The 128,111-nt window shown below is 33.6% G+C and overlaps 19 protein-coding genes across 19 annotated transcripts; 7 read left to right on the top strand and 12 right to left on the bottom strand.

Moving 5' to 3' along the window:
- Window positions 1-2,779: 2,779 nt before the first annotated feature.
- TRIADDRAFT_28500 (uncharacterized protein) lies at window positions 2,780-4,394 on the bottom strand (the record flags this gene model as incomplete). Its single annotated transcript, XM_002114841.1, has 6 exons — window positions 2,780-2,881; window positions 2,985-3,096; window positions 3,198-3,295; window positions 3,443-3,523; window positions 3,652-3,748; window positions 4,258-4,394. 6 exons carry the CDS (start codon window positions 4,392-4,394, stop codon window positions 2,780-2,782), a joined length of 627 nt encoding a protein of 208 aa, XP_002114877.1.
- Window positions 4,395-6,166: 1,772 nt separating this feature from the next.
- Window positions 6,167-9,984, bottom strand: TRIADDRAFT_58829 (uncharacterized protein; the record flags this gene model as incomplete). The annotated part of the gene is made up of 5 exons (XM_002114840.1): window positions 6,167-6,286; window positions 8,688-8,799; window positions 9,034-9,131; window positions 9,587-9,704; window positions 9,848-9,984. 5 exons carry the CDS (start codon window positions 9,982-9,984, stop codon window positions 6,167-6,169), a joined length of 585 nt encoding a protein of 194 aa, XP_002114876.1.
- A 2,198-nt stretch (window positions 9,985-12,182) lies between these two features.
- Window positions 12,183-15,588, bottom strand: TRIADDRAFT_58828 (uncharacterized protein; the record flags this gene model as incomplete). Its single annotated transcript, XM_002114839.1, has 18 exons — window positions 12,183-12,263; window positions 12,363-12,440; window positions 12,528-12,665; window positions 12,740-12,850; window positions 12,920-13,000; window positions 13,104-13,192; window positions 13,267-13,403; window positions 13,474-13,566; window positions 13,658-13,719; window positions 13,805-13,886; window positions 13,982-14,045; window positions 14,124-14,235; window positions 14,312-14,419; window positions 14,616-14,685; window positions 14,789-14,892; window positions 15,050-15,150; window positions 15,264-15,412; window positions 15,563-15,588. The coding sequence occupies 18 exons, from the start codon at window positions 15,586-15,588 to the stop codon at window positions 12,183-12,185; spliced, it is 1,686 nt and encodes a 561-aa protein (XP_002114875.1).
- A 3,451-nt stretch (window positions 15,589-19,039) lies between these two features.
- On the bottom strand, window positions 19,040-25,268 carry TRIADDRAFT_64136 (uncharacterized protein; the record flags this gene model as incomplete). Its single annotated transcript, XM_002114838.1, has 19 exons — window positions 19,040-19,420; window positions 19,513-19,609; window positions 19,710-19,784; window positions 19,883-19,972; window positions 20,055-20,124; window positions 20,335-20,394; window positions 20,693-20,787; window positions 20,864-20,892; window positions 20,964-21,062; window positions 21,135-21,213; window positions 21,290-21,374; window positions 21,446-21,511; window positions 21,798-21,861; window positions 22,002-22,061; window positions 22,194-22,251; window positions 22,349-22,406; window positions 23,212-23,307; window positions 23,879-23,995; window positions 25,157-25,268. The coding sequence occupies 19 exons, from the start codon at window positions 25,266-25,268 to the stop codon at window positions 19,286-19,288; spliced, it is 1,545 nt and encodes a 514-aa protein (XP_002114874.1). The 3' UTR covers window positions 19,040-19,285.
- A 580-nt stretch (window positions 25,269-25,848) lies between these two features.
- On the top strand, window positions 25,849-27,897 carry TRIADDRAFT_58826 (uncharacterized protein; the record flags this gene model as incomplete). Its single annotated transcript, XM_002115027.1, has 7 exons — window positions 25,849-25,860; window positions 26,250-26,336; window positions 26,496-26,554; window positions 26,737-27,007; window positions 27,099-27,338; window positions 27,574-27,696; window positions 27,862-27,897. 7 exons carry the CDS (start codon window positions 25,849-25,851, stop codon window positions 27,895-27,897), a joined length of 828 nt encoding a protein of 275 aa, XP_002115063.1.
- A 2,121-nt stretch (window positions 27,898-30,018) lies between these two features.
- On the top strand, window positions 30,019-35,064 carry TRIADDRAFT_58825 (uncharacterized protein; the record flags this gene model as incomplete). The annotated part of the gene is made up of 4 exons (XM_002115026.1): window positions 30,019-30,093; window positions 31,777-31,863; window positions 33,184-33,294; window positions 34,153-35,064. 4 exons carry the CDS (start codon window positions 30,019-30,021, stop codon window positions 35,062-35,064), a joined length of 1,185 nt encoding a protein of 394 aa, XP_002115062.1.
- Window positions 35,065-36,464: 1,400 nt separating this feature from the next.
- On the bottom strand, window positions 36,465-40,766 carry TRIADDRAFT_28493 (uncharacterized protein; the record flags this gene model as incomplete). Its single annotated transcript, XM_002114837.1, has 16 exons — window positions 36,465-36,703; window positions 36,950-37,059; window positions 37,155-37,204; window positions 37,477-37,574; window positions 37,675-37,729; window positions 37,795-37,903; window positions 38,014-38,056; window positions 38,195-38,266; window positions 38,387-38,476; window positions 38,655-38,694; window positions 38,836-38,943; window positions 39,048-39,156; window positions 39,330-39,424; window positions 39,606-39,654; window positions 40,024-40,099; window positions 40,589-40,766. The coding sequence occupies 16 exons, from the start codon at window positions 40,764-40,766 to the stop codon at window positions 36,465-36,467; spliced, it is 1,521 nt and encodes a 506-aa protein (XP_002114873.1).
- A 771-nt stretch (window positions 40,767-41,537) lies between these two features.
- On the top strand, window positions 41,538-45,204 carry TRIADDRAFT_58822 (uncharacterized protein; the record flags this gene model as incomplete). The annotated part of the gene is made up of 8 exons (XM_002115025.1): window positions 41,538-41,584; window positions 43,304-43,482; window positions 43,714-43,832; window positions 44,145-44,262; window positions 44,546-44,634; window positions 44,788-44,873; window positions 44,955-45,001; window positions 45,092-45,204. The coding sequence occupies 8 exons, from the start codon at window positions 41,538-41,540 to the stop codon at window positions 45,202-45,204; spliced, it is 798 nt and encodes a 265-aa protein (XP_002115061.1).
- A 654-nt stretch (window positions 45,205-45,858) lies between these two features.
- TRIADDRAFT_28544 (uncharacterized protein) lies at window positions 45,859-47,112 on the bottom strand (the record flags this gene model as incomplete). Its single annotated transcript, XM_002114836.1, has 5 exons — window positions 45,859-45,982; window positions 46,114-46,241; window positions 46,404-46,434; window positions 46,534-46,676; window positions 46,903-47,112. The coding sequence occupies 5 exons, from the start codon at window positions 47,110-47,112 to the stop codon at window positions 45,859-45,861; spliced, it is 636 nt and encodes a 211-aa protein (XP_002114872.1).
- A 1,007-nt stretch (window positions 47,113-48,119) lies between these two features.
- Window positions 48,120-53,333, top strand: TRIADDRAFT_58820 (uncharacterized protein; the record flags this gene model as incomplete). Its single annotated transcript, XM_002115024.1, has 16 exons — window positions 48,120-48,133; window positions 48,793-48,857; window positions 48,994-49,058; window positions 49,150-49,184; window positions 49,307-49,376; window positions 49,461-49,549; window positions 50,160-50,201; window positions 50,826-50,880; window positions 51,246-51,314; window positions 51,457-51,534; window positions 51,621-51,700; window positions 51,783-51,853; window positions 51,924-51,969; window positions 52,091-52,235; window positions 52,742-52,834; window positions 53,247-53,333. 16 exons carry the CDS (start codon window positions 48,120-48,122, stop codon window positions 53,331-53,333), a joined length of 1,104 nt encoding a protein of 367 aa, XP_002115060.1.
- A 510-nt stretch (window positions 53,334-53,843) lies between these two features.
- Window positions 53,844-59,197, bottom strand: TRIADDRAFT_58819 (uncharacterized protein; the record flags this gene model as incomplete). The annotated part of the gene is made up of 20 exons (XM_002114835.1): window positions 53,844-53,980; window positions 54,052-54,159; window positions 54,441-54,489; window positions 54,521-54,813; window positions 54,898-55,041; window positions 55,097-55,148; window positions 55,250-55,299; window positions 55,428-55,499; window positions 55,771-55,855; window positions 55,964-56,056; window positions 56,137-56,233; window positions 56,342-56,386; window positions 56,522-56,717; window positions 56,802-56,882; window positions 57,029-57,091; window positions 57,192-57,255; window positions 57,373-57,613; window positions 57,728-57,957; window positions 58,412-58,592; window positions 58,755-59,197. The coding sequence occupies 20 exons, from the start codon at window positions 59,195-59,197 to the stop codon at window positions 53,844-53,846; spliced, it is 2,724 nt and encodes a 907-aa protein (XP_002114871.1).
- A 2,197-nt stretch (window positions 59,198-61,394) lies between these two features.
- Window positions 61,395-61,562, top strand: TRIADDRAFT_8916 (expressed hypothetical protein; the record flags this gene model as incomplete). The annotated part of the gene is made up of 1 exon (XM_002115023.1): window positions 61,395-61,562. A coding segment is annotated over one exon (168 nt), but the record flags the coding sequence as incomplete, so codon positions are not given.
- Window positions 61,563-63,584: 2,022 nt separating this feature from the next.
- Window positions 63,585-71,652, bottom strand: TRIADDRAFT_64135 (uncharacterized protein; the record flags this gene model as incomplete). The annotated part of the gene is made up of 17 exons (XM_002114834.1): window positions 63,585-63,728; window positions 63,836-64,115; window positions 64,185-64,362; window positions 64,482-64,562; window positions 64,655-64,802; window positions 64,876-64,980; window positions 65,072-65,154; window positions 65,290-65,416; window positions 65,494-65,591; window positions 65,662-65,752; window positions 65,836-65,900; window positions 65,992-66,069; window positions 66,155-66,232; window positions 66,310-66,700; window positions 66,776-67,989; window positions 68,081-70,840; window positions 71,577-71,652. 17 exons carry the CDS (start codon window positions 71,650-71,652, stop codon window positions 63,585-63,587), a joined length of 5,997 nt encoding a protein of 1,998 aa, XP_002114870.1.
- Window positions 71,653-76,272: 4,620 nt separating this feature from the next.
- TRIADDRAFT_28495 (uncharacterized protein) lies at window positions 76,273-78,461 on the top strand (the record flags this gene model as incomplete). The annotated part of the gene is made up of 3 exons (XM_002115022.1): window positions 76,273-76,353; window positions 77,679-77,776; window positions 78,392-78,461. 3 exons carry the CDS (start codon window positions 76,273-76,275, stop codon window positions 78,459-78,461), a joined length of 249 nt encoding a protein of 82 aa, XP_002115058.1.
- A 1,286-nt stretch (window positions 78,462-79,747) lies between these two features.
- TRIADDRAFT_58816 (uncharacterized protein) lies at window positions 79,748-87,629 on the bottom strand (the record flags this gene model as incomplete). Its single annotated transcript, XM_002114833.1, has 24 exons — window positions 79,748-79,924; window positions 80,062-80,192; window positions 80,321-80,387; window positions 80,693-80,791; window positions 80,928-81,018; window positions 81,133-81,254; window positions 81,338-81,400; window positions 81,528-81,621; window positions 81,703-81,790; window positions 81,886-82,024; window positions 82,132-82,211; window positions 82,302-82,332; window positions 82,413-82,732; window positions 82,895-83,049; window positions 83,364-83,456; window positions 83,565-83,668; window positions 83,745-83,815; window positions 83,932-84,012; window positions 84,112-84,519; window positions 85,076-85,202; window positions 85,322-85,396; window positions 85,552-85,605; window positions 86,905-86,967; window positions 87,591-87,629. 24 exons carry the CDS (start codon window positions 87,627-87,629, stop codon window positions 79,748-79,750), a joined length of 2,772 nt encoding a protein of 923 aa, XP_002114869.1.
- A 2,454-nt stretch (window positions 87,630-90,083) lies between these two features.
- On the bottom strand, window positions 90,084-96,068 carry TRIADDRAFT_28582 (uncharacterized protein; the record flags this gene model as incomplete). The annotated part of the gene is made up of 19 exons (XM_002114832.1): window positions 90,084-90,186; window positions 90,323-90,439; window positions 90,540-90,657; window positions 90,734-90,842; window positions 90,951-91,071; window positions 91,148-91,227; window positions 91,331-91,400; window positions 91,498-91,589; window positions 91,703-91,762; window positions 91,907-91,974; window positions 92,147-92,255; window positions 92,539-92,589; window positions 92,625-92,727; window positions 92,868-92,932; window positions 93,083-93,150; window positions 93,281-93,357; window positions 93,565-93,620; window positions 95,123-95,198; window positions 95,977-96,068. Coding segments are annotated over 19 exons (1,635 nt in total), but the record flags the coding sequence as incomplete, so codon positions are not given.
- Window positions 96,069-104,009: 7,941 nt separating this feature from the next.
- On the bottom strand, window positions 104,010-105,209 carry TRIADDRAFT_28563 (uncharacterized protein; the record flags this gene model as incomplete). Its single annotated transcript, XM_002114831.1, has 5 exons — window positions 104,010-104,115; window positions 104,308-104,426; window positions 104,498-104,565; window positions 104,652-104,745; window positions 105,114-105,209. Coding segments are annotated over 5 exons (483 nt in total), but the record flags the coding sequence as incomplete, so codon positions are not given.
- A 3,842-nt stretch (window positions 105,210-109,051) lies between these two features.
- TRIADDRAFT_38029 (expressed hypothetical protein) lies at window positions 109,052-112,310 on the top strand (the record flags this gene model as incomplete). Its single annotated transcript, XM_002115021.1, has 8 exons — window positions 109,052-109,108; window positions 110,231-110,319; window positions 111,192-111,253; window positions 111,408-111,465; window positions 111,554-111,635; window positions 111,725-111,864; window positions 111,990-112,068; window positions 112,139-112,310. 8 exons carry the CDS (start codon window positions 109,052-109,054, stop codon window positions 112,202-112,204), a joined length of 633 nt encoding a protein of 210 aa, XP_002115057.1. The 3' UTR covers window positions 112,205-112,310.
- Window positions 112,311-113,775: 1,465 nt separating this feature from the next.
- TRIADDRAFT_28605 (uncharacterized protein) lies at window positions 113,776-121,786 on the bottom strand (the record flags this gene model as incomplete). Its single annotated transcript, XM_002114830.1, has 8 exons — window positions 113,776-114,726; window positions 114,807-115,525; window positions 115,568-115,807; window positions 115,936-116,331; window positions 116,410-116,560; window positions 116,714-116,998; window positions 117,082-117,344; window positions 121,537-121,786. The coding sequence occupies 8 exons, from the start codon at window positions 121,784-121,786 to the stop codon at window positions 113,776-113,778; spliced, it is 3,255 nt and encodes a 1,084-aa protein (XP_002114866.1).
- Between the last annotated feature and the right edge of the window lie 6,325 nt (window positions 121,787-128,111).

Genomic DNA, 128,111 nt, shown 5'->3' with positions numbered 1-128,111 from the left:
TACGAAAAGAATTTATAAGTAGAACGACGTAGTATAGTATCTCCCATTTATTCTCACTACTACTACTGTCGTACAAGTATACAGCACTTCTATCACATATGTTCGCCCCAAAAGCTCTGGCTTATCGTAAATGAGTATCGTACGGTGATCCTCCTTCGGATTGACAAATACTTCAGATCAAATTCTTGTAGTAAAAAATTAGCATTTTATACAAGTAGAATTTCAATGGATCATAAATGTAACATGTAAATGATTTCGGTATAATTTCCTTTCAATTAAATCACCATTGTTGCAGCAGCTTCAAGTTTATTAATATATTACTTAGCATGTAACTTTTTCTATTTAGTCTAATGTTTTGCTGAAAGAATTAATTCGTTATGATAATCGACTATACAGAAGAATACAAACGCTATACACTAGGCAGTGCCTTCCAAGAAATACATTTCTTTATTTCTTAACTACTAGCTCGACATACAAGGTCTTTCAGTAGCCTAAGAATTTTATGTTCAGCCTGATTTCTTTACCCAATAGTGCTTTTATATAATGTACTTAGGCGTTTTAGTAATTAAATATCTTCAACTCTAGATAATTTCAAAATAGAATGTACTTCTTAATGAATTGTAGTTAGTATCTGTTAATAGAAAAATCCACTTTACTTACACAACCTATTTTACGTACCAGTCTAGGGAGAAATATTAATGATATAGTAGCGTTCTTGGGCTTATATTGACTGTAGGGATGGTTATATCCTGGCATTAAATTGATTTTTGTAGTTTCTGTTGAATATAAACGATTTTCGAATAATTGCATGATCATGTTTTTCGCACTAGCCTTATTAGCTAGATTAGCTTACTTATCTGATTTTTGCAATATTGTGAAATCGGAGTCCTTAAATCAATTATGAAAGATCAAATGCCAACAGTCTTAATTAAAATAGTTAAAGATTTCTAATCAGAGCGTCCAAATTGCTAGTACTGATTCTGAGGTTAACTCATAATCGGTTTAATTTTCGAACTATTTCTAAACTTATTCATATCTAGAATGGATAATTACTTACAGATCTAAAGATATACATTATGTTTCTATCGAAATAAAACTTTAGATTTGTTCCTACAAGTAACAGACAGACACCTAGTATCAGATGAATATAGTTTATGCTTATTATTACATATTGAGTTTTGCAGTAAGTTCAGCAAAAAATTTTCCCCGTTCTTATTATATCTAGACACCTTTCAGAAAGATGATTTCCAAAATTTTCATGATTAGGATTTGTCTTTGATAACGTAATTGCTCGTCTAGAATGTTGATATTAGCAGTGATTGTCAAGGTCTGTTCTAAACAGTGGCGATATGCGATTTAACGTATCAAGCTCAATACTATTTATAACGTTAACCTTTAAAGTATATATTTAAAAACTTCTTTACTGTGATTTACGATATATAATATCTATAAAAAATAATAAACTAGGTTGAAAAGGTGTACATTTGAGTAAAGCAGATATCCTAGATAATGTTTTAATCTGCTTTAAAAGTATATCCATAAAGATGTATCACATATACGAGTACATTAAGAGTTAACTTTCTTACGCAATCATATTAAAATATAGGCGTATAAAACTTTAAGCTATTTTTGGAAATAGGCACTGGTTATGATAGTAAACTCGTATACTTGTTGATTATCTATTCTTATCAGTACTAGTGATTGGCATTTACTTGTTAATTTTAATATTTTTATCGGTAATATGAGAGCATCTCTAACTATTTAGCACCGATAGGTCATGTTTTCACATAACTATTTAATTATTGGATTTAGTGTACGAAGAAAAATGTCTCTTCACAAACATAGTTGATTTACATTGCTATAGTTTACTATGAACCACTTGGTTATATCTCCAGTCAAATTTTAGATTATTTTATTTGGAAACCGTAATTGAAATATAATGCGCCGTATGATTCATTCCGAAATAATCCCTTTGTACCACGTTATAGACACTTGTTGTTATTCCTTGTAAGATATAAGTCCTAATAACTTTGTGCTATGTCGACCATTAACCATTTATTATAACTTGGAATGACAAGTAGACAAAACAAATTGAATACAAATTGAAAAATTTTCATTCATACTGATAACTAGCCATATACTTTTTCAGTGGATAACAGCAGAGGCTGTAATTATATATGTAGGTAAATCTAACCGATTTCAAATGGCCGAATCTTATGAATAAGAGTAATTTGGTAACTTTACTTTTATTGAGTTATAGTTAATTTTATTCATGTACATCTAATGTAAACTATTTAAAAGGATTCAGTGGTATCAATAATACAGTCAGGCAACTTAAAGAGCTTAGCTTGATGTATTAGCCATTTATAATTTACAAAAGTGAATACTTTGATATCTATTTAGCGCTTCAAATACGCAATAGTTACGACTTGGTAAAATGTTAACGATATTTTCTATGCAAAACAACGATATAGGACCTAATATTCAAATATCTTGATATCGACGAAGTGCATAAGGCAGGCTTAAGTTACACACTACTTATTTTAAATTAGTGATAGCTTTACAGTTAATATCCATCTAAATTAGTTTACTGGAAACGATTTTAGCAATTGAACTACCTGTGATAGTTTTACTTTGCAGTAGAAGTGTAGTACCGACATCTATTAGATACTAACAGATTCTTTATCTCTTTGTCGATAAGAATTATTTTAACCGTGAGAGTAATAATAATAAGATTGCTAATAAAGTTACAAAATTTGTTTAAAAATTGTTAAAATTACTATAGCTTCCAGGCATTTCTCATCATTAAATCGAAATATGCATCGCTGTCAATAGAAGCACTAACGCCACTGTAATAATTTAGAAATTCTTCATGTGTTACCTATAAAAAGAAATGAATACTTAATGACCAATAAGACTCCGTATACTATACAACAGTCACCTAATGTAATTTAAAGCAATCTCATAGCAAAATTTGTTTGTACCCTGCCATCAGGATCATCAGGAGAATCGAAACTATCTAAGAATGATCGAAATACTTGTTCCTCAGTCCATTCGCCGTTCATATACTTTTTATGCTTTCGAGGATTGTAAACGCTATATTACAAATAAAAGAGATGTTATCAATTCTGATCATAAGCCTTACATGGGTTGTGACACAAGATTCATTTATTCACACGGTTGGGAAAATACCGTACCCTTTCAAATCGTCAATGGTGATAACGCTATCACCAGTTTTATCTAATTTCCTGAAAGCTTCAAAAATTACTTTTTTCCTTTTAGTGCTCATAGGCGGCTAGAATGATAAAGTGATAAAGGCAATATAGTATATGCAAAAAAATTACTTTAATAATATTATAAATATAATCGTTAAAATGCGATCAGAAATTATTAATGCTATTAAGGTGAGCGTTAAGACAGTAGTATAATAGCTGGTAGATACCCTTAAAGCTTTAAGAAATTCATCAAAGTCTAAACTTTCGCTATGATCAGTATCGAAGGCTTCGAACATTTTTCTTGCATCCTGAACAGTAATATGATTTTAAAAATTTTTTTAGTTATAGTCCGCTGTACAACATTAGAGGATTTTACTTCATCGACTCGAACGTAATATTCTTGAATAGCTTTGAAATGGTACAAAATTTCTCTTACAGTATCGTCTACAATAACGCCATAATCCCGCAGGCCTTTCTTAAATTCTGCAAAATTCAACTGTTTATCGCCATTATCATCCATGATACGAAAAACCCTGTGCAAAATATCATTATTATCGTATTATAGTACATTCTGTTATAAACAGTCCGCATTAAAAGGGATATTCAATATAGCTGATTTTAAGGCAAATTGCCATCGGTGTGATGACAGTGATATATGTAAATCAACATACAGTATATTACTTCTACACCCGTTTATACGGTAAATTTTCGAATTGCATTAAGCTGGTATTTTTCATAAAGTGATTGGCTAACATAAGTTCTTTGCAGTCGCTATCAGAACTTACTGTTAGCACAACTAGACGACAGTTTTATACACATCAGAATTGCTCTATCGAAGGTATTATTTTTTTTATAAGCCTCCGTTATGTCAGGAAAAGTTATTTTAGTAAAATGTAAAATGTTTTAGTGCAACATTTGGTTGCTTTAGAATTTATCAAGTTGCTTGATCCAATCCTATCGTAAGTTGTAATAGAATCATCTAGAAGTTGACTGAAATTTACTAAAATTGCTAATCTAGTTGATAAGAATAAGACGATAATACCTTCCAAGGCCTTTAATTCCGCTCGATCCACGCGATAAACATTGCAACCTCAGCTGCTCTACTGGGTCTTGAGTTTTACTTAGTGCAGTCTGACATTTACGCTTTAATTCAGCTTCATGACGAGATGTAGCAGCCATGATGAAAACAACTATAATTATGGTTCGTTTTAATTTGCTGCCGCAGCCAAATTATACTGAAGTGCGACTCTAAGTAGTAGTATATGTAAGTACTGGATGCTTTAGCTTTATTCTATTACTGCAAATCATCGAATATGTACTTACGGTATATTGGTATAGTATACTCTCTGACGTGAATGATACAAAGGCCAGCAAGAACATCAGTAATGCGTTGAATTTAAATTATTCTCTTGTGACTAATATCCAATAAAAAATGCCCTTTATGAGTCAGTTACTATGGCTACCATCAAAACAGCCTATACTGGATTTCTGATCTTTTCGATGTTTCGTTACTGCAATCGATTACTCTGGATGGTGGGTGGGTGATACACAACACTACGTTAAAAAAATTGCTGCAATCCTTGGATAATTATAATCAAATAGATACTTGAGGGGCGCTAAGCAATGACTGATCTGACTCTTCTATAATTATAAATACTCGTAAAATGATATTGTATAAATCATTGTATACCTTTGAGAAATAAATAGTTTCCTACTAGTCGTAGACTTATGTCATATCATGCAAAATGAGTAAGTTACGAGTATATTAAAACATCTTTCACCATATTTAGGGCACGGGAAAGTTATTTGAGGTGATGCTGTGGTAAATTGATTGTCTATCATTTGTCTCTTAATTACGGTTATCAACTGTAACCTGAAGAGGTTCGTTAGTAATATCATGTTTTATATGAGGACACAGAACCCAAGCTACGATACAATTCTTCGCCTTAAATCGCAATTATTACCGTACTTAAGTACGGCTGAGCGAGAGTGAGTACTGTAATAATTAATTAATAAATTACCATATTAATGAGTAAGTTAGAGAAACGAAAGCCAGAGGCTATTTCACTTCAAGCCACGTCTAGCTTCCTAAAGAATTGAAAGCAAAGTAGGCAGCTGGTTCTACCTTGATCGTTATATCTAGTATACGAACATTGCCAAGACTGATCACTTAGATAGACCGACATCTTCTTCAATCCATTTATCATTTCTAAACTTGGGATAGCTGTTTAAGCTGTAACCTCTGTTCACTATATCAAGGAGCGTGAATGAATTCATTCCATTGGCTATTAATAGCAGTTTCTCCCTATTTCTAATAATATACAGTAATATACAGTACTTCTCTTATGAAATTCTCCACAGGCCAAAGTTTGGTAATTGGACATTAGCCCCATTGATGCTAACAGTTTGAACAGCAGTCGGCATCGTCTGATCCATAGAATTGTCTAACCTCTATACAGTAAAGCATTCTCATCGTATGAAGTAACACTTGCTCTAGCAATCTAGTTGAAAAACATAATTTTATTGCTACTGAAATTATTTCCTCATAGTCTATCATTATAGCAGTAAAATGTTGGTGGTAACTAATCCTAGCTTGGATTTGATTAAGTGTAGTACAGGCCTATTCTACTTTTCTACACCGCCAGTTTTCTTTAAATCTCTCTATTCTTATAATGAATTCTTAAACAATATTAGACTACTACATTATCGCATTGCTTTAGTAGTAATATTATGACTATCCTGTAACAGTCAGATTTTATAGAAGTGTGTTACAATATTTCGATTGAAAGGACAATGTAGGAATAAATCTCGAATTCAAACGTTCTTGAGCTAGATTTCAAGAAGTTAGACCTACTCAGTCGCAAAGGAACCTGTTATCCTAAACTTTTAAAGGTCTCAAAGAGTTTTGGTTACCTTTGCTTTACGTTTTTATTACATGCGAGCTCGCTTAATTAGACTTCAGCTCTAAGAAACTTAGTCTGAACTTCACAAAAGAGTAAGGATAATTCCGACAATTGTTTGGAAATACCTCTCTCTAAATGCTTCCGCTCAAAATTCACATCACAGTATAACTAAGTTAGATGTTACAAGGTTTCCTATTAGATCAGAAAGATGCAAATTATGTAATCGTGAAGAATTCCTCTATAATCCTAATAGGCTTAACATTGTTGATCTTTAACGAATTCTTTTCTAATAAAATTTAAATTTTCATTAACAACTATAGATATTACTGTCTCGTAGCAGAGTATATGCAGTAATTAATTGGTTTCAGATGAAATGAACGCTATATATTAAATCACTACACTGCCGCATTTGTTGATACCACAGCTAAGCAAAGAAGTTGACAAATAATGCAATCGCGAATTTTCTAGCATTAGCTTTATTTCTCTACGGTCATCAACCTTAAACCTAAGATGATTTTGTTGGTAAAAGCATGTTCCGTACTAAAATGTGAATATTTCTCCTTAATAAATACTAATAATAGCATAATCGATAACATATTACATTGTAGAAGACATGATTACCGTATTAATAAGTAACTAATGCTGAGAAAGTGATAAATAAGTTAACATTAATAAATTAAAGAAACGAAAGCTTGTCATGTTTCAAGCGATGCCTAACTTTACAACGAATCGAAAGTAAAGTAAAGAAATGTTCGCCTTAATTACCATGTTTAGTATGCAAGTATTGTCACCATTAATCACTGATGATGGGTGAGATGTTGTATACTTCTGTCTATAGTAATGTCGTTTTTAGACAGAGTTAGAAGAATTAACCGTAAGTGCAATATATTAAATAACGTAATCATAATTACTATCATTCTAAGTTATAAAGGTATAAGATATGAAGGATGCAAGCTAGCTAAGAAGAAATAAAACGAACTATAACTAATATTAAAATTTTAACATATTTTTTCGGCTGTCCTCATTCATTTCTATTTAGTAAAAAGACATGCTAAAATATACACCTCAGCAAGGAGTATATAATAGGAAATCTATTGCGAAATCGAACAAACTTACATTATGATAGCACATCTGACTATTTAAGTCATTTCAAATGCTATTATATAACACGAATAAGTCTGCTGTACTGATAAAATGAGAGACTAAGTGGCATAGCATAGTCTCTAATCTTTATCATAACATAGCAAGTTAGAGTGAAGCTAATATCGATGACTTAGCTCATAATTTAAAGCTTCCATGCATTTCTCATCATCAAATCAAAGTAGCTGTCGTGATCAATTGAAGCACTAACGCCACAGTAATAATTTTCAAATTCTTTCCACGTAACCTAGATAAACGACATAGTCAATTGTAAGATAAATGAAGAATGACTAGTAGCAATTTTAATAAATAAAATGAAAAGTTGAAATAAACACAAATGTAAATAAGATATCAAATAACAAATAAAGGAATAAATGAGTGAATGAACAGTAACCGTAAACCTAATCATTCAATACTGATGTCGACAACTCTGATACTTAGCATAAGCATAAACGTGTTAAGGGATTTATGTTAGGTATCAGGGTTATCGGCATCAATACTAGTTAGGCCTAGCGAACATAAACAATTTTATCTAGGTAGCAGGGTATAATGCTTTGATCTTATATATAATATGAAACAGTAGTTCAAAGAAGGTTTAATTACGTAATCTTGACTTATAATAACTTTTCTCCGCGTTACTAAATTGAAAGAGGCCGCCTCTACCAGTTAACTAGTTTTCAGCTACTTTTATATCTCAATCAATGAGAATTGTCTTCAATGAAGTACGGTATATAATATACACACAAGGCGCATTTATATAAACTACTCAACGATAAGTAATAAAGTTTTCTGTGAAATTTTCTGTGAAGTTTTTATTGTTGTGTAGGCAGGTTAATAAATATTACTGCACACTACATATGAAAACTCGTAAAAAGAATCAACTACCCTATTTTAGTGTAATGTAGTTGTGAGCCATGACTACCACATGAATTGAAGTAATCACCCACCGTATTTTTTGAAAAGTACCGATACTTTTATGATACAGAATATGACCTTAGCATTCGTACAGTATACTGGTAATTATTACTCGGTTAAAATAACCGCTAAATGTATATTACACCCGTCTACAAATTACGTCATTACTTTTAAAAGCAGATCAAAAACTTAAATTCTAAAATCCTAATACGCATTCATAAATATGTAACCTGGAAGAAGTGAACTATTAGCGAGATCAAGTCTTAATAAATTTTTAGTTTATTATTATTGTTTATAACTATATATATACTGAGATATAATAGCACAGTGCACATAAACTGTAGACCGCAATTGTAGTAGCAAAAGATATTATTTCATGATAGAAGATACTGTTTATTACCATCAGAGATTTATAATCTGGCAATGCTGGATCTACGAGAATCCTACTGATACGACTATGTTTATACGTAAGAATAAATGCGTGTGTAATGCATTTATATATATCTTCACTTACGCGATAGTCTACGTCACCAGGAGCTTCGAAATTTGCCAAATATGCCCTGAAGACATCTGCTTCAGACCATTCGCCATTTTTGAACTTGGGATGACCGGTTGCACGATAAACTCTATGTACATCAAACAATACAAATGAATTTATTTAATTAATTAGTATCAAATTAATAGTAATTTTTTTCTATGATTAATAAATGTTTCTTTTGCTAAGGACTTTACAATTTGATTAATAATGTTTGTCGATGTATTATAACTGTAAGTGACTTAACGTCATGTAGATTGACATAATCTTTTATCGACGTGGAATAACTACTACAGTATAAATTATATATACATAACTCATATACCTTTTCATATCCTTAATGGTTATTACACCATCACCCGTCCTATCCATTTTATTAAATGCCATCTCAACAAGTCTAAGTCTTCTAGGGTTCATCTTAGGCTTTGCGAAAGAAATAAAAAAATCATTACAATTTTTAAACCTAAATTAACTTATCTATCATTCATCGTCACTAGATAGTAACAGCTGTAGTTAAATAGTTAGTTATACAGTAACATATTGTAATGCTATTGCAGTATTGATGCTGCTTCTTTAATTTATAGCTATTATAGTAAGTAGTTAGAATTATTTATTACTCGAAGTGCGATAAGAAATTCGTCAAAGTTCAGTGTTCCCGTATTGTCTTTATCCACTCGATCAAACAACCTTCTCACGTCCTTAATGATAGAAACGTTTAAATTGTTATCAAATTGATTAAAATCCAAGCTGACAACGTGAATTATACATCTGATATTATTCCTGTATACTATACTCGTATATTATTAGTGATTACTATCATGTAGCAAGTATGTATCTCTTATTTTATATTCAAATTGTCAGTGTTGGTTATTACTTACATCTTCTCTCATTTGAACCCCGTAATCTTGTAAACCTGTTCTGAATTCATCGTAATTCAATTCCAAATTATGGCTATCGTCCATAATGCGAAATGCTCTAATTGGATAATTATCAAGTCTATTCATTAGCCAGATCGACCGACAGAAATTAAGATTAAAGCTTGTTATAGTGAAATTTATTAAACAGAAATATTAGGAAGGGATTTCAGGCAGCTTTTAGAGCTAATCTTTTTGCATATTACGTGCAAAAATTTTCCCTACCTTCCAAACCCTTTAATTCCTGCTGATCCACGAGCTAAACATTGAAGTCGTAAGCGCTCCATTGGATCAACAGCCATATGACTCTGTCTCAAGCACTGGGTTCTAAATTGAGATTCATGACTTGCATCAATAGACATTTCCAACTTATTTACGTTACCACTGCAGCGCTCGTTTGCTTTTCTACTATACTCCAAATTTATAGCGTTACTCTGCAATGTTTATCTAATGAGACAAAATTGCTTTGATAAAGTACTAACAGGGACAACTCTATTTACTGCGTAGTAACGAAAAGTGCAAACAATGCTCGCCGCTAGACCGTGATATGTAACTAAGGATAAAGTGCCCTAGAAACCAAAGCTTGGTAACTAGACATTCGTTCTATTCATTCCTATAATTTAAATAGTAGTCAGCATCGTCTGACCAATGCAATTATTATAATACTGCCATTTGAATTATCGTGACGTCATTCTTGATCTAATTGTTTTCTATAATTGATTATAATGGAATACAAGTAAATTGTCGCCATTGGATTTTGTCATTCTTTTGATACAGCTTGATATAATCATTATGTAATGGGGTTCTATCTTGGAACATGGGTCTATATTATACTGAAAAGGATAACAGAAGGCTTATTATATGGTTTATTATTATTATTGCTATAAGAACTGATCGCAGATAACGATATCCTAATTAAATATATCGAAGAATATCTGGGGTAATGCAATATTCTCTCTCTGCACAATCCGTTAACTTCAGATTTGTGAAGTAAGCAATACATCCATGATACAAAATGAGCTACCAAAGTGGGTGATAACATTCAGACAATCTTTCGATTGCAGAATATGCGAAATAATGTTAAGTACAATAATGACGTTTGTTATTATACTCGAATGTCATAAAATCCGCTATGCTGTATTGTGCATATAGTATGTGATTGACACATCATGTACATTCCCGCTAGAAAAAAGACTCGATTATAATTATCTGCGTACTCGTTGTAGATGTTTATGCATGTATGTGAAGTAAATATATTAAATTAGGTCGCTATTTTGATACTCTTGTGGAGACAATACGCAAATACAGTGATCTATAAGTAACGCACTAATTGCCACTTGGGGTTGGCTTTAGTTTTCTAATACAGTATCACGCTAACCGTTAATAGATTTGGAAGTCAGTTAATATCATGTAATAAATAAAATAAAACTGCTTATGTAGGTTATGCTTATTACTATTTTCTTCAGAACTAAAGTCTTAAGCTATAAACCGTAATGCTAGGACTTGCAGGAAGAGCATACGGGGCAAACTTAAAAGTAAAATTTACGCAACATTGGATTACAGTCTGGAATAGATATATTGATAAGAAACATATTTAAAACCTCGTTACAATTTACTGACTGTGTCATTACCATTAGTACGTTATAATGTAATTCCACCTATACCTGATCAAAAAGTTTGTAAAACAAAATTTCGAGTGATAATGCGGTTATATTGTTACCATATGCTTGCAGTAGTTTACAACCTCGATTAAAAGCTACAAATACATTTACGTACCCTACTCCGTTTCGAACCTGTGAAATACGCTAAGGATGTTGTATAATTTTAAGCACATAATACAGTATAAACGTGCAGCCTGAACTCTCATCGCGAACAACACAAAACACGTCGATAATGCAAATAGCTTTATCCTACTATTTTCGGACGCCATTTATTTTATATACACGGCACTCATGTCTGAATCTCTTTTATAACACCGTTACCAAAATATAATATATACCATTCAGAAATCGCTTAACTTAACAATGTCTATAACAAATCGCACCGTACCAAAGTCCATTCGCAATGAATTATAGACGCTATACAGCCACGACTGAGATATCATTTCCTCACATAATCTTCCTGAAATAATACTACCTTGCTTCTATTGCGTACCAAAAATTTCAATACAAGATTTAAGTGATATTTTTTCAATTGCATACATAAAAATCACAATTTACAGAATATTTCATTCCATAGGTGTTAGAAACTCTAAGTACTTATACACGATTTTCACATTTGCTGTGAAATTTTGTTAATTTCTATTGTCCAAATCTTTACGTTATAATTTTCAGCATATACGCGAAAGCGACACTACGGCAATTTACAAGGAATACCAAAAAAATGCACTGAAACGGATATGCAGTATAAAACAGTCCATCTTCCGTGATATACGCTTAATATCTGTCACAATAAAACAATACTTTATAAATAAACATTAGATACTGTTGCAGATATCAAATACGCTAATAGGATCTTTCTGCAATTGTAAAGGTATCAACTTTATTCGATTTATACTTCTTCATCTGTCTTGCACGAATAGAGTATCTTGGCTTAAAAATCCCGCATCTCCTAAACTCAAGTGGGGGTCTAAGGCAGAAATCTATTGTAATTATAAAGAGGCCATAATTTAATGCGTAATATAATTATTAAAAGCAACTACTCTTATATAATATACAGTACTATGATTTGTATTTGTTACCTCACGTTTAGGAAAATTAGTCACTACTTTGAATTCAAAATCAAGAAAACCATTGGATGCCACGTAGTTTAATAAATCCTAGTTTTATAGTTGATTATTGTAGATAGTTTATTTTGAGAATGCAATGATCACTAGTGCTCCTTAAGGTCATTTACAACATATTACCTTCACAGTATTGCGTGAGTAAAATTTACGGGATAGCCTTTCCCCACCAGGTAAGCGTATTAAGAATTTAATCACATCATCAGTACAATTGTCCGGAGGTGCTTGCGGAATGCTCTGTGCTAAACTCTGTCTTTCCGCCTAGTTTAACAGATGATATACATATTCTAGGTTATTACTATTTATTTCAAATCTGGTAAGTTTGACTTATTAACCTCTTTCCGTTTTACTTCCTCCATTAGAGCTTGCTCTTCATGTTCTCGCAAAAGTTGTGCCTCTTTCTCTAGGCGATTTCGTTCTTCTTCCTCAGCAGCGCGCTGCTCAGCCTAAAATTACATACAATAGGTTTCGTTAAAATTTCAAGATTATCCCCAAGGACGCTATCAAATTTTGACCTTTGCTCGATCAGCCTTTAAAGATGCCTCATATTCTGCGTCTTGAAGTTTCTTGAACCTTTGTCTGGCCTCTCTAGCTTCCTAAAAATGGTCAGTAACGACTTAGTACTAAAATATATCACCGAAGACGATTAATGAATCAATGTGGACCAATTTAAATTATTTGTAGTTTAAAATTACTTACTTCTTCTTTTAATTCATTATGTAACACATGCCGGTAATCTTCAAATGCACCCATTAATCCAGTAAATAGCTCGTCCAATGACATTTTAGCTGGTCATAAGTATAACAAGATTCAAATAACCTTGGGTAATTCGAATAGATAAAAAATAAATTCTTATCCTCACCTTGCAACACGCGACTTATTTCTAGGGAAGATTTCACTTTCGTTATAACTAGCATAATAGGGTAGTCATCGTCTTCAAATCGTTCCAGAGAGAATGTTGCCGTAGCACCAAATAGTGACGTACATAAACTAAAGCACCTGTAACGAATACATTTTTCAGTTGATATATTAGAAACCGGGACATTTGACATAAAAATATAAGACTCACTTTTCGCGATTACTAGGCAAAGTTACGTCCCAGGCCCAATTTACGTAGTTTTGATTTAAGTAGTTAACGATGGATTCTGAGCATAAAACATTGCTACCGTAGCATAAATAGTGGGATATTAAGTATCACAAGTAATAATATCGTTTTTCATATTATTATTACCTCGTCACCGTAACTCACTCACCTACAAAAGATATTCACTTGGACACTTTTGCTGTTATGTATATAAACGAATAATGGCTTTCTCTATATTGAAATCAAGCATAGCCGAAATTACTAATTTGTTCTAAGAATTGAAAACTTGAACAAATTTCTACATTAGATAACAGACCTGATTTACATTTCCTTTGAAACATTCATCTAGGGCATCTTTTAATGGGCCAATAAAAAATAGCGGATGCATGGGACCATATCTGCAACACGCTTCATAATATTACTTATATCTGCATAGGATAAATATAATACCTATTTTGGAATTTAGATATAGCATATATAGTACAGTACTTACCTAATTTCAAAGGCATCACTGAATCCAGATAATGCTAGCGTAAGATCTTTCCAGTCATCCGGCACTAAATGTAGCGAATCAAATTTGATTTTTTAACTTGATATCGATACGTTTACAGTATTGTAAAACTACGTAAACTTACTTAATTGATTGTTAGAGTTAAAATAATTATCCTTGATGTTTACCAAATCCATGGAATCACAATTATCATCATCATCATTACCATCGATATCGTCATCCGCAGAGAAAGCAGCCTAGTTGAACATTTTAGTGAGGGTATTGTGTTATAAGCATTGTATTGCAAGACATATAAGATTCAACACACAATACCTTATTAAAATCGTAAGACAATGCCACGCTGGCGCTATAAACGGGTGGCAAATCACAGTCTTGTAAAGTAATCTGTAATAAAATGCTACAAATCAAGATATAGCCATCCTAATAGTTAGAAAATTATTCATTGCAAATAGGGTACATTGTCATCGAAATTCGGCAAACGAGTCCATTTCTGTCTCTTAACCGGTATATTTAATATGTCTGCGACTTGCGCCTTCACCTGTCAGAAAATATAATTTGTATACTTGCAATTACCCATTATTATTGAATTACGTTATACAGACGGTACTGTACTAACCTCGCGTAGTGTGGTACACCAAGGAAAATGTAAAGTAAATTTTCCTCCAGAGTTATGCACGATAAATTCGCTACAGTAAAACAAGACAGATGACGAAAATTGGCTCACTTAGCTTATTTTGTATATATACACTTAGTCGCAACTTTTAAATAAGGAAACAATCATAGTCCTACCATTGATCAGCTCTTATCAGATTTACAGAGTTGTTATCGGCGGTTGAAGTCGTTAATAGATTAAGATTTACTTGATCAGGCAGCATAAGCGAAGATATTACGGTCTAATCGATATGAAATAGTAACACTATTACAAAAAAGAATCTGATCTATAGTTACTTTAACCAAAGAAATTAAGCAACAGTAGGAAGTCTGCGATGCTCATGCCATTGCCATAATACGATTAGTAATAATTTAAGCTAACAAATAGATGCATCATACATTATCATCGATTGTAATTTCAGTATTATTTGGCCAGTTTTCCAATATTTGATTCTTGCGTGATATACCTAAGCGATTTTGCAATTGTTCCTTGATAAAACCTGAAATAAGCGAAATTGCAAAACTTTGTCAACGATAAATATATTATCATTGATTATAATATAGTGAGGAGATCGAAATTTATAAAACTCTTATCTAAATAGGAAATACTAACCAACAGTACGATTGGTAGGTACTTCCAAAATAATAGTATCTTCTTGCCAACTGACTGCGAATTCTATCTTATGATAGTCCAAATCATTATTTCTGCCTTGGGCTATCGTAGATTCGTTGTTTGTATTAAAAGCAGCAGCATCAATTGTTCTAAACGTTTTGACAGAAAATTATGTCCACTTATTTATTATTAAAGCATGATCCAAGGGTATTTTATCTCGTCGATATAAAAAGGCTTACAAAAATAACTTACGAAAGTTATGTTTAGAAGCGGATAAAGTTGAAACAGGAATTTCTTACTGTAGTGAATTCAACCCGTTTGTCATGCATGATCATTTAAAGTGCACTGTAGGTCTACGCATGCATCACTTCCTTAGACTCGTTATGATGGTAATAAGCTTTGTTTTTATAGATATATATGCAAGGGTAATGACTCATTAAGTCGTTGGTAATTTTATCAATGGATGACAGTAACGTATAGTACGATTGTACAGGGTAGATATTTATACGAGTACATTTCATCGCTGTTCGATATCAATATTGAACTATAAATTATCGGCAAAATTGTTCATTAGAGGAGTAGAGTAAGTCATAGATGGAGTATTTCTATTCCGGATACAGTAGCAATGATACTGCAGTTAAATTTGCTTTTAATTAATAATTATTTTTGAGCACTTTTTTTTTTCGGTAACCTGCTCGGGTACAGTACTCATATGAACGTATACGAGTAAATACTGTAGAAAGTGTTACATGAAATGACCTGAGCATGCTATACACTGTAAATCGACTATACGTCTAAAAATCAAGAGCGAAGAACTATATAAAAGCATACTTCTTAAAATGATCAGTTCATGTTGGGGCAAAGAATTAGCACGATAACTGATTGTTAATAAATACGTTTGAAAAAACCATCCAGTTTTTGTACTGTACTATATGATGTATCGTTTCAGTATTGCAGCTTAAATGCATCAACGAAGATTCCATGGTTGTAATGGATCAAATTAATAATGCGCTACTTCGTATCTGATATTGTACTCTACAGAATTTTGCAATCTGTTGAGGGGCTTACTTTTGCAGTACTGTAGATTGAATCATCGAAATAGATAAGATATAACCATAGTATCTCTTTTCTTTTAGAAGTCATTGGTATCGACTAACATCAATGAGTAGTAACACTTTATCCTCTTCACAAAATACAGTACATACATAGATGAAGCTTGTCTCCATCTTGAAGCAGTACTACTGTATTATGCAGAATAGAACAGAGGCTGTAGCGGAAAAAAGTAAAATGCTTTGTACGAGAATTCGCACTTGATATCATTATTTAATTTTTAATTCATACTTCAAAGGGAAAATAGATCGAAATACGAGCGATGCTTTGTAGTCAGCGGACAAGGTGTAGTAGTCTTAGTTGTTTTAGTCATGACAGCCATTTTGATCTATCATTTCCTATAATAACATAGCGTCTAATATACAGTTGCATGACCGGCTTGCAGGAATGTACAATATTGTAATGAGGATCATTATTTTTCAATGAATTGAATTGTACAATTGGTAGTCTACCGTACAAGTACCTACAGTATCTGCACTATACTGCTAGTAAGGACTATTTTAAAATAGTCTACAAACTAGTAGCCCATTGATTAACAGTTTGTGGACGATTAAATTGGGTTGCAAGTGTGTCAACGTGATTGATTACTGCAATCAATGAATCGTAAGCCAGGAATCATTATCGAGCAGAAGGAGCATCCATTGCAGTTTAGTACAATCGCTAGACGTTGATGGACATATTCTATGGGTCTGTGACTAGGTACAATTTTATCCATGAAATTATTTGTCCTACACTGACTGCAGTAACGACATATTTAATGGAGGGAATTTGGTGATATCTTAACAATTCTCGAACATGTAGTTTGTATAAAGTAACAACACATGATGAAAGAAACCTACCCAACTTCTTCGTAACCTTCTTGAAACGGCATCGCCTCCTTGACGGCTTCCTAATTTAGTATTATTATTATACAGAAAACAATTGAGATGATGATACAAGCTGTACTTTGTAGCTTAAGCTATAGCATTTCAATTATTTCATAAGTTCAAATTGAATCCATGATCAGCAATGTATCCTAGTTTAACATTTTTATATGATAGTAGTCATGTTTGATGCAATGATTCTACCTCGAAATCCCATTGGTTTCCTTCTAAAATTGTAAGACAAAGGTCAAAGTCCTGTATACCAGTGACGACCTATGATGATGAAAGATAAAATAAGTACCGTAGATAAAAGCGATCAAGACAATTTGTGCCTGTGGAATTGGAAGCAATTTGTGTGGATTCCTATCAGAATGGGATAGCCCACCTGAAAATTAGCCAGAATCAAATCTCGAGGAATTTCAGAAGACGCCATTGATCCAATTCCTTAAATCGGCACTCTAGCAACCAGTATAGAAATTGAACTTGTGGAACATCCACTCCTGTTGACACTGTCTACTGCAGTGTACTGCACAGCCCTTGCATGCTATTGTCTCTCATACCGGGTCCTAGCGGCTGATGACGTTATTACCTGCCCGGTTACCGCAGTGGTTGATGTGGCTGCTTTTTCATCAAGATAGTGTTCAGTACAGTACTTTTGTGCACTACTGATTGTACTCTATTCCATTGACACTAGAGTGGTCACACTACCAATGCTGGTAGTGTGACCAATGACAACGTACTTTATTCATCGAGACCAGTTTCGGACCGGTTCCGTGTGTCGTTAGGAAAGGAATGACAACATCACCGTCCAGTATAGTACAGTACTGTAGGTGGACAGCGGAATGAACTTCGGTGGCACCAAGGAAAAGAAACTGTGTAGGCTAAATCAAGCCCAAAGTAGATCCAATTTTCTATGTAGACGTAGGCCAATAGCTCATGTACATATAGATTTTGAACACGAGTGTCAACTCATTGCAACTTTAAATTGTCGACGCCATCTTGCCATCCAAGTGAATCGCGCTGGTACAGTACTATACGTACACAGTGTGCACCGGTGACTTTGGTACTGTAGATATTTTCTCTAGCGTCATGATGACATGACATCACCGGGTGTTGAGTTTGTTTTTGTCTCCGCGATGAGTGCATTCGCCGTGCTTGGAGTCAATACTGGCTGACCGCAGTGGTTTTAGCTTGCTATACTCAGAAGTCAACAAGTTCCGTTGATCCCTGACTCTGGTACAGCTAGATTGCCATGAACTCATTGACTCCAGCGTACAGTAGATTGGCATTGACTTCAATTGTGTCAAAGCGTTTCGTAGTACGAGTTATTGTTACTCGATGCATAGTACTGCAGTGGAAAGAAGCCAAGTGCGCCAAGTTACTCTAGCTTGCAATAAAATTGTTTGTTTTTATTATACTGTACTGTACTACACTATCAGTAAAGATGTCGTGACGCATGCTCCCGTCATCAAAGCAACGGATTGCACGACTAATGTCTAGCAAAATCGGTTAGTGACATCCAGTCGACGGTTTTACTGTACCATGCTATTATTTGCATCTATTTACAATTATAAAAGTACGAATGGACGATATATCGAAGTTATACAGTACTGTACGTCTCTCTCTCTATACTCGTATAGATACATGGTATGTCGCTTTAACCACTATTTTAATAGGTGGAACAACATACGCGCAAGCTAGGTCTTGCCCATAAAAATATTAGTAAAACTGCATACGTCAAATACATTAGATGATACACAGGTGCTACTTGATTTTTATAGGCGTACGTCCTCGGTAAAATAAATTGTAGATAAAATTTTATTTAATTAATAATTAATGAATTAGTAAATCACAAATTTCAGGAATTGGCTCAAAACCCAGTTAACATCATTTACATCAGTAATTACTACATTTAAAAATATTTAAGCTATTTCACTTTCTGTCAACTATGTAATCGAATATTAGTTGAACATAAAATAACGCCGTCACTGTTTCACATGGGATCAGTAATGTTTAAATTGGCAAGAAATATAACATTATTTCTAATAATTATAATTCGTCGTGAGAGTTCTTATTGCCTCTAGAAAAACAAGCAGCAGGGGTTTTAAATTCCATCAAATATTCGCATCGATTAGGCTCTGATGCCGATATCAATGAATCTTCAGTACCGCAGGATATGACGATCTACGAAATGCAAATATGATGTAATCAACTCAATTGGTTGAAAGCAATGTTAGTAAATTTATATCTAAGACTAGTAGTATCAGTATACTGACTGTCGCTGATCGGTCAGGGCCATTCCAACAATTTTGGCCTCCTTCGTATTTCATTTTAGAGTATTTGTTTTCTGCTCCAACCCAGGAACCCCATGTACTGCAATCGAAATAATTAGGAGCGCAGCAGCGCTTTTTACTTTTCATGTCATCATATACATTATAATATACCGCATATCCTTGTCGTATATATAACATACCCTAATGATGTTTGTGAACCTCCTGATTTTGAAGTTTGTGTTACCTTGTCAAACGGACAAAGTTCATAAGTGTATCTAGAAGCAATAGATAATTACAATTGGTTTAATTATATAAGCTGCCGACATGTGAGTTTATACAGTATGACAACCAATTAGACTCAATAAATACACACTCTCTATCGGTAAATTGATAGCATTTGCCTCGTAGGTAGGCAAATTCCTCTTCCGATCCAAAGTCACTACCTAGTACCTTCTCGATCTCCCTGTAACAAAATGACAAATTCAGCTTTGTTACAGCTCCACTGTCACAAGTAACACAATCTCAAAGTAAATAGTTTGTCTTACTGGATTTCATTCTCCATATTGTTCTTATTGTCTTCCGCAGCCTTATATTCTTGCCGAGCTTTATCAGCCACTGTTTTTTGTTAATGTAAGTATATTTTTACACAAGAGTTGAAAATGATAACTTTCAGTGCATATTAATTGTATAACAATAGATTTTTGTGGTAAAATAGACATGGAATACTATTTTATAAAGCTTGATTACTGTTTACTGTAATCATGGGAATTAAATAGTAAAGCGATATCAACATCGACATCATTGCTAAGGATAGTTGAGTTATACCTGCAACGAGATTTTTTAATTCTTCATCATGTTCAGGTTTTTGACCGTACATGTCTTCTTCTACAGGTTAACGGAAAGGGAATAAAAACAAAATTAGTGTATATCAACTTAATACGCTATTTTAATGCTGAGTCTCATATAGTGTTTAGGGCGTGGTAAAATCAGTAAAGTTAAGGAACAATAATCATACTTGTAAAATCCTATACTTGCTAATATTAGTTGCCAACAAAAGGCAATAAAAAAGGCGATAGTATCTCACAATAATAATAACTATGACATCAGATAGATTTATTGCACCCATAACTTTACTATTTTCTAGAAATAATACTTAGCTAGACCTAATTCTTGCTGTACACACCTTGCGCTACAGCTACATGTTCCTTTGCAGCTTCATCTTCATCTTCAGCTACGATGTCGTCATCGATGTTTACTTCATGACTATCAGCGGGTTGTCTATAATTTCATGAAGGTATGCAATTCATATAGCGAAAATTTTTGACAAAATTGTAGATAACAACGCATCACTTACTCCATCGAGCGCTCACCAGAGTCCAACCCCTAAAAATATGATATATATAGTTAGCTTATGTATTTTCTACGTATAAATTGAACCCCAGATTTCTAGTTACTTGAGGTTTTATCTGAACCAGCTTATCATTAAACTTTGGCCACACATCAGACATAAAATTATCATAACTTGAAATTATGCCGGCTTCTCCTAGGGCTTGCTAAAATGGTTAAGGTTCATCTACATTAGTATTTTGTAGGAAAAATATGAAAATTTAGTTTATAAATCTTACTTTTGCTTCCTCTTCACTCACTTCACCATTGCCGTCGGCATCAAATGCGAGATTTCCAATGATTTCATTGACGGTGATACTGCGCGTTCGTTACAACAGTTGTTAGTGAAACGTTTGACAAACGGTGATTCTAACTTATCTTATAAACGTATCACCTGCCGTCTTTATTGCTATCAAGCTCGTCGAAAGTACTCTTCGATTTACTATTATAATATTCTTCGCGTTTCTTAGCCTTAGTTTCTGCAATAAACAATGGTGCAATACAATGTATAGACGTATTTTAATAGCTACCGATGTAGAATTGACTATACCTTCCCATTCCTTTTCGAAAGCGTCTAATCTCTCCTTTTCAGATTTTTCGGCTTCACTCTTTTTTGCTATCCATTTAAATAAAGAATTAAGTTAACTGTAAGAAATTTGGTCGCTTATACAAAAAAACTATGCTTTGCATTGTATGCCTTCGGTATTATCGTGTGATTATTATCGAATATCATATAGCGCGTGTAACGTGTTAAATATTAGCAACTGAAATGACATATTTAATACCCATGATACTGTAAATGATCTACACCACCATTGCAACATAAGGTATTCCGATAAAAAAGCAAATATCACAATAGGAAACCAGATAAATGATAGGGTCGTGAAGTACAATTGAGTTACCTTCAAGCTCTGAAGCTTTCTGCCTAACAGTTTCAATATCTGCTTTCAACGATTGCAGTTTTGCCTAATAAGAACACAATTAGTTCCAAATACTGTATTATATTTATACGCAATATAGCACGTAATCAATCGACTCTAGTGAATATAAAAGAATTTGTTGAAACACAAAATTAAAAATGTCTACGTAACACAGATAGAACGAACCTTATATTTTTCTTTAGCTTCTAAACCCTCCTTTGCATATTGTAATCGCATCACATAGCCCTATTTGAGGGTAAATTTAGCAATTCCTATTGACTTTGGGCCATTGTCTCAAGATTACGTTATTGCAGATTTAAAATATTGAACATTGGCAATTCAAATACACCATCCATGCATAAAAATAATTTACTCAACCTTTTCAGCTTCCTCTTGCAATTTTCTCAACTCTTCGCGATATTTAGCTCCTACTTCACTAAAAGAGTCACGCATAGAAATAGATCGATATGGATAAATCCTCATAGTACTGATTATTTCACGGTATTTAATTGAATAAAAAAACAAGTACTAACTCGCATGTATTCTGGCAAGAAATTTTACCGTCATATTCATCCGTACCATCACAACAATCTATTTTAGTTCATTTTAAAAATATTATTAATAGAACTATAATTATAATAATCACAATAATAATTTTTCAATGTTTTTATAAGTTAAAAATTTCATTCCCATATATTTTAAGTGCCTTGCTATTTGATTACAGAGCCCACGAGCATTATATGAATGAAGTGATATTGAAACTTGTATCTATAGAAAAGGCATTATACTGTACTAAGAGTAAGGTTAATTGAGGAAGTTGTTATTTTTAGGAAAGTCTAGTCGAATGTGAATACTTTCGATCGTATTTGTTCACTAATAATATCCAGACTATTAGCAACAGTATGAGCAATTGTTGTTCTCTACTAGTACAGTAATTAATTTCAAAAAGCATACTATACCATACATTAACATGTCCATAGATAGTAAAGTAACAACAACGACTGTCAGTTTAACAGGATGATATTATAGCCAATTCGAATAACGCACTATTGATCTTTTTGCCTTTTACAATAGAATAGCTACAAAATCGCAATGGATATAAAAATAAGGAATAATTAACAGGAATATATTTGATATAGACTGTAGCAGCTGAATCGTTCATATTTTTAACAGTAGCAACATCCATCTTAAATGTTACATGTATGAGTACGCTCAGCTGTTCCACTACTGATCTGTGGCTTAGCTTTTGACTGCCTTGGACCTGTACTACTTTGTCGATATAATTATAATATTACTAGGTACTAAGAGTAAATTATTCGGGATATCTATTTTAACTATAACTACTGTATCAACGTTGTAAATTGATTCATTATTCAATCACAATTATATGTCTTACCACAAATGCCATCATTTACGCGAGAAGAAGGAAATATCAACGGCTTATAACCAACATTATGGCAATAAAATCGACCATTTGGGCAAGCAGACGTGCCTAGAAATAACGACGAAACGAAACGAGATGAATTAGATTTAACGATACTATTGATACTGTGTTTGAACTTTAAGATAATTCTTTCCAAGTAAGCTTTCAATTATACTGTAGTGGAAACGATCATTTAGGCCAGTATGCGTGTACAGAGAGAATACAGCCATAAGCAATAATATTTAATCATTATTGAAGCATTTGACGAACTATCCAGTCGTGCACTCTACTACGAGCTACTCAAATTCGGTTCTTAGTCAGGCTCGTGAAATAAAAGTGAATTTTTGACCTTAAAATTCATTAATATTGATGTAAGTAATTTGGTCATCCTTGCAATCGAAAAGCATAAATTGCAAACTTGGAATACCCTCAAACTAATACACTACATCCACAGTTTTATTCAACGCAATGTAATGTATCTACAGATTATCAAAGAGTTGGTAGTTACGTGGATATTAGCACAAATATAACTTTTAATCTTAAATTATATCAGCCATGGGACATGTATTGAAAGACATACGCACATAAATATTACTTTTGTTACGCTATAAAATTACTGATATATAGAGCAGTATATTACCTGGTTCATCACTCCCATCAGAACAGTCACAGTAATTGTCGTTCACGCTAGTGAAATCAATAGTTGCTAATCCGTTCAAGCATCGGAAAGGACGGCTGGAGTCATAGTTCGAAGCAACTATAATATATAATTTAAGTACAATTGTCTTAGTATAACACCAAGATAAGCTTAACATATGCAACGTGAACTACGTGAGATACTGTATGACGCCGGTTGTTTATAAATGAGAATGATATTGCAGTGGCATAGCAATCAAATACATCGTGAATTTATATACGGCTTATATAGTTGATTTGCAGTAGACCGCAAATAAATTGGTTCGTACTTAGTACGAATAACCATATCAGTATTGCAATTATAAACTACAATGATACTAATTCAAGTATAATAATTCATTGATAGCAATTTATATATCTATACTACTGCATAATTTAGTTAAATTATATATATATAATTATAGTATTCTATAGTATAAGTAATCTATCATAGGGATGATCTACAGTAGTACGTCTGGTACATCATATTTAGCTGCACCTTCCATGGAGTTGCAGTAAACATTCAATTAATACAGCCACTACTTTCGATGACCTAGTGACAAAGGTGTGGGTATAATAGACGTAAAATAAGACTGTGCAAATTCTGATATACTGCATAGTAAGTGGAACATAGAACATGAGCACTAAACCTAGTCTTACGCTTGACGTGTTTTATTGTCGGAATTCTTTACAATGTTCTATCTATTCGTATGGATACAGACTGATATACACGTAAGCCGTTGCTAATGGGGCAATCATATGAGTTTTTTTTATTTCCTAGTCATCTGTTTCCCTAAAGGCACACGATATTACAGCAGAATCTCGAAAGATAAGTTGATCGTTGCTCTAGAATTACACTAGCGACTGCATTATTTGATAACAATATAATTTTACTGTTTGGGATTATGATACCAATTTACTATAAATGTCGATTCTCAAATTGCTAGATATGACAATCTGTGTTCATAGTCTTCAATTTCAATTCTAGATTAGTGTACAGTACAGTAGTGTAGTAAAAGAAATCCAAATACAAGCTAATTGTATCAACGATAAATCGTCGTCGTCATTTCCATAAAATGCCTTCATGCTGCTGTTCAAGCTTATTGTATATGCTAACTCAATAAAGCTCTATCGCAGCTCATGTACACGTATAGAATACTATTTCGACGTCAAGGTTTAAGAAATTTTGGTGCAAGTGATTACAATAATTAATGATACTCGTTTATTATCATGGACAACTTACGTGATGGTTGAGCACCCTTAGGTAATCCTGAGCCAGCATAACCAATACTAGCGAGCAAACTTGTGTAAAAAAGGCAAGTAAGAGTAAACCAAAGGTATTTCTGGGCAGTCATTTTCAATCGACCAACTCCTTAACTGTCTAAACTGTAAAGATTCGAGAATTACTGTACAGGAAAGGAAATTGATGTTCAACTCTCCACTTTAGGTACCTAGAGATTCTGTAACAGACTTTTGAATATGAAGAAATTCGAAAGCGAAGCGGTCATTGAAGCTCTGCCGTAGTTCGAGTGAACGCGCAAACTCGTGCATACGTGTCATGCGTCTGTAGGATATATTGTAGTAGTCATTAGTCAGGTGTGAGGGGGAGGCCATGTACTCAATCAAAAGTTGTACCGGGTGGTCATTCTATCACTGAAAGCGTTTACTATACTGTACTGTATAGAGCGACCGTTTCGTGTCCATCTGTCCCTCTGGTTTTCATTTAGTCCCAGGTAGTGTATTGTAACCCCACTAGTAATACGAGTAAGGTTATTAATATGCAGTCAAATGGTAATGCACATGTTCTAATACCAACCAGTCCAAGATACTATCCAGAAAGATCAGATTGATTGATTCAATTACCCACCCAAGTTATCAACTTTCTGCTAATTAATTAGTTAATTTAGGCGTACAAGGTACTTGCAGAAATTCAAGATGTCAGTAAAAGTAAGTTTACGCGTAAAATGGAAAATGCTATTTCATTGATTAATATAAAATCTACAGCAATCAGACGTTATTTAATCGTACACATACGCGTACTTTATTAACTGTGAATTGGATTATGCCATATATTCGTACAGTACATGCATAAAGTGTAGTTTTGCAATTAGCAATGAAATCTTGATCGATCGGTACAGTATTACGTTTATGCTCCACGTTCATTTAACTATGCCGTCTTCCGCGCATACAAATTTGTGTCGACAAACTTAATTGCACCAGAAGTATTTGCAACTAGGTGGCTACGGTATTGCCGACTTGCAATAGCTGCATTCAATTTTAAATTTTTTCAAACCATTTCTAAGCTAAAGTATAGCAATACATATCCTCTATTTTAGATAGGCATAATTGGTGGCACGGGGCTTGATAATCCTAATATTCTTGATGAGAGAGTAGAAAAGGAATATGATACACCATACGGCAAGGTAGCATTGATTGAATGATACGCTCTTTATTGATGCTAGAAGAAAATATTAACTGTTCATTGCAAAATGAAGTAGTCTATATAGCATAAATAAATATGGAGTAGTTATTAATACGATTATATTAGTGTCTCAAGCAGCTTTTACCTGATGATTTTACAGCCTTCTGATCAACTAATATCTGGAAAAATTAAAGGCGTTCCTTGTGTTTTATTAGCACGGTGAGAATTAAATACACACAGTCTATGCATTTCGATAAGCAACTCATTCTTAACTGTATTACTACAATGCAAGATAGTGTCAGATCACCGTAATCCTGTCAATAATATAATAACTAATAAATAATAATAATGTATAGTATAGCATTAAATTTAGTGTAATCATTAATTAATTACGTCCATAGGCATGGTCGTAAACATTCCATCATGCCGACCAATGTAAACTTTCGCGCTAATATTGACGCCTTGAAGCAAGCTGGTTGCACACATGTAATTGTAACTACTGCATGCGGGTCATTGCAACAACATGTCGAACCTGGCGATATTGTCATCCTTGATCAATTCCTTGATCGTACGACTAAGAGAACTTCTACCTTCTATGATGGTCATCAAAACAGCCCAGCCGGAGTATGCCACATCCCTATGAGTGAGCCTTTCTGTGCTAAGCTACGAGAGGTACGAGTATGCATGCGTCTCGATAGTAATAAGTGCATTAGCTTGCTGTGAATAGTTTTTGAATCTTTTTAAATGAGTTATTTTTATTCAGACCATTTCAAACAGCGCTTCAAGCCTCAATCTGAAACATCATCGGTCAGGAACTGTAGTGACGATCGAGGGCCCCAGATTTTCTTCCAGAGCTGAAAGCAGACTTTTCAAGAGCTGGGGGGCTACTGTTGTAAATATGACCACTGTACCTGAAGTCTGCCTTGCGAATGAAGCTGGTCTACTATACGCAAGTATAGCTCTTCCAACGGATTATGATGCTTGGTTAGAAACGGAGCAAGCTGTAAGTAGTACTGCATAATATAATCATGCAACTATTTTGAAAACCTACTAGAAAGCAGACAGTGTGCTGCAATTCTTAGAGCAAAACCAAAATCACCAAGAAATTGTTTAAATGTGCATAGTTCTATTCCTCTTACTTATTCTTCTGTTGTTGTGACAGAAATTTAAAATATATATTTTGCATAAAGTAAAACACAGTTTCAAAAAAACTATGTCTGTATTTTACTACTTTGAAGGTAACGGTCGAATTAGCACTCGCCGCATTTAAGCAGAATATCAATAAAGTTATTGATCTACTTCTTGATGTTGTACCCCGAATTGCTGCAATGGATTGGACAGAAGAAATCAACGAAGCCAAGGTAGCGATGTAATATCTTACGATATTTAGTATATTTCAAGAGTACTTCTGAAGTCTACAATATTTTATGAATTTACTCTTGTGCATTACCGCTATTTGCCTTAATCAATTGTATATCCAACTTTTTACTTATTTCTAACCTAGTAATCTTTTCATTATATAATAGACGAAAGCATCAACTTCAGTAATGCTGTCCCATTAAGCACGCTAAACCAGCTATTAAAAACGATATAAGTCATGCTGAATATTGTATGTTATCTGTGGTATTTCTCGGCATTTCCAAGTTTAGTTTTTTAAAATAGAGTGATTTTGATATTATTTTTTCCATATTGCATATGATATATACTGTAATATTTACAGCATGCAGTTAACAATACATCTATTAATAAATACGTAACGTCTTGTTTCATACGAAATGGTCGCGTTTCCACCAATAAATTCTGTTTGAGAATATTGTAATGCTGTTGCTGCATTGATTATTATAACTATTGATTGGCCAATTGGAATCCTACAACAATTCTATCTTTTACGTTATTGAATCTATGAACGGTATATCCATGTTTGATATGAAAGAAGCTACGCACCATACTGCTGTAAGTGATGGTAAGTTTAGGTCAGCTTTAATTCAGCTGTTGCTGCACGTGAGACTAACAACATGAAATTTCCAAGTGTATGATAGATTAAGTTTTGCGGTAATAATACACACATCTGCAGTACAGAGATACAGTCTGTAAACACGATTACTACTGCTACAGGAGCTAATGTTTGATATCTATAGGAATTTATGTGGCTTGTTAATTCTTTACACTGTATATTCTATAGTTGACTACTGTACAACAGTGATCGATTTCTCATAATCGTGCAGGTACTGTATTATGACTTAATAAAACTACTATTCCGTCATTGTTGGCGGTGGCAAAAAATGCAATGGTAGGAATTGCAGCATCTGTCGAGTATTGTTTACTCGTTGCATGAATGCACTGAAAGAAAGTGCTCTTTGTGAGCCGTGTGAAGTCCATCTAAGAGTGCTAATTGCTTGCATGCGAATTGTATTAGGGGGGACTCCAGCAATTTTGAAAGAAGCTAATCGTTTTACTGAAAGCTCGTTCAGGTTATAGTCAATCAGTATATTACTGTATAAATCACGAAATCGTAATGACTTTAGTAAAGTCAACGATTATAAGGTAACTTTATCCTTTTTTAGAATGATTAGATTGCAGCAACGATCGAGTAGGTTATTTAACTTCTTGTATACTGTATAGTTGACGCGTATAAACACATTTGAGTCGTCCTTGTACAGTATGTGACTACCGTATAGTATTTTTGTCAATATATGAGTATGTTGTTGAATTGCACTTTAGGCGCCCTGCTCAATTTTGATTATGCATCAACATTTCAACTTCACATCATTCATAAAAACAACAACATGAAGACAGATAATCCAGCCGTAATCGAATACCGTATTCTAGCTTGCCGGTTCTCCTGTACGTTCCTATACTGTACACCTTCAGAGTCTAAGGGTCTCACTGTACTGTACAGTACTATACTGTACATACATGTACAGTACAGTACAGTACAGTACAGTACATGATGTTGCTATACTGTAAAACAGATTCAGTCAAAGATGCCGTTTTACAGTACTGTACACTGTACAATCTACAGTACATTCCATTGTCCAATGTCTATGAATGGTCACTAGAACTAGAACATGATGATAGCCGAGGTACAAAGGCAGTGACATTCACTTTATATAAAGGTGTATTTTTTTATATCACTATTTAGTACTGTACTGCACATGACAAGACAACGGTATCCTTTCAAAGGAACTTTCACCTCATTTCCATAATTCAGTATCCCAACACCAAAAGTACTACTAGGGTGCAGTACAGACTGTACTGTAGAGTACTGTATTTGTAACAAATGATTAGGAGAAGTGTAGTGTACTGTACACAGTACTGTACTGTACAGTACTAGCAGGACAGTTCTTGGACTGTACACTGTACAGTACAGTACTGTATACAGTACTACTACCATACAGTACAGTACTGTCCTCTTGATATTATACTGTACAGTGTACTGTACATATACAGACATACAGTACACTATATTATATGTAGTAGACTAGTAGTCTAGAGACTGTACTGTACTGTGCTGTGATACATCCAGCAAGTTCGTGTTACGCTTTTATAGCCGACATCAAGGTACACGATTGTACATTTAACGTGAAAGTTAGATGGTGGCGGTTGGCTAAAAATTATTTGCTGCTCTTAGTTGGCTACGTTGGCAAATTTCCATTAGTAAACTCTACTAACTGCCAACTTCTATGTCCGTATTGTCTGCTGATGTTATCGCTGAGGATCTGAAAGCGGTTTTCCATCAGATCGACGACGAAGGGAACGTAAGTGACTACAAGTAATAATTTCTCACTGTATATCACTGGGCCGCCATGTTTTTTAAAGTGTGACTGTGAGCAGTTTGAGAACACCTTCATGCTAAGAGTGTTGTTGGTGTGTTACAGTCTTGATTCCATCAACTTTTTCTACAGTAATCTATGTTCTTTTTAGAACTTGATTTCTTGTTACACACATCATGCAGTATCTGTAATTCCGCTAGAAAACGGATATGCAATCGGGAAAATAATTGGATATCGATGTGGCCATGTCTACTGTATAGTCAATAGTACAGTGAATATTCCATACTGTACAGTGTTCACCTTGAAGCGTACAACATTTCTAGTCTTTGTAACATGCTGTGCTATTCACTCACTTCACTGAGTACAGTACAATCCTGTTACAATGTGACTAGTACGGTATTGTACTGTACTAAAGTAGTTACAGTACTGTACAGTATATTAGCCATTTGCACCTGTGTACTGTACTGGATTATATTGCAGGACAATGATCCCCTGCTATACGTCTAGTACGCAAAAACGCTCAACCTCGTCTGCTCTCAGCTTCTTATCTCCGGGTATGACAGGTGACGGCGACTTTTGACGTGTAAAAATAGTAACGCAGACATGAGACTACTACAAAATGGACCCAACTGTATGGACTCCCTTACCTTCAAGGCTTCAATTTTAAAATAGCTATTTTCAAGCTCCTTTATTTATACATAGCACGTTTTAAGAAGAAATTCCATTCATCATTTTTACTGTACTGTACAAGTCGCTAATTGTAACTTACTATATTGGTACTGGACTGCACGTATTAACGAGTGCAGTTAATTCATTTGCAATAGACGTACAAATGCCTAATACTAACATTTCGAGCATGATCAAAATGAATTGAAAGCTTACCCTATGCATAACCCATAAATCAAGAATGGCAATACGTACTATGCAGTATGCTACAGTTTTAACTAATCTAACCACCGGTATACAGTATATCGCAATAATATTGAATAATTTTATGTCCAGTGCTTATCTTATATTTGCCCTATGAGTCATGATAATGAAATCTTGGAAAGTGACCTCATATTGCCTCACTAATTCGAAAATAATATTGGTATTAACAGTATAGAAATTAAATTGGATCATCCTGTGTTGCTCTTGCTGATTTTAGGGCAAAATAATACATTTTGTCCAATTCATCTATACAGTCTACAATAAGAACGAGTAGAAGGAAAAAATCTTTTATCGTTGATTAATTTGAACAAATCAATAGTAGGTATATTAATTAATTCATGAAGAAGTATGTCTATGCTATATCCATTTTTCTATAGTACATGACGTTAAGATAGTGATTTGGCCTAGCATTGGTATGCATACTATTTACCCCACTAAATTAGGTCGAAAACAGTTTTGATTAAGCTTATACTGTCACTGGTTTTAACCTGGATATCGTTCACACTGTTAAGATATTGAGTAAAATTGCACTTATGCTACCAACATAAAGTAGTAAGATGAAATTGAAATTGTTAATGATGTATTTTACAAAAGTGCTCGTTAACTTCTAGCGAGGTATAAGCCAAAGTCATCAATTTCGATCGAAGGCTGAAATGTACAACATTTATAGCGTGAATCTTTTTAAGATCTTAATAGTGATACTGATTTTATTGCTTTGAAACTGAATACTGATTGTAGACTTCAACGCAAGACCAGGAAAAATTACAAGTATGCATAAATGCACTTCGAAATCAACATCAAATTGTTTCCAAAGATATTTTAGAAGTAAGTATCATCTGACCCGATAATGATCTTCTTCAGTTTGAATATCGATTTTTCAACTTAGTAATATATTTTATGACTGTACACATGTATCATTACGATGCGAAATATGTAGAATTTATTACATTCAATGGGGCTACTTTTCATCTAATAATTTTGCTTATTGAAATAATAAATGATATATTGTTGTTGATAAATAGATTATATACTGTAGGACTCTTATTACTGCAGTCATGCATTTCATGCTTTCTACAAATTCTACTAACAGCAAATTTACGGCTAACTCCATAGTATATTTATTACGTTGACATCCAAAGTTTTAAGAACTTTATTATTGTTTAATATTAATGACGAATAGAAATGCTTGTATAATTAAGTAATTAAGAAAGGAAACTGACAGTTATTTTTTTACAGCATAATAGTTTTCCACAACACCTTTAAAAAATAGAAATCTATACGTTTTCAAAATCAGGCAAATGAGACCGTTTACGTATGAAGCTGTTGAGACATACGTAATTTGAAACCTATTGCAATATTATGCAAATGTACAAGTTATTCTGTCCAGCTAATGAGAAATTAGCTAACTAGTTAAAATATATGTTTAATATCATACAGCACATGTAGTGACGTCGCTACTCACAACCAATGTACAGCATCATTCTATCTCAGAATTTTAAATAGGAGACCATTTATTTATTATAACACTTATATTAACACGGTGCACTGGGTATGCCGTAATTGTAAATCGTAGACGTACATTAATGTAACTTTATACAGAAACTCGTAAATTATAAAGTATGATACGAGTCGTATGTGTCACTCAGTAACTTCTTTCGGCTTAACGTTTTGAGTTAGATATTATGTAAGGGAAGCCGTTATCCTTAAAATTTGTATACAGTAACCTACGGTATACGAGTATTTATGGTGATACGAAAATAATCGAAACGCCACTACTTTACAGCAGTATGTGAAAGCGACTTATTACAATTTGTTGTATATTATCTTCCATCAAAGTACAGCTATACGGTATTGTATAAAAACATACCATGTCGATTGACTACTAGGATACTATTTTGGTAGACCTATTAGTTCATAGTTAGAACGCTTGATTCTCGAAATGCAGGCTGCAGGACAGTAGTACAGGTATAAAGTAAGTTAATCTGCATTTAATAAATATTATTTTAAGTCATAGATCAAAGATCTGGAATTGGTGACAATAATTTTAAGAATTGACGAGTAATTAGACTACCTATATGGTTACATATGCAGTTCCGCGCTATGCATAAGGTATACTGCGCACTGTCTATTTTTAACTATTTTGAGGTAATTTTCTTTACAGTGGTAGTTTTAGCAGGCGCGAGAAATTCAGATTCCGAAGTTGCAGCATTTTGGCGGTCTAAAGCCCCATTACGAACCTTTGTTTTGTTTAGTACGGTACAAGTGGGGCCAAATACAGTTCGTCTAGTAGACGTGTATCTACGCGTATATCTAGTCTACAGTATGTGTCATCTTCGGCTGCCATGATGTACTCAATTCCCTAAGGTCTATCGTTATGTCTTAAGAAGAATAAAAAAGAATGTATTGATTTACGCATGGACTACTAGAAGAAACCTTTTCTTCTTGTAGTTTAAGGTTTATCTCACTCCCAAGATATACAGTATACGAATATGTTTCTGAATGTTCCTGCACAATGATTACTGTATAAACGTTCCTAATTCTATACGGTATGTTTTACTGTGATACTTGTTGTTTACGTCGTTTACTGTACTGGCAAAATGGTCGAATCATGTAGTCAGATAAAAATAATTATAGATGTGGTATATCACTATTTAGGGTTTCAAAATTTTTTCAGTACCCTACGATAGCAATTTATTGGAATGTAACACTATGACAAATACTACCATGGAAATCATACTATTATTAGTCTGTCGAATGCATACACAGTATGTATTTTTACTTACACAGTGCTATACATTGACAGTATAACAATACATTTACGCCAAGAATCACGAACACGACATGCTACTATTAATAATAAAAGAATAAGATCTGAGATACTTTTATACCTCCACTAAGGATTTTCGTTACTATATGACTTACAGTAGTAAATACCATAGTTATTCAAGTTTATCATGCGTTTAGATAATTATCAAAGTGCTTTATTTTTGTATAGCGGCATACTTTATCACGAAATCGTCGAAAGATTACTTCTATAATTGTCCCACATCTTAGTAAAATATGTTTACCTTTGGCAATTTTACGTTTCTGACATAATTTATTGAAATTTTTCAGAAAACGCGTTTGGGTAAGGTTGTTAATAATATACGTAAGAAGATTGCCAATGAAGATGTAAAGAAACAGTTAAAGGAATTGCTCAAGCAATGGCAACGAGATTATTTGAGAGGCTCAAATAGCATCTTACAAAATGGCGATCAAATGAAAAGGAAATTTGATGACAGTAATAATGTACATGATGGAGATAGCCAAGAAACCGAGCCGAAACGTATAAAGAAGTCTTTAAGCGATGATACTTTAGATGTCATTAATAAACCAGCAATCGCCTGTATTCAAATACCACGTGTTGAATCCTTACCAATTATTAAAAATGACTCTACTGTCTCCACAGCGATGACATCGTATGGTGATAATATTAACGCGTCTGCTTTTGAAAGTGCAATAGAAAACGATAACAGTGACACTAGCGGAGTAAATAACGATCTGGAAAGTTTATCACCTACGATAGAAATTGAAAATAAAACCTGTGCATCAACTAATGCTAGTAAGGTCGATAAATCAGATAGTGAATCAAATGATATGGCAAGTGGTTATAAAATCCCTATACCTAGCAAGGTAAAAGAACTAAATATGAAGGCGGACGTGAAACGCATTCGTAAACAGCAGGCTAGCGTGCTAGACCAATTACTGAATTCCATAAGCGAACTTGAAACCCAAGCAGAAAATAACTACGTAAGAAAGAGATCCCTTAGACTGCGGCTTGATTGGGGAGTAAAAGATAAGGATATAAATAAAATACAAAATAGTAGCAACGAAAATGACATCAGTAATAAAGTAGACGGTGTATGTGGTCGCTATGCCTTCGATGGCAGTTGGTGTACATGGAATATACCTATGCCAACTCCAAATGATGAATTAGTAATTTTGCCATATACTGTGTTTGACTATGAATTTTGTTTTGAAAGCTGATTCATAAATGCTTATGTATAACGACGACTTAAATATACAGTACATAATGTAATTACTAAGTACATTTGCTACCTATAAGGTACTATCGCTTAGGTAAAAGGCATCAATATTTGCCGTACTGTACAGTTCATCATTGACATGATAATGGCATAACTCGACATTGTGACTATATTGCCGCCTTTCGTCAAGCCCTTTCATTGAGCAAATTGCATGGCGGTCGGTGCGATACTTTTCCTGTGCTAATTAATGTATGATAATAGTAAACATGTAATGATCAAATTTTTTATAAAGAGTAAGTACTGACATCAACCTTTAGTACTGTTATTATTACGTTATTTGGATTAATTTCTACTTCTACGTATTACTGTATAGTAAATAATAATGTCCTATTTGATCAATGCTCTACGCAAGTATAGCGAAATCTTTGATTTGCTCTTGTTAAATGTGCCGTATCTTGATATGTAATCGAAATTTTATTATGCTCGATTATGATGGGCAAATTCGGAGAACCATTTGATACATCATTGAATGAAGTCTAATGCTGCAATCATGCATTCATAATAATATAATTTGTACAGCAATGACTGAAAAATTTTTTCTTATTTGTTTTGTAATAATTTGCACATCTGCTCAAGAAAAATGTGAGAAAAGTATTTCTCAAATAAATTGAATTAGTAAATAATTGTAGTTAATTTAACGTTATTTAGATAATATACGTTTGTCCTCGCAACAGGATAGTGATTTTACCGTTACTGAAATATAAATAACATTTTGAGAATGCTAATAACTCAGTAAGTAACGATAAAAGGCTATTCCGAATAACGTTAAGTCTACCATTCTGATTAAATATATTTAAGGCCAAGTTATTAACTTTCAGATTTAGATCTAAATATAGTACCATTCCACTATAGATATTACTGTACATAAATTTGATTAGTAAGGGTTCACTGCAAGACGCATTTGCTATCTCAATAATGTACAATACTAATCAAACAATTCATTTGTGTCATGATTGCTAATATAAGCGGATTTCAATATATTTTTCAATATTTAGGCAGTTGTAAATTAAAACAATTGATTCCATATGAAAATTAGTCCTTATTTATAACTTATAATTTAAAATCTTTACTATAGAATCTTTCTCTATGACGTAACTTTAAGGAAATAGGAGAAAACTCGTCGATCTTGCTGATGGAGCTTTTCGGGTTTTTCTCGATCGAATTACCTTGTAGTTTGTAGTTTCGACTTCTACGTAATTCGAGAGCGCTCTTAATTCTAAATTAAAGATAAGAATTAGTTTAAAAGCTGTAATTGATATATAATTGATGTAATTGATAACGAATCATTTTACACAATTAGGATAAAATCAATTAAAAATAATCTTATAAATGTCTTAAGACTTACCCTTCATAATTCTGTTTAGAACTGTTCCATAAAACTGCTTGAGAATCAGTCTTCCTAGTTTCCTTAATATCTCTATCGCCTGTTTGTTTTTTACCTTTGTTCCCCTCTCGTTCTCGTGCATTTTTCCTTCGAATGGCAGCTGCAGCAGCTCGTTCGGCCACAAGTTCGCTAACACATCCATTTAGCTCGTAATAATCTACAAATGTTTTTGCAAAACTTCGCCCTAAGCGCATAACTATAATGATTAATTAATTAATTATGAGTCAAGGAAACGTTAAATCTGTTATCGTAGTTGATCAATACATAAAAGAGAAATAAGCTAGTCATCGAATTACGGATTGATTTATAAGATTCTCTATATAAAATGAACTAATGTTCCATAAACCTAACGAAGATACTCCAGCTAAAATACGCCAGAGGCTAGCACTGTATTAGTCACTTTCAAAAACGAAAATGAAGATTTTTTATTAGGTTTAGATACATCCTTCTTCCGTATACGGGGTAATGGAATTAGCGACGTTTTGATAACCGTAACATGATACTTCAAGAGTATAGCATAAGGCATTCGGATTAAGATAACTTCCTAGAAATCTATGCACAAAGTTATAAGAAAGAATTCTGCATTAGGTCGATATTAAAATTAGTACAAGCGTGCAAAAGCTAATCTTAGCCGCTAATACGCATACCTTCTTCCAGTCCCAGCTTTTACTGCGTCTTTATTGAAGCATGTTTTTGCCTTTATATAGAAATTGCATTATTTACTGTAAATCTTTCGGAATTGTGATTATTTGTAGCTGATAGTGTACCATAAATTAATTAGGTAACATCTAAGCAATTTAGAATAATCAATCGGCATTGTGCAATCATTCATAAAATATTGAAATAATATTGCGCTAGCATTCCTTACCATGGAAAAATCATCGGCATTATTACTTAATAGTTTAGGAAATATACTTTGCTGTAATCATTCATAAAATATTGAAATAATATTGGGCTAGCATTCCTTACCATGGAAAAATCATCCGCATTATTACTCAATAGTTTAGGAAATATACTTTGCTTTTCGAATCTGGTGCTATCATCGAAAATGTTTCCATAAATAAAAGCTAAAATAGGAAAACCCGGTAATTTATAAACTTTGTGTTAAATTCTGAAGTTCTATAAATAATGATAGTGGTTTCAGTTCACATATAATTTTTACAATACCGTTAACAAGTGAGGTATGACCATGAATATCAACGTAAAACTCTACATTGCATGTCTAAAACGAAATAGATAATCAATCACCAAAAGGATCAATATTATTGATAAATAAATATAGCTTACATTGTCACTATCATGTTCCATTAAAATATCTTTCGTGGCAGAAAGAGTAGGATGTTGCCGAGTAGGATCATGCCAGTGGCGATTTAGATCATCACCAGCTAGAGAACATCTAGTACGTAATATTGTTAGATCATATTAGCATACTTACATACGATGTACTATATAACTAACGTATTTGCGCAATTGTTAATTTATTAGCCAAATCATTTCATTTTAAACCTATAATTTCCAACACTGACTCCATCCGGATTTAGCATTGGCACTAGCATAAATTGAAATAAATCAATCTTATATTTAAAATATTAATTAAAAAGCTCTCCCATGTTTGGCTTTTTTAAATGAATGAAATCACAAAAGGAAATCAGAAATGAAACGCTGTTACTAAATGTATCATCCTAACCTATCTTGAACACTAAGTTATCCCGTAATATCTTCGCCGCAGGCGAGTCGCTTATCAAAAAGTCAATTATTCCTATATTACAAATAGATTCAAGTTAAAACTGAAACAATAGATCTGTTTCTTAATTTTAAATTAGACATATATGGAGCTTTATTTGCTAATTACATTATGAGTAATATAATATCTAGTTACCTTGACAAACGTAAGATGACGGGGATTCCCCCGGATGAACTCTAGCACTGATAAAGATTAACTTCTTTTCCACATCATGCTGTAGATTTCCTATTTTTTTTTGCAATAGCGAAACAAAATCCATTAATTATGAGATACTCATATTCGTAAAGAAAGTATGTATTACAGATTTCATTCGTCTAACTTAAAAATTTGAGATGTTTAAAAAACTAACAAGTTAGCTCTTAAAATTTATTCAAGTCAGGAATAATCATATGGAGTACCGTACCTGGCGAAGTTATTGTTATCATATCTAAACGACGGTGTTGCTGTTTGGTTGCAATATAAAAGACAGAATTATTCGAGCATTTATTAAAGCCAAGATATGTAGTATAATATAGATAACATAATACATCATAGCGATCTGTGCGTTATTGCAACTGATGATAGCATTCAGTAAGGTGTCATACCAATGTCAAGGCAATACACTCTCTTCGAACATAACGCAACGATCTCGCTTCAATAGCATCTAAATAACGTTGGAGCTTAGAATAGGAATACGGGTAGCAATAGGCAAACTAGAATTGGCAAGAAGATGAAAGTTTTAAATTAGAAAAATGTTATCTATGGTTGCTGATATTATAATAAGCAGTTATCAGCGGCTCTCTCGTATCCTACTCACACTATATTCTTCGTTCTCTTTATCTAATACAACCGCAAACGACATAACGTAGTTATTGTCATGATCTGGCGATCGATAGTAAAAGGCGTTCTTTGCCGATAACCTAACCCTATCCGATTATGATATGCGTACGAACTGTTAACCGATATTAACGCCACTTCTAAAAAGCTTTTTATTCTACTGAGGTGACGTATTCACCTGCTAGATTAGCATGTAGTGCAGTAACAGAAATCTATTATTGAAATATTTGCTAGTGCGTGACGGATAAGATATGTCTCTTACCATTTTGGCCGTGTCGTCGATTTTATAACTGGTGCCATTCCATCACGATACAAACTTTTGGTCTTACTAAAATTGACAATATTGAATATTGCCCTCTAAAATGTAGGAGTTAACGCAGAAGATTTATATTTTTTCAGTAAGTAGTGTAAACATCGTATGCCTTTCATCATGTCATTAACAGAACGATGCTAAAAGGAAATCTGTCATAACCAGATAACAGCAACTGTCTAAGTAATACAAACAATAACATCCAGAATTCTTTGATATTATTCTTACTTGTCCGGCTTTGTTATTCGATACTGTAAAATAGAACCAGACGCGAAATCTAAAAAAATTACAGGGAAAATATTGCACTATTAGGTAAACAATTTTCAATAATATAAGGTCCATGTTGTAATAAGATCTCGTTAGCTATGTTATGATAGCATATAAAACAATACAGTATCAGGATATGTAGTTAAAAAAAAATCCGAAGGGTAGCAGAAAAACAACGTTAATGATAGTAGGAGTTAAATAGTATATGGCAACGATGTAACGATCTGGTGTAAAAGTATTATTGTTAAGCACACAGAATAGCTTGCATTATGCAAGCCTAATAGGATAATGAAGATACCTTATAGTAGGAAATCTCAAGTACAATATGAATACATAAAAAGGAGCAACTCATTTTACTTGATGGATTGCTATTATTTACCTAGAATTGCTAATGTCTGGACGCACATATAAATCATATTCGAACTCTGATATATACTCCACTTTCAATAAGTTACCTGAAATTGTAAAGATAATAAAATATCAGCCATATACGCAATACGCATATAATGATCTATGGCCATGGTATGTTATGGTAGACATATAACAATCTCATACTTCTAATTTGGGCTATAATATATCATATAAAGGCAGATATAGCATGGGCAACATATACATTGTACAGATAGTAATAAAGAAAGATTGATAATAAACAATTTGAAACAGTAAGAAAAGCTGACATTTTTAACATTAGAATTTGAAAACTGAAGTCGGGATCTGATGCGTCTATCAATCCTAACAACGCCAACGGTATACAATACAGACGGATATTAAAGTTTCAGTTTCAATTTTAATGCAAGTTGAAACAGCCGATGTTTTCAGTGTAACTACTGTAATATCCATTTATAATCGTTTTACGATGGATATTATTAAGCTTGGTTTTAAAGCTCGATTAGAATAAAGATCGTTGTTCGGTTCTGATGGTTGCCATGGTGAAATGAACTTACCACATTCGAATTCAGCATCGAATTTTAAGTGACCTTTCTTAATGGCGGCATTATAATTTGGTGGAGTGGCATAATAATTGGATACATTGCCTAATCGTAGGTGCACATCGTGGCGGTTATTACTTGTAGATTGATCGCCAACAGAATCGCTGCTATCGCAACTGTCCGTAGACGCCATTTCGATTTTACCGTCACTACACTGAATACAGTCCAGTCCGAGCAAAGGGTGAAGTTTTTGCTGGCGGTAGTGTACTCTGTATACACTACAGTACAGTACTGTATATAATGTATTCATCAGCTTGCGATATCAAACTCTTTCATGTTTGATTCGTTGAATAATACTTGTCACCCCTTGAGTACTTTGTATTCGAGCGCACCACTACGGTACACTATTCTAGTATCATTTTGCGACGTTGTATACAATACATAGTACTCAAAGGGGTGACAAGTACTATTTTTCAATGCACTTTTTTGCAACACTGCACACAGTACGGATAGTAATATAGAAGATCATGCTAAAAGTAGGCGATGTAGGATTACACTACTGAGTTAATATTGATCGGATATCGCCAAGAGTGCTACTGAATATATTTCGTCTGACTATTGTACAGTACGTAAAACTCGTAAGACTGGACTGTGCTACTCTTAGCAGGGACTACTACTCAATCAAAATTGCACTCTTGTTGCATAAAAATTGTCACCCCTACCCTAGAAAGGGAACAAGATCCATTCTTTTCTTTCTAGGCCGAGAGTGACAATTTTTATGCACGGGGTACTATTTACATCCAGTAGTCCCCTGCTCGCATCTGTCGTACCGTACGTCGTATTATTATTAATTATGTTTAATAATTTTGGGGGATATTAATTCCTTGATGATGCAATTCTATCGCCAATAGACTTTTAATTTGTAGCCGTAAGAACTGTTGTTCTAGTTTGGAAAATTATCATCATGGGTCAAATCAGCAAATTAGAACAGGAAAATCATGAAGTAGACAGGTATCTAGCCGTTATTTCATTGATTCAAGGAATAGGTAGCGCTCGCTATTCGTACTGGATTGAGAAACAATTCAATGAAAAGATACAGTCTATGGAGTAATTTGGCGCTCGTTTCTTTTTTTTTGGGGGGGGGGGGCGCCAGTGATGTAGTGCTTATTCAACGACTAGATGTGGTAGTTATTAATAATAATGATGATGATATAGTTTAGTACTGTGGTCCTGAAGCTGATTTTCATCATGGTAAGTTCTTGTTTCTTTATGTTGTTGTAATACTGAGTTAACCACGGATAACTTGCTGTGTTGCTGATCCGGCTACTGGTCTTGAATACGAGTAGACGTAGTTTAACGATAGAGTCAATAACCACGTATACTGAGTTACAATCGGAATAAAAATGCGATCGCCCATTCAGTCATCTTTTAGCAGTTTTGATGGATTAATCATGACTTTATTACGCTTACATCCTAGTCTTTCACCTTTAATCTGCATTACTGATTAAAATGACTAAGAAAGAAGAAAACTCGCTTATTATAGTAATAAATAATCATGATGATTAAGCTTGCGTAACTGCATTGCTATCGATGAGTTACATCGATGCGTTGAAATAAACGCTTGAATAAGGTCGTGTAGCGATAGATCATTTGTAAACTATAAATTTAAAAACGTTATAATAAGTAAACGACTGGTACTATATATCTGAGGTTTACCTTTATTGCTGTAATTTACATTACTTGACGTATGATTTATTTTTTATGGATACGTGATAATGGCTTAACATAAACACCTCCTCTAGATTGCACTCAGTGTAATAAGTTCGCTGGTAACATGACAATAGTACAGTAGAACAAAATGCTGCTGCACAGTAATGTTGTCATTGCTACCATATAAAGGAATGAACATTATTGATGTACTTACTGTACAGTAAGTCAGATTTTGGTGATCGGCTGTGTATCTAAATGGTATTGTAAACCTGTGCGCCATTGTCGAAATACTAAAGTAATATGATCTGCTTATACAATCATAGGAGATTTGACAGTCATTTAAACTTCAGCCAGTATACTCGTATATCAATCGAGAGATTTTAAATTTTACTAAGCGATTAAAGTTATACTGATACTTGATGATTCAATTTTACATTTCGTGCTCCAATTGTACCCTGCAATGTTACACATAAACGTATAATATTTGCTTAATACCAATCCGATCGATCAACAAATTTTTATTATTAGTTTTAGTAATCCTTATAGGGCGAATGATAGTCACAGCATTCGTCATTCTTTCCGACACTATATGAAACACAGTATCGATCATAGTGAAGAACAGAACTGTAAATTGAATAGTAATCAGAATTTAAGCATTTTGTTTTCCGTTATCGTCATATTTAACTATTACATAAGCGTTAAGATAACGACATGATACTGCACAGTACTGTACTATACTAACTGGAGAGATATATGGAATGTTATAGTTATGGTACAAAATTAGGCAACATTCTATTTGTTGCAATAGCATTTACTGCTTATCAGATGTAAGCAGAAATCCAAGTTGGACTGTGTCTCTACCTGGATAACAATTTGGCATCCCTAATGTATACTGTACTTTAAGCTTGGCTAGTTTCTATTCTAAATGTTCGAGCAGCGACAACAGGATACCTCATAATTTGGAATTTTATCACCTTCGCTATTGGACTATTTTAAATATTCTATTTTTGTATAAATTAGTGATATCGAATGCATTGAAGATCTTGAAGCGGAGCGTCAAAGAAAAAAAGACGACAAGAAAAAGCGTAAATTATTCAAGAAAATGAATGTTCCTAGATTGGAAATTACCGTCAAGTATATGAGAAAAGAAAAAAGAAAATTCAAAAAGCTGTTGAAAAAGAACAAGTCTGACACCACGCGTAAGAAATATTTTAAACTTGATTGTACAGTACTTACATACCGATGTAAAAGGGAAGAGAATGACTTTCTGATTGATAATACATAGGGCGTACACTAGAGAGATATTATAGTACTGTAACAGCTTGTTTATTACAATACTCTACCGCAATTTAAAAGCGTATCTCTGTATTAGTTAATTATTACTAGTAAAATTCAGGATTGCTGACTTTAACTTTGGATTATAATTACAGCCGAAGATTTTCCTGCATTCAAACCGATTGATGACTTTGGCGATATGGATTTAAGTGATCTAGTGCCAGATTTCAATTCTGTTTTTACATTGTTGTTGGAGAAAACTGAAAACATGAAGGTTACATAAAATGTTTATGTGATTATATAATGTAATTTATACTTGCACGAAAAGTCAGCTTAGTATTGATTGAATTGACCTTTAGCTGCTTGATTTGTCAGAAGGAATTTTGATGAATAGATTTTATACCGATTATTCTGTATTTACATCCTGAATATTTTTATCTGGACATTCTTAATCGCTAATACAAAATTATGACATTTTTATAGAATAAAAGTAGAAATACGTGTAAATTATAAAGATAATCGTATTTTTGATAATTACAACTGAATTAAGCAAAATATAAATCGAATTATTACGGATTCATTCTAGCTGTGGCAAGATTTTATTAATTTACCACAAGAAGAACAGGAAAGGATATTGAACAAGAATAAAGCAAAAAAGAAAACAAATTTCAAAGTTAAGGGCAAGCATAATCGAGAACCTCAAGGTGCTTTTGCAGTTGTAAAACATGATGAACTGTAGTTTCATTAAAAAATAGCATAAAACATGCACTTACTATTATATAACATGGTTAATACAGTTGATTGCGAGTAGAATATAATACTGTATTTTAGCTATATTATTTTCTAAAGTTTTGTCTATATCAATACTCTGAGTAAGCTATCTCTGAAGAATAAGTTTTGGTCCTTTACAGTTATTTTGGTATTTACTGTGTATTTGCGTGAATCGCTAATTATATTCACTTATAATCGCTATTACAATCATAATAGATGCAGACATGCATTTGGCCAAACTGCGTTACAATAGTATTGATCCAAATATTCGTAAAATTATCCAGACAAATGACTACATTCCTTGGGTAAGCGACACAAACGTCTATAGTTTTGTTTCCTTTTAATTGCTTTTTTCAGTGCCAGTCGATATCGTACAAACTTGTAAGCGTTACAATGAGGATGCTCGTTTCTATCCAAGTAATTGATATCTTTTTTTACTAATTTTTTTCTGCCCTAAGGATTTACTTAAAATTGTTGAGGAAGATGTCATATCTCCATTTTCCAAGGATTTTGATGGGATTTTGGTGATGATCATGGAAAATAGGTTTTTATTCAGTAAATAAATATTCATCAATAGCCTTTAGCAAAAATATAATAACTGCCTATTACTTTATAGCTTTGTTAGGCTCCTTATACACGGGCTGTGCCAGTATCATGAACTAAAATCCATCAGTAAGTTTCATTTTATGTAAATTTATGACGCAAGCGTTGGCACAGTATGTTAATGCCATGCCTACTATGGTAACATTTTTAACACAATAGGTGATAATTATAACGGCGTCCGTCATACAGTGGTAGAGTATACTGGTGAAAATTTTACGAGGTTCCCTGTAGCATTCTCGAGTTATCTGCATGAAATTTGTGCTCAAAATTAATTGTAGGCTAATTGGTACTATAATCCAATTGTCATCGGAAATATTTGCAGTATTGAATTTGATTGATACAAAATGGTTAAAAATTAACATCAGGTGTAAACGCTTTGCGTTTTGCTGTGATAAAGTCACGTAGAATGCATTTTATTCTTTTTGAGTGACTAAGAAAAAAGTTACTATTTCTATTGTGTGATAATATTTTACTCGTATATCTATTATTTCAGCTATTTTATTGTACTGTACATAGGCAAGAGATAATATTGTTTTAATTGCATGATTGGAAATATATCGGTATATAATGTTATTTTTTAATTTTCAGCACACAAATTGTAAGAAGCTATGCAATATATATATAGTATATATGTATATCAGTGTATAGTAATTTGTGCATTTCAAAAGCACTTTTAAGGATGCATTTGTGCGATATTTCATCATATAAAATAGCTATCATTGGTTAAAGCTCTGGTGAGCATTTAAGAAATGATAATAAACTTCAGTATTACAGTCATTGATGTCTGTAAGATGTAAAATTTTAACTTCTTAAGAATACAAGATTTGGTCCGTTATATTCGTTAGCAAAAGTAAAAATACTTAGCCCGATTAGCATACAGAGTAGATTTTATTACTGTAGTTTATTAACAGGGTAGATTGGATAATCTATTTGCTTGGTTCAATTCTTCGTATAACAGAAATTCTTCTACTACGTGGTATATGCACTCCTTTCCAATGCGATTCTTCATCCTTCAAGATTTCATGTGTATAGTCGTAACGTGCAGAATCTCTGCTCAATGTTAGATCCAGCACATAATATTCGTTAGTGTAGCAATAGCATGCATTGATCAACAGCAGAATCTATTTAAAGGACAATTAATCTACAATCGTATAAGACATGCGTTCTGTTACAGAACTTACTTCATTATGTACAATGATCTTCGTTGTAATAAAATGTCAACAGGAATATCATCTGGCTTCCCATCCAGCTTAAGTCTCATAATACTAGCCGATAGTAAACTAATACCAGCAATTGTCCTACCACAAAACTTGTATGACATTTTGAATAAATTAGTATCAGTAACTAACATCATTGCTAGTAATTCTATATAATATAGTAGTAAAATTATGATATTGTAGATATTTATTCTATAAAGTTACAGAGGTTAGATTTCAGATCCTAAATACTCATGTACTCTGGCGAGTTTTACCTTGATACTATCGACGTGTGCTTTAATGTAACTAAATTGGAAAAATTACAAAACACAATCATTTAGTATGCTTCAACAAAAAGCATGCAAACATAGTAGAAAGGTAAAAGTTTATTTTCCATTTTAATACCCATTTTCAGCCAGATCCAAGATATGCACAAAAGGCATGATTTGATCATTGCTATCAAATGCAGTTTCCCTAACTCGAGCGATTATACTATTACATTCAGAAGACCAATTTGTTTTTTCAGTTTCTCGAAAGCCATGAATTGCCTGCAAGCACAATCCATCAAAGTTAGCAATAGTTCAAATTACGTTCAACAATTGCATTGTATCGAATTTTACATTAAGTTGTACTGTGAATGTGGCATGTAGGCTTTATGCAACTGATAACAATGCAATAACAACTCTTAAACGTAAATAATAGTTCAATGGATATGAAACTCCATGAGTAAAGCTATCTGCAGCTACCTTATCATAAAAGGTGCTTATTACTTACATCATCCCAATGCGAATATTCATATTTTAGCCTTTTAAAGGCAGGCTGAATTTCACTAAATAACAACTCTTCCTCTTCTTGAGTGATAAAATCTTCAAGGACCAACATATCCTTTGCTAAATTCTTGGCTTTCGCTTCATCTTGGCTGTATAAATAATGCGGTAAATTTGTACCCAATGGACAAGTAATAGAATGTCGTCTCAATTGCATTAATCCTTTGGTTGCTTCCCTTGTAGCAAAAGCAGCTAACCCATAAGGGCGACATGATGGTAGTCGGTTGATCATGAATTTAATGAATGCCATTTGCAATTATTGATATTGGTACTGTACACTGTACAGTAATCAAATTACAGTTGGTTATTGATTGTTTACACTATTCTTGCTGTCACAGCAAATTGATTTTCAACCTCCATTAATATCTGAACGTTAATTGCAATATAAAAAAAGCAGGTAAGCAAATGATGTTGCTTTAATTTTGACTAGAGTTAGCCGAGCAGTTCGACTCCGCTCTCAGGACTAACTTCAACTCTACTGTATGATTTAGGTCCTAGCAAAGTGGTACCAGTATAGCAACTTTAGGACCACTTACAGACTGGATGTCTTGATTCCGTCCGTACAGTATACCCAGTAGGGTAAGTATGGGCTGTTTAACTACTGAAACAGCGCTTTTATGCAAGTCTTTTATTATCACGTTAGGGTATCATAACGCTACAAGTTGCGAGGCTACCGTGTATAAATGGCACAAGTGCTGGATCACTTGTCGTTTTTCAGTGAAAAGTCAGTAAAATAATGATTGGGTTATGGTGAAAAGTAAACTATTGCATTTTAGAGGTCCTACTTTAGTGCTCAAGGACTACACTAAGGGAAGCATAAAAGTACTCCAAAGTATCATAAACAGGATAGAGATATAAGAATCTTGATAGAACTACAACTGTAATACTATAAATCCACTCAATTGACGTTATAAGTATACAATTTCTAGTAGTCTATGACTGTACTCAGGAGCAAGACGGATTATACTGTATTGTAGTCTAGAGAAGGTTTTCGACGGAGCGGCATGTAACTTCTACTTGCTGCAGTACATTTTGATCCATATCATAAACGCAGTAAGATCATTCTAAAGTTGATACAACATATCAATCAATTTATCCGATATTATTCAGACATATTTAGCCGTCTAAAGTAGTGAAGTGTGACGATTGCCATATTCTGAAAACATGGGAGAAAAGAGGTATGAAATGAAAACTGCACAATTTTTAGTCATACAATCCATTGGTTGCTATGATACGGCAAGCTAGTAACCACTTCTTGAAATGATGACATTGCTGCTCAAGTGTTTACGTGTCATGGAGTGATATAGATTAGTATATCATCAAATACGTAATGGCTACTTAGTCCAGGACTATAATTGTAGATGTGATGCATTAGCGACTGCTTCGACGGCTTCCGTCGTTGTATAACGATAAATCCGTGAAACAATCATACATACTCTTAACATAAATTTGTACGATATGTTATTATGTTATGATACATTATTTTCCGAATCGGCTACCACTGCTGATATTAAATAAAGAAATAAGAGCAATAGCAGACTAAGAAGGAGTAATTTCTACCTAAAGTTACTTGAAATGTGCGTATCTTTTTCTTATCCCTTATACATTACTAATTATACATATAATTGTGATACTGTATTACGAAGACGCAACGTATACCGTAGATTCGATAAGAAAAAAAGCGCATCTACTTGCTATGTAATACAACTTAGGACAGCGTAACTATTCAACTAAATGAAATAAAAATCAATGATATTTAAAGTTTCATGCAACATAGAGTACGTATGTCATGATGATACCACGTAAAGTAATGCATTACATGTTATCTTTGCAAAAGTGAAAAATCGTTATGGGATATTGCGATATTAGAAAGAAATCGTGCAGAGCAAGAAAATAAAGAATGTAAGTCTTACTACCTGAAATCTATATATTTATCTACAAAATATCTTGATTATAATGATCATAGCAACATAATACCAATCGCAATTGTTAGACATGCTTTAAGCTAATCCGTCAATATCATTTATAATCTTTAAAGTGATTGATGGAAATAATGTTGGTAGCGATGGGACCAACGTTTTCTTTCTTGGAAGTAAAAATTCAGTAAGTCAAATATTTATACGTTCTGCTCACTAAAATAATCATATTATTAGAAAATGATGCAATAATCATGCCATGGTTACTTCGCGCTTAGGGAAAGTCTTCAATAATTATGAGATTTCTGGACAGGTAACACCCTACTATAAAGACATTCTTTTCTAAAGAATATCGAGATATATGTACGCGTATACAACGATTTCAAAATGTATACGTAAGATAATAATAGTATATAATTTATATATTTTTCTTAGAGATGAGAATCCCAAACCTACTGTTGCTTTGGAATATCTGTTTGGAAGGAGAGCCAGAGGTGCTAACACGGTATGTAACCTATCAATAACAAACAGAACTCTTGCATTTAAAATATGAATGTTTAATTTCCCTTCACGTTAAACGATATTCAAGGTTAAAGACGTGACTCATATTTGGGAGCTTGGAGGAGGCACATTTCTAACGAAACTAATCGACACAGTTATTACGCCACGTACGATCAGGTTTGCGAGAAGGATAATGAATTCTCGAATGAAAAAGTTGAATGCATTCTGATTGCCTTGACTAAAATTACTAAAATCTTAATAATACGCAAAAATAAAATTAAATTACTCTTTGATAAAGGTATGACTAGTAGTGTAAGAGTTATTAGTTATTAACTGATTGCAAACGTATAAAATAAAACATTTTATATTCATAAGTTAATGGAAGCATCATTATATCTTGGAATTAAATTCAGTATTCCTCTCATCAACACCGACAATAGTTAATAATTATATAATACATTCAGTATTTCGTAGTATTAATAGTATGGACTTGAACCAGTCGCGATTACTTTCAGCTGTACTACTTACTATTTTTACTACCTTCGAGACGAAGTTATTTTATTTTCTAATCTTATTAAAGATAAAAAGATAAATTCTCCTGTAATGTCTTCTTGTAGATCAATATCTATAGTCATTGTGATAGATCTATCGAAGCCCAATGAATTATGGACAACATTAGAAATTCTTTTGAATCAGGCAAAATTCTCTTACTGCTGGTTTATTCATATTTGAATGGAACTAAAAGCTGATAAATTGTTTTCTAAAAATTTCATTAGCTTAAAAATAGGATTAACCAAGTTGTAAATGAAGTAGCTGGCAAGGACAAAAGGTTAAATTTTGCTTGTATAGTGTTTTAATTTTATTGCATATTTTCATACCCATCATGAAACACTTTTAAGCAAAAGGTTACAATCCTATCAATACATTGAAGTCACTATTTTGATTAAACACCCTATATCATTTACTTTATAGCAATTATAATAATTGACGAAATTTAGATAATAAAGTCCTTCATTGTGGGTGCAATATATGTATGAGCTCTGCCTAATAGTGGTAATGTCAAGTCGAATAATTTAAGTTTACAACTTTTCCTATCTTTTAGTTGTAAAAATTCAATTCCAATTTTACGTCAACAACATAACTTCAGCTATCAGCTTGTATAAGCTTAGATTATGTCAACTACGACAATAGAGACAAGAAATTTTGTATTTCTCTTGTATAACTAGTAGATAGCGTAGGCGCTTTCAGTGCCGTATAAAAGTTTCGATGCTTAGTTAGCATTTACGTCAATCTGGTCTAGAATGCGGTGCACGTATTGTCGTTTTTTCATGTCTGTGTGATGCAGAAGCATCAACTTAAGGGCACTTGTATGACCACTACAACAATATACACATAATGAAGCATATTTTTGAATTGAAATTTCACTAATTTACTAACATCTTGTTTTATGTAGCATTCACGAATTTTTAAAGCAGCAATTAAATAGGAGAATTAATGAAGATCATCCGGTAGGTTTTGTCATCATTTTATGAATTTAGGATGGGTATTGGTATACCAAATATAATTCTCGTATATCTATATAATATTTAATATTTAATCATAAAATACACCCGAACTTAGTATTTTTGACGGTGTTGTCTGATAGAAAATAATAGTGGAAACTTTAATTTTCGCTAGATTATCTTTCGTAATCTTATGCGTCTGGATGTAATTGTCACTTCCAATGTCGATATTGCTCTCTAAAATTATTGGATTTTTTATCCCAAACATCTATTTCCATTATCCGATTTATAAAACTGCATCAATTTAAAAGTACTCTGCCAATACAGATAATAAGAAAAATGATAATGTTGTATTGGTGATATTTCTTTAGGATAAATCACTCATGGAGCCACTTTTAGTTCCGCTCGTTATTGTTGGCAGCAAATATGATATATATCAGGTACATTGAATTAATTATCATAGCTGAGTTATCACCGATACTGTTGATTGCTTAAATATTAAAGACTCGTGCTCTAACTGAGTAGTATTATTAACTAAATCGTAATTAGTTTTAAATTTTTAAAATGAAATTTTTATATTAGGATTTTGATCCAGAAAAGAGAAAGATAATATCCAAGACATTACGATTCATAGCTCATACCTATGGAGCCACATTGCAAGTAAGATTATATCATTCAAAAACGTATGTGTGAAATATTTTCTTTCTATATAATTATGAATAGACTCTGCTTTTATATTTGGCCAGTTTTTCAGTACAAAAAATGAATCATTAGTAGCACGTGCTCGTCAGTTAATTGGTAATTTGGCATTCCATTTTCCACCAAGGTAGTTTCAACTATGCTTCTCATCCTAACTTATCATACTCATCTCCATAACTCTTCCTATTACCTATTGTTAAATATTATAGCAAAACTAATGCAACAGATCATAATAAACCAATTATCGTGCCTGCAGGAACCGATTTATTCTCTCAAATTGGTATTGTAAATAGACGGTTAACATTAATAGCGAAGTCTACTCTTGATTAACTATTTAATATCGATTCTAGGAGCGCCACCACTCTCTGATGAGCAATTAGGAAAAATTAGCGCTCGGTTAGTATATAAATTAGGGCTATAATTATTCAAAGCAATCTATAATCATAATTTAATCGAAAAGTATACCTAACCATTGCAAAGTAGACAAATTAATAGAACATAATTAAAAATTTTTAAGACGGCCTATGGATCTATGGAAAAGTGCATTCTGCCAATATTTTCCTCAAGAAGCAAGTACTAATTCTAATACAAATAAAAATCCTGCTGCTGATTCCCAATATACAGAATCCCCTATCGATAATATGAGAATTCAAAAGGATAAGGTAATAAATAGCATCAAATAGTGTATTAGATTTACTAATGGACATTAACTGTGGAAATTTTATTACATTACATTAAATAGCATTGCGAATACATTATATCAATTACATTGATGCTAACTGACGTATTAGCTAGAAGGTAAATAGCTTATTAGTGTGATTATTGATAAATCAATATCAAATCCATGTGGTATCGTTACACATCCCATATTTATTTACCTGTTTGAAATAGATTTCGTAATGCAGAAGAGAGAGAGAGAGTTAAAATTACAATTTTAGTTGTTACTAATAGTATAATATAGCGGATCAAAGCTTATTTTTAAGCTATAGTTTCTGCTAACCTGACTCTACTGAACATACACGTATTTACATTTGAGCGAAAATATAGTTAAATATAATGACATAATAACGATTTTCTCATTACGATGTACAGTAAAAATATGTTACGAGTTATTCATAACAGTTACTATGCTATCGTTCTTTATCAAAATTTTTGAATACTCTTAAAGGAACTAGAACAGTATCGCCGTCAATCAGAGCGAAAAGCAAAAGAGCGCAAAATGGCTCGAGAAGCTGACATTGTAACTTCCACGCGTGGCGGGGTACGATAGTTTCTTAAATTTGGCTGATAAACGACTTATCGTGACATAACACCGACTCACGAAATATGAATATGCACAGTATCGAGTTGACTGTTAATAAATTCCCAATTTATAAACATAGGCAGTAGTTAGTGCCCACATACTCTATTCTTTGCTTTTGCTATAAATCGAATGTGAAACTATTTCAGTAAAGTGTAGACACAGATTTTAAGCTAAAAAAGGCCAGCGTATATAATCATTGAAGATCGATTAATTGTGAATGAGTAGATAAGTGTCTTATAGTTCCTTGCTATTGTTCTGAACACCGTATTTGCTTACTATTTCAAATACTCATTACGGAGATTGTCGTTACCGTCAACAAAATATTGTAAGCGATAAATCCTTACTAATGTGATTACTAACGTTGCTTTAGCATTATCCTGATAAGGAAGACCAATTTTTTGGACAAATTATGCTTCGCTATGTTCAGGATCGAACTTTAATCATTGTTATTGCATAGTCATACATTAGCAAGATTCTTATGCTCTTTTAAGAAGATCCAATATTAGATTCACCGTAGCAGCTTTTTTGACAACGAAACTAAACAATTTTAGAGACTCTAGTGAAACGTGTCTTTATTTCGATGTATAGATATAGCGTACTTATCTTCTACGTAGTTATTATTAAGATGCAAACTCAGCTATATAAATATGTGTAAATACAGATTTTGGTAGGGCTTGTTAGAATTATATCAACACTGAATATAAATTCTATGTATAATATGTTCGCATAAAGTCATCTTTCACTATTTATCAATCAAATATCAATTAATTGATAAATTGCAATAACGAAAGTATCGTCCATAGCAAATTCTTCCTTCGTTATTAACAGTGGAGAACAAACATTACCTTTGGTTTCTTATCGAATTATTTGACTGTATTACCTATAAAGTTCCACAAGTTATCAATGTCTCGATAACAAATATAGAGCAATATCTCCATTATTTATAAATAATGAACTTAATAAATAATTAATTGCTGGGAGCCAATCTTGATAAGCGAATCAGGGTGTGCATAAATCCATCGGCCTCTTTTGGTGTCAAATTATCTAGAATTGAATATAGCTGTATGATTGCTTCCTTGGGGTTTATTGATGATGGGTGTATACCTGAGATTACATTATATAAAATAGATCATTTAGCAGTGTGAACTCGAAATAATAAATTGCTCTGTGATTACCTTTACAAATTTTCCTGATTATTTTAATGCTGTCTTCATTTAAAGTAGCAAACTGACTTTCAGAATCCTTCGTACCACTTGCCATTAAGGAGTTAGGGCCAAGATCATCTAAGATGAAATAACGATATTTAAGGAATTAAGTTTATAAGTGCATTATATCTCTAACTTCAGTAAAGAGGAAAACCACCCATACTAAATTGTCTGAAAGACTCGTCTTCAGTTTCGAGTAATTTCTTTAATATTATCTGGAAATCAAAATAAGTATATGATAAATGAAATAGACTAAATCAAGGGAATCTCTAAATATAGCAAACAATCGCAATTTTAGTAAAGTTTAGCTTGTAGTAAACTGTATACCGAAGCTTTGTCAACAATGGCTGTAGGCATACCAGCTTGCATAGCAACTTCAATTCCGAGAGACTGTTTACAATAACCGGGCTGCATAGAACGCAAGAATGACATTTCTTACTTTACCGTGACCGAAATTAGGAATTAGCGTCATAACCCTCAAATTTTTAGCGCTGTTATAAATAAATCTTACTCTACTTTCGCTTACAAATATTTTATACAAATACATAATAGCACCATCTGAATTTTTCTTAGCTGAAACTTGATATGATGAAGCTGATTTCAAAGTTGTGGCTAATTTGCCTAGCTGATGATAGTGAGTTGCACATAGTGTTCGACAACGTATTACTTCATGAAAGTATTCCAAAATAGCTTGAGCAACAGATATTCCATCTAGGGTTGAAGTACCTCTCCCTATCAAAACATTTTATATGCATGAGTTTTAGTATAAATTGAGGACGAAATAATGCTGTGTATAAATCAAAAAAGGCATTTAACCAATTTCATCGAGTACTACAAATGAATTTGGCGTAGCATGTGAAAGTATATAGGCCGATTCCGTCATCTCGACCATAAAAGTTGATCTATGTTGCGCAATGTTATCGCAGGCACCAACGCGAGCAAAAATTCGATCAACAATTCCTAAAGATATAGTTGTATTAATAATGCTATCAAGTTTAATTCATTTTCTATATACCAAGCAATATAGTACCAATTTTAGCTGATTGAGCTGGTACAAAACTACCCATCTGTAAAAGTAAAAGGCTCATTCAGTTGTTCATGTTGAACAATGATCCTCGGAGAATTAAACAAGATTATACGAGTATAAGCAACTAGAAAGCTAATAAACCTGTGCCATAATAGCGATTAAGGCATTCTGCCTAAGAAAAGTACTTTTTCCTAGAATCAATGATTATACAGTATAATTGATTGATAGTAAATTAGTACATTTATACTATCACAAGCTGCATTTAATTTTTCCTGTTATCAGTATCAGAATAGAATATCGTTGTAAGTGATAGTTTTACCTGCCATATTTGGCCCAGTTATAATCCAAACATTTTTCTCGTTCAAATTGCAGTTGTTACTTACGCACATTTCTAGTTTATACGCGTAAATAGCAGAAAAATAATAGTATACATGCGATTATTTATAAGCAGCATTATTATTAATTATGCAGTTGTAATGAGATTTATGTCTTCAAGTTATCCAGAAATATAGGATAGTAATGCTGTACTACGTACAGCTATTGAGAAGAGAAATTAAAAGATATTCTTTTTGCAAAATAATTGAAATACTGTACATATATTGTAGCAATTTAACTGTCATAGATTTCATTTCTTCAAATGATTTAAAAGCTAAATAAGTTACCGCTGTAATATGCATCAATAATAGGATGTCTTCCGTTCTTAATATCGAAAGTAGTATCTTCAGTAATCAGTGGCCTGCAATACCCCTGCAAGAATTACATATAGAAATACCAGCATGTGTATTTTCATGCATGAATACTAAGTATACACTGTAATACTAGAAATCTGTTAAAAGTAAAAAGTTCATGATATACCCTTTCATGTGCTCCAATACCCAATGCACAAGCAACATCTAATTCTGCGAGTGTTTGACCAGTAACGGTTAATTCATCTACTAGTGGTATGATCTGCAAGGTAATAAAACACAGTACAGCAATATTTTAGCTGTCATCTTTGGTCGCTTTACTGGTGAATCAAATAAAGGTACCTTTGCTCGAAGATCAGTGAAAAGTTTTTGTTGCAATTCAATCTGACGTCGATGAAGTTGTAACCACTCAGTATTTAGTTCTTCTAACTCAGGGATGCTAGCATAATAGCATAATTACATAGTAATCCTGATATTTACGTTATCTATACAAATTCAATCTTATCGATACGCGCATAAGAAAATATCTTGAAGCAGTTTAATGTACCTAAATTCAATTTTTTTACTACTACCGGACGTACCAGCGTCGATACTAAATAAAAGAACAGGGTATTAAATTAAAGATGTAAGTAAGGTATAGCAATAAATTTTATAAAATGTTAAAATTCATTATATAATTTATGACGTAATATAACCAATAAGTAGGAATGAAAACGATAAGTCTTACACGAAATATCCATGATGATTACTAATTTTGTTAGCAGCTGGCGAACTAATACAGAATGATCGATGGAAGTCTCTGCTAGTCAACAGATCCAAGCGGGGAAGGCCAAACTGATTGCTAAGTTGCATTCTCAAATTGTTGGCCTGATGATCATTGTTCGCTTTAAGTAATTCAATTTCATCGGCCTCAGCACAGTATCCTTAATGAAGGTAAGTATGATACGTTTTAATTAACAAAAATAACCTTGTTTACTGAGGAAATTTCCTTAAAGTATTATCTTTACCTTTGGCAAATAATCCATTGTCTGTAGCGTTCATTACCGAACGAATAAGCTTTTCTTTTAAATCGATAAAGTTTCCTAGATCTAGTAAATTACAAAGTCAGTTTTAAATTTACGACGGATACGATGAGTTTGTGCTGATAGATTTTCTTGTAGTAAGTACGTTTATACGGAAATCGTATATCATTCTATTAAATATTAATTTTATTTCGATCTTTTGGCATTTTTACCTTCGGCTACGGCTAAAACATCACTTGCAGATATTCTATTTCTGAGTATATCCTTGATATCATCTTAGCAACGATGGATTGAAGGTAAGCTAACGTTATATTTTCTGTTACACTTCAATGTTATTCAGTAAAACATGTTTACTTGCAGATTTAATTAACTTACCCGAAATAATTAGTATCTTCATTAACTCACGTAAAGTATCGATACTGCCTAAGTTCATCGAAATCTGGAATTTAAAATTTCGATATTGATCTGGTCATGTCAAGCTCTTTTTCAACCTTTAATATTTACTTAGTTCAAAATATACAGAAAAGGAGCACTGATAATAGTAATTAATTATTACCGTGCGTAGAAGAACATCCATGTTGTGGCACCCTTGCATACATTTATGAATATCAGTTGCGCAGCCTGGATTAGTAGCAAATATCGATACAAAATCCAAGCGGCGCTGAATCTCATTTACATTCGTAGAAGGTGCAGTAACACGCGCAGTTAAGATTTTTCGTCCAGCGCTGGTCACTGTTCTATCCAAAACATTAACTAACGTACCTTTGGAGACTGTGGGAACGGCACCAAACATTGTTCTAAAAAGTAGAGTAGAAAATTTGTCGGTTAAGGTGTAAAATGATCACATTGAACCGTATCGATCAGAATGTCTATCAAAATCGTAATAAAACACTTGAAGTATTTAAGATTACGTTGTTAGCTCCAACGATTTTCTAGTCGTGGGATCAATTAACATATGTTCATCTTGTTTAAATTTAAGTGGTTTTAAAGTTTCAAGTAAAAGATGCTCATCGATGTAATCCAGATATTGCATTAAAACCCGACAAGCTTCAAATTCTAGCTGAGATGGTTTGACCTTACGCATGGCGCAAAGAATTTGTGCATATTCTAAAAAGACAGTTACATTAGTTCTTGCACCAATCTATTAAATTACGAAATAGGCTAAAGATTACTTCGTTTAATATGTCTTGTAGAAGCTTCATCAGCGACATCGACAGAGGTAATGCAAATATTTTGAAATAACTTGGCAATTAATTTGATTTTTACAGCCAAAGAACGATGAAGATATCCTTGTTCGCATTGATTAATTAATTCTTGCATTTGTTTCGATATTAAAACCTACCAGTAAATACATGGCAAAAGAAATGATAATGTGCTCATCTTTTAATCACTGTATAAACAATAGTAGCGATGATGACAAACTTCAGATGGGTTAATGCGTCCAAGGTCTGCGGACAAGTTGGTTAAGGTTGATGATGTAAACTGAATCGATGATGGATAACTAATTAATTAACAGCTTTTTCTCGGTTTTTCCTTATATTAATATTAGCTTGAATATAAATTTAACTATCCATATTTAACATATTAATAAATACCTGAAAGTCTTGAGCTGCAACATCGATCCAGCTTAATCCTAAAGTTTCTTCAGGGCCATCAACAATGGAGAGCAAGTAATTGCTAGTATCGATGCTGGAGTTGTATTCTGCGAAAGTGTAAGTGCCAGGTGTGAAAATTTTGGTTACCTTGCGCTCTCTCAGATTGGCCGAGGTTGTACTCCTACAAACATATACGTAATTTTAACAAAGATGTTTGTTAACAGTTACCGACATTATTCATTCACAGGTCATTTTTTTGGTCACTATTCAGTTTAAATAGTTATATTATCACGCTATAATCATTTCGCTGCAAATATGTTCGATTATGCAAGTTGACACATACCTTGTAGTTTGCTCATTACAAATGGCGATTTTGACCTTCTCCCTGCAAAGTGTCTTGACAACATCATCAACTTGGTGCTTTGGAAAGCGCACTCGAAGTAACGCGGACGTTGATTCCATGTTATTAGCAGTGTCAAGTAATGGAAGTGTAGACTTGCTGGCAACAATATCAGCATCTTTATCATACACTTCATAGGCTTCACCAATTTGAAATATTAAGACAAAATCTTGGTAGCTTTGTTTAATATCTCTGTATTGCTTTAATAATTGTGGTCTTTTCATTGTCGACACCGTAGGCTTAAATTTGACTGCTGTTGAGGCAGTTAAAATTTTATCAGTATAGCGAGAGCAATTAAAACGACGTTGTGAGGATAAAATGAATTGCGGCCAGTTTTTACTAGTGGAAGGCCATGTCGCTTTTCTTGCTAGACAGCGTAGGAGCATTTTAGTTGCTTCACCCAAAGAATTGAATATTTCCTACTTGAGGCGTATACTGTGTATCTACTGTACTACAAGTAATGAAAAGTTTTAGGATAGACTAGCAGCAAGCAGTTCAACGATGGAAAGCCTAAAGATGTAAAGACAATTATACAAAGTTTCTTCTAAAAGCGTGATTAAATTGCAATAGAATGCCCAGAAAATGTACAGATAGTTATGCAACTTATGCAAACTCTCGAGAAAAGGTGCGAATCAGTTGCATGACACATACTGTATAGCTCAGCTCGTCTTACGTACTGTACTGTATACTGTAATTCGTAGATAATAGCTAATCATTATTGACAAGAAAACCTCCAGGGTAGTAGCAGACTAGCAGGTACTATATAATTAATACATGCTCTTATTACATTGCATAGAATTTGTGTCCAAATTAGTTCCACTCGAATGTATTACTTTTACATTGCACCTGATCAGTGAAGAACGACCATTTGCAGGTAGAATTTGCACCAAAGTCAGCTTCTCAGGGCCAGTAGGAAAAAGAGTAGAATTTGAGACTTGTCTATGTTAATAATAATAGATCAGAGAATCCATACCATTAATTGGAATATGAAAATGTAAGTTGATATCATCGAACTATAAGTAATAACGGATCTGCTACCGTAACCTGAGGCAACTTGCTGGCATTTTGCTCATTAGCTGCTGAGCTCAATGCAGTTGAGTTTCCAGCTTTGTTCAGCTCCTTCAGCATAGTCCGCGATCTGTCCTTCTGTGATTACTAAGCCTGAACTAGGGAAAATAGAATATCAGCTATTTTTGTAGATCTGCCTTGGAGGGTAGTATATTTTTGTTTTATTGGTTGTTTTTAGCACCTGGTTATGATTGAGGTCTTCAACTTTTTGCTTTGAAGTTGTACAGTACAGTACTGTGCTGCAAGTTTAACGGGCGTTCGCATGCTCAATATTACTCATGGCTGTCATCAGATACTTTTGCAAAAGTAAATACACTTTCTCCATAAGATATACACCTCGATTAGTCCACTGCTGCAGCACTGCGAATGACTGCAAATAGATGAATCAGTCGTGATGATTCAGCATGCACATATAATAAATATATAATGGCAGTAATTTACAGTACAGTAATTGGATTGCATCGCAATGATATCATGGTGCTATCAGATGCCAGTAAATCTGCAAGGATTTCAAACAAACTCAACAGTGATGGTCGTATACTCTTGTCTGCATACTACAGTGTGCACTGTCAGGAAGCATAGAGAAATAAATTTCAATCAGTATGGTCTTTCAATTTTTTTCAGTATTAATTGTAGTCTTGTAGATCAACGATCTCATTGCAAATCCTAGTCGAATTTTTTGTTCTGCTGTTGGTGCAGTCTACAGTATGTTGTAGGCAACTTGTAGCTGTAGCTGCGCTGTGGTTAAAACGCTAACCACAGCGATAGAAGGCAAGTCATGATGGCATGAGCTGCTTTAAAATCCTACCTTCAACTTCACAGATTACAGCATAACCATGGACTCATAGAAATTACTACAGTGATTTTAGTAGTCCATGATACGACAAAAAAAATTACAAATGAAGGTCCCTTCTTAACATAAAGTGAGAAGATGGACTGATCTTAATCGTTGAAGTAGGAATAGTAACTGACAATCAGCCAAAGCACAGAAATAGCGATTTACGCGTGCTGTACACTATAAGGATTACTGTACTGTACTGTACTGTACACTATAAGGATTACTGTACTATACTGTACTATACACTTTGCACAGTACAGTACATTGTAAGTTAACCACAGTATCTGATACTGTAGATTACAGTACGCTGTACTGTAATTATGAAGTGATGATCGTGATTGGTGGATTGTCTATACCCCTGTACCGCTGAACGGTACAGTACTTCAGTCCGTCCGGTCTGGAAGAACTACAGTACTGTACAGTACAGCAAAACGTGATTCACTGTACTGTACTGTACACTGTAGCCAACACTCGCGTCGGTAACAGTCTGTTGTACCCTTTTTCAGACTACGACACTACTGGAGAGAGAGAGAGAAAAAATGGCTGACAATAAACCCTGCTATCCTAATAAAAGTACGATGATATTTTAAGCATTATTCCACGCCTGTCATGATAGTTGAAGTCGGGCAGTTTATCAACCAATACTGAACTCTATGATAAATTATTTCTTATTGATAGAAATGCAAGTTACGGCCCAGGAAATGGAAGATGCAAAAGTTCCATTGCACCGTCGTGACTTTTGCGCTCATGTTTATATCCCTCTGATGAAATGCAGGAAAGAAAACTATTACCTACCTTGGAGATGTCAACATGAACGACATGCTTGGCATGAATGCGAATATGAAGAGTAAGTACTTTTCAATACAATATGTCGGATGACATAAAATGAAAATTAGCTTTTCAACCGACAAGACTTTTGCTTAACTTATCCGATACAAGATCGATATGATGGTGACCGACTCACGCATTAGTGCAATCTGTTCAGTCGTTAATGTTGATTGAAATTGATATTGTTGCCATCAGTCAACTAGTATCTTGAAAGACTGATTACTGTTGCTATTATATACGTACTATGGATGTAAAGAGATAATTAAAAGATAGATAAAACTCGTGTTCAATACAATTCTCTGATATGCAATATTATTCTATCATGACAGTTTTATGGGTAGAGTTAAAGAAAACGAGAGATTGAAGAAACTTGCAGGATTGAAAAATTAAAAAAATTGTTATAGCCTATTACTATTGGTCTTACCATCCAGCAACATTACGTAATACATGATCCTAGAATTGCATATCCATGGCCTACTCACTTTTAAAGGATCTTTTATGGAAAACTTTTATTTTAAGTATGGTTCTGACCTGAATAACCGTTTCTGTAATATATTTTCGCTCTAATTTCCATGAACATTGTTATCAACTTGATGCAAGTTATATCGATAACTAATAAACTGGCTTTGCTTTGAAGTTCGTTCTTTACTGATGTCTTTTACCTATAGCATTCGTGCCTACTACAGTACAGTATAACGTACTGTACATCAGTCAGACCATTCGATAGCAACACTTATACTCGGGTAATACGCGAAATATACCAAACTTAACGTATTAGAATCGAACAACGAATCCCCAAATATCCGTTTTGTAATCACAAATAATTTCCTCTTACGCCTAGCTCTCCTTGTCTACCTACTTACTCATATGTATGACATACATACAGTACACTCACGTACAGTATATTAGTAAATAGATAAGCTATCGAGTATTCAAGTCATCAGCCAAATTTTCCAAAGGTAAGGTATCTAGAAAATCAATCAGCCATCGATATCAGCATTACAAATTCAATAATAATTGTATAATATCAAATAAGCGGAATTCTGGTGCTACACATAATACAAGGTAATGTCTATGAAACTATTAATAAATCTACAGTATGACCAAGAATTCGTATTCATTTCTTCTACTCCAATACCGACGGTGTATTCTGTAATTAAGATCTGCCGTACATCATAGCTTAGTACGTATCATACATTAGTAATATTTTCAATCTATCAGTTCAATCCACAAGCTATTCCTCAAAAACCTATGGTATAATAATGTTTATTGATCCTGATCATTTTCGTATTATTAATGGTAAATAATTATTTTCGATCACTCCATCCATGGCGAGATGCAATATCAACTTATTCTAACGAAAAGTGAGCGTAGCTTAATTAAAATATAAATAGAACAGCATTTTAAGATATAATTTGCTACACATTAACAATAAGTTGAAAAATTTAACCCAAATTTTAAATAGTGTTATATAATACAGACATCCATAATCCCAAAAATTCATTTGTGATAATATGCATAATCGAAATAATTTCTTAATAGCTACAATCAATCAGTAGTTACCGAATAATATTGAAGTAATCTACGATGCTGTATACACATTATAAAAGTAGTGATATAATTTCAGATTATAATTAATCAACGGTTAATTTCCATATAATATAATAATGTTGCTTAGTATCAGTTAGTGATTTTATATGTATGCCGTATATAATATCTTAAGCACAACCGTGCATGGATCAAACATATCAAATAAATTATAACATTCCTGCTGAAGATCTCTTCTAAATATTTCGCTAGGATATTTCTTAGACACGGTAAATATTGCACTTGGTTATCATGACGGCCGAAGTCAATGTTGTGCTAGGCAACAACTTGAAGAAACACTGTAGTGATGTGATAATCAGCAATATTAATCATATATGCTATTATGGGTATATCCATATCATTAAAATCATAACGAGGTTAACAAATCGTAATAGCTTATAATGAATCCACCAAGTAAGGTCATATGCATATACAAAATTTCTTACACATCATTAATATACACGAAAAAGTAACTCAATGCAGCTAGTTATAGAAGAGCCGGTTTGATGTAACAGCGGAATTAAACATTCATCAAATTGTTCAATAAGTTCTTCTGGCAGTGGCTGTCCTCGGTACCCAGCCTTGTATTCCGTATGCTATCAAAAGTTAAAAATAAACCAGGTGGCATAGCGTTAGTATTTAATTGCCATTTTTAAATTATAACTTATAACCACGATATTCAAGTATATCGACTTGTCATTACCGTTTCACCATCAAGCGTCACTCTTACAGCGAATTCTCTGATGCTCTTTGCAACAAATAATTCCTCTGATGGTTCTAGAGCTGAATGTATAGCTTGCGCCAACATCTCAGCAAATGTTGTAGCAATTTCAGCATGACCTCCACTCCCACTATCCAGATAAAACAATTTAGTCCAGCGTAGAGCAGCTTTGGTTTTCGATTTCTTTTTATTTAGAACTGGTTCATAAATATCGAGACTTTTAATCCCAGCCAGCGACATGCCATCAACATGACTTATTACGCTACAAAATTTACATAAACGATCATTCAGAAAAACGACGCATAAAATCGAAAATACACCTATCGCTTACCCTAAATTTGCGGTACAATCACTCGGTGTCCACTTGATAACAACCAAATCATCTTCTGTTGTTAAAGGTGCTTCATCATTTGTTGCTATATGTCCCTCCACTGTACAATCTGTCATATTGCTAATAGCATCTCTTATGCAACGGTTAGCATCCGTATTTAATTGCATCATTATACCATCTGCAACAGTAAAGATTTTTTGTTAATGTTATTTGTTGAATATATTGCAAATTACTAAATTTGTTATTAAAATACTATTACACTAGAATAGAGTTACAAAATTAATACTAGGCATCAACCTTCTACGATTGTAGTTTTGATCCTCGAAGAGCTATCAGATTTTAAGGAACAGTTCAGTACGATAAAATTGGCTCCAATCGCTATTATTAAAAGAAAAGGTTAAATTAAGATTCAAGCTATCAAAAATGGAGTGATACGGTAGTTAATTGCAATTAGTTACAATGAATCTTACTATTTCTGTCATATCCAGGTCTTGACATAATCTGAGCTTTATAGGCTCCATCCGTTTGCGTACATACCAGTACAGAGTCAGCCAATGGACTGAAGTTTGCTCCAAAGGCTAAGACCCTTTCATCGCTTTTACTCAAGACTTTCAATATCTATAATTATACATGATATAGAATTTTTAGAAACATTGTCTCTGTGCTAGTATTTACTTTGCAAAGTAGAGACCTTATCATGTTGGTCCATGGCCATTGTAATTGTAACTTTACGCTTTTCTAAATGCACAATAAGTCCTGGTATGCGCTCCAATGTGTACTGTCCAGAGTCGAAATCCTAATAGAACATGAATATGCACCTGACTATTTAATATTTACGAACCCATGATATATTTCAAAGAGTTTTAATAAGCCAATATCATTCTTACGATTAGTAATCGCATTATGGTATGACCAATTTCAGAGAAGAGGGCTTGACGATCTCGATAACTCCAGATCGGATAAGGATATTCTACCACGTACAAGTTTACATTATATTATAAACTTCGAAATCATTTTAACATTTAAATCGTTATTAGTGCGTTATTCGATCCCTATCTATAACAACGGTCTAATCTTTTGGGTACTGTACTAAGCAAAGCTTTACCTTTGTAATAGTTCCCGAGACCTACTAAAAGTCGGAGAGGGAAAGCCCTAGCCCATACCAGTTCATTACGATGAATAAGTAGTCCAAATAGGTAGGGTGATTTGGGAATAACTAAATTGATGAGTGGCTAAATAAAAACATCTTCAATTGAGTAGGCAGTTTGCAGAGTTGAAAAAATTGTTAAATCTAAATCACTGTGGCTACCTGGCCGGCATGTTCAATGAAAAGACATGCGCTTATATCACTATGACCAAGATGAGGGGAAGTAAAGGTTGTGTAGTCCATATTTCGGACATGTACGCCTACAATATTAATTTGTGCAAATAGTATTCAGCTTAATTTTTCGAATACAATCCCAATTTAGATGCATACCTTGCTTGGCCTGTCTATATATCACTTTAAAAAATTTTAACATGCCACGAGGAACAACATCGTCAGTACTTAATCGTTCCAAAACAATTACCTAACCGAACAAGAATTAGTATTGGAAAAGGTTAAGTTAATTTTGAAAATGCTACTACAAACAAAATTTAACTGAGCAATAACCAATTCCTGCTGGCCATAGTTCGATAATCCACTCGTACAGAAGCACCAACAAAATCTTTCAGCATCTAAATGGAAGTAACAGATTTGATTTGTAGGAATGAAGGAAGGTCAGTGATGTGGTACACAGTTAAAGAGAAATTCATACATGCTACTTACAGTTTGCTAGTTTGACCTTTACGCGAACACGTTCACTAATGGTAAATGAGAGTAGTTTTCGTGTACAAACTTCAATCTCTACATCATGGTAGATAAATAATTAACAACAGTCATTGTAACAATTAACTTTTCAGAAATTTAACAACATAAACATAAAATATACCACTTAATTGCCTTCCTTCGTCGGTATCACCCCTATTGTCACTTTCATTAGACTCTCCATTATTAGATAATGCTTGACCTTAGAGAAATAAAAATTAATAACGTTAAATTCAAGATAATCTATAAAGGCGATGACCAATTCATTACAGTCTTTACCTTCTCTCCTGCTGTTATCTGGACTACTGGCGGCCTCAGCTACGCTAGTTTCACTACCGGAAGCAACCTGAGGCACTTCATTAGTATTTGGAGAAGAAGAAACAACATTCGTACTTGGTTGACTTAAAGATTGTACAGATATAGGTTGAAAATTCGTCGGTGGTGTGATCATGCCAGTGGTAGAAGCTATGGCAGAACCCGCAGCTATTTCGGTTTGATAATCTAGAGGCTGAGGAGCTCGCATTGCTTCTTCATAAGATGGCGCTGGTTCTCGAATGGGATGCTGCTGTTGTTGATTTAAGTACTGGTAACATATATGGCAAACTCTAGAGGGTTTATTACTCAGAAAGGTCAACACAAATTTCATGCTACAACAAGCAGCACATAAGACCTAAAATATCAAGTTTTTATATGAGGGATATAATTTAAGACTACACACGTATTGCGATATGCAAAGTCCATTTACCTGCCCACATGCGCGGCAATGGTGACGCCTTTTTAAAACTGTGAATTTAACCCCACATTGCATACACTGAACGGCCTCCGTATCCGACACCCAAGTTGGTCGTTCAAATCCGAGTCCAGGAAATGCAGGAGTAATGGGTACGTAATCAGCAGAGGATGTACTTACGTCAGGTTGAGGCATGTTGCCTGTAGCATCATTACTTACAAAATTATTAGGACTGCCAGCTAGATTGTCGGCCTGATTTCCAAGGCTATAACTAGGAAGGTCATCTCTATTTGTTGGTGTAGATCCAGTTGAAGGTATTTCATTATCTGGAGGACTCTGACTAGCCAAACCAACTCGGTAGCTCTGGTCAATTGGAATATTACGACGAAGAACCTGAGGTTGAGATGTTGGCAAACCATCATCTGTTACATTTTCTATGCCAATATATTCTGCTGTAGGAGCAAACCTGACGCTTCTTCTACCAACTTTATTTGACCTCCCGCTACTGGCTAAATTGGATGTGCCTCCATCAGACTGGCCAACATTATGATTGCTAGAAGCTGCAGCTTCGGCAACATTATTGTTAATATCATCAACTATATTTTCTGTCGGTATGTTCTGATTGGAGACTTGATCACTTGCAATATCAGAATGTAATCCATTACTAACGTCGACTAAACTCATTTCGTTAATCTGTGGATTGATTGAAGTCTGCATAAAATTTTCTTCGCTAAATGTACCGCTTGAGCTTGGTACATTGTTGTTATCAGTAAGATGGCCAGGTGCACGCTCCGCATTACTTGGAATCAAAGCGTCTACCGTAGCCGTCGTTAATAATCTATCATTAACTTGGCTGTTGTCTCTACCATTTGTCAAGGTTTCAAGCGTATTTTTAATTCCATTGTACTCATCATGTGGCATGACATCATTCATAGTATTTGTAGACGGCAATACATCACCTTTTACTGCTGCTTCCGAAACTGGTTCCTCGGGAAACTGCTCCAGATTATCCATATTAAGAACAAGATCCATGCATTGTGATAGCGCATTGCTGCCGCTAATTAAATCTACATCGTCAGTCAAACGTAAAAAGTTATCTTCAGATTCTTGTAAGGAGTTGCCGTTATCTGTAACATTATTGGGATGAGAGTTAACTTCCATCGAATTATTTACAGAAACTGTAGTTGCATTTGAAGATGGATTTTCTATATCAGTTTCAGCTACATCACCTGCAACAGCATGAATTGTTTTCATTTAGTGATTTTTAAGTCAATTTCTAAGCCACTGTATCTGATAAATCAATTCTGCTAACAAACCTACCTCCACTGTTAGTAATATTATCGTTGATTTCTTGATGATAATCTTCATTACCATTTAATTCGTTCATTACACCAGATAAGAGATCGTCGATTACGGGAATATTATCACTTGAAAGATAGTCCATATTGCTATCAGACAGAATATTCCCTTCAGGTGTATTTCCTGTATTAATAATTGATGACTTTTCATTTGCAGTTTCTTCACTACTAGTGATATCTAAATTATTAGCCCCTTCATTTTCTATTACGTCCTTGCTGTAGGGTATATTTGTTGTAATATACTCTGGGTTTATTTTAATGCCTACAGATTTGATATCAGAAGAAAGATCATCCTTATCCAAATGTAAATCAGATACGTTTGAATTTTCTTGGTTATGGCTAGCATCAACTTGATTACTACCATGACTGTCAATAAGTAGTGATTCGTTGCATGATTTAGATTCTAATGATTTCTCCTCGTGGTCGCTCACTTTTTCCTGATCGGTTAAAACTTGTCGCTCTAAAATAGAATCCGCTATAGTCTCTTTATTTGAAATATCAATATCACCAGTCTTAATGGTGGGAGATACGTTTTCAGCACAAGAGATACTTGTTATGCTATTAGCAGAATTCGGAGTAACGGTGACAGTAGAGAAGTTAATGTCTAACAAAGATGATAGATCATTCGAGTCCAAATTCTCCGTTGTATCACGTTTTTTAACTTCGTACAAAGGATCTAAAATTAAATTATCGAGCTCAAAACTTTCTGTAGATATCTTTTCGGTAGCAGAATCATTACCATTAGTCAAAGCAAGTGGTAAGGTATCGTTATCATAGTTTAATTCATTATCAATCTTAGCTGCCTTATCGTCATTTGAGTTCTTATCTTGAAAATCAGTCAAGAGAGAGCGAGCGATGCTAGACTCTGAACTAATTCTATCTTTTTCGTTATCTATCACACCTGACACATTATAATTAGTCTTTTCGATTGACTCATGAACAGTAGAAATAGTATTATCACCACTTTTGCTGGCAGATTCTACGAAATTCTTAACAGGTTGATCGCTACCGAATTTTTCTGGTAACTTCATTCCTCCACTGATACGACCGTTTAAGTCTGGCAAGTTGCTGAAAGCGTTATTCTTAGCTGTAACATCATTTTTTACAGTAAATTCACTACTAGTATCATTAACATGATTGTTTGTGTTATCAATGATTGATACTGGCGATAAAATGTCGGTTGAGAGTTTATCCGATGTACTTTGGTGAGAATTCTTGAAAGATCCGGACACACTTTCCAGCTGGGTTGAAATATTGTTGTAACTGCTACTTACTTCATTGTTATTTCTATTTTTATCAGATGAGGTAGATGTTGATGATTCTTGATTATTGGTTTTATTCGTTGAAAAATTGCTAAGATTTTGTTTATCTTGAAACATGCTTGACGTATCAACTGATGTTGTATCAGTTAAACTGAAATTTTCATGGTTATTCACATTGCTGATAGCGTTTATCTCGGTATTTACAATTCCTATAGTAGATATCTCATCGTTTCTCTCTTTATGTAAGGGAGCTGCATCATTGTTTTCAGATTTATCCCATACAACATTATTTTCTAAATCATGATTAATATTAATGTTATCATTGTTCGAAAAAGATACCAATCCTTGAGTAATGTCACCTTCAGGCGATACAATCCTGTTGTCATGAGAAGTAGGAACCATTGAAACATGTTGAGTAGACTGAGAGTTCTCAAAACTTGTAGGAGCTTCGTTAGAATCCGCATCAACTTTAGGTTGATGCGATAAATTTCCTGTATAATGGTTACTCGGTGTTTTTAATTTAGTACTATTTGTTTCTGGGGCAATATCATTACTTGAAGTAGGATGTAATGAACTACCAGAAGATGGTATTGAATTGAAATCAGATTTAAGGCTTGCAATATCGAACTTCGGCAAAATATTATCAATATCTAAAGCAGTACTGAGTTCATTGGTAGAATTATTGATTTGGCCAGAACTAGGCATTTGCGCATTACCATGATTAGTATTGCTAGCAATTGAGGTAGATGTAGGAGTAGCAGAATTCGCTTGATTACCAGTCTTGTCATTTACATGTATAGGTGATGCATATTTATCCAGCATAGTTTCCCACTCATTATCACTTTCATTATCAGATGAAGGTTGCACGGGGACTTTAGTACTCCTTTTCTCTGAGCTATCGTTATAACTACGGTTTGGATGGCCATTACCGGTGCTATTTTGGTTAATAAAATTCTGATAATAGTCAGCGTCGCTAGTACTAACGTTGTTTGTGGTTGTGATTACATTTCCGCCAGCGGGATCGCTGCTGTACCCATTGGCTTCGCTATTAATGGAATTGTGTCCAGCTAGAAAGCCATATAGGTTACGGTTAACTGAGCTGCTGCTATGTTGCAAATTATTATTTTTATTATAATCACTATTAATCAAAGCGTTAGCGCTATCACTGCTTGGATAGCCTTGTTCAATTACTCCAGTATTCGATGACTCAAATGCAGCCAATGATGGATAGACACTGCTGGATGTGGTTTCTTCCATGATGCTACGATTGTGAGAGCTACTGTTAATAGAAGGTATGGGGTGCTTAACTGCATTACTTCTATTCAATGGTCGATGGGTCGTTGGTTCTGGAATAGGCTTCTTATTGAGATTATTTGATTTGCGGTAATTGTCAGGGGTCATAGCACTGGGACGATTGACAGTGCTATTTTGATGATACAATGGCGGCTGCATCGATAGTCCTAACGTTCAAATTTAGATGTTGTAAGAGACAATAATTTACTTCATTTATAGACGTTATAATAAGATTGAATGAGTGTTAAATTTATACTACTGTACGGCAATGCTCGTTAACGCTGTTGAAGCAGTATCATTCCGTGATACTCTATATACGCATATAGTACAATAATACAGTAGTGTATCCGCTGCCGCTTTGTAACACATTAAAATAACAGAAGACACAAGGATATTCGACTCAAGAGAGAGAGAGTGGTCTGCACATCGATAAATATAATGCACTTACTGTATATATATAATGTGATATTGACATTATCTACATTAAGCTGTGCTGCAAAAGTCATTCGCATTCGATGCATCTACAGTAATCTACGTGCATAATTAATATACGCGTATATAAATGACAATTGTCAATGTCAACAATCAAAATCTATTGCATTTACAATTTCGATAGGTGATAAATAGTAATATGAATCAAAACTATCTTATTGTAGATATTAAAAAGCTTAAAATCCTATAATAAGGTAAGGTAGCTTATCTGATACGACGGAATAAACACCACGGTCAGTAAATATGAGGTGCTATAAATTCATGATATATATGAAGTAATGATACGTAAAGAATAAGACCAACACGAATTATTTGATCATTCTAGTTGAAAGCAGCAAAACAGCACGGCATGATAAAGAATTATTTGATAGCTTTAGGTAAAGCAACAGTACAATATAGATTGCTGCTTACCTTGAGGATGATCATCTTCATTTTCTAAATCGTTTAGGATCTTATCCAAATCCACAGTATCGTAGTTATACGTCATTTTGAAACTTAATTGAAATGCTTTAAATCCATGCGAAAAAGAAAATATACTTTAGATTAAAATTAATTAATGAAATAGCGCTGCAGGTACAGTGGTTGTTTTCAATCGTTCAGTATTGATCATGATGATTCGAATTTATTGTGAAGATAGATTAGATGATTACGTATTCTATACCTACTATACGTACATTATAGAATATGGTATTTTGTCATTTATTAAAGATTTGCAGTATTACCTAATGATAGAGGGCTAGTTTCCGCTACCGATAATTACTGTATAATTAAAATCAATGTCGTCGATAATAAAAAATTAAATTTAAAAATTATAGAAATTGACAAAACCTACAGCAATTCACATAACCGTAATACTAATAAAATGGACAATTATGTGAATCGTAGCTCAAATACATATTGGATCAGAAAAATTTCAACTCGAGATGCAAGAGCGTACGTATGTAAGGTGCAGGATGGGCAGGATAGCATATCGAAATTAATTGAGGGTTTTTGAAATAATACAGCTCATAAGCCGTAAAGTATAACAAGGGCACTATTGCCTACTTGATGCAGCTACCAAGTAACGACTTGAGCAGGTAAATGAAGTGGCAATCTCCACATCATTTCAGGACAGAGTTGGCTCGCTGTTTTTGTTCTCCGAATTTGTTACGTAATGCAAGCTAAAGCCAGGTATACGTACGCATTTATCATGAAGATTTTAAACACTGTAGCGAAATTATCTCGAGCGTTGCAGTCTTTCAATGCCGCTAAAAACTATTTGCAGACTTGAAAGTGACAACAAAGTGAGATCAAGACCACTAGGATTCATAAAAGCGCATATGAATTTATCATAGCAGCATTAGGATCGATTTATTGTCAACATAATAGAATATCAAGCATAGTCGTAGATAGGGAATCTATTCCATCAGTCAAAAATGAATACTACTGTATCTTTTACTAACAAACTCAGTGTAGAGAAATTCAACTTTGCAATTCAATGCTGTTTTATCAAGCAAGGTGATAGAAAAAAAAGAAATCGCTTTTGCTATACCCGCACATAATTAATTAATTTTCCATGAGCCATTCAAAGCGAAAGTATAGAAGACACGATAAAGTGCCAACAGCATACAAACATTCTGGATAGGATGTATTGAAAAAAGGTCATCACAGTATCGCCAAATAACTTAGTGAATACTTTCAATGTGCTATCAAAAAACAGTTTATATCAGCACTAGAATGATTCTTGGATTTAGTTTTGAAAGTAGCATTACTGATGCATTGGATTACGTTAGTACAGACTCCAACAATAAATACAGAACATCCTTGCAAGTTGCCACTACCACAATTATCACGTACAAATTATAACCTACGTTAGTGTTTCAGTCAATTTTAGTGAATTCCAAGAAGTGATTCAAGTCAACTAGTCATTTCTTCATTAAAACATTTCAGATACTGCTAATGTGCATTGCACAGTGTATAACTTTCTTACGATATATTCGTATGTACGCGTAATCGCATATGTATATGGAGATTTTGCGTGTATGAGGGAGGATTGACTTCTTAACTCAACATGGCTGTCGACAGTGTCTAGTTCCATAAATTAATGGTTTTAATAGCTCTACGCGTATACAGTATATCTATTCCGACTTTTTCTTGTCGCTACGACAATAATGACTAATGATAAATGATAGTAAAGAGCTCTTCGAAGGCCAATACGGTAAGTCGAATTTCAGTCGTTAAAATCAGGTAGATACAGTAGATAGTTGGGAGTATTTTCAAGACCAAGTATGATGATCGTGTTTTACTATTACGTACTGTACCGCAAGTCTACGATGATGTCAAGTTCTAACAGTACTGTAATACCTTCTACAAATTTTGGCAATTCTTCCACTTTACTTGACTGAAGTCAATTTTCGTCTACTCTCTATAGACCGTTAAAATACAAGTTGCGACACTCCTCTACAATTCTTGCATGTCTTTTAAAAGCATGTCAAGAATTTGAAATTTTGAAGGCTTACATTTGGATTGTAAGAAAAATATTGGGATTTGAACATTTTGTTTTGTACGGTATAAGAAAGGGGTAGTTGATAGGTGAATACTTACTTATTATATTACCAACTGGCCTTGATAGACTGTAACCTTTGAATGTATATCGATTAATTCTAGCACTGAGTAGAGTCCATTAATGCACTTAACTACTCTAAACATGACTATTATGAAGGAAAGCGTAGTTGTCTAGATGAGGAAAAAAGAAGAGGAATCTGAGACTGAAATAGATGGATAAAACAATTTCAATAAGGGTAGTCATGATCCGTCTGACATGGACTGTAAACATTGCTGATCTTTCAGGCTGTATTGGCATAAAAGAGCGTTATTTATCACTATTCTGATACAAATATGCGCTAACGTACATCATTTCACAGGTGTTTTTCGCCAGTGAAAGTGGACGAGTCTTTCGATTTCTTTGGTTTATGGTGTTGAAAATGTTTCTGTAATGGAAGATCTGTCAGCGAGGAAAGTTCCAAATGACGACTAAATATATCATAGCCAGCAACTTTGAACTTATTACTATACAGTACACTAGTTCGACGAGCCTCATTTAGGTTTTCCTATCAGAAGTCGCGTACAGAAGGTGTGATATCGTCGAGTACAGTACGAAGACCGTCGCAGTACTGTACACTGTGCATTGTACGGTATTGACAGGACTGCAGGTTATGACGTTATGGCCATAATACGGAATAGTAGACTATACAACGAACCCTTATGCTACCATATACAGTAGAGAGTCAAATGACTTGCATTTGAAAATGGACTAGTGAATGTTAAAGCCAACATAAAGTAGAACAAGAGAAATCGACAGTATCCTCAATGACTTGAATAGAAAAAATGGAGATAGTTATACCTTTTACGAGTAAATTAAAGTCATTAATTAAGGATACTGCAAAATCCCCTATTGAAGAATATCTTTTACAGTACGAGGACCGTCGCAGTACTGTACACTGTGCACTGTACAGTATTGACAGGACTGCAGGTTATGACGTTATGGCCATGATACGGAATAGTAGACTATACAGTACAACGAACCCTTATGCTACCATATACTGTACACTGTACAGTACAGTAGAGAGTCAAATGACTTGCATTTGAAAATGGACTAGTGAATTTTAAAGCCAATATAAAGTAGAACAAGAGAAATCGACAGTATCCTCAAAGACTTGAATTGAAAAAATGGAGATAGTTATACCTTTTACCAGTAAATTAAAGTCATTAAGGATACTACAAAATCCCCTATTGAAGAAGAATATCTCTCTCTATGATGACTGACTGTACACTGTACACTCACTCACAGCACACTTGACGTCCACGACTCATCTGCCGGTGTCAACAAATGAATAAAAATAGAATATGACATTGGTGCCGTACCTGGTACAGACCATTGGACATTACATTACCTGATTACCATACTGCAAAGTAACGCAGTCGTAGTACGGCAAAGGGACTACCGAAACTGTCCAAGAAAGAGAAGGGCGATAGCTATCAATGGCTATTGAATGCCAATAAAAATAATAATAATTATATTAATAGAGAGGCAAACTACTGTACAGTATTTTCAGGGACTATGTTATGTTTCATTGAAATGGAATGACTGGAAACGTCCACCGTGCAGTTTACAACCACAGACTTGTAAGAGAAATTCTACTCTTGCAAGTCCCTGGCGGTTAACTATTATCGAAAATATAGTGGCATATCGTTCATTTTCCCTCGAAAATATTCTATCTCTGTAGGCGGCTAGTGAAATTTTAGTGATCGTCCATCTCTTTGCTAGCATACCTGTAAATAGGACAGTACTTGGTAATCAACAGGGGTTGTCTGTTTTTGTCGCTTTCAGCAAGGAAAAACAGTACAGGTATACTATACTTTGAGTTAAGTTAATATATTGAATCTTCTATGCAGTGTACTGTACAAGTGTTCATGTCTATGAGAGTATTCCATAACCAGGAGTCTCCATTGATAGTACTGCAAGCAGTTGCAGTTACTTGCAGTAGTGTATTAGCAATTTTTCTTCTTTACTAGACTGTACTGTACATCTATGGAGCTAAAAGTAAAGAAAAGGAAAGGGTGCGAGCAAGATCATCCACCATTCATCTTCAATAACAAATTTTCAGCGCCGACAATTTTGCTGGTCATTTTACTGTACTGTACTGTACTGTCTGTACACTTCAAGACTGGAAACGTACAGTGTACAGTACAATACAATGTACAGTACGCTGTACTGTACATTGTAGTCCGTACATGGATGTCGTACAGTGTACAGTACGGTGAACTACAGTACTAAAAGAAAACCTTGTACCGTACACTGTACGTACAATACTGTACAGTACGCTACTACAAATCTTTATGGTCTGGTTCTGGTCTGGTCCGGACCAGGCCTGAACCAGACCTGAACACTGCAAGTATTGTACTGGATTTCGGCATACTGTACTAGTACTACCAAGTCTAAGGCACGCGTAGTGGTAAAAGACAAGAAGCTCCTGGCTGAAGAACTTCCATCATGGCCGCAGCAAATCCTAACCCTAATCTTTCAACTTCGGATGGAGCAAAAGTCTACCGTTATAAGGCTGTTCCGATGAGTCCTTTCGAAGATCCATTACCTGATTATATGAACTTATTGGGCATGATTTTTAGTATGTGTGGCCTTATGTTAAAGGTATGATAGAAATGGATGAGATTTTACCACACCAGTCTACCCCACATGCCATGACAACCACATTACCATCAGAATTACCACTACAATTGACAACTCTACTCGATAACTACTGTATTTTACCATGCAAAATAAAAACTAACCAAGTGTATTGTGAAATAGAATGAATCCTTGTATTTATAGATTGCACTTCATGATTGAATTTTAAAGTAGAATCTCTCTCTTTGATGTACCATAGAACGAATGTTGCCTATACTTTTATCAGCTAGCTCGACAGTATACTCGTACAATACTTGTATTGGTAGAATTAGCTCAGAAAGTACAGGAAACATACAACTTTTCTCAATTTGGTGTACAGTCAATTATTGATTCGCTCTTTACACACAATATACTTGCAGAGATGGCTGTAGTGCCGTTCTACTGCATGTATTGAATCAAGAACTTTTCATATCTTATTGTATACGGATAGAACGTACAAAATTGACAATTCTGGCAATATTAAAAACGTAATTATATCAAGCAGTCAATACTAGAAGGTAGACAATCCGTGTTCAATACAAGGTAGTAATAAATTTGATGTAATAGAATTAGAATAAAAGGAAAGATTCTTCCAAGATGCTCCTTTACCTTGTAGACTAGGGTAGTTTGTCTTTTATCAAATGTTTCAGATAGGCTTTGCGGTCGACTTACTGTACAGTATAATGCAAATAGTGGAGATACGAACTGATTATAACTTATAATTATAGTCTACCGTACTATTCAAGTGGTAGATAATCAATTGTACCCATGTTCAACAATAATTCATAACACAAATAGAAATTATAGTACAAGACATACAGATTGAAAGTAACTTATCATTTGAGTAATAAAAGTGCCTTCAAAATCATTTAGCAAGACTCCCTATTTCTTATTTCAACTTCGCACTGTATGACCGAAATCAGCTCTTTTATCAAAAATTACAATATCCGCATTTAGCATCCATCTCTCCTGTGACCAATCAAATCTTGCACAATCTTACGATCTAACCTGTAACACAAACGTGATCTATTTTGGGGGCTAAACTACAGATTCCCAAGTTAAAGAATGATCTATCCAATAAGACAGCAGTGATAAACTTGTAATGTGATGACAAAGATACGAAATATACACAAATTTTCTACCCAATGCTATACTAGATACCTTCTTTTTATAGCGGTGTAGTTCTACCCATTTCAATTCATTTGATTGATAACTTGCGCAGATATTTACTGTGTAATGTAGAACTGGATTTAAAATACTCGTATTATCCGTAATTGTATCATTTTTTCTTCTTTTAATAAACCAATTAGATGAAATGGGCTGCCTGGGCTTCCATCTACTGTGCTTTCATAAGCTTTGCCAATGCTCGAGCGTCAGATGATGCTAAACAATTGTTTAGTAGCTTCCTGTAAGTATAAGCTATTTATTAATAACGATATTATCGTTACGAACCTCTTTAATACTAGAAATCGCTTTATTGTTTGTGTCAGTGAAGTGAAAATAGTCGAAAAAATGTTATACCGTTAATATGAAGCAATTTTTGCTTGCGAAATGGCCCCCATCTGTGTGTATAATCATAATATAATCTGCACTGCATCATATTGTATATGATATTGTTTGAGTTAGATGCAAACACTTATACACTACCTGTAAATAGATCAATGATAATCTAATCTTTACCACTCTACCTTCAATATTGATATGCTAAACACGATCTAGAATAGCGTTTAATCACTCTAGGTACAAGTAGTCAATATCAATATGACATCTAACCCTTAATACGAAGCGTACTTTCTTAGCCTGGCCTACCCCCTACATACTGCATAATTATATTTCGTTAGTGTACCAAATTAATTTTACACTGCTATGTGGTAATACATCAAAAACGTTGCGCAGGATTCTGGTCGTATCTGTACATCTACGATGTGATTGCTAACTTGAATAGCTTACTATGCTCATAGATATTCCAGATTCTATTGCATTTATATCATTACTGAAGACCCATGTGCTTTCTTCTCACTAGGTTATCTGTTTCATCTGTGGTAATGTCTTATCTACAGAATCCTCAGCCAATGGGCAATTTATTTACCTAATCTACCTTCTACTGTACTAATAAGCGTTATTACCTGAATTAGATATACATGTAATTACGTTATAGGCGGTTTAAACCATTTCCCTAATATCTGGAGATACATTCATATGTATATATCTATATCTATATATTTATAGTTAATTGTTTAATTGTAATAACAATAAACGAAAATTATAGACAGAAAGTGATTGTTACAATTTGTCATTCTTGCGACTTGCTATACTATGTGTTTTTGCTTTGCATGCATATAATTAAGATTACAAGCAAGCTAAGCTACCGGGGAAGTAGGAGTATTTTTCTACTATAAAAAGGCGGGTTAACCTGGTACTAGTAAGAATCATTGGCAACTATGAGAAATTTCGTGTAAAACTACTAATAATCTTGAGCTCACTCTTTGTGTTCACAGCTTGCAGTTTATCGATGCTGCTATTAGTTGTTAATTAATGCTGGGACTTCATAGTAGTATTTTTATCTAAATCTCTAGTTAAACTGTTTACAAACAACTTCGGCCATACGTATGCTAAGCATGATCTAAATTTAAACAGCTACGGTACTTATCGATACTACTAATTAAATAACAGAAGTATTGAATACTGATTGTCATTTATTAACGAGTAAATATTTTACCTCATGCCGGTGTTTAATGTATACTTTACATTTGACATTACGATAGAAAATATCGCTCAAAATACAGTAGAATTAAGTAGCATGATTACGCCCATTAAAATGATAGGGAAGTAATTTATGTTACTATCTATTTTAATAGAATAGACTTGACTCCGAAAATGTTAAAATTGTAAAAATAATGCCTTTGGATAATGTATAACAAAAGGTATCATCACCGAGTGATGACTACGAGTGATTAACTCGAAGTTTACCTCAATCTAGTATCTGGTATATTGCTGGATTAATTTTAGATAATAGTTTTACATAAATTAAAATGCATACAACACAATCGTCTGTACTAGAAATGAAGTCAAGCGACATCGTGATAGAGTAAAATTTGCTTCATGGCGATTTATTACGTTAGGAGCTTAAAATGTCTTACAAAATTGGGTACCGATTTGTTTTTTACAATAAATCAACATTTCCAATGTAAATGTCATACTTAAATGATTATCAAAGATTACTTTAAATCGCGTCTGAATCTGAATTCAAACTATGATGCTAAAAATAAGGCAATAAGTTACAACCAAGAAATTGATCATGTTAACATCCTAGATAGTATAATTTTATTGTGATGCAATATAAACTGCTATTTCATTCATTTATCCGATATAAGTAAAGTTAACTTAATTCGAATCCAGAATTAGATTCTATAGCATAAGTCAGCTTTTCTTTTAAAATATCCCGACTGCGAAATCTTGGTAATTTCAACAAGTTCATACAGGTGCTAGCCGAAGGTAGTCGCGTTTCATCATTGCTCTCGCCTGATCCGTGAATGCAGAATGCCGGAAACAACTCCTAAATAAAACATGTTTCAAATAGAAGTAATTAACACGTTGATTGATCAGAATAACGGAAACAGAACGAAAATGATTTTTTAATTTATGGTACGACTGAGGACTCTTTTCGATGCCGCTTAAATTAATAAAGAGTACCTTAAAGCCTAGCAGTGGAGGCCTTGAACAGCTAGTAACAAACTTTAATAACTTTCTGCGTTGTTTGTCTGTAAAATCCTCGGCTACATCCCAGAACATATTAATATATTCGTCATTATCGCTATAGCCACCTGCAGTATATAATTTCATAATTAACAATTCAAGTCATCAAGTCATAGTAGGAAGTTACATATAAGCGTATAATTGTGAAGTAATAGCAAAGCATCAGTTATTTCGAAGAAGACAATTAGCTAGGTACCTGAATAGTTTGTATTAGCTCTTAAATCTTGTAGATCTATCGGCACTTCGGCGCCAGATATTAGGACCTGTATGTATTATAATATCGCATTAGATTTATTAATTACACATCGCGCTTTAAAGAGAGAATAAAATCATGCCTGAAGTTCGTGCTGATTGAAGAGTCTTAACCATTCAATATTGATTACATCAGCAAGTCCTTCTCTAAAAGCTAAGTACTGTCGACGTATCTATCGCATTTAAATAAAATAAATTTAAACTGTTCTTATGCAACACCAACACCTTAAAAATCACACAATATAAAGCGTTTAGAAAAGACTAAATACAACGAATATATGGTATTATGTATGTATGATACCTTACAAGTATTTACCTCCTTATTCAATTTATAATCTGCTAGTTTATGAATGTACTCAATTAGATTTTCTGGTGTAACGGCAATATTTTGGCCACCAGGTTTTAAATCAACGACCTATATTAATAATTTAAAAGTAATGTAATCATTTCTCATACTGCCATTCTTGTATAGCAACGTAATAAGCAAAAGATATAAAATTTACTTAATAAATTGTTTCTTGAAATCATTATTATATTATTATTTATCATACCTCCGCTTCGCCAAGATTTTCATTAACGACTGTAAAGTTGAGTTCCAGGTCTGCTATATCCCCTTGATAGCTCTTTAATGACAACAAATTTCTGTATGTGATAGTGATGTAATTAATAAAAACATATTAAACAAATTTCTTAGTTTCAAAAATAAACTAAATACACAAAATATATCATCAACAATGTTCCAGAAGCTATACACACTTGTACATCACAGGATCTAGCGAAGCCAAATGATGGATACCGACTTCACTATTATCACTTAGGATTTTACTTAAGAAGAATCCAGCTAACGGTAACTCAACAAGATGCTTTTCAAATATTGCCTTCATAAGCGAACATAAAAGTTAAGAATGTAATCTCATTACATTAAATCCTACAAAATTGATATTTGCAAAGTTTAACTTACTTTACCAAGAATTCTACCTAAGAAGTAGTAATGATCGCGAAAGTTTGAAATTATAACCGGTACCTGTAAAGAGTATCAATAATTATAATCATGATATATCGTTGCTACAACACTACCAATACCGGTGTACGCTTAAATTCGCGTTTGTAAAATTAATTTATAATTAATTAACGGATAAAAGAAGCTTTACATTTGAATTTGGATATAAACAACCATCTTGCGTGAGCTTAAAAAGACCATAGTTTGGATTAAATCCTTCCTTTAAGACCTCGGTCAGAAATTCCCTGCAGCAAAAAGCGATTAAATCGTAGTACATAAATATAAATACAAAGTTGACAGCAGATAAAACGTAACAAAAATAATACCTAAACAACCCGCCACCATCTATGCCCGCTTCTTCTAATCCTTGTTCATTTAAAATTGTAACACGAATCTTTTTCTTCAAATTTGGCGCTATCAACATACGCATATGAGTAATAAAATTAAAATTACATAAGTAACACTGAAATGCAAAAGTGGCTACGCTATAATAGTAGATGATTACTAACCTTTCTCCTTCGTTAGCGCATTAAATGCATCTTCATACATTCTACCACGCTTTACTACAGCACTTAGAGAGCCCATCATAAATTGTTCTAAACCAGTCGAGTTAGCATCTGCATCTAAGCGATCAAGGTAGTGTAAGATCTATAACAGAGAGGTTAGAATATATCGAACTTAATGATTTGGAGCAATGATTGCATGATATTAAAAGATTACATGATTCGCCATTATAAAACAGATAATGTGCTGACCTTTATCCTATCTTGGAAGGAAACGACAAATGGCAGCTCTTGTACCAGCGCTACTTCTTGAGTTGGACGCCCTCTCATTTCTAATTAGAAAAGTGAGTTTATACATACGTGTTTATTGCAGTTTCAATCAGGTACTAAGTTAATAATAACGCATGAAACATAGGCTATACCTTCATCTTTAAAAAAGTACTCTAAGTCCAGCTATGTTTTCCAAAAATAAATGGTTAACCCTTTTAAGTTGTGAACTGTACAAAGTGAAAAATTTCAGTAGATAATCTTACGTTGTCAATCTGAATATTAGCTAATGGCGACAACCAATGGTTCGGCTGGCAAAATGATAGGCGTGAATCTCGATCATATAGGTGTTTAACCAGTTTTGTAACACTTCTGCAAACAGTTAGCCATTCGTAAAAACTCCATTGTTGTGTTAGTTTTGCTTTGTTATCTTCTATCGTAGGCCTTTTGTTAAATGCAATCATTGAAGAAGAATGATGGTTACTTCGCCGAGAATGACAGACTCCAATTATACCAACAGCTGCATCTCTTAACCTAGCCGATAGATCCCGTATCTGATTTAAATCAAATGGTAAATCGACGCTATCTAAAAATATTCCAATAAGATCTTAAGGTAAGATTTTTATAAAATTACGTAACATACGAAACAACAACTGAAGATTTTAATGGGTCAATTATTCACTTATAAGCATTTAACAGGATATACCAATCGGTAGCTCTAATTAACTACACCCAGAAAAATTTTTACCTTGTTGAAAGCTTGTATCATGTAAAGAACAAAATGACAAGTACAGGCAACAGCAAAAGGTGTGTAATAAGGGTATTAGTACATTCATTATTTCAGCTTCGTGAACCAATTGGGATGAACCACTTAATAATTGCAAGACTGATTTCGATTGCGAGCTACCAAAAAGTCAATTGTTTTAAATTCATTAAAGTAGATAGTAGTTATCATAATTCAAGTTACGGACAAATGAAAGAAATATCACACAATTGCAGCAAAGGTAATTCCAGAATAGATTCAATACTAAATAGTAAACATGCCTTAAGGAAGCTGTCGCAGTTAATGAACATATTATTCTCCATAAAGAATGTAAAAATTCCTTATGCAAAGATAGTTTTGACAACAAGCTACATCAATTTAGCAAAAAGATTTGCAACATTAATTACATGTCATAGGCTGAGCAAGGAAACAGCAAAAATATCGATAGTTTTACCTTAATTTATAGTAAGGAACTTTCAATTTTGCAATGACCGCATGGCAAATTAGACATACATATAGTACAAACTGACTTCTGACTCTAAAATCCCTATTAAAAATCATTTTTGTTTCATAGAGAATTTTAAGTTCGAGTGTTAAATTAATATATCACACATTAAGTAAAAATTATTTAGTAATTCCATTGTCGCTGTCTTACTTATTATTAATAGCTTCCATATCTACAAGTAGCTCTACATGTAAGTTATCATCCAGTTTGGCTAAGCAGAGCTGTCTCATGAATTGTAAATTTTCAGACGAATTCTAAAAGAGCAGATTTAAAATTAAAAAAGAGTTAACAACTGAACGGATCGTAAAGGCTGAGCAGCGAATTTCTTACATCAAATATTTCATCATCATCATCACTTTCAGCGTCTTCAGTAGTAACTTTACATGTTAAATCAATTAGTACTTTAAGTTAATAAATCATCAATATGGATATATGTACACAAAGTATATCTACAATAGAATAAACTACAATAAAGAATAGCATTGCTTACTTATCTTAGTATTAAACGGATACTAACCTAATTCTTTGCGTAAACAAGGGAAACTAAGATAGATTGCCTGCAAGTATCGCAACTTAACATCCAATGGCATTGTTTTGACTAAAATCATAAATCATTATAACATTACAGTATGAGCCGTATCAATAGTTGAACAACCTTTACAAATCTTTTGATTCATTAATTACTATTCATAATTACCCTTTCTAGATTTTCCAATTTGTAATAGATTATACACTAGTGTAGGCGTAGGCTCCATTACTAATTCTATACCGCTGATATTAATCTGCGGGGTTAAAGTGAACCGTCGATTCGATTGTTTTAGATGGTCATTCTTTACCAACGATACAATTAGAGGGTATAAAGGGAAACTACTATCTACTTCACATATTGCAGGTACTAAGAAGTGCGTAATCTGAGGTGAGAATGTTCCAGATAGAAATATTTTAGAAAACTGTAACAAAACTGCTGATGTATCGGACGTTCCAATGATGACATTAAGTAATAATTTGAGGAGGGATTGTGCCATTGGAGTAGGCGGATTGGGGCTTTCGTCAATGCTTGCAGGTACTCGATGTATAAATAAATCTCTCATAGCTTTGAAAAATCCTATAATATTATTTCGTAAGTATTCATTAAAGCACGAACGAATTTATTTATATAAAAACATACTTAAACCCATTATAATAATCACCTCTTTGAGTTACATACGAGTTGACTATATTTACGCAGTCTACTGGAGTAATATCTTGAAATTTATCATAAGTATTTGCTTTTGTATAAATTTCTATCATTCGTAACGGTATTGTGATCCCTTCATTGGAATTAATATTGTCGCTGATATAACTAATCCAAGAACAAAAAATTTGTTTTTAGAATTAACGTCGAGCAACGTATCGAAAGAAGTGCTATGCAATGATAAAAGGTTTGAAATCAATGATATTATCATTACATGCAGCAAAAAGAAATCAATTTTCTTATGTGATGGATAGAGGAAATTTCCAATCTATGTTTTACGTAGCATTTGCATAATGAAAGCTGCAAAGGATAAAAAGACACCTTAATACCTTAGTAGCGTCAGTTACAAAACGTACATTCTGCATTGCATAGTACAATATTTTAAACTGCTATCATTTTTAACTATGTTATCTTACCAATCTATTACCATCTTGCTTAGCATCGTAATAAAATAAGAGCCATCGTGTACAAGTAAATAAATCTTTAGAACTTAGCATGTCAATCGATTTTTCAGTCGCAAAATATTGATCGAAAATTTTCCTATACTTAGTACGCTGTGAAAATTTAGAATGCAAGACTTGATCAAAAGTGGTAAAATATTTCCAAATAAGCTTAGCTACAATATAGTCGGCAACATTTTGTATCGAGATAAGTTGGCAATAAATCTATAAACCTGTCGCAATTTTTCAACATAACCGCGAAAGGTTGCCTGAATTTTTTTGGCCTGGTCATTACGCATACGTTGTTCCTGGTAATTTAGAATAAAGCATACTGGTTCTAAACAATTATTAAAACATCTCCAACAATTTTTAATATGTAATCTGTTAATTATTAATATCATAGTGGGATTGCTGTAGTTTATATTAAATAATTAAGAAGAGACCAAATAGATTAATATTATACCAGTCGCTTCCGTCTTTCTTGCTGGGTTCGGTTAAGAAACGAATTCCTTTCTACCTGTTATTAGGATAAAGTATAATTAATATCTGATAGCAAAGACACCAAGCCTAACTCTTTAAATTGAATCCAATTCAGAACGATTAGCAGGTTTTAAATAGTTATGCAGGAACAATAACTGACACCTTTAATGATGTTGAATATCACATTAAAAGTAGAAATTCTTTTGGTGACTGAAAAGTCTGAGCTACAAGACTATATACGCGTACGCGTATCATTAATTACTTGATTTATAGCTACGATGAACGATTGCAGACATAAACGTTGCGGTACATTGGTGGTGACTTTTAAACTGTAGATTAGCTTGCGCAAGGTCTAGCTTAACGACATGGACGATCTATTGGCTAACAATCAATCAACATATCCTATCAATTCATATTACAAGCTATAGCTGGTACTTCAACTAAAAATACAGTACCAATCAAGATAAGAGGTAGAATACTCAGGTAGAAGTAGTACTATACTGTACTAGGATGCATAAGTAATCATTGCAATTAATACAGTAACTGTCAAAATCAAAAATAAGAATAATTATGACATGCTATAAGTAAAATCAAGATTACTGTATATTTCCACATGCTACTGTACTATCCTTTTCCATTTTCGGATTGGCCACATTTGTCAATATTGCATGCATGAATATGGTAGATTGGTCGGCTAGTTCAGCGTAAGAATTAGTTTAAGATGAACTCCACGAGACAGAATAAAATGTGATCGAGCAATCAGTAGTACGAATAACAGTTAGGTAATTTAGATAGCATTTACAGTAATTAGACATTGAGATTTGTCTGATTGCAATCAGCATCGTATTGAATGTAGGCCGATTTTGTCTCGATTCTGCTGCAGCCTTTTGTATTGGATGAGCCATATTTATCAGTATTTTAATAAGTCCAACAGATTGGTTGATTAGTTTGGTGTCAGAATCAGTTTTAAAATGAAGTGTATGTGATAGAATAGAGCTTGATGTAGCAGCCATTACAGTAGTGCGAATAGCAGCTCCATGATAGCAGGACAGTATTGGCATCGGTCTCATGATAATTACATATCTTTGTACTGTATTTAGTTTAGCTTACGATCGCTATTTTCTACAAAGCACTGATTGCTTTGTAAGAACACATCGATCATAAACTATACAAGGTATTCAAATAGACCGATTTTCGTCCCTCTTCAGTAAAAACTCCACGAAAGAAATGCAGAGATTAGGATGAACTCAAAGTCAACGTCTGCATAGAAAAGATATTGCAAAGTTGAATAATAGTTTTACTTCACTTTATGTTCTACGTACAGTCTTATTAACACCTCCAAGTGTAACCATTCGTTGGGGTCGATGATCTCCATGAAAGCCGAATCGCGCCGACATACCTATGGATAAATAAAAGTGAGCGTTAATTGATTATTCTATCACCAGTCTACATTCAAGCCTATAACACGATAGAAGAACACTCTGTTCCGTTGTGTCTTCCATCGATTGAAATCACCAATAGTAATATCGTGGTAAGAGTCATTGATTGAAAATTTTGTCTTACTTTAACCGCTAGTCTACAATTTTCTATCCACGATGTCCAAAAGCTAGTCACCGGAAAACAAAATTCTCCTCTTGATCCAAGTAATAAAATCTACACTATCCTATTTATACAAAAATAGACTTGCCACTATCCAGTGCTGTTGATATTGAATCGTTTAGAAGGATGGAGATTGCAAAAGGAAATGGATTCCACACAGCTCCAAGTTCGCTTGGGCAAATTCTACCTATGGCATTTCAAAGAATCAATCAATCAATTTCGATTGTGATGACGAATGAGTAAAACTGCTACAGTCGTAGTCAGTGTACTGTACACTGTACACTGTACAGTACAGTACTGTAGTGTATCCAATGCTTTCTACAGTACAGACTGTAGAGTACACTGTAGTCCTGGAGCAGGGTACTGTACTGTACTGTACACTGTTACGAACCGTACCGGTCCGCGGCCGATAGTGTACCGTACCGTTCCGCGGCCGCTAGGCCAGAACTGCATTGTAGCCATGACAGTGCATGATTCGACAAAACCTGTAGAGGATTACTAGAGGAAGAAGAACTTGAGTTGGTTCACTAATCCATGATGACTTACTGTAAATAAATTTTAGTTTATACTGCAAAAGTCTCTCCTCTTGGATCTGCAATTGAGATATTGAATAACTTGAATACTGTATGGAGTTAAAATTCCACCTTGGATATTATTTTAGTATTTTCTCATTGCAGTACTGTGTAGTATAAAGAAATCATTTAAGTCAAGTTGGTAGACCATTATAGCAGCTGAAGTGTTTAGTGTTTACCTTACAGTTATCACTGTATATATACACTATTAAAACAAGTTTTTTTACTATTGCATGGTATTATACGTTTATTTTATCATCATATTCATGTTCTGCAGACATCCTCCTGCCTGTACATATCAATTTTGAGCAGGAGTTGTAACAAATTGCAACTTTAAATTTTCGACGCCATCTTGCCATCGAAGTTAATCACGTTGGTATGGACTAAGAATGATTGAAATGCAACCATGAAGGTTGAATGCAAGTCCATGGCAATCGGGATACACTCGTAACAGATTATGACCCAAATTAACTCTCCAATCGAAACTTCACAAGCCTCGGATCATTTTCCCGTCTTTGCTACAAAGGATCACTTGTCTTGCATGCATGCATGCACAATTGCACATCCATGCCCTTCCAATGACACTAACAACTTATTGATTACGGGATAAAATTAGTTACGAGTCGTACTACAGTACTGTACTAATGAAATTAAAAATGACAAAATCATGTCTTTTCGTAAATCATTCTATAATCAAGGTGAATCGATAAAACAGTATTATGACCATATTTCGTAGCATGATGGTAATGATAATTTTTTTATTATTTCTTGCCATTAAAATAAGGTGATACATATTAATGAGCACCGCCTACAGTTAAATGGATCTCGTATCTGATACATTCTAATAAAGCAGTCCATTTTTACAGCACAAATACCTCAGTCAAGGAATCAGTTACCGCAAACACGTAATAAATTAGTTCTTCCAACTAAGAACATCCCATATCGAAACAGAAAATAATAAACTGCTAAAATCACAGTTAATATATACAGAAATAGCAGCATCCCACAGCAATTGTTATCCTACAGTCAAGATGTTAATAACGGCATAACGAAGAACGATACTTTGAAATCAATCTTGATTTCTTAATACTTTACGTCATCGATGGGCTAGAAATCGATAAATACCCTAATAATACACGAGTGATATAACACAACAAATCGATAATAGAAATTAAAGGATAATCTATTGCACATGGAAATAAAAGCATCCATCTGATAAATACATATATATATACGTGTAATATATGATCATATGATACATCCTTATGTACGTATAAATTATGAACAATATTATACCAACAAGTATTCATAGTCTAGTCGGTAATAGCTAGCAATGCATCATAATCAAAACTTCACGCATAAGTGCATTACAAACCTATCTATAATCTAATAATTCTTCACTCTCATATAATTATTCTCAGGCCAACAATCACAGCTTAATCTAACATATTATACTCGTGAGTTACTTAATAAAATGAAAACAATCAAATCATAAGGAAGCAAAATAAAAGTATAAATAAGCGAATTTATGAAGTAGCTTTAAAGCATTTTAGTAGTATAGCAATGACAATATACGCGAGAATTGACTTGATACTGGCAGAAAAGCTCATAAATGAAAATTAATAGAACTTTAATTATGATTCAGTAATGATACCCTTACATATCTTTCATTTAGGTATTATAACAGAGTATGCAATTAATTCAATATTATACTGCTTCAGACTTAAAAATAGAAAAAACGTAATTTAGATATTGTCATAACAGAAAAACATTGACTGACTGCTGCAATAGCAATTTTCCTTGCCAAAAATTAGTAGCGCACCGATACCTTGATCAATCAGGGCTAATAATCAAATTAAGGCATTACTCTTCTCTGCTTATTATGCTAACAACTCAATAATTAATTTCGAGGGTGATATCTTAATTACAAAGCGTCTCGGTAGGCCAAAGAAATGATAATTTTGTTAACGATAAAAGGATATTCACTAATTGCTACGATATTAGTTACATAGAGATTTCTTAGCAAATCATTAATTTGAGAAATTTTTCCTAGCGAACATCTGTTGGCGACGCAGGTAGTGCACAATGTAACACTAAGATTTAAGATTTATGTCAAGTTAACGAACGTACGATAAAAATATATATATATGTACTTATTTTATTTAACTTGCAGTGTGATTTGTTACTGAAGTGGTTAGAATGGCACAATAACAAAGTAATCAGCTGACACATCAAGTATAATTCTGCAAGTACTACAAGAGCAAGTGAAAGTTGATAATGTTGCAGTATATCGCTATTATTCTTCTTTCCTTTAAGAGATTATAATAGATAACATAAGACGACATTACGTCTTTTTTTGAGAGTTTTTAACTGCTTTAATTTGTTCTAAAGCAGAATGTATACGGAAATGTAAACGGCTTTCAAGGGAATAATTCTTGTAATTTTTTCTGTAGCAATAGAGCAAATTTTAGTAACTCATTAAAAACCTTGCACACTCTTTTGCTCTTTCTAACTTAAAAATACAAAAATACGCACAAGGCGACAACGGTTATAAAGTACAATGTACAATATACAGTAACTTACTTTGTTTCTTCCAATTTCTTTTTAGCTTGATTGTACTGACCATTACTGAAGTATATCATAGCCCATTCAACATATGAATATGCAGCAACGTAGTGATCTAAAACTATATCGTCTTCCCTGTCACAATATTACAATACAGTATATATAACAATTAATCTGCTAGCTCATTCACTTTTTGCATAAGTTAATTAACATACACGTTTATCGCATTTCATACCTTTCTTTAATTGCTACAAAACATTTAACCGCTTCACCTTCTTGTTCTAAATAACGAAAGCAAACTCCTTGTACTAACTTTCCTAGGCACCATTCATCCACATATAATCTATTACTCCCTAGGTTAATTAATGCTAAAATGTTAGTCATGTCGCAGATAACGTTTCCAGTTAGGTGGATAAATGGTCATACCACTTGTTTTCTCAATCTCTTCTAAGACATTCTCGGTAAGGTCCAAAAATTGTTTAATTATTTCTTTATTGCTTCGAATCATTAGGAACGTATTCCAGGCATATAGTAATTCCTTGATATTACAGATCGACAATAAGAATTAAGGCATACTTTTAACTTTAAGTATTCAGTATGCTATCAAATTCATAATATATCTCGACGTAACGTTATTTCTACTTACAACGGCGGGAAAGGGCAACTTTCCATTAGGATCGTTTACATACTTTCGTGATTTACGGATGACAAATTTCTCCACCGGAACTGACTTTCCAGCAATTCGCTGCTTCAATGATGGTACCTTCCTGTAAACAAAAATTTTGTAAAGAATTTAATGCAAAAGAATTACTTTTTCACAGAATCTATCAATTTGCTACGTACAAAAACAACTCTCGAGTTTCTTCGTCTGGCACCTCTGGAATCATAGAGAGACAAGCCGCCTTTTGATACATATACATCGCCTAGGAGAGACATGTCAATATTAGTTTCTTAAGATTTGAACGTGAATTCATAATTATATTAGAAATGTAATTCATTTCTCGAATATCAATTTCAGGGCCTAACCTTTGACCATCTACTTTCATTGTATAAAATTTCTGCGTAATTCGCTGCTTCTCGCCATTCAAACCTGAAACTACGTGTGAATAAAGAAAAGAGATATAAAGTGTTATTTACTAGCCGTTGAAAAATGTTAGCCATGAAAGCATAAATCTTAAATTAAAATATCTGACCAGCTGCACCAAAATAGTTCCCAATAGCAAACATGATGTAGTTGCTTCCATTGATCTTGAGAATTGATTGAATCATGAAAATATGCGATGGCCTGATACAATAATAATTAGATTTCCAAATTTATACTTTCTTTAAAATAAATAGTTAGTAGAATAGTGTCCAGTAAGACTCGAAAAACAATAACATAACTGGCTAACGTTGTACCTTATCAATATCTCCTTTGACAAGATGGAGTCGACCAGCAAAATACAAAAATAGAGCAGCCTATGGGTTTAACAATTTAATTCGATAAGAGCAGATCAGTTATAACTCAGTTATAGTAAGTTCCAATAAACTTGAAGTAAGAAGTTTCATCACGTAAATTTAGTCGTTAGCACAGTCTTGTCAACCTAAAAAGTAGAATCTAACCTCAGGATATTTTGCTAAACATGGCTGCAATACCGTTTGAGCAAAGTTAAGATCTCCTTCACCGGTGCCTAAAGCAAGTTAATACGACCGGTATTATTATCGACTTATGCTATGATGCTGCAAAATAAACATTACTTACCAATGCTGTAAATTATTATTGTAATACATTTAGGCTATTATAAACAGTTAAATCTGTTAGCTAATTAAATAATATATATCGCAGCAAATAGATTCACTAACCGAGTACAAAAGTTATTAATGTATGATATGTTACAGTTATCATCGAGCAAAGAGGTGAGCGCAAGCTATGGCAGTTGGAACCTAAATTTAATTCTCGCAATCCTAAATCCTAAATATATAGTATAGCAGCTTCGTTAGCCAGCATTTTATCGGCCATTAGTTAAGCATTATTGTAGAAAGCGTGCTAATGATTTTGCTAGAGTTAGATCGCCTTATCCCCTGAGAATCCAATCAGTTCTAATAAACTCTTTATCCGATTCGGAAGCATAGAAATCATCTACCATGACAAAAGGACAAGATCAAAAGTGAATAAACTCATGAGATACTAATACTGTATACCGAAGAGCATCGAGTATGTAGCAAGAGTACATATAATCTAGAACAAATTTAACAGTTTGGACTTCTGAAGACAGCAAAAGCCTAACATCTAAGTAATACCACAGCTATACATTAGCAAGCCTATACTTCATCTATTTACCAAATTGAAGGCGCCTATTCCTAGATGGACACCGCTCTTATAATTGCTATCTAAATTATGGTCGGTGCCATTTTTACGGACTTTCAAAATATGCATACACTCCCTATAGAAACAGAGTTTAACATGTTATTACACACAAATCTGATATTTTGTGAAACGTAACGGCAGAAAAAATTGTATTTCAATCAAAACTAATTTGAGATAATCATTAAAGCGATAAAATAGATTCCTTTGAAGACTTACTTATAAGATGAATAACAATTCCTTATTTTAATTCCTCCTTTGATAAAACTCATTAAGGTTTCATCCTATTCAAGGGTAATGAAGTAGACAAGAAAATAACAAATTTAACTTTGGTAGTTAACGAAACTATCAAAGTTATATTTTAGACAAAGATATTTGATTTATTACTACAAATTTCGACGAAAGTTTTTCATACGCATCAAGATGTGACAAACCTGGATAAATGTGAGTATGGCACGTTGTAATAGGCATTCCGCGTAACATAATTCGGCATGAATTTCAACTGTAATCAAATCAAAAAATTTGCAAAAATTGATGACATATTTGATCAAGATGCTATTTCTTTGCGAAATAGTACCTCAGAGAGCTACAGTAAATTATGAAAATGTCAATCTAATTAGTACGAAAGTTACCATCGGAATAATTTTCATATGTTTTCTTTCTGGCGATATTAACAACAGATCCTACAAAGGATTCCTTATGACGAAATCTACAAAAATAATTATCTGCTAAAGGGATATACTCTAGCTCGGAGACATTATCTACTAGCCAAATTATGCAACATCCTATTTTATATTCAACTCAATCTCTGATAGTTTATATTTACGTTACCAATATGCTTCATGCAACTACAACTTACAGAGTACAAAACCTTACTGCAGGTGAAAAATGTATAATGAAATTTAAAATATGTTACCTATTGCAAAGTCGAACGGCACTCTTAAGAACTTTATTGGCCAAGATTATATCCTCCTGAATTAGTCAATTAAGGAATAGCGATATTACATCATTTCATCATAATTATTACTAAATATCGTCATTCATCACCAGTAAGAGTTTCCCATTGAATTATATATATAATAATCAAAAAATATTGGATTAAAATTTAATATTTATAATAGTAACCGCTGTTATTACACTCAGTAATATTTAACAAAGAAAGCATATGTTTCATTACATAATTTTGTAAACTGCAATCAAATCAACGTCAAAAATGTTTCGTAAAAAAACAGAAATAGAGCAAGCGAATGTAATATAACAGAAATTTATTTGTTTGGAGAAAAAACTAATCACTTTACGAATAATTTACAGCATCATCGAAGCCTGAGTAGTTAACGAAAATACTTGAAATAAAAGGAATATGAAAACTTAAATTGATCATTAAGACCTAATTAATACTTAATTGTAACGCAAGTATGACTACTTTTAACAATCTATCTAACCTTCTGATGATATCGTACAATCTTTTTATGATAAGCTAGCTCGTCGAATATAGGTTTTATCAACGAAATAATTAAAAAATCAATTAATTAATCTTTAAGAATTCAAATCTCTCGACGTAAAGTTTTCTAATTACCTACGATATATGCTAGTTGACATTTGATACAATATGAAATTATACTATTGTAGCTACAAATGTTCTATTTTTATACATATTTTGCATTGTGTAATAGACTTAATAACAATAATATAATTTGTTAAGAAGCATCAGCAAGTTAAAACATGTACGATTTCGCATTTGCTCTATATTTTATCATGGCATATTGCTCTTCTTTAATTAGCCAATTAATTTTTTTTGAAACGGTGTAAAATATCTTTGACAATATCTTTGAAAATATCTTTACGAATTAAAATACATTTAACGGTCGTAACAGTACTACAATAATACCAAATGGACCACAATAACCTTTAACAAATCGTAAATGACTTTAGACTCGTAGCACTATGTTGATAAATTGAATAGCTTTACGAAATACTATAGTATATCTCGATAAAAAAAATGATATACTAATTTGAATAATAACCAAACTAAGACATTTGTGGTAGTGTTTCCGGGTATGTTCACCTACATTAAAATGCACTTAAAAATGTTCGAGTAATACGGTATAACGATATGACTAGCGGATATTAGGTATTCCATAATTCAACCCCTTCCGTCGTACTAACAACCCATTATAGATTAAATTAAGCCAAATTTCCAGCTATAATATATAGTGTCCATAAAATTAGTCCAGTCAAACTTCAGAGATTATAGCAGTTATTATATCAGCGCTCAAGTAGTACTTGAAAGAGTCCGCTTACAAAGATATAATACAGAGGTGTGAGAATTGCTTCTTACTGTAAGGTTAACTATTGATACACATAACTATACGCACAAAAAATATCTTCTAAAATTAGTCATATGTACACTTGAAATGATATTATAAGATGTATAGGCAAACTGAAACAACAGAGACTTTACTACCATTTCTTACCTGTTGAAAAGTCATCATTGCTTGTATATTCATTATAGTCCCATAACTTAAAGCATGATACATACTGGTCTCGGACCTATTAATTAATAAATTAGTAGTTTAATAAATCCAGCGCCGAAAATAAAATTGAAGTAAACATGGAGAACGCAAGGCATTATTTTAATCTATCCAATATCTCTTTCATAGTTACTTTTAATATTATAGTAATCTAAATAATACAAAGCTACTTTCTAGATAAGATAATAACTATACTAAAAGTACAAAATCAAGCAATTATAAGTGTTAGATAAATACACCGTTCACACATAATTCCATCTCTAGTTAATTCTAGATTGGAATTTGTTAAGAAAGGTAATACGTCACACGTTATAAATACTCATGTATTCTGCTAAATACCTATGCCACAGACCGCTATACCTATATACACAGAATATGATTACTACCCGCAATCCATGAATGTGCGTACACCACGATAGCAAAAATTTGCTACATACAGTAAGGCTGATCTTAATTTTAGTAATTAGAATCCTGGATGATAGCTCTACACCGAGTTACTAAGTTGGAACCGCGCATTACGTGCAATTGTTACGCCGAATACAAGTAGACTCATTAATGTGCTGCCCATTCGACAACAAAAATTCAATTTAAGTGCGTTATACCAATCAGATATGGCGAACGATATCGACTATGACTTTAGAACAATATATAACTCCCAAATTAATTAACTATGTATGAATTGAATGTTGTAATAATAACTAATTTCATAATGCAGTACTGTAGTAATTATTAGCATCAATTAAAACTTTAATCCATTAACTGACTATTGAATAAACGATCACATCATCAAGTTTAACCTTGGCTTCAGCATAATTTCTGCTTCTTTAAATTTGTTATTAAAGCATAGATCCAACGCTCTTGCAGTTTCCTGGGTAGCTTGTTCTAACGTTATATCAAGATCATCTTCATTATCATTTCTAAATGAAGAAGAAAAAATAGATTTATTAAAAATAAGTGTTATATCGCAATAAATTGAGCGCTATTTGGTATACTCGTCAATAACAGTAGTACAGCGGCAGCTTACTATTGCTGTTCTAATTTCACAACAATGCAACAAAGCGTAAACACCCCTAAAAGTCACTGTACTAGTAGAACTATTATTTATAATTAACGTACAGTACATGAACTACCTTTCTATACATTAATTCGTACATTTACAATTTACGTATATTGGGAATCAATTAAAATATACCGCAAAAAAGTTATCGCAATGAATAACTGTAAAATTTAACAATATAGAACGATATACAGTAGTACAGCAATAGATCAATCACAATAATACGTTATAAAAGAATAATTTATATGATTACACAAATATTGTTAGTCCTCTCAATATTTATTATCTGCTATCTATTGATATAAAGACTGTTTTATATTTGTGAAGTATGTGTTATTTCAGACATGATCTAATAGTCAACTAGTAAAACACAAGATATCAAATCATTGACTAATTCTAGACGGGCTTCATTACATTGCATAAGAATACCGCACTTATGTTATGTAAAACGTATACCCTCCAAATTTTTTATAGAAAAAGTACAGGATGACATCTAGTGTAAGAACTTGATCCTATTTATCATAACTATGATTAGGAAGCAGTAGAAGTGGAAGGTTAACCGTGTCATTTATTATTTTCGTATTTTAGCTAGCCACAAGTACACCAAGACTCGTAGAGGTTGATTATTAGGACACATTCTACTGATTAAGAATATTGATTAGCATTTCCCTATCCCTACAGACGAACGCGACTAATCTCATTAATACTTCACATTATGGTATATAAGACTATTGAAAAAGAGTTTAAATAAATGCATCTATTCGTCAAAAACCGTTAAGAAAGTTCGGAAGTAATATTCAATAGGCTATTTATTTATTATTTTTAAATTCTCGAATCGAGATCATCAACCCAGTATAATATCAGTCTACTACACCTAAAGTTCATTCACTACGGGCAATGCATTTTTTTGTAGATATTCGCATACTATACATTGTACGCCTACTGTAGTATCCATCTGCAAATATATCCAGTTTCACACAACAGTATTAAGATTGCGCTGTCTTTGGCTTTCCGAAAGCGAAAGTGTGGGTGGAGAAATAGAATCGTCCCGTACGCAGTTACTTCAGTGGGAATTACCAATCTGTAATTCCTACCTCGAATTGATTAAGTTATTGTCGAAATGATAGTGCTATACTATTAGAGTAAATGTACAAACAAGGAAAGGATGCTCACGTTCAGTCTGATACATTTAGGACATTCAATTTTTGGATCAAGTGCATTAGACTAATACGCTTGATCCAAATTTTTTTCCAACTTTTAAACAATTATAAAGAAAATTTAGTGTAAAAGTCGGCTTGATCACGATAACACTGTTGGCAAAATTACCCCTGTAATAATAATTATCATTACTGTAATAGTAGGATACAAGTATGCTGCATAGTGCATCGTTATTAACAGTTGGTGGACAACACTTGGAATAAAATTAAGAACTCCATCGTTTTCCTAAGATGAAAGTTAGCCCATTAAAGGGTATCCATATACAGTATCCGCGCCCGTCATTAATAATGATTATCAAATGAGTCATTAATTGCTGATGATGAAGACATTTTACGCTAATTCAAATGATGAAATGATCATGAGGCAGTATACTATATACTAGTAGACCTTTCTAATCATCTATAGCTCAATGTAACAGATTCATTTCCATAAACTCTTATGATCTCCCAAGTGTTCTCTATACACGATGAACAGAGAGAAAGTGCATTTGATAAAAATACTGTAGTCGCATCGTGATGAATGATAAGTTAGATAAGGTAGATGAGGTAGCAAGAAAGTAGTACGATAAACTTTTAAAACTAAAAAACTATCATCCATGTTGTAGAGCGTCAAGGCTAAAGTTTTTCATTATATTGTACAGTACTACGATATTGAATATCTATTCTATCTACATGAGTCAAACTATCAATCTATAATTATCATTGAATTTTTTATTCTACAGTATGATATCTCTCGATCACAACAGCACATCCTTTTATTCTATGCTCGAATAACGTATAAATAAACACTACAACAGCTAGTAAAATATGCAATCATAAGCCTTTGAAAAGAAAAGAGTTAGGGCATTGTCCTTCGATTTCCATTAATCGAGATTGCGATTCAACTAAAAATAATATCTTTGAAAGTTAGTCAAGTCTAACCTAATACAGTAAGTACTACGCTAATAGTAGAGAAAACCTTCCTACTTGGATATTACAGTAGATACACGTCCAATATTCAACGCCCATTCCAGATTAGACAGATTGAGTTTTACTGGCGAAAGTCAAAGAATTAATAATTAATTAATGGACGATCCTGCTTATACAGTTCTGTCCTTGTCTAATTTGACCGTGAAGGGGAAAGGGTGTCTCATACTGCACAGGGCAGATAGATAATATCATACTATTATCTGTCTGGTCAAATGCCGGCAACCAGTCATGATAAACAAGCCTTTTCAACAATTCTATGCCTAACATGATTCAAATTGATAATTATAATTGGTAGAATTAAACTCATTGCAAGAAAATTTTGAAGGAATGTTGATGTAAACTATCAGATTACGATATTTATTAATTTAACCACGATAAAGTATTATTATAATGATTATCGTCCATTATGATGTTATGATGGTTAAAATTCTTGACTAGTTATCAGGAATAATAGGCTAAATTTTATTTTTATCATTGGTTAATAGACAGGACATCAAAACGACACTGAACTGTCATTTCGTTTCTACTGTTGTATAGTCTATTATCTGCATAATATAAGGCCCAAGTATTCTATTCTAGCAGGCATGTAGATTAACTCTGAAGAAAGTGTAAAAGCGATTTCATTTTTTTATTTATTTTCTTCAAGTGAAAGGCAGTGGCAAATGACATTGACTCGGGTAGACTAGGATACTAGCAGTAAAATGGAATGATTTCCACCTTTCATTTAACGTCAACAGTATGCAATGAGTAGAGTTCACACAATCACTCTTTTAGTATCATTCATAACGATCTTTGTAGATCGTATCTAACCTAGAATAGGATGAAATACGGCCATGAAATATATCATCATTGAACAAAAATTGCGACAGTGGCAGACTGCATCTTACAACAATGAATTAACCCTCCAACTCTATAGCGTGTACGGTACAATCGTGTGATATGTCCAGTGTCCATTAAAGACTACCAAATCCAAGTAGTAATTAACCTTGCATAAAATAGACTATAGACTAAAATGGGCATGCAGCAATGGTCAACTTACAATGAAGATGATGAAGAAGATGGAGAAGCCATGAAGAAAATCGATCAATTTTTACTCTCTCACTTTAGAAAGCGCTAGCGGCCAATGGTTGACTTTACTAACAAGAAGGGCAGAGCGACATAGGTGTGGCTATATACGGTACTGTACTCGGTGTAGCTTCTTTGCAGTACTGTACAGTGAAAAACCCATACTGTACAGTGTACAGTACTTTGTGCTCCTGCTTTACAGTCCTACAGTACTGTACAGTACTGGTACAGTAATGTTGATAACCGGTACAGTACAGTACAGTATGTACTGTACACTATCGTACTGTACTGTACAGTACACTATTATACTGTACAGCACAATACTGTGCAGTGTACTGTACATGAATACCCTTGATACGCCTAGAATGGCCAAAATTTTAAAGAAAATTAGTCGTAATGGGTCAACTTTGTCGTTGAAATTCTGAGGGATAATAGGATCGATTGTGAATTAGTTTTATTGCATTATTGAAGAATAGGTAGATCAAATTTTTCCAGTTATGAACATTTTTTTATGACATTTTGGTAACGAGAAAGAACTAAAAGATAATTAGCTTCTTTAGGGATATTTTCATAGTATTGTGTTCCATTCATATTCTTCGGTATAATACATTGATTAGACACTTTCTCTTTGAAACTTGCTTATGCTTGCTATACCATTAGACTAGACACTTTCTATTTGAAACTTGCTTATGCTTGCTATACCATTAGACTAGACACTTTCTATTTGAAACTTGCTTATGCTTGCTATACCATTAGACTAGACACTTTCTATTTGAAACTCGCTTGTACTTGCTATACCATTAGACTAGACACTTTCTATTTGAAACTTGCTTATGCTTGCTATACCATTAGACTAGACACTTTCTATTTGAAACTTGCTTATGCTTGCTATGTACAATGAATGACATGCAATCCATATCGGTATACTGTACAGTAACCAACTATTCTACGGCAATTCGCTAGTCTAATCGATATAGCGAGCGATATCAATGGAATATAATATTATGAAAATGCCAACAAATGACTTGATATCTTGTAGTTGTTTCTCGTTGCCGATGTACAGAATCGTGAAACAAAATTATTAGTGAAAAGTTTTGCCTATTCTTAATAAACTACACTATGAAATTATTTGAGTTATAATCTATAGTACTGTCAACAAAGTTGACAAGTCGTGAATAATTTCTTTCCATTTTAGCCACTGGCTCTACAGCAGCTCCTTGTAAAAGAGTACAGCTTCACGCTTTAGTGCATATTAGTGATAGTCTCCTGATATAAATTCTTAAGGAATTCTGTTTGCTAAAAGTGGACTATTCCCGTTTTAAATTACTGATCCAACGCCAGTTTTTGTCATTTTTTAAAATGGTGTTCCATCAGTATTTGAAACGGCGATAGTTGACTTTTAGTATATACAATTCCTTCAGAATTGATATCCGGAGACTGCCACTTTTGTACACCAAACCATGAAGTTGTTGGGAGTTTCTTGATTTATTTAAAATTTACATTTATTAATACAGTCTACTATACAGCACTGGACTAAATTCGCAAAAGCATACTTATTCTACGATTAGAATTCAACGAGAACAAGATCATTTATACACTGTACAGTATGCGTGCAATAGAGGCTAAACCAGAACATAACTAGAGATGAGTATGGAATTAATGCTAAGTGTAATATTATGTACTTCATGTCGAGTCATACCTACACTATGTCTAGGAGAGTCCATGATATCGTAAGTGCCTATTACTATTGTACAGTGTGTTCATTTTGTTTTCAGAATCTTGTTCATAAATTAAACAGACTACTGTATATTTAGTAATAGTCATATTAAATAAATATTATTATATGTACCCGTAGGTAATGGTTATACACACTGGTATGAAATTGATAGGTCTTTTCAGTATTCAAAGCACCTCGAGAAGGATTTTGGCAATCTCAAAACAAAATAAATACACCATACAGCACTTTATAAAATAGTGGTAGTGCACGTCTTTAATACATGCATTCCTCAATTCTTATCTCATTGTGTATCTCACGATTCTCTACCTTTTCCTATTCCTGCCTAGAGCACGCTGATAATCTCCTCGACGTCTGAATAAAGGAATTCTTCTTCGTTTAGAATCTTTCTCGTATCATACTAAGGATATACTCACCTAATTAAAGTAACGCACAGAACCCCCTCATATTAATAATGCGAAGTATCTTTGTTATTTCAGATATACATAATTATTGTACGATACATTGCTTGGATCGAAAAAAAAGAAAGAAAATCTGTTATTTTAACCACTCCTTGTAGTATTATTGCACGGATTTATTCTAATCATGCTACTGACAACTAGATTAGAGACTTCTCTTGATCAGTAGACAAGATTATAGTCTTCAAATAGAATCTATGCACTAAAGTGGAGAAAACATACATTACAACGTATATAGGCGTAGTTAGCTAGATTGAAAAGGCTGATATCTCAATCTACAAAGTTTACTAATCGATATTTCCTAATTCATTTTATACTAGTTATAATTAGTAATGTTCACAGAATACTGACGATGTATACTGCACGACATATAAGGGTGTTCACAAGTATACAATAATACATATACAGATTTTCTTCACCATGATCATGTTCCGATTCTGGTATATCGTGCAGTCATACTGTACTAAACCACGCATTGGATATCCAGACTTACGATATATTGCAGACTAAAAAGCTAGTTCTTTTATTCACGTAGGCGAGGGACAATGTTAGCCTCTCTTTACAATTATTTATAGTTACTTACGTTACAGCAGTGCAGTAATATATTCAATACACTTACAAGATTAATCATAACTAGAACTAAAATGCAAACAATAATATTACAGGTACACAGGTGAACATATAATTATTTACTAAAGTAGAAAACTGAATATCTGTAAAGGGCTCTTCATTGTAAAAGTACGAAAGTTAGTATAGTAAAAACACTAGGTAACTTTTTGGGGGATGTACTTATTTCGTTAGTGATCCTTCGCAAGAAACTGCGCACTTTCTCAGTATTTACATTACGGGGTATCACTTTAGATACATTTTTTATTGCATTATAGAAATTATACTTAACAAATGACAATGTTTTCATTGCGAGTTTAGTCTACAAAATTAGTAAAATTGTTACATTGCATTTCCTAATAAAATACTTATATACGTCTTATCAAATTTTCAGTTCAAGATTTACAAACCAATAAAAGCTAAACAATATTGCCGTATTAAATTGTATTTATGATTCATTTTTCCAAATACATTTTCCGTTTATATCGTTACTAACGTATGCGCTATGATGTAAACAACCAGAAATTCAACCATGATATGTTACAAAGTTTATAAACTACTAATTTCTTGCATCATCAATAATAGATTATGTCCAAAGGCGAATTCATACTAAATGTGTCAAGCTGAGAAGAGAAGAATTGAATACCGGTAGCTTTACTATAACCAAGCTACTTTAGCTAGCCAGTGGCAAAAGTGCTCAGTAGCAAATTTGACGCCAAAAATAGAATTGTATAATTTACAAAGTCATTAAGTAGATTTCATAGGTGACTATGATCTAGACCTTTTACTAATGTACACTTGTTTAGCTATGCAGTTATCATTACACCAATATACAATAGTTCTCAAATCTAAATTCTTGCTTGTAATGATAAAAGTATGTAAAATAAAAATTATTTGAATAGCAACTGCGAAATCCGTTTGTAGAAGTCGTATCGTTGCTAACGACCGTAATTTATACTAATAGTATATCTCAATAAAGACGATGTTTTGATAATATTTTCAGAACAAATTAAGGTAGCACTTTATGCTGCTACTATTGTTTCGGAGAAGCTAAATTTTCACTCGAATTTTCGTCTTGTAATGCCTCAGAAAGGAGCAAATCTAAATCATCTGAATGCATACAAGTGTCCAATTAGGAATAAGAGAAAGTTGTCCGTCTAATTTAACTCAGATACTGCATTAAATGAGGTTACTGTTCTGGCATTTCAACAAAAACTAATTTAGAATGTATCAAACAAAATCCAATCTAGTTTACCTTCGGGAATTAATTCAAATTTTTTAACAGAAGAACATGAAGCCATCTTAGCCGAAACGCTGCTCTTAGTAAATGTTTTATTTTCTACGTAAGAACGATAACACAATTTTTGTTAACTTTTCTTTTAATACAGCAACATTACCTCAATTAAATAATAACCTGCTCCAGATAAAAGTCCCTTATCTGATTCTTTACGCTTTTTGATATTATATTCAACCATACCAACCGTATTACTAGGATCTATAGGGCGCTTTCCATTTTTCATTAGGTTAGTACTAAATGGTCGACGCATCTCTCTGATATCAAAGGATTGCGGAGACTGAAATGACATAGAGAGGAAGAATACAACTCTTTAAACTGATGCAACCATGCACGTAAAACAAGGCATTTTTTGTAAATATTGAGCCTAAAAGATCGGCCATTAAACACGCACAGACTTGCTTTTAAGTAGTATTTACTATCTCAGACTCAAATCAAAGCTACTGTTACACTAACCTTTTCGTCACGTAGCTTGCAAATATAATTTAAGTATGAAATATCATTGATACAGTTACCAAGGGCTTGTCCATAACTCCTAAAGTTTAAAATTTAATGTAAAAACGTAAAGATTAATATCATCGGGATACGCCGATATTTTAAAACCTAAGTGCAGCGATGGCTCAGTACAGTACTTTAAAGCTGTAACAAGATCAAAAAATTTCCAATAACACAAATATCAGATTTATAAACATTTATCTCAAAGTAGTTTACGTGACAAACAACGTACTTTAAAGCCCTCTTAAGGCCATCTGTTACGGCCTCCTTACGAGCTTTTTCAAGCGATAAAGCTTTTGACTTCATTCCCTCTGCAACACCGTATCCTACGTCTTCGTGGAAACTTCCATCCTTTTAAATAAAATTTCTCAATGAACTATAGCTATCAATAAATACCCTAAAGATTTCCACAATTTACTTACCTTTAGTTGAACTCGGACAAATGCACAAATACCGACATAAAACTTAGCTCCAATCTGATCGACGAAATCTATCATAGATACAAGCATATGCTAAGTTTTTAATGGCCAGCAAGGTAGATCCGTAAAACTATCATCTATCACAAAGTTAGTATACCAATCGTTTGACTGGTAACAGAGTGAGACCATCCATTAAAACCGAAAATTTCATTTGCTATGGACAATACTTTCCATCCCTCAATATAGGCTATCTGTAACAGAGTTTATTCTCCATCAATTTATCTTGTTTATTTACGTAGTATACGCATACAAGATACTGTACGAAAATAATTGAATTACTGTGATCTGGTGTTACGCTATATAACTCTATGTATCATGGTATATACTCATGCAATCAATATATTGCAATACCTACGATACCTGTGGCATTTATTCATAATCTGTAAGTTTAAATCGAATAATCTAGCCATTTCAATATGCTATATACTAGTGCTAAGCAATCATATTATAATTATAAGGGAAATTTTCTGTACATACGAGTACATTACAATAGTACAGTAGGTTTAGAGTTTTGCAGTTGAATTATATTATACAAATAATAGCATAACTATTGCTTAACCTTTTTACCGCCCATGCCGACCCTTTGACTAATATATTCTGGGCCTAATTTTTGCTTTAATGCCGTCTGAACAGCTTCTTGTTCCTCCGTGGTGAATGTATACTATTACCAATTAAAATAATACGTAAGAAGTAAAATTAACTTTAACATATCATAGATATCTGTAGCATAACTTATGTTGAACATCATGCTACAGCATTCTCGTATTACAAAAGCTAAACAAAATAAGTACATAATACACCGAATCACGTCCAATGATATTGCATATGAACAAATAATCCTACATTTAATTTGATGACGAGTAACAAACGCTATACCATAAAAGAATGGCAATAATTACAGTATAGAGATCATTCACAAGCATAAAAATCAGATTAGACTGATTTACCTGGCCAAAGCTGTTGTAACTTTTACCACAATTATGACCGCCATCAGGTTGACTTCTTTTTACTCCAGACATCTAAAAACATACATAGATTGAAATATATCATTTATGCGTCGCAGAACCTTCTTTTATTGCGTTTATTAATACACAATCCTAATGATAAAATAAAATAAAACAAGCTACTTCTATTAAGAACAGTACATTACTTATAACAAAGTAAGCAATATAAGAGCATATTCCATCTCGTGGGCTATCCCAAGAACGAATTGTCGCTTAAGTTCTAGATATTTAAGTGAATTACATTCATCTGGCATATTGCTAGTGCCATAAATAAATTTTTCTCATAATATTTTGTTATACTCGTAGACATTCTTAAATATGGCACTATCGTACGTATAGCATGCGTATCAAATTTAGATATCACGATATCGCTTTGGCGTATTTTTTGTTGATATTATTTAATGTAAAGTCGTTTAGGATACTGTACATTACAGTACTGGTATTTTCTTTGGTATTTGTTGCGTCATTACAGCACATTTTTTTATTATGTTCATTCGTTTAAGTAGTTACAAAATATGCAAGCAGGAGTTTATATAAGGTTGTGCAAGGCATATTACAGTACACTGAGTACAGTACAGTATATTAGAATAGAAGGATCCGACGGAATCTCTTTACAACATTACTGTACAGTACAGTACTTAAAAGCGATCAAACATGCGTTATTATAGTAAATAAATAACAAGTCGATATGCTATCGTGCGAACTTACTCTTAAAACGTAGAATACAATAATTATGTGCGTCTCAGGAGTAGATACTGTATAGTGCAGTATATTTGGATTTTTAGTCTGTTGCTACTTCTGAACATTTATTACCATTGAACGACTTATTGCTCTACTGTACGTGAAAGAGAATCTACAGTACCTCTCCATGCGTTAGTTAGTATAGCTTGCGCCGTCTAGAGATTTGAATTGGTAAATAAACGATCATATTTAACATAACATCAATAGATGAACGCCTACCGTTTGTCTAGCGGTACGTTAGAAAATAATATAGCACATCAATGATTTGTCATACTAAACTATATGTGGATCGGATGCAACGTTTCGGAAGCTTTCATCCTTTATTTTACAAATACTGTAATGGAATCAAGATTGAGTACTCTACTATATAAAGTATAGTATAATACTAGTGTACTCTACTGTTCGGTAAAGGATGAAAGAATTGCAAATTTTAGTTACGTTACTGGAGAGAGAAGTATGTGCATATACCGTAAGTATGTATGTATACGTCATAACCATATTAGACTCTGGGTAGTACGTACCTAAATATTTTGTTATCCTTATCGCGAAAAAGATCCAGATATTCTGGCGTTTAGGCAATGTTTAATATTTTCAATTGCTGTAAGATATTGTTTCCACCATAGTTAAATTTAAAGTCTTTCAAAGTAATCTTCAGGACTATTCTGGAAAATGTAGGCCTATCGAGTTGATGTCATTTAAACGAATTTTAATTTAATCTTATCAAAATAGGTAAGTCCAAGATTCATTTTGTGTAAGATGATGACATACAATTATGATTGGCTGTATTACTTAATGTCATGGCAAGAACGACAGCAAGCATAACGCTCATTTGTAATCATAGTTGATAACATTTTACACATACGTATACAGTACAGTACGCATTCAATCGAGAGGCATTGGATGTTTGTTGATGAATGAGTTTAAATAGTAAGGAGTACGATGATGGCATCCTCATAGTCATAGGGTAATAGATAAAACAAAGCTAGTAATGAGCTGAATTAATGGTGATTCACTCAATAACGATAAATGCATTAATAAATGACTAGCACAAGATCAACTTCTATAACTGTAATATTTCTATTTATTACTTTTATTATCCACTGTAGACGGGATAGATTGCTATTTTTTGATAGCAATAAAGTATTGACTTTAACGATGGTAAACTATATGTTAGCGCAAATTGAGCTTGTAGTTTATAGAGGGTATCATATGCAATCGAATAACAATTTCTAGAAACATTCAGGCGGTATTACCTTAGCTGGATAAATGGTTGAGCCAAGCCAATTTCACATTTATCGATTGGAATAAGTCATGAACTGATCAATCAATAGTAACTATACTACAATAAATATATACTGGAATTTCGTTGTGGATATTATAGTAATATGGTTGCTAACAAGCAAAGAGTTAATGATAAGTTGTACAAGGAGAAAACAACTTTAGAATGAATGCTAATGTGCAGTCGATGTTGATTACAATCAACAACTACCGTCTAGTTCGCTCAACGGTGTGAATTTAAAATTGAATTTTCCCGGTTTCATGTTAAAACTTGCCCAATGGTAATCAAGTCTAGTACAGTACATAGTGTAAACTTTACAGTGTGAACTTAGTGTACACTGTACTGTACACCAGACAGACGGACTTTTCTTACCCAATGAGGGCCATCAATATCGAAAAATGCTTCCTTAGTATGGAGCTTGCTTGTCTGATTTCGAAATCCCTGGTACTAATTGAATAACATCTACGATCTTATATAACTATTTCCAAGCAGAAGTTAGTAACAGATAATAAGATTCAATGTCATATCGCTTAACTTAATATGGAAAAAATCAGTCCATGTAAAATCGATCGTCTCCATACTAAAGTACTGTCATAACAAGGTGTTTGGCACAATATTTTGGACGAGATGAGGACAAAAGTGATCAGTCCAGGCAGGTCCAGGTCTTCTCTTATACTTGTAGTGTACTATACTGTACACTGGCTACAAAGTGTAGGAGAAGACCTGGACCTGGACTGATCACTTTGCCCTCATCTCGTCCAAAATATTATGCCAAACACCTCATTATGACAGTACTTTAGTATAGAGACGATTATTGTACCGTCAAATGCCGGTCTTTTAGCTACAGTACAGTACATTTTTCGGGGTGAAATTAGTTTATCTGTACAGTGTACAGTACTGTACACTGTACAGTACAGTTTAGTACTGTACTGTACTGTGGGCGTCCCTACTACAGTACAGTACAGTACAGTATACTGTAGTACTAAGCATTTCGTCCTAACTTGCCTGACGAGAAAATTGATGTACGAGAAATAGAGACTTATTCTTACTTGTACCGATACACGCTATGTTCGAGGTATCAGAACGCGAGATCAAGTCAATTTCATGTACTCGCGAAAAATGCTGGCGATAAAACGTGCTCGTGGAATAGTATAAGAAAGCGGTTGGCCCTTCTCGGCCTCAGTGGTACAGTATACAGTAGTACTGTCTGTATTTTGTACAGTACATTGTTCATACAGTACAGTATACAGTACAGTACTGTATACTGTACAGTGTACAGTACTGTACTGTACAGTGTACAGTACACTAGAGACCCTCTATTGTATTGTACAGTACACTATTGTTCAACATCGTGGTGCTGTACTGTATGGCGTAAAGCGTGAGTATGCGCAAAACATTGGAACGACTATACTGAGTAGACTAACCTTTTTACATGGGTACCAAACAACTACTCCAAGACAACGGGCAGCAGTTATGGAAGACGAAGAAGAAGCCTACAAGTTATGGCGGATCAGAAAAACTGTCATGCAAGTATGCATTATTTGTTATCGTTATTCGCTTAAGACTACTGACATACATCATGCAGTTAATTTGGCTTGATGAATTCCATGTCCTGAAGTTAGATTATACCTCAAAGTATATCCAACATTCAAAAGTTTCGATCGCAACTTGTCTTCTAGACGAAAGTCAGAATCTACAGTACACCACTGATCATGTACAGTAACTGGACTGCATCTTCATTTGAGCGAGGTCTATCATTGTCAGCAATTCTAGGATCGATCATTGTTATTATAATGCTGTAGTTATGAAAAGTATATTACACCTTAAGCTATACCGGTCCGGTCAATAGAGAGTAAATGTTGAAGAAAAATTGCCAAGATGATGATAACTCAATCACCACCAATGGAATACTCAGTTGCCTAGCTCTTGCCCTCAATCTTATTCTGATATACAGTATTGACAAAATCGAGAGCTAGACCTGTATCGTCTAATCAATGAATGGCATAAAGTCCCTCTCATATATCCGACAAGAGCAGTAACTGTACGCCAAGTGTATATATACTATCACTATGGTTGAAATTTCCTTTTTCAAAATTTACATTACTATTTTGGTTCAATGTTCGACTATGCTCTTCTCACTTATATACAGGACTGTACAGTGGACATGATAACGCGTATCGTTCGCATTGCAGTTAAAGATTTTCTTTTTCGAAACTTACGCCTCTACAGTAGGTCGGTTAATGTGCATATTTCCGATTGACCATACTGTTCTTGCTGAGCATATTGAAAATGGATGCTAAAAGAATGCCTACGTTATATATTGTCCACTTGCAGTACTACATCACTACCCGATTAGTGATCAGTTCATCATCGACTGTGTTACTTGAGTCTTATGCAGTAGTATTGCCAAAAGGTTATAGTCCTTGTAATTAAAACTATATATAGTTATATATTGTCCACTTGCGATACTACATCACTACCCGATCAGTGATCAGTTCATCATCGACTGTATTGCTTGAGTCTTATGCAGTAGTATTGCCAAAAGGTTATAGTCCTTGTAATTAAAACTTCTCCGAATGGGCTTGCAATAGATCTTTTCTGGATACAATCGTAACCAAGATAACTTACTGTATCTATCGCCTACTTTTATAGATGTGCCATGACAGAGGGTATATGGTATCGCAGGAAGAATTGGATCAAACGTTCGATCAATTTCATGAACAGTTTTACAGCGAAATGAGGTAATACAAAAATATCTTATAGATACTTCTGAATGTAATTCAATCACGTTTTCAAAGATAGCACTAAATTTTCTTAAATTTGATTGAATATATTATGTATAAGGCACTTTTATATATTCCGTTACTTTCAAAAGAGCATCTGTACAGCAGTTACCGCGATGATACAAACCTTTTAATACCCTCCCAAATAATTCTTTCAGAATCATCATTGTAATCGACTAGTATACTCGTATGTAGTATGTTGTGGACTCTTTTGCTGGAAGATCAAAGTTCTGTGTATATCATCTTTACTAATATCTAACGCGAATGCATTTCAGTTTTTTTCATATATTGTACTGTGCTACGGGCTTCAAATTATTCAAGTATCCCAGCAGATTAAAACAGCAATGGCGTAGTATTTCCTCTGATACGAGAAGATATAACTGCAAACTTACGTATTACCGTATATCAGTGATATACACTGTATAAAAGCAATTGATATAGGTCAATTGAGGAATTTTTGGGCAAATATCACAGTCAGAAGGTCAACCGTTAATTTTGTTGTTATCACAAAACGTTGTAATAATTAATAAGTTTATGCCCATGGCCCCTTATCGACAAAATACTAAACGTGTATACTGTAGATCGTTTAGCTTATCTATGCGGTAATTAATTATTTACGGTTAAATGTGACTCTACGATTGACTACGTATTGAGTCTTATAAATTCTGTACACACTAACTCCCTATCTATCTACTTTAGCAGCTTGAAATAGCAGATACTGTATCTATCTTTAATCATCCACTATCTTGGCATTACATAATTTTTTAAGTTGTGTTTTGTATCTTTGTAGAAGAAGTATATACTAGAATTGCATTTTTATACTTATATAGTGAAAGTAGCCAGGTACGCGGATTATTATCCATGTTGGTGCATCACATCGATGATCCTACAGGTAAAACTTATTCAATACGTCTACGGTGCACGCAAGCCGACTGCTTTATTCCATAGTTTGCTTTTTGTGTATGAAGATTATATCTCTAGCAAGCTTAAACAGTCATAGCATTGTTAGCATTAGTAAATTAAATATAACTTACATATCTACGCAGAACAACTGTTTGTTTTCTTCCCGGACGAGCCTAAAGTGGGGATTAACACGATTAAAAAGTAAACTTTTGTTGCTCAGACAACAACTTAGTTACATGACGTTTGTAATATTATTCTGCTATAATTTCGAGTAACATTGCTTATGTAGATACTGCCAACGAATGCAGCGAGAGAATATCAATCGCGCTATAATCATCATACAATCTGGAATGACTCCAACCGCGAAACAGGTTTGTTTGCAGATCATTCGCAAAATTGATCTTGCTAATATACTTCTAATGTTAAATCTTCGAATTCTATCGCCAATGCAATTTCTTAGTCTTTGATCGATATGGCTCCTAAATACACATTGGAATCATTCATGGAATCCGAATTAATGATAAATATAACCGAACATCATTTAGTTCCTAAACATATAGTCATGAGTCCTGAAGAAAAGGCTGAGCTTCTAGCTAGATAGTAAGTTCTAACTGATCGATATGTCATAACATGGATGCATGTATGTAAGCTTCGTAATTTTGGACCAAAACTTTATTATAATCACTATGTAACACAAAATTAATTTAATTCGACATTTTAATCAGCAAATTAAAGGAGCATCAATTACCTAGGATTCAAGTAGGTGATCCTGTAGCTCGTTATTATGGTTTAAAGAGAGGGCAGGTACGAAAATTGTCTGGTCTCCTTATTCCTGATTCAGAGATTAACTATTAGAATATTTTTTCTTTTTTAGTTTGTAAGAATTATCAGGCCAAGTGAAACTGCAGGAAGATATATAACATATCGCTTAGTTTCTTAAGCGAAGCAATAATATTTCGTTAACTATTATATAATCAAACCCAATATTGTATGTATTATGTGTTGTTAATAAATATTGCCGTTATGATAATAAAATAAGGATTTTTTGTGAAAATTGTAGGTAAACTTATCATAATTATTAGATACATTAACGCGCAATAATTCGGCTTATAGAGCCAAAAATTACTCATAAGTTACTCCTGCTTTTAAGAATGTAATTGAGCGATACATGACAACCTTGTAGATAGTATTACCATTTAAAACGGTCTATGACATTTAGGTAATAAGAATTCCACAATTTTTATAACCAATTCAATCACATTTATTGAGTCAGGTGTAATGGTAACACTGTATTTGAAATCGATACTTGTATTATGATATATTCTGCTTCATAACTACATTACTAGTACTAGACACTATCAAAAATATTCAAGTTCCGTATTCCTGTGCAGTATTAAAGAGAGTACGGAATTGTGTGAGGAGTGAAAGTAATATAGCGAGCAATGAATACAACGAAATTCTATGCATTATTAAAAAGCAACAATCCGATATAGTGACACGTAATGATTCTTATCAAACTTAGGATCTTTATTGCAATTTTAGGAATCGAACCATGGGTAAAATACATTACAAATTATATAATTTAATATTGAGGTTAGATTTCGTTCACGATATTAAACGAGATCGCTTTTATGCATATGATGTCATAACAGTTACAACGTAAATCATTGAATTTTAAACCAGTCATATAAAATACTTTTCGTCGTTCAAACTATCCTCACAGTTTAGTACAATCTTTAGTAGTAGTCGCATTATGATAAACAGATATAAAACAGACTTCAAAAATATGGCATACATTATACAAAGCGCACACGATCAATACTGTAGGAATAGCTACAGATCATCAATTGTAATACAGTTATTTACTTTAGATGTGATCATAAACTTAAGCAACGACTCAAACGGAATCAATGAAGGAAGCGTAACAGCTACATGTATGTATATGTTGGTATAGATGAAATTAACAAACGGAACATTATAGCTGCAATTTAATTGTTTCTAATGATATTCACCTTACCGTATAAGCTGACAAATTGGTATCAAATAAACACAAAATGCGCGTCTATTATAACTTATAAAGCCGCAATAAATAGTACAAGCAACAAAGATTGCTTTAGAAAAGACAGACAAGAATTATATCAATAGTGTAATAGATATGACATAGTGGGCCAAAGTGAAAATAATTAAGAAATCTTTCGTTATATGATATAAATATGTACTGTAGCTAATATAATAAATAACACACGTATACACATTAGTTTACGAACAAGCTCAATAAAGACCGGCTTCAACAATAATTATAACTAATAAATAAAGTACAGTCATTCTATGGAAACATGAAATAGAGGCAAATGACATGTCATATCCATTTTTCTATTACGGTAATCGATATATATGATACAAACGTTAAACAGGGATCAACAGCATGTTAAGACGCCAATTTATACAAATAACATACTTTATATTGTATATATTACTTTTCATCAATAATTATATTTCATACACAAATCATCAAAACTTAAGGAATTCTCCAAATTGGCTCATAACCAATGCCATTAATTTCTTCTTGCCTTTGTATAGTGATTTTAATCGAATTAAATGTTGCTGAAACTGTAATTCGCCATTTTCAGCTAATAAGAATGTGTCCCTTGCTTTACATAGAAAGCTGATAAAATCAGAGTATTGCCTAGGACTAATATGAGCCAGGCGTTCATGCGTAGTGTTTATATAGCAATTAATCGCAGCATCCAACAGTAAATTCAGAGGCTCGTTTTTATATGATATTAATTTTTGGCCATTTCCTCCTATAATACAAACGCTAGGAGCCGGAGTTGCACATCTACGCAATATATCAGCCAATACCGGCGCGCAATGTACACCTTTGATAACAAACTGTATCATCTTCGTCAACTCAGGCTTGCCAATTGAATGAGCTAAGGAGCAAGCCCAATAAACATCGCTTACAATGTAATGAGTTTCTTGATTATGTGCAAGGTTAACGCGTCGCATAGCCAAAAGAGCAACTCGATAAGCTCGATATACCTCACAGTTATCGAAGAAGCGTGCAATGGCAAATAATTCAATCAACGGAATTACATTGAAATTTTGAACTACAATTTCATAGGCCTCATTGAAATCATTTAAATCTTTTCGACAAATTTTTAACGCATTTAAACAACAACTTTGAGGTTCTTCACGAGAGCATTCTAATGCTAATCTACGTGCACATGACACTAATTCCATTTCACGTAAACGACACAGTTGCAACTGATTTAAAGTTGAAGTTGATAAGATTGTAAGAACTAGCACACTTGTAGCTTCATTTGGTGTAAAAAGAGATCGCCACAATTCCATTAATGTCCGCAACGCTTCAATACCAACATCAACTGCACACGTAACCAACCATCTAACCATGTCCGTTCGTTTGGTATTATTTGCTTGATGAAGTGTTAATCTACAAACCTAACAGTAAGCGAAAATTTTAAAGAAAACTGCAATGAAAAGTATCTTGATAATTAATGTATATATGAATGCATACAAACCTGTAGTCCAATTTTAAAGCTACAATTTAGCATGTCTTCATCCCTTGCACTTTGCAAACCGACCATTCGCGAACTAAACGGACGAAGTGCTAATTGCATAGCATCTTTGGCTAACTTAAAGAGGTATTTTACATTCTGTATATGATTAATTATTGCCTGGAGTACCCCCAATAGTTTGTCAGGGTAGCTTTGTGAAGCCTGTAACATAGTTCCAGCTAATTTATATTGACAACTTTCGACATGTGGAGCTATATACCATTCCACTTCTTGATCTGCCCAGTTACCATCTCTCCTCATATCTAAAGGCAATCTAACTGACCTAAAACCAACTTGAAAAGCTAATTCTTGTTCACGGTCAACTAGTGAATTGAAAAGATAATGAGCAAAGGAATGCATTGCTAAACAATTCCGATCAACGTAAGCACTAAGTGATGAAGGGAAGTCATCTTTCAGTAGCATTTGAACATGATTACGAAGTACAACTTGTAAAATACTATCCATTTCTACATTTTTTAGACGACATAACAAGGCTTCTTCCTGTTTCTTCATAAGTTCTTGTGCGTTGCAATTGCTTGGCATTCGACGCTGCTGACTTAAGGCGATTAGAGCGAATTCGTATGCGAGGGACAGATAAGATTTATCATTGCTATTCTGCACACGGATATGTTTAATTGTTTTACCAATATGTGAACATGTGTTTTCCATAATGTGACCATAAACTTGCAAAGATTGGCAGCAACAGGTTTCGATATTTTCATTACTACTTGCAACTGTAGATGCCTGAATAAGTATATCGAATACAGTATCAACTAGATTTAAAGGATGACCAATCCAATTATCTTTATAATTCTCATCGACGCCATCGTTATCATGTTTACGTTTCGGTCTCTGCAGCTTTTCTTTCATACCATTAACTATTGCAATAGCTAAACGTAAAGCTCCTTCAGTGTTTCCATGAATCTTTAGCGACTGCACACGTGATGCTGCAATAAACAGATTTTCTAGAAAAATAAAAGATGATACCATTAAAAGTTATAATTATATAATTATATAACTAATATTAACTAGTTTTATAAATGGAATTGATAACAGAAAGTCATTTTTACTATAGTCTTCATTAATTACTGACCTCTCCAAACACCAAAATCGCCTTTATTATTTTGATTATAATCCTCTAATAAATTTGATAAAAGTGATTCCGACTCTCCAGCGATGATACGACGAAGGGCCGAACTCTCCCAATCAAGGTTACAAGCTTCAATGGCGTTATCAAAAATACTTCTAGAATTGAGAGTAATGCTTGATCTGTCATCTCGAAGTCTATTTAATCTATTTCTTTCATATAAAAAACTGCTATCATCGTCTTCAGAATCTGTATTGTCTGTAGCATGAGGCAGTACGCGATATTCATCAAATTCTTTCGGACAATAATCTCGTTGACTCCATTCTTGTAGCATCCACTTCCACTTTTGAATACTTTCTGCTGGTGCTTCAGGATTTAAAACTACGCTTACCCACAGCTTACCTTGTTACCAAAATAAAAAAGTATGATTTATATCGATCATTACGACTGATTATGCAATCATTAACAATAGCATCTTACTTAATCTATCCCAAATCTGACGGCATTTTTGAGCCATGGGCATATGTTGTGTCGTCCATTGCTTTAATCGAGAATCCACAAGCAATTGTTCAGTGATTATAGTTAACATTCGCGGTCCATTAGAGTCTGCTGCTTTCTGCAACTCTTCGATCTAGTTATAAAATTACAACAAGAATGTGCAGATAACTTAATTTTAGCAATGAAGTACGAGCTTGAATTTAACAATTCTATCCAATAGGAATCTAATTTGTACAAGTATTGCAGCAAAAGAAAACTATAAATTGCATACAAATAGCGATTGTACCTTTGCAAACATTGACAACAACTCCTGATTAGATCTATAATAGATACCACGCGAAAGAAAATTTTTAACTCGCGTTTCAACATGGTTAACATCTAAAAACCAATCGTGATCATCTCCAACTGCAGCACCAGCAGTCGGATCTGGCGCGCCATTGGTTTTATTTATTGCGGCTTCTTCTGATCCCAGAAGCTCATCAGCCAACTTTTGTGCCATTGGCAGAACGTCGGTGTGATATTCGGCAATTAAATGTAAAGCAAATTTTTGTAATTGTTCACGGCTCATATCCTAATGATGTGCGAAGGTGTGAAAGCAACGATTACAAACTTTTTTTAAATACGTAGTATATATACATCCTTTTCCATACTTACCAATAAAGTTTCTGATATTGGCAAGCGAAGTTCTATTTTGTCTGGAAATCGAATTCTATATACTGCTAGAGCAACGACATGTGCACACCAAAGCATATCCATAGTAGAACAAGAACAAGTAACTGATGTAATAGTGCAACGATCGAATGAGATAGAAACACGTTGAGTGATAATGGACTGATTCCCAAATACATTCATCATCTCCAGATTAGAAGAACGCGAATAACTGACGTTGTCCACAACAGATCCTGTCAGACTGAAACCTATTCGTAATTTGACGACACAAACAATTACGCAAACTACTTCAAATTGTCAACTATTAAGAATAACAAAAAAGAATAACTTCAACTTCTAATGTACTCAATGGCACTACATAAAATCGTCATAAATAGAACAATTTTGATATATAACACTGATAAAATATATAAATATATTTTATATTATAAGTATAAATACGTGTAAGGTAAGCAAATAGATTACGGTCAAATAACCAACAATAATTTAAAACTTGATGATTAATTCCGTTTCTAATTTTGGAAGCTACAATTGATAAACGATGAATATTTCTATAATAGAAACTTATTTGAGACCCATAAAGCGGTTATATAATATGAAATAGTAAACTGGATATCAATAGACTCAGATAGAATTACAACATAAAATAGCTGTTTACTTAAGATAATCATAAATAAATAAATGATTGAATCCACCTATTGATATATTTGTACGTGAAGCAGCAGAACAGTGACGCCTGCAACTTTATGCCTGTCGTTATTACACCCTATGTCTACAGTACAAATGATCCCAAGCCTTCAATTCAACAGTCGTAAATACTGTAGAGATAAGTTGCTATCAAACGGCTTCAGTATTATATGCTATACCATCTGTAAAGGTTAACAGTGAGACGCAAGCTGAAAAATTTTTCGATTCCAATGACTGACGAGTGACAACTGGTGTACTGTAGTACAGTACAGTACACCACTGTAACGTTTAGGTGATACAGCTAACAGTACACACTACAGTATACAGTACAGTACCTACCCAACTGTACTGTGTGAAACATGATACATATGTACAGTACAGTACTGTATGTACAGTACGGTACTGTAAATTACAGGATGTATTCACAAAGAACGGCCAGTACAGCTGTACCGTACTGCACCGTAACGTAACGTACAGTTCAGTTTGCTAGTGCAAGTGTTTTACTGTTGTCTGGACGCTTTTGTGCAAAAGCCGTATTAACCTTAAAGTGAAAAGCGATAAAGTCATTAAGGGCTTCCATAAACGTGTGTATTGTACTTTGATAATGTAAATAAAGTACAATAAAAACATTAATAAAACGACGTGTTTGACAAGCTAAATGCTAATTAATAAACAATACCACTCGAACAGGGCCATAATTCATGTGCAAATCAACACGACATACTTGTCATGTTTTACAATGAATACAGTAATGCGAGGGAGGGATCATCTAAATTTCATTTCATTTCTCATTTTACTATGCGTAGTTTTACGTCCTTTCATCCATTTACTGTTTTAGAACAAAGAAATGAGAGTGCGCATACACGGACTATGCCTTAATTGGTCCAAGATCCTATACTGTATAGTAGTACAGTCTCGCTAGTAAATCACAAAAGATTCGATCAATACGAACACTAAACCTACTAGATTAGTTACTATCTCAACCAGTCTAGTTGAATCAACTGAAAGCGATAATCTCATTGATAACTCTTCGTTTCAAACACTATTGGAGTTGCCTGCCATTTTACCAGTATTACAAAGTCAAGTGTTGACCTTGTTCTTCTCCAATTAATGACAAAAAAATTCGTATAGTTTATTATGTAAAATATTAAAGAACACTCCGTAATTATGAAAACAGAATTGCACACTCATTGCCTTCAGAAAGATGCTATAGTCACTACTACAGTACTGTATAGTGTTTTGAAAATATGTTCTACTGTACTATGGCATATTAATAATTACTCACTTTAAATTAGAAAAAAATGATCTAAGGAGCTACAAACGTCACTATTAATCAATTTAATCCCTAGTTTTCTAGAAACTGAATAAAAAATTGTTTATAAACTAATTATAATAAACTAACAATCCCAGTCGAGCCGATCAGGATATAAGATTGAGTTAATCGTGAGGAAACACCTGATAAAAGTAGCAGTAAACTGGTACATATAGTACAGTAACCTTTTCTATTTCTATTTACTTGAATGTACTGTACGCACAGTACACTAAGGATGCAAAGGCAAAAAAAATTTGCCACAATACACTGATACCACTTTACTGAGTCCATAAGAATAGTAAAATTTTCATTTTATGAAAAGGTTTTTGAAAGTTCAAACATTATAAACTTTAAGGCTCCATATGCTATTAACTAGAAGTTCTTACTATAAAATTGCTAAAATATACAGTATACCAAGTTCTACGTTAAAAGAATCTAAACTTTTAAGATCATCGGTGTTTCTAGAGCCGAACATGAATAGCTAATTAATTAAATAATATGTAAATCTTAATTTTCGTACATTACTAGCCTAGTATCTCATTTTAAGAAAGGGCGGTGACAATACACAATTCATACTATTGCATCTCTTAGATTTACAAAATCCGAATGGAATGACTTCTACCGATCTTGGCTATCCATTATTATAACGACAGCTACTACAAATGATTACTTTTACAACACGCTTTACTGTAGCCCATATCTAGTACTTCTACCAAACCATTACCAAAATCCTAACTTCATTGACTAGATATAAAGCTGGTAAACTTTACCAAGTTCTAGCAATCAATTTAACTCGAAGCTGATGCATACTGTGAAATGTTCAATCGTGACTGATCATTAAAATTATGACTATGATCGTAAGCCCACGGAGGCATGAACTACGGCTATCCGAGATAGGTCCTGTAATATTTATTAACTTGGTAACACTTCTTTAAATTCGTTATCTATCTTACATTATCCAAAACCTGTCATATCGTAGTAACTAAGAGTTTTCTGTAAAGAAATCGTAAAAATTTGAACAAGAAACTACGATCCGCTAAATTATCAAAATTAAATAATAAAGAAATCTTGGCCAAAAAAATAAAAATGCCGCAGCATCTCAAGCGAAAGCTATCTGCAGCAGGATAGATACTTATTGTAATATTGTATGCGAGTTTAAAGTTAAAACATAACGGTACAGTATATAAAACAAGGAAACAAAGTCAGTTTTTCTGTATCTCTATTGCGAGAGTACTGTATAGTGTACTGTATAATACGGTATAGCACAATATACTGTACTGTAACACAGTCATACTGTACAGTACAGTACCGTTATAGTACAGTACAGTACAGTACTTTACACTGTACAGTACTTGGTACTACGGTACTCGTACACAGTGTTTAATGTACGGTAGACATATTATTACCATAGGCAGTCAAAACGGCGATTGCTAGTCTCCTCCCAGAGTCTAGACCAGTTACTAATTCATGTGCAGTACCAATGTGTTGTAAGATTACTATCGTAACATTAAAAAATAACTAAAAGTTTGAAAAATTTGTAGGGATTAACCATGACTGACCCCACGGTAAAGTCAGGGACCTCTAATATTGCTTCTGTTTCTTTGTAAGAAGCCCCTGGTAAAATACCCTTCTTTTCTGTGTTATAAGTAAAGCTGGCAAATGTTGAATTTAGGATCGCTTCATTAAATTATCAGGCAACTGCAATAGCCGTTCTACCGTAATACTATTATTAATTATTGATCAAATAATTCTGTACCCTTAAAAAGACACTGACTCAGGACGTCTTGTAACTGTATAAAAGGAGCAATAGTACCGCATCAACACACTCTACCAACTACCCGACTACTAAACACTATATGGTATATTACAGTGTATTATTATTGTATTGCTATAAGCTTACAGTATAAACCTTTCATTGTACAGTACTCTACTGTATGCTTGTACTACTACTGTACAGTGTACTGTACAGTATACAGTACTGTACTGCACTGTTTAATTTTGATGCGATACTAAATACAGTATGATTATCTCGTGAAAGCTATCGCGTAATTTAGCTATTCAGTTGCAGTTGACGCAGGCGAAATTTGCAGTCTATGATTTCGCACCCAGTATTATCCAATGAAAGAACACATTACAGTATAAGGAAATCAAAGGGAGCTGCATAAAACTGTATTACAAAAATTAAATTTACGAATGTAAGACATTTCTCAGACTCACAAGTCAGTACAGTCACCACTACAGTACCATACAGTACAGTACACGTACATTACAGTACTGTACTGTACTATACTATACTGTACGAATGGCACAGCTCAAAAGGATAATATACAGTACTGTATAACTTGTAAATGAAAGTTCTCAAACGGAAATAAAAAAATTGAAAGCTTGGGTAAAAGAATGCTGAAATAGCAATCGATTAATCGAAAGAATTATTCACTTACCGATCTGTAAGACATTCTTGACACAGTCTTTTTCTAATAATTCTAATCCATGCTGAAATGGTATACATCTACCACTATCATCGTTTGCTAGTGTTGAGTAAATAGCTACTTGGTCTATTGAACGAGGAAATGACCAATATACTATACGTTTTTGTACCGGCTCCGGTATTCGCGGTTGAAAGTGGCGTTCCACCATTTCAAATGGCACATACTCACCAACACAACGAGCACTAATATCCAACAATGACATAACTGTTTTACTTCTGCTGCCATCTTCTGGTGATTGAGGACAAAAATCATCGCTATCCAACTTCACCTTCTTGCGATGTGTCGCCATCACTCAGCGGACTTGAAGCTTTGTAAACATTAATAGGTATGCGCGTGCGCTTTCTTATTCTCTTCCTTTTAATAAAAAATCTCTTTCATCCTCTACCTTCTTGTTGTTTATTATATTTAGCTCGGCTTTGGCATATCTAAAAAGGGCATTAATAATGGTAATAATAATAGCACAATGATGACGGAGATGATTGCCCCCCTCGACCTGTGCAGCTAATTATCCATTCCGCATAGTGAGCCTAATATGCATAATAATAGCAGATTTGGTAATAGTTCTTTAGTCATTTTCCTTTGCCACCTTTGCTATCCTGGTCTAGGCGTTATTTAGACGTCACTCATTAACTCTTCAGTGCATACAACAGTATGAATTACGATTTTACATGTGCTGGCTAACTCACATATTTTCATATCAGTTAAATATAATCTTATGCTCATCCAATTTTGCATTCCGCACGATTACACAAATCTAACACATTGAAAACTTTTTAACTTTTTATTAAGGGTATACGAGTACTTACTGTACATACAGATTGTTTAACTCATATCAAGATATCTATCAAGAGGTGAAGGATACCCTATGCCAAGTTGACTTTATCTAAAATATAGTAAATTCAGCGTACACTATATAGTCTACAGTACTGTACTGTACCTTACGCAATTGGGTATTATTTTTATGTATTTCTAGATGGCAAAATGCATGAGTAATCTGATAAATGAATCACGTTTAGCTTAGCAAGCTTTGGCTGCAACTCTCGTAATAGTTTAAATACTGTAATAGAGTAATATACGGTATCCCATACAGCAATAAATAAAACACGAAGCTACTTGCAGTTTTTGTTAGAATACTATATGTGATTCAATGACCAAAATAAAAAGATACTTGTGAATCATTACAAAAAAATTTGCAAAGTAAATGAATGGCATGCCGCTGAGAAGAAAATGGGTCTTCCGATTTGCAGTTAAAACAGTAAATATTACGGTAGATCGGGTAGACCCTATTGTACTGTACCGTACTGTACAGTGTACAGTACAATGACTCTGTTGAGAAATTCTGTACAGTACAGAGCTACAGTACTGTACAGTTGTACAGCAAAGCTACAGTACTGTACACTATCTAAAATTTTTGCACGGGCGCAATCCGTATTTCTGATATACTGTACCGTACAGTACTGTACAGTATACTGTACTGTAGTGAATTACAGTAACTTACTGTAAACTCAACATCATATTGTACTGTACTTTACAGTACAATGTAGTGTACATACAGTACAGTACTGTACTGTACAGTAATCATAATCGTAAGCCGTACGGTTTAAATGAGGAGACACCAAGACTACTGGTTTGTAAACAGCCAACGACATTAGTAAACATTTACTGTACATACCAGTGTACTGCATAGCAGTGCACTATTCAATACGCTACTTTCGTATACATGCTTGGGAAATCTTATAATAACTTGCCGAAGGCAAATGTAGTCTTATTTATTTACGGTTCGACACAAAGCGAACATTTTTTTTAATGCCTAACCTTTTCTAGAACGAAGTGTCCAGCTTCCTACAATATTGGTTCAGGCACTTTTGAAAACTTACTGTCGTACTGACTTAAATTTGCTCACTTTAATTCATGCATGATTGGATTCTGCCTAAATGGCTAAAACTACCTTTTTGCATCATTATATAATAATATTATTCTTATTACAGTATTATTACGAAGCCAGGGCAGCCCTTTGTAATGACAGTCAAGTACTAGATTGCAAAATATAGTGAAAACTAAATGATCTTTCACTAGAGGGAAAGATTGAGTTTTGCATCGAAAACTCCTATATATATTTAAACATTATATCGGTGGTAGACTGATAGTAAGTAAGTAATATTACACCACTTTCGAATGGAATAGTTATAATTAAAAGATAAACGCCTTTCAAATATCTATACAAGTACATCAATCCTTGGCTAACAGTGAAACAGCTGATGATGATTAGGGGGGTAATTAGGGTCTCTGAATGAATTACTATTTTCCTTCAGACTTTGTGCACCTTCAGGCAAAATATTTAAACAAACGGTTATCTAACAATGTTTCTCAACAGCCCTACGCTACCGCACATAGAATCTGCCAGTGTCCTACATCATATACTGTATGTGTCCAGTATAGTGGAATTGATCATATCTTACGATAATAGCATATCGAAGTTAATAATATTTAATCAGCACTATACTCCGGCTTTTTTGACCTACTTTGACGCTATCAAGCTCAGCACAGAGTACGCATATGGAGATTAATCCTTTATCAATTACTCAGACTTTCGGCCGAGGATACTACAGAGTCACAGACACTAATACTCCATCACACAGTACCAATTGTTTAGCTTCTTGTCTAGTATCCTGGACTTCTTAACCTCGAGAAGTGCCTGATGAGACATTGGACACAATACCCTCATCAAGTGTACAACTAAAATAATGCAACCTTTCATTTTACATTTCGTCCAAAACTAAACTACTCGTATTTTAAGCACATACTGTCCAATGTAAAATTATGAATGCCTACGAACAAAATAATACGAATAATGCTACACCGAAAAGGTGGCGCATATGCACTTAAAGTAACATACAGTATACACTACTTGTATTATCATATTAGCATGGTAACCGTCTTACTGTCTCAATCTGTCAATTGTAGCGGTAGACAGACTATTCTTAAACTTGTTTTCTCTACAGTATTGTTTTAATTTTGCTTGCGGCAATTCCAAGAATAATAAAACATTAATACTGTACTACACTACATTATCAAACAAGCAAGCACTTTTGGCTCTCAGAGAATGATTGTCCTAACACATCTGACAATTTACAATGTATAACAATTGTAGTCAACCAAATCCAATAACTTCTGTATACGCGTACTGCGTACATCTACAGGACGTCGCCATATTAAACCATAAGTTATAATTATGCAGCTATTCGATGGGAACGACGCCAACTGTACATTGTACTGTACAGTACAGTATGTACAGTACAGTATGTACAGTACAGTACAGTACAATACAGTACAGTACCGTATTGCGGCACGGTACAGAAAGAGAGAAGGACTCATATGACTGTAGCACTGAGTAGTGACTAGTGAATACTGTACAGTACTGTACAGTGTACAGTACGGTACTCTACCCTACTCTACCAGACACCAGTGTTTCGCAACCACTATTCAGCATGACTAGTACTGTATACTGGTTGAACCGACCGTACACGTACCAGTGACTGATAGTTTGTATTCGAAATTTCAAAGAAATAAAAAAACTCAGTAATGCAGTAAAAATAATAATAAAATACTAAGTGCCATTGCTCAAGGTTGTAGTGATCTGTATTCGTAAAATTTCACTCAAATTTAAAGTAAATACCTTAAAAATTTAAAGACCTAACTAAGGGCTACAGTCCAGTGTTGTGCAATGGAGTGAAAAGGCAGCCCGAACCCGATAAAACCCGATCCGATTGTTGATATTCTAACCCGAAATGAGTCAAATCGCTATGACCACTGTATCATAACAGAAATTCTTAACCCGAACCCCGCTCTCGAGTCCGGGTTTAAATACGGCTTCGGGTTGACTTTGCACATCCTTAAGCTACACTACTTTACTGTATGCCTGAACAGTTTTCAAACAGCAGCGTACAGTACAGCACTGCTGTTTGAAAACTGTACTGTGCAGTAGGCCCAGCCATAATAACCCCGATTACTCAGATACTCAGCGTAAATAGCTTAAACGATGATACATTATTCTCTTACTCTTTGAATAATCGCATGAAATTTGAGTTATAGACTCTTACAATAATGTATCATCGTTTAAGCTATTTACGCATGAGTATCTGAGTAATAGGGGTTATTATGGCTGGGACTACTGTACAGTGTACAGTACAGTATAAGGCTCACCACGCCAGTTAAATAGTACCCTTAATAGTACAGTACAGTACTGTATTAATCACTGATCGGCAGTCGGTAGTGGTTGTCTTTGCAAGTACTGTACAGTACTGTACTGTACTTTACGGCTACCGCTGTACTGTGCACTGTACAGTACAGTACAGTACAGTGTACAGTACAGTACCTAAAGTCGTTTGAACAGAACTGCCACAGTGCCACAGTGCAAACCGGACTGAGGTGACACTTTAAATTGCAGAGACTGTACTGTAATTTACAGTTCATCATACTGTACTGTGCAAAACCATACCGTGCACACATGCGCATACTAACGTCAGAATCTTTTAAGCGTGTCGCACTGATATTTCAGGATTGAAACCAGTGTCGTGGCTTTCAGACAAGCAGATTAGAAGCTTGGAAATCAACATAAACACTTTTGTGCAGTAAGTACTAATAATTATAAATAATGATTAATTATTATTTAACCTAAGAATAATAATCACATGCAAAACCAGGGACCGTTAAAAGTATTTTACCTTAATAACCCACGACGAAACCTGCACTTTGGTTTTCACAGAGCGAATTGCCTTCGCTAGTAATTACACTAGTATACAGTACAGTATATGTATCTACGAATCTTAAAAAGAGTTACCAATTATATAAACCTTCTTAAGAGTGTTAAGAGTGATGTAAAAACAATACTGGAGTACAGTACTGTAGTGTTGTGACTATTATCCATTCTACTCATTCTTATACTGTATAGTAATGTAGTGTTTATAATACAACATTCTGTCATATTTCACAAGTGGCTATTGGAACTTAATACCATAAGAAATATTGCAACCTAAAATACGAAATGAAATACTGACATGCTAGCACGATTGTATGGTAGAAAGGACACGAGTGAGTCAGCGATTTTCTTGGAACAAGTTTTAACCTCATACAAGTCATTAGTAGCTAGCACAAAAATTTTAGGTCAAATCAAATGTACGGCAGTGATACTATCACTATTCCTTTCTTAGTAGCCCCATAATGAAGTACACGCTGAACCTAAATTAAGGGCATACACTATCGATTTAAAATCAAATTTTTAATCTTAATTTAATTTATTTTATTTTATTTTCCCTAATTCTAATATTACACGAGAACGCATGATCATTGTATGGTCCTGCATTGATATACCGTATGCTTTGTGCGACAGACGTTGCGGTGCTATATAGCCCCCAATACAGGACAGTGCTATATACTGTACGGTAGTATACTTAGAGTGCTGTGTTCTACTCGTATCACTGGTACCCTAAATGTACAGTACCTATTCGTCATCATGACTTCTTGGTGGGCAGGTCTCTAGGGGTCATGACTCGCGAAAGAGGTCATTAGTAATATTAACAACATTATCTGCAAGATCGATTATATATATTCTATGTACAGTGTATATATATATATGATTATGAATTATAATACTGTATAATTACCATATTAAATAATTGATTAATTCGTAAATGTTTTGCAGTTACATTACAGGGTAAATTTTTACATAGAAATACTCATGCGTATAACTTATATTTTAACATTCTCCTTAAAACGGTACTAGAGATTAGAAAATCTCATCTTCTGTCAAATTGTTGCGTTTCCTTTCTTCGTCTGTAAGAAAGATTAGCAAAATGTCTTCATCCTGTACCTTAAGTGTTGAACAGGTATTCAGCCGCTAATTAAGTACAATTTGTAATCTATAACTATTATAGTAATCCATTTTTACATCAAATGACGATTGCTTAGTACTGTATCGTCACTAATATATGTTATTAATTTAAGTACTAACGAACATAATCACGTTCAAAATTTTTTACAATGAATGCATACAGGCTGAAGACATTGCTAAACGTCTTAGGGGATCCAGTGGTATTTCTATCAAAGACAGGATCTACCATTTCAGAACATACGCCAAATGTTTTATAGGTGAATTATTACGGAAATATCTTTCGCAATTAGACAGAACTCTTTTGTATCATTGCAACGTATACAGTAACATAATCTTTGAACAATAAAATGTTCTCGTAATAGATACATACAATATATTATGGTTACTGTTAACTATAAAACCTTCAATCGATGAAAATAGGTAGTGAAGCAGTTGATTGGTTTGTTAAAGAAAACTTGGCGGATGATCGCAAAGAAGCTATCAAAGTTGGCCAGGTAGGAAAAATTACAACACAAAGACATTACAAATCTATGCAACAAAATAATGGATTTACTATTCTTTTTATTCGTATTTGTACGCTACTCTTAAAATTTATAAAATAATTGTGCTACCAATTAATTGTGCTAATAATTTTACT

The sequence above is a fragment of the Trichoplax adhaerens genome, genomic scaffold (genome assembly GCF_000150275.1).
Source record: "Trichoplax adhaerens TRIADscaffold_9 genomic scaffold, whole genome shotgun sequence".
NCBI lineage: Eukaryota > Metazoa > Placozoa > Uniplacotomia > Trichoplacea > Trichoplacidae > Trichoplax > Trichoplax adhaerens.
This window is presented reverse-complemented; position numbering and strand designations above follow the sequence as displayed.